Here is a 144,179-nt window from a genome sequence, read left to right as displayed (position 1 = left end):
TATATATGTGTATATATATATATATATATATATATATATATATATATATATATATATATATATATATATATATATATATATATATATATATATATATATATATATATATATATATATATATATATATATATATATATATATATATATATATATATATATATATATATATATATATATATATATATATATATATATATATATATATATATATATATATATATATATATATATATATATATATATATATATATATATATATATATATATATATATATATATGTATATATATGTATATATATGTATATATATGTATATATATATATATATATATATATATATATATATATATATATATATATATATATATATATATATATATATATATATATATATATATATATATATATATATATATATATATATATATATATATATATTGCCGCTACACGTGTAAAAAAAGACGTCGGGTTACAAAAAATATGTTCAGTTTTCCCCACTACCCAGAAAACTTTTTCTACAGTTTTTGTTGTTTAGGCTTTTTAGTATATTCTCACAATTCAATTTTGATGGCTCATCGACCAGGCCAATGGCAGATAACCTCCCATAAACCAAATATTTTTAATTCGCAATGTAAATTAGTCAATATAAAAAATAACCTTTTATTAAGAAATAAACATTTACAAATGAAATTTAATATTCATTATTTAATAATAAAAAAGTTATACATAAAAAAATTAGTTTTCGGCATTTTCCAGCACTGGATGTACGTACTATAACATTACATAATACTATACAATTTAACAAAAATGTCATTCAAATACTACTTTCTTTCGATAGACATGTACATAAATCGATGCGGAACAACAATTATGAAGATAAACGAGTTTATTTTATCTCATTAGCTACGTAATTTGCTAATCAGTTTTTACGTTGTTGGTGATATTTATGTCAATCGTTAATCGGCTTATCGATTGACGTCGGAAAGATAGCGAAGATTTACATTCGTGGGCAGGCAAAGGCAGCGAGTAATTGTCCGTTTCTAGGAATTGAAAACAGGAAATTAAATTAGCCACATGTGAAATTGGCACAAGGGTAAGCGCAAGGTTGATCCAGGAAATAATTTGTTTAACGTACGTTATGTATGTACACTCTCACTGTACGAATTTTCAGCGAATTTCTTTCTTGGCTTTCGTTTGTGTTGCACGTGTCTTGAAGTTTGTCATCCTGGAGATTAAATATATTTAACACATTAACTACCAAAAGTCGGCTTTTTGCTGCCATTTGTCAACGACCAAACACCGATTAGTCGGTTTAGAAAAACTACGTACTGGAAATAATTCTCACAATTACGCAAATAACTATATCGATTTCAAATTTGAATTATTCATTTAAAAATTATATTTACTACGAACTGAAAATAAAATACAACAAAAAAGCACTATTAATTGTGGACATCGAGGAGGCTAATCCCTCTTAAAAACAGGCCACATGGCCTACACCAAGTAGAAGAAGAAGAGAGACTATTATTTGTGAAAATGTTACATTTTGAAGAGAATAGTTTTAATAAATACGAAATGTTTCCAGAATGAATCGCAATGCGACACTTTTTACTCATAATTTAAACGGCCACTTATTAAATCATAAATATTATTTAACGTCGTGAGTATTCATTGAAAAAATCATAATAATCTATCGATTCGTACAGAAATTATAAATGTTTTTGTTAACATGTGCATTTTTTGCTAAGAGTAAAAATTTGCATGGTATTCGAGGAAATTCTTTTAATAAAATCAAATGTAAAAAAAGTGTTAAAATGATATTTTATACGTATCATAACACTATGCGAGGATAATTTAAGCAAACAGGGCGAGGCAGAACTCGAAAGGAAATTTTAATGAACCGGTCCGAAATATAATGCATTCCAAATATAAACCGCTTCGGTCCTATCTTGGAGCGAGTGTTTTTGCCTAGAATTTTCACTCAAGAAGTTAAAGTAACTTTAAACATAAATAGGAAATCCACTCACGAGTAGGCTATAAAACTCATAAAGTTGAAGTCCAAGTAGGGCCATGATAAGCGGAGTTGCATAAGACGTAGGTAGAAGATTTCAGAGTCACTTGGACGCTCGGTAAAAAAAAAATCTCGGAGTTATGATAACATATCTGAAATATGTAGTTACAATATGATGTTTCAACATACTTTATATAATATTAAAACTGGTATGTTATATAGAATACTATGCAGTATACTATCTACATTAATAATAGTGTAAATATTCGTTTGTTCGAAATCTCAAACCTGCTGAAACTATTCACTAATTGCTTTAAAATTTTGAAACTGCGTTGCAATCGCCGCGTGTTTTTATAATACCTGACAGGTGTTTTTTTCACTCAAAGATAAAATTATATTTTTTCAAATACCTTTTTAACCACAATGGCAGTGCCATCTGTTGAACGTAACAACATACGCAATATAAAACATTGTCGGACAGAGTTTTTTCAGATGTTTTTTTCGAATTTGTACGAGTGCGGTTACAAATAGTTAATAAAACGATATTTGATCTAACATAAATATTATGTTAAATAAATTATTAATTGAAATGGAAATATTGAAGTTTGGGAATGTTTGAGGCATATCGCCTGTCATTGGGTGGTTTAAGTGACCACTTTATACACTGTGTAACATTCATCATTTTTTAAATACGATTATACCCATGATTAAAAACCATACTACTCAAATTCCAAAAGTAGTATATGAAGGGCATACTACCAGAATGCATTAAGTTATACGAACATGTTCCGGGATAATGGAAAAACAGTTTTTTAAGCAAAAATTCAATTATGTCAAATGTTACCTGGGTTTAAAGAAGATCAAGTTGCGATTCATTGTATATTGGGCTTTGATGACAGTTTACCCTTTCCGGTCCCCCAAAATTAAAAAAACAATAATCTAGGTAGACAGTTACATTCCAATCGGAAAAAATCTTTTGTCCTCTGCTTCACATACTGTTGTAATAGATCCGAGTGACAAAAATGTAAGCTTGGAATTTAAATAAATAATACTAATGATGAAAAATTGTCGAATAACATCCGACATGGGACCTAAAAGAAAAAATCGATGTCGAATGAGATTCGACATTGGATCAGTAAGGGTGAACTTTCACTTTTGTGAATAATAATCGAATAACTTAAAACATAACGAAGAAATTGAATGAAAAGTTGTTAAAAATACACTATAAAACATTTGTCTTGCGAGAAGTTGAAATTATAAAAATACTTTAGAATGTTGTTATTTTGCGTAACTAGAATGTTTACGATCTCTGCTGGCGGCAAAATACCTCGGCGTAATATTAGTGTGAAAATATCATCTTTTATTTTAATTTGGACCGTTTCCAAAAGATGGCGACGCGTCTTATGAAAGTCATCGATATTAAATTATTACAATGATATACATGCCTTGACTTATGACCACATCATGGCCAAGGTACAAAATTCACTTGCCAACTTTGAAAGAATACTTGACCAAAGAAATCTAGAACGGCAATACGCCAAACACAAACAGAAAACCAAATTCAATGATTTATTTACTCACTCGTACAATAAAAAAATATATAAGTTTGGTTTACTTCCCTATGGTTTGAAAGTTTGGTTATCATTTCGCTCACTCCTTTCAAGAACCTCATATGGTATATCAAAAAAAAAAAACTTGATTTTTCAGGAGATCGTTTTTAAAGTTTAAAAAGATAATAAAATATATTAAAAATTAATATCAAGCCACTTATTAAACTTTTTACCGTGCAACAGATCTTTTTAGGTAAAACCTGAAGGTTTTTCCTCCATTTGAAAAATATTAAGTATATTGAAAAAAAATAATTAAACAATACCTTTTCTTCAAAATGCTTTCTGCCCTATAGCGGGTAAATATTATGTTAAAAATATGCCGCTTTTGGTGGGAAGTACATAGTACATTTTCTAGGTATTCCGAAAACATGCTCAATTGAAAATAAAAATAAGTGGCTTGATATTTATTTTTAATACATTCTATTATATTTTTAAACTTTAAAAACGATCTCCTGAAAAATCAAGTTTTTTGATTTATGATGTTGTTGAAAGGAGTGAGCGACGCGTTTCGATGTGTTCTGCAACATTTTCAAAGACTGTAAGAGAAAAAGTGGTATTTACTGTGTAAAACTTAAATTAAAAATGGATGGATTTTACTACAAAGTCACTGCCGAATAAATTAATGAAAGAAATATTTGTTTCCAGGATTGGTTGGCTGACGAACACAGGATCCCCGGGCTGTAAGATAGAGCGCTGTGAGCTGCACAACTGGGAGCAGCTTGCGAAACAGGAACACAGAAGCTTTAGCATTAGGTTCTAGACTTAACCCCTCGTTACTTACGCAATCATTCTTTTACAATATACAATTTAATTTTATAATCATGTACAATAAATAAGTAATTTGTAAACACATGTCTTTTATTCCACACACATACCAGACATTTTCCAATATGCAAGCACAACACGACTGTGAAATTAAAGTATTAATGATTTTATAAATATGTATATGTATTTACTTTATTTATTTTTCAATATTAACATATTGTTTGCTTCTTCTCCGTCTTATTCCTCATTGCTGAGGGTTGTGGACCCTTGCAGAAGCAATGACTCTTCTCCAGTTATCCCTTGACTGCGCTGCACGTAGCGCTCCAACCACTGAGGTGCCTGCTGCTGCCTTAATTTGATCGGTCCATCTATCTACGGTCGGCTACCGATACTTGGTAGTTCCTGGCTAATGGACTCATTGGTGCGTCTAGCTGTCCATGGAATTCGGAGCATGCGCCTCCAACACCGCATCTCGAAGGCATCAATTTTTCTCCTTTCTGCTGCTTTTATGGTCCATGTTTCAGCAGCATAGAGAAAAATGGAGTGGACCAAGCTTCATCTTGGTGTTGTTACTCATTGTTTGCCGGAAACGCTTAAAAGCATCTTTCACATACTGTTGGTAGAGAACAGGAGACGCTTATAAGCGTTCTATTTGCTTACTATTGGTAGAGCGCGAGAGATGCCAAAAACATTGTACAAATCGGAATTGGGTTTGCGGTTACTTGTTATATGACCCTTATTAGTATACTAATTAGGGTCGGGATTGATGGAAAAAACTGCCTGACAATGTGTATATAAATTATATGAATAAAGTTAAAAGGATTTTTTTGTATCACAACAGATGATTCTTCGCCATCATCATTTTTTTATGTTTCGATGTCATCAATTCCACACCCGCAGCCTTCATTTTTCTTTTAATCAAAACCATTATCATTTTTCATAAATTCACTTCATTGAATAGTTAAAAAAGGAACTTTTAACGTGTAAATATATTTTTTTAATTCTCCTCATTAAGCCCTATTAAATGATGTAAACCAAATTTTATTGCTTGTTTTGTCCTATATACCAGTGGCCCCAACGGAAGTAATGGATCCGTGGCCCATTCAATGACAAACCTGGCAAATCTAGCATGTCTACAAGAAGATCAACTGCTGGAGATTGTAAATGACGGTGGCCTTAAAACCATGTTCAACTCTGCCGGTGTTCTGGATTTAAGTCATGGCGGATTATCTTGAGATGCCCACCACAGCACTTAAATCTCTATTACCATTTCTTTTCTACAGCGACAGCAACTAAAACAAAACAACGGAATAAACTGGACACAAGCAACACACTTCGGGTGCCATTTTCTCCTATTACCCCCAGATGGAACTGTTTCATTCCAAAGAAACAAGCGAAAAAAATGTTATAACACTTTACATAAATTTTTTGTGTACCATATTTTATTTTGAAGGTGCATTTAAATAAAATAAAATTCAAATGATTTAATCGACACAATCTAAAATATAAACAATCAACGTCTTCTCTCAGCGGGCCACAGTAAAATTGGTACATGGCGATAAAAAGGTTGGGGACCACTGCTATATACCATTCAGAAAAGCATGCAAAAGTTTATTCTGAATATTTTTTACCATTTTAAACCTAAAATTCTTGCTTTAAAACAAGTTAAAAGTATTTCTAATAATACTGGAGGCTAATAATTAGTGAAAAATATGCTATATTTATAATTTTTTACTTGGTCGCCGTTGTATCAAAACGCCTTTTTACCAATTTTTCAGTCGATATGTCAAATAATTACCGGATGTAACAAACATCATACATCAAAAATCAAACCAACAGCATAATAACTCAATAACTGCAATTTGATGGTAAAACAACCAAATATTGAATACTCAATATAGCTCCGAGGAATCTCCAATTATTGATAAATATGATGATTCACAATTATGGAAGTTTCATGATGCATACTGAGGTGTGTTAGTTATTTAGAGGTTGAAATAAAAGCACGGCAGCGGTTTTAAAAAGTTTTATTCCTAAAATAAGTGTGGAGGAAAACAGTTATATGGGGACCATCCCATGTTTACTTTTGAATGAGAGGCTTTTCTTGGAATTTCATAATTTAGGAAGAAAAATGAATACAATGGCACTCGATACTCCATATTCCTATCCAGACGGTCCCGGGTCACCCCGCCCGAATATCGTAACATTTGTAAAGTAGAGAGATAGTGGCCCAATGATAACGGCGCAGGAAGGAGGACAGGAATAGGAGCGGCGAGTGCCCAAACTCTCTCAAAGAATCACTTGTTGAACTTACATAACCGAAATACTACATTGTACAAATAAAGATAATGGATACTTTTATACAAGTTTAGTAAATAAAAACACAAAATCCCCAGCAATTCCTTCCGGAAACAGAAGTACCTCAGGATCGGTTCCCGCGTAAAAAAGGCCAATTATTATTTACTTCCACAATAATATTGTAGAGGCTAGTAAAAAAAAATATTCACTTTGTAAAAATCTCTATTTTTCCAGACAAATCATTCACAGTGCGTACAATCATCCTTCGCACACACTGCTAGCCATTCCTTTTCCCAGCCATACACGCGCAATCGGACATCGCCTAATTAAACTATTTCATAATATTATTAATATAATAACCTCTCTCCGTCGTCTTAATCATCCATCTCCCGAGCGCGGGTTGCTACTCCCCCTAACCTAATCTGTCATCGTGTTAAATGCAACTTTACTCTGTAAACTGGGCAGATCTCGCGCACACGCGCCCGACACCTGAGGCTCGGCGGTCGGCGCAGCGACACACTAAACCGAACACTCAAACTCGCCCACTTGTATTATATACAACGCTAGCTTCCTCCTAACACACATAGGGACTATCCCCAGAGTACATAGCTGCACGGGACACCGTGTGTAATCGGGATAATGTAATGATTCCATAGTCGATACTAAATAATAAGCGCAATAGTGAAATTATGTTAATTAATACACCTCGGTCATTAGCGTAATAGAAAGCTCTCCCTCTCCTGCAGCTCTAAGCAAATAAGTACAACACTCGACATTATAATTAATATAAAATGTACAAATAACAAACAACATATTCACGTTAATTATTTATCATGTAAAGATACAAAATTATTCACGGATAAAGCTTCACATAAATAAATGGTATTATCTTCCGACCACCACGATGGTTTCCGGAAGTCACTTTAACAGCCACGGAGCAGTAGAATAACTAAACTACGCAAAACTAAATAATCACTGGAAACCTTCCTCGACAACACGCCGCACGCCGCACGACTTCTATACCTAACTACGCTTGCCGCGAGTTACCGCTCCTCTCCGACCACCCAATACTACACAAATGTACACGGAACAGACAATCAAGGGAACTTGTTATCGGGTGAGGTATTTTACAGAAACGATGCGGGTATAAGAGATCAGTGAGCGATACATATTGGTCCCAGGATAGTTAAATGGTTGGAAACCAAAACAATTCTGCGTATTCGCCCTTTCAGCCATCAAATCATCCAATCCAACATCCCTTGCAGACACGATTCTAATTGAAAGAGCGTTTTTCCTTTTTCACTTAGAATTTATTCACTCTAGTCCTTTTGGATACAAATAGAAGGGAATAATAAATCCTTAGCAATAAAAAACTAATTGGAGGATACCAACATTATAAAGGCGTGTTTTATAATTTCCATATAAAATTGTAAAATCTTTAAAAACCTAACCAACTCATCTATTTCATCAAATTAAAAAAAAATGGGTTGATTTTCAACAAAGGCAAAATCTATATTATTACATATTATTCCAAGTGGCAAAATAAGGTTCAAAGAAATGGTTGTAAATGTATATCGAATTTAATTACGTGGGTATATTACATTCTGAAGGAAGTACAAAGTGTTAAATGCTACATTTAAAAAATATCTCGTTCTAGATGACATTCAAATACATACATCAAAAAAAGTAGTTGTTGACAAAAGAGAAATCACGTAAAATTAATGAAGCAAAACTATTATAATCAATTTGTTTACAGGTATAATAACTTCGATACAAATACCCTTATGAAATATGATAAGCATTATGTACACAGTTCTCAATAAAGTTTCCGAAGCAAAACCAGATGAGTTCTGTATTCCAAAATAATAGCTTATTGACGTAACACACACAAATTGAACCCGGTTTAATTTGTATAGAATCATAATGGGCACTGAATTTTTTCTATGAGGAAGAATTTTGAATATTACAAACAGAAGCCTTCAGAGGGTTGTTTTAAAATTATATTTACAAAAAGATAGAATTTTAGATTCGTCACATTCTGTAATTAACACATTGATCGCCAACCTATTTCAAATAAAACGGGAGTTGTGGGTTGGGTTGGTTAGATTCCTTAACGCGCCACCGTATTACGTAACTATAGTGATGGTGAGTGATATTTTTTATATGCGACATTTTCAGTTCTCATGTGAGAAACATGCATTTTTCTTATTATTAGTTATTACTTAAACAAGTAATATATTTAATGATCAATGAAAAAACATGTCAACTACATAGTTTTAGTTTTCTTTTTAAACTTTAACATTTTTCTCCTGGAAAATGTAATTAGTTTATGTGCTATATGTAGATAAATATTTTTTTAAATAAGTCACGAGTGTACGTCATGGTAGGAGTATGTTGCATTGAAGGAATCTTCTAAGGCCGTGTTAAAGTTATTTTAGAAATTGATGCCCCCTACGCACCCTTAGCAGTCGAATATACAAAGAGTGTGCTCGCTGACACCGAATAGGACATAGGTGGCCCTCGCAGTGATCAATGTGTTATTTAATATACACATGCAGGACAAACTTAATTGGACTCGAAATACTAATACCTTATTCAAAGTCAGTGCATTACATAATACAGATTAGTCATCATCATAAATTTTAAAATAGTCCTCAATTATGCATATAGATTTTAAAATCATTTTCTAAACATAATTTCATTTTAAAACTTCAACAAATAAAAATGTCAAAGTATTGTAAATACAGCATTTTAAACAAGGGACATAAATGCAAAAAAAAAATAGATTACAATTTGGAAAACCAAGAATTGTTATGAGCCCAGTAACCGACAATTCTTTTGTTTGTTGATAGTTTAAAAAAATATGAGCGTGTATTTGGACATAATTCTGTACATCAGAGCAAAAAGCATCGGTTGCATGTTATTTATAATACATTTTATTCTTTCATATAGCTCCGAAGTATTGACCTTTCAAGGGATTAACTAATATGACAATAGTGTACTTATGTTTGGGGTATTACTATATCAATTACAATTTTCACCGCAAGTTTCAAAAGGGTAGGCCGTCACCAGGAGAACTGCTCTGAATATGTAGTGAAAACCAAACCAAAGACTTTGTTACAAACAAACAATGATTTCAAAGTAATATTTTAAATGCATTAGTAAAATCATAGTTTGAAACTGTAGAGTAACAATGTCTCTGGTAAACAGGGTATTTGCCTCTCAAATGAAACGCAGGCTATAACTATCTGTCAAAATTGTCAACCGTAGCTGACGCCTATCTGTGACATGGCACAAATGTGTCTGGTATGCAATATCACATACGTGTGATTAGGCAGGCCCCAAGATTTAAACCTCAATGTCTCAGAATGGGTCATTCAGAATGCAGATTTTTTTAAATTTCTCATATTATTTATGTATTACCTGCGTAACAAAAATAGAATAAACATATTCCAGTGTTTGTATTGTATGCATAACACTAGAACATATTTGTGATTTTTAACAATCACACAAAAACATGTGACAGAAAAAAAATAATGTTAATCTTTAGAAAAACATGCAGTTAAGACGTTTTGGCTCGTGGCGTACAGAATCACCATGGTTATGTGATTTAGTCGATGATTATGAGTTGTAGAGTATGACAGATTGGTGGCGAAGGGTGGTGCGGCCGTGCGATACGGGGAGCTGCCTTAGTCCTGCATATCCTCGGGTAACTCGTGAGGGTTGAGGACTCCGGGCACCGACAGCTGGACTCGCCGCTTCTCCTCCTGGGCCTTCCGTAACGCCGCTTCCCGCTCCTCCAGGAACAAGTCACTGTCGTCCGAACCCGTGTACTCCTGCGGAAGTAAAGACATTTGTAAATTTAAACAGAATAATAATTATGGTTTTACACAAACTTAGCATCAACTGATACCGAAAATACCTTTTTTAGATGCTTGTCTACGGATATGAACTGAATTGTCGGGAAGGAAATAATGAAAACTATATCACTACAACTAGAATAGAAAACGAGAATTCTCAACATTACCTACATTACAAATAAAGGAATCGAACCCACATGCCATTTTTCAATTGAGTGGCTATCCAACTACACCACAGAGCTTGTCATCAATTAAAAATGAAAAAGGAAAAAATCTAGATTAATAAGTGAGGGAATCGTAACGTGAAATGAAGTATTTTTTTTTTAAATTTGAGAAAGAAATTAGTTTTTCCACACCCAACTTAGTCAGGATCGATCTGGTTTGACAGTGCGTCCCGACTCCAATCCGGTTAGTCATTTTTTCCAGTCTGTTCCATAATAATTCTACACACTGATTCTTTTACATCTTTTGTTCTTAATTAAAGAGACAAAACATAAATGATGCGCAGTATTGTGATCTTTAGAGAAAAGATCAAATAGACAGTTGCCCATAAAATAAAAAGTTTCATTGCAATTCTAAAAAAATATTAAAGTTTTACGATACAATGTTCAATCATCATTTTCAGTACAAATCTTCTATTATCACAATTAAAATGTAACTTTGTTTTCAAATCACTATAAATATTTAATTATACCTTAATTATAATGTCTACCGGTTTCGAAGCTAACCGCTTCTTTATCAAGACTGATTAATCAGTCAAGAGTATTAATCAGTCTTGATAAAGAAGCGGTTAGCTTCGAAACCGGTAGACATTATAATTAAGTTATAATTAAATATTTATAGTGATTTTAAAACAAAGTTACATTTTAATTATAAAATGGAAAATCACAAAGTTAGTGCTTCAAATATAAATTATTATCTTTTTTTATTATAATAATAATATTTTTTTATTCCTACAAGTTTAAGATAAAAGCATGAATACTCACTCTGATTTGTACAAGGAAGTCTCTGAGGTGATCTTTGAAGGATGTGATGTCCTGGTTGAGGTTAAATAGTCCCTGAACTGTGATCTTTATCTGTCCTTCACTGAGATGAGGGAAGGCATTCTTCAGTAAGGTCGCTACGTATTCCTGGAAACATTCAGAAAGGTTAACAGCCTCGGTCAATTGTAAACAGTTCAGGAATGAGTTACAGAGCTGGATGCACAATCCGCTAACGTGGCTCGGTTACATACTATATCAATCAACTAGACACACTTTCACTGGTGGGCTAAAAAGTTTCACGAAAATCCGGCTACATCTTTTTATGATCCTTCTTCTTCGTCTTAGTCCTCATTACTGAGGGTTGTGACCCTTGCCAAGCAATGACTCATCTCCGGTTATCCCTTGACGTACGTAGTGCTCCAACCGCCGAGTTGCATGCTGCTACCTTAACTTGATCGGTCCATCGTTATGATCCTTACCCAATTGTGCAGAGGATACCAGATTGAATCAATGTTGATGGTTAACAATATAATATGATGGCAAGGTGATCAGTCCTGCACTTCAGGTACCAGTCAAGGGTGATAAATAAATAAACCATAGAAAAAACATTTATTTAGTTTGGCTCCATTTTTCAAAATGTAATTAAGTAAATTAGATAAATGTATTTCAACAAACTGCAAAATTGCCACTTACTATGGATTTACTACAAATTAAAATGTCTATATTTTAAGAAATATGCACATAAAAAATGTTTTAGCTAATTGAAAAAAAACTAAAACTTCAATCAGTATTCAGGAATCCAATTCAATTTAAATTTAAGGGGGCTTGTGCACTACCCAGAATTTTACCGTCCGGCAGTCCGGTGTGAAAAATTAAAGCGACTACAACACGGCTGTCCAAATTTAAAACACAGTAAGGGACATTTTTTTTGTAGTACATTTTTATTGCATTTTTGGACTAAGTAGACTCTACTTAGTCCAATCTACTTATCTGTTACATATTAGCGTGATCACGCACCGATCCGAAGAAAGATGGAAAAAACCACAAGCCAATCCAAGCCGATCATCGTTTTATCACGCTAACTGAAGTGCTGGATGGTTAAATTCCGTGTAGTGCACAAACACCCTAAGTGTTTGATTTGTGTACCTGTGTCATATACCTATGTCATGATGCCTTATTTTCCCAAAAACATTCATTAAAAAAACAATCATGATTCTTAAAGTAATCAACTTTAATAAAACAAATATCCTTACCGCAAGGCTAATTTTGTAAAGGAGAAATTGTAAGAGTTCAAAAAAAAATGTATATGGTTTAAGCTCAATCATCATTTAAATTGTAGACATATTTTGTACATATATATTTATAGTATATAACTAAAATGTCAAAAGCCATCTAAAAATCACACAAACCACGTGTTTTCTAAGTGTAGAATTAATCCCATTAAAAATTATAAATAACTCACTGGAGGGTGACCATACTGTTCATTTAATAAATGAGGTTCATCTATTTGTACTTCCCTTCGCACTCTATACCGCTCAATATTTATGTTAACGATCAGATGCCAGATTCGAATATAATTGCAAAAATGCATAAAATGACAAAAACCTAACCACCACCGTTTAGCATATTGCATTATAAGAATGTTTTTTTTCCCTCATCCTAACTAGAAAATGGTGTTTAAATAAATGGTCATTACGTAAGAAAATAATCAATTATTAAAAGGGAAAAAAATCAATCTCCCGAGCATTGAGGAAATTATCAAAATAAATTTCAAACATAAAAAAAAATCACACCAAAATTCAGAATTGAAAAATGAACATATTCATGAAAAAAACGAGGTCAGCTGCATTCATATCAAATACTCGATACTCATGATGAGCGGCTGTCCATTTACAAGTAGAAATTTCATTAATTGATTGGGCAGTCACTTTGTAGTAAAATCTATCCATTTTTAATTAAAGTTAACAGTGGTATTTACCAAATAAAACTCAAATTACAAATAAAACTAGAAAGCACATTTTACAAAAAATAAAGCATTCATTTCCAGTTTGTATATATCATAAACTCGACAAGAGTCCATTTGCTCGCAAAATGATAGAGCGAGTGACAGTCACTTTTTTGTTCTATTTCATATTAAATCCAAAAACCAGAAATAACGCTAGCAAATCGTACTAATTTATAGTTTGATACCCCAAAATGAAGCAAGTGATGTGGAGCCAGTATTGGTTTGCCTTGTTTCCTATTTTTTAATAAAACAGGGTATATTTGTGACAGGTATAGTTATTGAAAACACTAAGACTTTTAAACATACAAAACTAATAATTTTTGTACCTAAATATCAGTAAAAAAAAATATGTATTAATACTTATTTCGTAAATGCGGCGGTGACTTTTCTTAGTTCATAATTCAAAATAGCAAAACAGGAGAGATAAATAAATAAAAAAATCCAATAATATTGATCATTTTCAATTAGAAATAAAATCTAAAGTAAAAATAATATTAAATAGAAAAACAGCTTGATGCTACAATACATTCAGTTTTGTTATTGGTCATAAGTCAAAAAAATAAGTGGATTAAAGTATTAACTGAGGAATTTCACAATATATAGCGAGTAATAAAGGTCACCATAGCTATCCTTATAGAATGTCAGTTGATGAGTTGCTTGAAGGGTGTATTTTGGTCTAAAGAGTAATTCGTCATACTTTCATTACCCATAAATAACGGCAGCCCAGATTCAAAAAAATTATAATATTTGTCAAATAGATTTTAAAGATTAAAAAAATTTATAAGATTAAAAAAATACTTTAAACAATTATTTTAGTACATGGCTAGTAAAAAAATATTTTAGAATATTATTTTAGTACATGTCTAAAACCAGGGTAATCGTACCCTTTCAAGGTCACTATTGACGCTACAAATAATGGATTGTCAAAATAAAATTCACCGATTCATTGTATTAGTTAAGCTTAGAAACAAAACTGAGTAGAATATAGGTATTTCGAAAATTTGAAACATATTTTTATTTGAATTATTTACAACTTGAAATTAGAAAATAAGTAGGGGTAGAGTGGGCTTCGGCCTAGTCACGAATGCGAGTAATGCTAGATGGGGCTACAGTTATGACAATATGTATAGTAAAAGAAAGGTACCTGTATATAGAGGGTGTTGTTAGCATGGTGGGGACCGAGCGGCACAGTGATGCGGCCCGCCTCCACCAGGGAGAAGAGGTAGGCCAGGATGGTGGCGTGCATGGTGATGCCCGCCGAGTGCGAGGTGTCCGTCACCACGCTAAAGATGTGCTGCAGGATGTCGCACAGGTAGGTCTGGTAGAAGCTCTGCGCGGCCATCGGGTGGTGCTCCACGTTCTGCAGCAGGCGGTACAGGATGTCCAGCCCCGTGTCCGCCACGTTCCGCATCGTGTGCTTGAAGGCCCAGATGATGGAGTCTAGCACCAGCTTGAACTGCGCAGGCGGGATGCTCAGGAAGGCCTCGAAGCAGTGCGTAGTCACCGCCTGCAGCAACAGGTAGAAGTTGGTCCTGTGCTCGGGATACTCTTCGAAGTCTTTGTTGATCATCTCCAGGGTGCATTCGAACACCGCGTCGAATATTTTGGGAATCTCCGAGGTGATGTCACCCTCCAGCTTGTCCACGATGGTGGTCATTGCTGCCAGCACCTCGGGCTCGCGCGCCACCGGCACCGCCGTGCGCTGGTAATCCAGGAGCACGGCATCCAGCAGCGGGGGAATGAAGCTCTCCATGACCATGGCGTTGTCATTAGATCGCGAGACCCAGCCCGAAATGAGCTTCAGCGTTTCTTTCTTTACTATTCGCATGTTCTTGATCAGAGGCTGCTTGGCGACCACCTCCCCGTTGAGGGCGATGGCGTGGCTGATGTTCTCCGACATTACTTTGTACACGTTGAGCATATCTAGGTAGATGCGTCCCAGCTGCACCATGTACGGGTGACCCAGGGCGTTGCAGGCGCGCACGTTGGTCTTCAAGATACTCACGAGCTGCTTGACGGCATCCGGATCCATGAGAATGTGGACATTTCTGGAGGCTTGCGATATGATGTCATCCCAAACCTGGTTGGGAAGCATCATGTACTTTTCTATCAGGCGCTCTTGCGCCACTTGATCCATCTGAGCGCTGATCATGTAACCGACCGCCTCGTAGAATGTGTGCACTTGCTGCGTCTGCAGATCGCAAATAATAGAACTAATAGTAGATAGAATTTCTTCAATAAAAGGACACACTTCCGCAGGCTGCAAGGTGACAAAAAATCTTCGACACTTAAGCGATATTTTAATAAAAGTGTCGCAGGCCATATCTTGCACACCGTCGTGTGTTTCGTGCATGAACTCGAATAGCTTGTTTACCACAGTTTTAAGAAACCTCCAATGGCAACGAAGGAAACGAGGGTACTGTCCCACTACGTACATGATGTCACTGGCGATGATGGCTTTGTTATCCTTTCCCTTTTTCTGTTCGCAGAGTCCCAGCAGATCCTTGATAACGGTCACAAGAAATCTCTTCTCATCTTCCTCCATCATGGCTCCGGATATAGATCCGATGGCCCAACATAAGGTGTTTAGATTTTTCCACGACCATTCGGTTCCGTTTACTTGATTTTGTAACTTTTCAGTCATTATTCTTTCGGTGTCGGTGTAATCCAAATGTGTCAAGTAGACCAGAGTCTCGCGCATATTTTTATACAAATTGATAGAATCCGTGTCTTTCATGAATTCTCTGACAACTTCTCCGTTTTCATTTTCCACAACGAGAACCTCTTCGGGTTTAGCCATGCGAGAGATCATGATGTAGCGCACCTTGCTAAGCACGTCGGCGTACAGCGCGCGGCGCGCCATGCCTCCCTTGGCGTTGTGCAGCGGCGTGGTGACGCTGTAGGAGCCCTCCTTGTACAAGTTGATGGCCAGAATGTTCCAGTACTCGAGGCAGATCTTGAACACCTCCACCTCCTCCACCTTGGAGATGAGCACCAGGTAGTTGAGGGCGTTGAGCAGCGTGTTGTTGAGGCCCTTGCGCTCGATGAGAGCGCCGTGCGCCTTGAGGTAGGTGCACAAAAACATGGCGAGGTTCTGGATGAACTGCTGCTCCTGGTCGCGACCGGCCGCGTACGCATCTCGGATGTTGGTGGACAGCGGCAACATGACCTCCAGCTGCTCCATGCTCTGGACCAGCAGCGCCACAAACATATCGTCGTAGTTGCTCACTTCCACTCCCGCTATCTCCATCAGGCAATTTAAGGTGACATTTCTAAACATGGGAACATTGAGGAATTTGAATATTAGAGTACTGATTAATTTGGTTTCAAAGATGTATCCGAGCGGCACCCAGTTGAGGAAGCGCAGAAGGGTGCTGAGCGTGGCCTCCACGAGGGGGGCGTTCTGCGAGTTCTCCAACACAAACTGGCACAAGGTGTAGATCTCGCTGAACTGCGCGCACATGGTGTCCTTGAGGTGCTTGGCCTTGGTCTGCGTCACCTGCCCCGCACTGAATACAAACACTTCCTCGCTGAGCAGCTTGAGGATCACCATGTTGTTTTGGCAGAGACTTTCGTTGGTCTTGGAGGCGCCCACGATGTCGCTGATGAAAGACTCCCAGTTTTTGGGCCACTCTCTCTTCAATACTTGGACGAGTATCATGTTTAACTTCTTGAGGTAAACTTTGTTATTCTCCATGGTCTCGGGGTCCGAAGAGGTTTTGATGATGAGTCCGACGATGTACTTCTTGATTCCCTCGCACTGGTTGCGAGGCAGGACCTTCCACCGCGTCTGGATGACTTGCTCCAGGATCTGTAGGGCGTAATACTTGGTTTCTTGGTTCTGGGAGAACTCCAGAATGGTGTCCACGCGCGTCCAGGCGTCCGGGTGCTCTTTGAGGGTGGTAAGGATGTCCTGGGCCACCCTCTGCTGTTCGCCCACCGTAGTGTATAGACATCCCACAATATTGTCTAACAGCCCGATGTCGAGTTTCTGGTTGAAGTCCAGTAACTTGGATGCCTGATCCAGCATAGTCGCCATATTCAAGATCCGATGTGATTCGTTTTACGGTATAATCAAATTTGCTATGGGTACACAACACAGCTCTTTCGTTCTAAACGCAATCATTCCTCTCCTAATGCAACACTGAAACAGACGAAAAAAGTTATTAATACAGCGGACTGGCGCTTTGCATATTGTTGATTAATGAAATATCTTACAAAAAGCCACCGAATTATTCCGAGTCGCAACAAAAGCGTTTGTCGCAATGGACGACCTAACCTACAATTAGCGATCAGCGACAAATATCGCAGATGCGGAAAATATTTTTGAACGGCTAGAGATTGAATACATACCCGAATATTGTTTGATACTATTGTAATAGGAAAGAGGTTGAATTTTATAGAAAAACATGTCAAACGCAATATCCACACCCCGAGTACTGCAGTGAAGACAAAACAACGTTTTTGTTACTACTTCGGATACCAAAGAAATAATTAAGGAGTCAAACAAAAAGTTTAAAAACTTAAAAGCATTACGGTTATGAAAAACATAATCAAAACAATATATTAACGCTTACTTTAGTATTTTTCATCTGCGGCGCAGTCACTTGAACTATCATACATACAAGGCAACCGTTGTTTTCCTAAACTTCAGCAAATACAGGCATAATCAAGATGTAGATGAAAATACCTACGCTTGAATCATAGACAATAAAATGACGTAAGCAGACAATTTTCAACACTATCCGATTTATTCATCACACGTTTTTTTCAAATTCATTAAAGATGGCTAGATATCTACCAATCATAAAAAAGGATATAATTTTTTATTGGCGAATCGTCACCATGTTGATTTTATGTGCGACAAAACGCAGAACAATTTTTTTTCGGGGCATTTAGAGCAAAGTGCTTAAATACAATTTTAGAACTTTTTTTATCAGATATGTCCGCGAATTCACAAAAATATGTAAGGTCGTTCCTCACCACCTTATACAGAAAAATCATCATATTCTTAGTATTAACTTTTTAGATCCATGTCTAATACCGATATATGAACTTGATAACATAAAAGAAATTATATTGCCAATTTTGTTATTATTTTTTTTGGAAATTTCTCCAAGCATGATGCAACGAATTGCATTTATATTCATTTTAGACACGTGTGATACAAAATGACGATGACAAACTAGAAAAAATATGTTTGTCTTACTGAATGAGGGTAGGATACAAAAAGTGAAGGGAGGCCTAATATTTTTTCATAAATGTTTACAAGGTCAGACGGCAATACTGAAAACCGCTTATAAAATATTATAACCCTGCACTATTGTAGAGAAGAATATTTACCCTTTTTCGTATGATGAATATCGCAATGCAACCCGAAACGAATGAAGAACGAAATAAGACTACATGCTTGAGATAAAACGAAGGGAGATTTTTTCTAGACGGCAAACTTAATAGTTTTAATTTTCATATGCAATATTTAAATAATTGAAATAGGTAATTTTGTAAATAAAACCATCAATTCTAAGTTATAGTGGAATTTCAAACATTTGTTGTTCTGATACATTTTTTTAAAACCATTGACTCGTGTCAGCCCGCCCACATTGCTGTAAGCTTAATAATCATCATTTGAAGTTCGTCTAAAAAGGTTTTTTTCATTTTAATTCTTAAAAAATTCGAATATAATTAGTACAATTCATCCAAATGAAAGTTTTGCAAAATCAGATTTTCCAGTACTTGATTGAATAACTTTTTTTTTGTTCACGAAAAACTATATCCAGTATGAATAGTTTTAAACAGATATCCACAGTATTTAATGTTCTTTAAAATCACTCCATTTTTTTATTATTTTGAGATAAATTTGTAATGTAGCTTTTTAAGTTAATTTTATTTTGGCGTTAGTAACTTTTTTAAGTGGATAATTCTGAGACCGCATCCAATATGCTCCTAATATTTATAACTACACTTAACCTTGAGCTTAGTTATCCCAGTCTAAACTGTTTTCTTTTTATAAAGAAGGGTAATATGTCCTTGGATAAACCCTTTGGTTACGATAAACCATTGGAGGCTATCACAACCTAACTTTTAAAAATTGTTTGAATAAGACAGGATTTTACACACGACGGTATTTTAAATGCAAATTTGCAAAAAAAACTTACACCAACAATGTATTTCGTACACAATACTGTATCCAAACTACACAATTTTATGCGAGTACAGATCTACAATCCCAAATGCCCTAGCTATCCCCCTTTTCCTACTATTTTATCTCCATTTCATATATTATTAATGTACTTCATTCAGAGCTTATGTCACCTGTGTTCCTTCAAATATATTCCACCTATACATCCGAGAATCCAAAACGTTAGACTAAACATCTTGCCTTCATATAGTTAATGACCGAGTCAACACCACGTATATCTGGTCGGTGCTCTATTTAGAAGAAGGTAAATATATAAAAGAGTAAATAAATAATAAAAAGAAACAATTTTTAGATAATATATTTTATATGTTTGGCTCAATACATCACTTATGTTATAATTGATTCATTAAAATGATTTGTACACAAAATCAGTATAAAAAAATAATAATAAAAAATAAAACAAAAAAAAATAGCTGTCTTTTATTTTTCTGCATATAAAATCAATTTTTGGCTTGTATGTATAACTAAGTATTTTTTTGGTAAATATTATAAGATAAGTTTGATTCCAAGTGCATATTGGGAAGACTAGCCGGGCGAATTAAACACCCATAACACAATTACCGCAGTACTCACATGTCTGTGAGCCCCTAAGGCCACAACAGTGCGCAGTGCATATCCCATTCATGAGCTGCCGGTACCCAAGATTCAAAACAAAAAATCTTGAGACAGAGTATTCAGATCGTAATAGCTTTTGGCTAAAAACGAGATTTATTTATCCAGTGTAAGATGCTGACATATGAGTGAGCATCGAGGTTGAACATGGCCAGTATGAAATAATTTTGCAATCACAATTTTTTGGTAAAAAAAACTATTTATATACGGATACATAATTTCTAAAATGGTAATTTTCTTCCCATTTAAAATTAAAATCTTTGGAAGGAGTTCGCAAATGAAATATTACAGTTTGATAACCCCATATGTATTAGTAAGTGAAGAGAGATCTTATTAAAGCTCTAAAAACTTTGCACTAAATATAAATAATATTACGTATGAGATGCAGCAGTTGGTGCAATTTGAAAATATGCACAAAAAAGTTCATGATTTTGTCAGGCAAATATATCAATGTTTTTTCTCCTGTCCCGAAATTTGGTGCAGAAAAAATTTCAATTATCTTTAAACTAATGTAAAAAAAATTATTGTCTCAAAATGCCAATGAAAAAAAATTGACAAGCGGTGGCAGTCAAAACATGACAAATGTACAGTGTAATTTTATATATACATGTATAAAAATGACTTATCTAATGCACATTTCCATAAAGTCTATGAACATATATGTATATCTAGGACACTGTAAACACCAAAAGCAACATCACGTTCCATAGCGACAAACGAAAGGTACACTTAGTGCTTTTCCGCGGGGTTGTCCCTTAACATTTAAGTTAAGTCTAAATTTTTAGAAAATCCTAAACTTACAAACAAAAAATATCAATTTGAGCTGTGGGTTTATGAAAGCTTTACACGGGACTAGTAACACTTTGATACCTTAGTGATGTGCGCATTAAAGCCGAAATCTGTTGAATTCAATCAGAATTTTGAGTTACTAAAAAAAATACAACATTGATCAAATATGAAATTATCCATTTACAGGTCTATAAACATGTACAGCAAGATTTAAAAAAAACTAGTAGTCCTATAATCAATCTTAATTCCAATCTTTATTACAAAATACAATAAGTAAGGGAATGGGTCTAGATTGTTAACAAATATAAGTTTAGTTTCAACACATCATTCATTCTCGTATATATAATACATACTAACATCATACACAAATAAAATTGCTAAGAGATAACTTCTGTATTTTTAAATAAGAAATTTCACCATGATTGTTATTTAAATATGACATGTTAAAACCAAGCTCGAAACCTGCAAAAGAATTGTAAAAAAAAACTCATATGATGAATATTTGGAAGCAATACAATACAACTATCAGTTGCCTGATTACAGGATATAGGAATTACAATTTTAAATTTCATATTTGCACCACAACAAAAGGTTTGAAAATTTATCAATATATTTAAGAATAACTATGATTTCTGCATGCGTTCAAGAGAAAAATTCTTGTTTACTCAGTGATTTATGCGTTTAACTGAAATTTCTTACTTAATGAGAGGAAAAAAGAAAATTGTATTTGCAGGAAAATATTATGCGTGGCTGGAATTTTAAAGTGGCAATGTATAGGATGTTGAATAACTCAATAATTAAATTTTTTTTTATTGGCATAGCACAATTTGTTTTTCCTTGGTTATGAAAAATTATAACTTAATAATGTCTACCTCTACCGGTATCTACGGTTTCTAAAAATTATAACTTAATAAGGATGCGGTGCAGTGTTCTTGTAATGTAAATTGGAATATTGGCTTTTAGATCAGCAAGAGACTGTGCTCGCTTTTCAGATAGTTTGTTGGCATGGAATGGCTAAATGGCCATAAAACAATTGATAACGATATCTACTCACTTTTTGGTGCATATTGACCCATTACAAATTGTAAATGTCTTTACAAGGAATCAAATTGTACTGAAGAATGTTAAGAAATGAAAATGGTGGCACCTTTATTGATCTTTCACTTCACTATGGCTCAATCTATAGTTTACACTATAAAAGTATTTATGCAAGTTTTTAATGGAGTTATGACCTATATCTACATTTATTATTAATGTAAAGGAGTATAATAAATAGGCATTTAATAAAATAAGGTTACTCGGGTTTCCTGACAAAATCAAATTTTGTATAAAAATTGAGTGCTATAGTTTAACACATTACTTTATAAAAGTAATATTGAAAATTAATTTGGGATAAATGTAAAAATAATAACATATAAATAAAATTGTAAAGACTCTGTCAAATACACTGTGCGGTGTTTAAGATTTAAGGAAATAACTATTTTTACAAGCATTTAGAGGAAACATTGTCATGGCACATATAAAACATTACTAGGAAAAGATATATCGGCAAATCTCATATTATATGTGAGGACTATAGAAAGGATTAGTAAATGTCCACTGTGAGAACAGGTCAATTACAGTAGGCCCTATAAAACATTGTTTCATCCCTCAAGGTATCACACGAGATTCAGGAAGAAAAGGTGGGAGATAAGTCAAGAATATAATGTATTTGTTACCAAAGCAAATAATAATACTAATACTAATACAATCCGATGATGAGTAACAGGAATGGAATTCTTATTCAACTGTCGGAGAGTATGGAACAACCAAATTGTCCCAACAAAATTAGTTCCAAAGGAGTATGAATGAAATGTTTCATTCGCGTTTGTAATAGAGGTGCCGTTGATATAAATTGCAGTGATATATGCGGACTTCTCCGCATGGTTGATACGCTCCGGATGTAGAGCACGCCCTCAGTTTGATCACATTTGATAAAAATTACATTTTTATTTACAATACTATTAAGTGAATTTTTGGTGAATCAATATAGTCACTCTGTCATGTGCAAAGTCCCGGTAAAAGCTCTCAGTAACCAAACAGTCATAAACTCTTTCGGGATATTAAATGTAAGTGAGAAATATTGGGATAGAGGTGAGGATAACCAAAAACACTTTTATTTTATAAATAACAAAAATGTTAGTTACTGGTATGACGAATAATACACACTCACTGTGTTTCACTGTGCAAAAATAAAACCTATTTCATAAATTCCAGTGATTATATATATATTTTTTTCTGTTATTACTAAACAGTATTGTACCACACTGAAATAAATTGTGCCAACAATGGTATTTGATATCCTATTGTCATGTAATTGTACGTAAATATTTTTTCTTTAATTTCTAGGGTTTATTCATTTCTTATACAATAACAATGTTAATATATTCTATATTTTATAATAACATCAATTTAAATAATAATTTCAATATTTACATACAACTTGATTGGAGACCTCACCAAGAGGTTATTATTTATTGAAAATTATATTTACCCTTTGGAAAGGAATTTTAAAGAATACTTTATTTTTAATGGAAAATTTGCATTTTTCAAATCAATTTTTATTTTTTGCTTAACGCGTTCAAAGAGTCAACAAAAAAAGTGATGAAACAGCATCTAATATTCATTGATTTTATTATTTAACACACAAAGGTGTTAAAACAGGGTGGAATTTTATTTTGTCAACAGAAAATAAAAGCTCAATTAGTACAAAAATATCATAGATATTTTAATTACAAAATTTACTAAAAATACACCACCGAGGTAACATTATAATATGTACACATAAAAATGGCACTATATAATTTGCTTGCATACATTGAAATATCACTGACTAAGTTATATATGTAATATATAAAATAGTAATTACATTCATTGTTCTGTAAGCGCCGCATTGGTTCTCCCAGACTTCTAAAGCTGCTGTACTCTTAATCACTAAATAATGACACATAATATATGAACACGTTACTACTCAAATTCTTTGGTGTAATTCAATGCCTAGAGTTAAAGAAATGTATCTTAATGATTAATATTCGTAATTTCTTTGGCCCTAAGGTGTCCAAGTGTAATATAGTGGTCAGGGTAGAAGCTGCTAAAAATGTATTCAACAGAAGTTAGTAGATTATTTTTAATGTATATAATGAGAGCAGTAATTAACTTGGTAGATGGTAAACAGGAATAAAAAACAACGACAAAAGAACTTAAAAACTGCTAAAAAAAGCTTACAGCCTTACCTATTCATTTTGGTTAAGGCAATGGATGTAGTACTAAAGGGTCATGTAACATGTCATATCATGTTGAGTCCAAACGGCTTTTTAAAATAGATACATACAATATATAAAGCATGTAACATCTCACCAATTGGGAATAGAACAATGTGACTGGCCTATAATATAAAGCTCAACATGTATTTCACATGTAAACTACTTGTACAGAAATGTAACATATAACAACCATCTTTCTTCATTAAATATTTTAAATACTTTCTTACTCACTCGGCAATTCCTTCGCAATATTTAGTAAAACATACATTAATATAACAGTACATCGATTGATCTATCACGAGTCTATATGAGATATATGTATAAAAATATTTTATCCTAAGTATGTACATATTATCTGTAACTGGTAAATTCGTAATAAAAACGAGTACCAATATTTGGTATAACTGATAATTAAAAACATAACTAATCACAATAGCACAATTTCACTTACGAAACTAAATTTTGTCACATGTAAAAATAAAAGTCAGAAGTCATCTTCGTCGGGGCTGTCGCTCGGCTCGGACAACACGAAGCTTTCGTTGTTTGGAGAGGAGGTGCGGGGGAGCGGGGGAAGAGGGCAGAGCCTAACGCTTGAGCCCCTTCCACCACCGCTATGTGGTCGAGCAAGCGGGAATGGCCGAGGAGTTGTGGCGCGTCCGGCGCGAGCCCTCCGTTTCCACCTGCGTACCCTGAGCCACTGACTTCAGAGCCTCCGTCTTGTTGATATCTATCATCGTATAGCCGATGGCTGACTTTCTGGGGCTGGACGGCGGCAAGAGAGCTATTTTATCCCCGTCAGTGTCCGCCGAACTTTGCAGATCCAGAATGGCATACTTAAATCTGATGTTGGTCTCATTAGGGATATGAGAAATTTCTTGGGAATGAGCGCCCCTAGATTTGCTACGCTGACTGGTTAGTAATCTCGGTACATAATTCACTTCGGTCAGTCCTAAATTGGCGTAGTTATGTCTCGCACCGTCTTCGAACACATCGGGGAATTGATAGTTTCCGGAGAGGGCGGGTGCACTGGTGGGAGTTTGGGGCAGTGGATGGGTGAGCGCGGCCGCCTCGGGAATCCTGCCCGGGACTAGGTTCATGTAGTGGCGGTCGTCCAGCTCTCGCGCCATGGCCAGAGTGGCGTAGTGCTCGCTCGCCGTGCTGTGCGTCGGAGACAGCGGAGCATTCTGCTGCGTCTGCGCCATCAGGTCCTCCAACCCTATCAGGCTGTCTTCGTCGCTCTGCGCATACCTCTGGTTCTGTAAAGTTTTTCTCAAATGGGCCAAATCTCCATTTACATCTCCCGTGTTGGAGTAGGAGTGGCCGGGTAGCTCGCTTTTAAATCTTCTATTGTTGTTGTGCTCCCTCAAAGGGGAGAAATCTCGGACCTGGTAGACGTTGGTCACGTGAGTGCCAGCGGAGGGAAGGGGCCCGAGGGGCATGACCTCCAGGATGTTGGCGCTGGAGGGAGATCCCGGCGAGTGCGCCTCGGGGCTGAGCGGGCCGCTGCTGATAGAGTCGAGGCGGATGGCGGCGGGAAAGTGCGAGGAGGGGGCGGGCTCCAGATAGTCAGGGGAGTAGAGTGGGGGGCGCGGAAGGGTGCTCGGGGCACGCGTTCCCTCTAAGCTGCTTCCGTCGGGGGTATTGTTTCTCCCCTGGATACTCTGCTGCAGCGTGTGGAACAGTTGCTCCGCCCTTCGGCATCTGAAGGAGTATATACCCTGACCGGTGGAACTACGTCGACCTGAAAGTTAATTGAACATTTTATAATATCACCGCAACGAAACTACTTTAGCTGGCAGACTTTAGGGTCTGTGGCTCTTTTTTATTTGTTAAAAAAATTTTTTTTTAAGGGATTAACCCACAGAGTGCTTGTTTTGTATGGCTTGTTTGCAAATAGAATACTAAGGAAGGTTAATGTGAAAAACACATCACAAACATCCAGACCAATTGATAATAAGTCTTTGATTAATTTATTTTGATCATATATCAGCTTCTAAAAATAAAAAAAAAGAATTGTTAAATATAGGCATGTAGATCTATTTTGTTTTCATATATGTACTATATCCTTTAAAAAAAGAGCATAGTATTACCTACCATATATCAAAATAATCCCTTCTTTTTTTTTTCGACTAACGATTTTTCGACATACAATAAAACCTTTGGAACAAATCAATCACGTAAGTAGAGAACTTACTGTACTCTTACAATACAAACACAAGAAGCTCACCTCGCCGTGCCAACGTGCCTACTTAAAGTCAATACCCCCTTGCACCGGTGTATACCCATCACAACTCACACAGCATCCTCTCTAAATGCGGGAGGTCTTTTTGTCACTTGTATTTGATTCTTTTTACTAGAAAATCTGCTGACCCCTGGGCTAGGTGAATTCAACTGTTTAACCGGATCCACGCGGCTCGCATAACCGTATGTGTTTTCACAAAACATGCCCCATACGCGGCTGACATAAGCGTATGTGTTTTTACTTTGCTCCAAGTTTCGAACCTCAGTTCAACATGGAGGGATTTTTTCATGGTGTGGAACTTTGGATAAAATAATACGTCAATCCTTGGCCTTATAACATCTGTTTGTAACATCACAAGGATAAATAAAAGAACAGATTCCTGATTTTTCTTGAGGTCAGTAATTAGTCCCTGCCATAATCATGCCCTATATCTGTCTCACTCTCGACGCTACGCATCGCCAGTGGGTAAGAGTGACACACGATGCGTGCTTTGATTTATTTATGTTATGATCTTATTTGTTTATATTACGATTTATATTTCAAGAATAATGTGACACAAGTGTATTATAGAGTACCAAAAAGGCACAATGAATCCCATTGAACGATTTTTTTTAGGAATATAAATTGTTTCTTAACCTTTTAACCGCGTTAACTTTGTTCCTGAGAGACAACCGTGCGCGGCGATATTTCGCTGTTTTTTAAATGATTACTTTCATAATGTATTTAGTTAAGAAATAATTTATTTTCCTAAACAAAAACGTTCAATGGGATTCATTGTGCTTTTTTGGTACTCTATAAAACACTTGTGTCACATTATTCTTGAAATATATCATAATATAAACAAATAAGATTGTAACATAAATAAATCAGAGCACGCATCGTGTGTCACTCTTACCCACTGGCGATGCGTAGCGTCGAGAGTGAGACAGATATAGGGCATGATCATGGCGGGGACTAATTACCGACCGCAAGAAAAATCAGGGATCTGTTCTTTTATTTATCCTTGTGATGTTACAAATTATTAGTCAGATATTTCAACAGATGTCATAAGGCCAAGGATTGACGTATTATTTTATCCAAAGTTCCACACCATGAAAAAATCCCACTAAGTTGATCTGAGGTTCGAAACTTGGAGCAATGTAAAAACACAAACGCTTATGTCAGCCGCGTATGGGGCATGTTTTGTTAAAACACATACGGTTATGCGAGCCGCGTGGATCCGGTTAACTAAATACATGATAAAAGTAATCATTTGGGAAAATACCGCCGCGCACGGGCGTCTCTCAGGAACAAAGCTAACGCGTAATAAAAAAAAGACTTACCAGATTCGAAGCTGAAGATATCTCTGTCGAAGCCGTAGCGCCGGAGAGTGCGCAGTGGCCAGCGAATGGGATCCTTTCCAGGCGGGTAGAGTACGATCTCATTCTCTCCTACCTCCAGCTGTCCTCCCCACAAATCGTCCCCAACCTCGTCGGTCAGTATGACCCGGAACACATTCGGGTGGACGTCGTTGATGTCCTTACGACTCTGGACACAACCCATAGCTATGGACAAAGAATGATATGTATAAGTTTTGTACTGACATTTTTTGGTGGAACTACATTTTATAGAATAAAAAAACAACTATGTAATTTTTTCCATAATTATTCGGACTGATGATGTCGGTAACGACGAAACCTGGTTGCTGGTCAAATAAAATTCACGTGGAAAAAAATACATAGTTGTTATTTTATTCTATGAAATATGATATATAATTTTTTTAATCAATCAATGATTTGGAAGTTATTTAAAATCAGTAAAAACATATTCTGGGGCTGACATTGATTCTGATCATAGCTCAGTTGTTATAAGACAAAAAAAATATATTAGAGAATTAAAAGATACAAAAAAAACACTATTGGGTTCAGAAATAGCTATGGAACGTAAGCCTGGCATCAGAAATTAATAAAAATCCTTGATAGAAATGGTGAGATTAATACTGTACAGTAGAACCCAGGTAATCCAAACTAATTGGGGCTGTGGCCTGGTCGAATTCGGAAAAGTTCAGATTGTCCGAGAAATTTGTAATACAGTACAAACATAGTACCTTTAGACTGCAGTAGCTATGTTGTATGCGTCCGTTAAAGCCGAAAGTCCGTTATATAAAAATAGGTTTTAATAAATCAAAATACATATTTTTAATCAAATATGATCACTGCATTTAGATATAAATAAAAAATACAAAACACAAACAAAATTCTATTTGTTGTCTTCGGAGACTCGTCGTGAAATGATGTTGCTGTTTGATATCGACACGCTTGCTTTCGGTAATCTCGCTTTCAAAAAGGAATCAAGTTTTGTTTGTACTTTTGAAGTTTTGAGACATAATATTTGATTATCATGGGTGCTAAAAAATGTTTACATGCGGCGACACTTGAATTTGAGCATGTTTAATATTAACAGGGCGTTTTTAATCTTTTACATTTCACCGGATTTTTTGTCCATTATATCCGAAGTTCGTTAAATAGAGGTCCGTTATATCGAGGTTTTACTGCATGTTGAAAATTATTTACCAACATGAAAGTACTGGCTATTCAACTCAATCAGTACATATATCACTGACAAAAACACACTGGATTTTGAATACAGCCGAATGTCCATACATTACAATGAAGAAAATTATTCATTAGGAATAATGTATATATTTTATTGTTAAATTTATTCGCATACATATCATCAGCTTTATCTTAAACTGTCAATTCCATCTAGAGTTGGTGTACATTAGAAAATGGAAACATTATAATTTAACCATCAAATGGAATATATCAATTCCAAAAATACACTTAAGTGTATTCACACATACATATGGAGCACAACAAAGTTAATCTTTAAAGAGATGGGTATGTATAAAGTAAATGTTGGTAAAATGTTCTAGAACAACTATTACATTCGAATGTTCTGGATTTAGCTTAAATTCTTTGATTTTTATAATTTCATGGAATAAAAGGGCAGGTAAAGTATGTTTAAACGGTTTACCATTACGCATCTAAAATTTAGGAATTAAAATTAAAGTACACAGCTGCTTGTAAATTTGTAAAAAGGGTAAAAATCTTTCAATGGATATTGCTACGTCATATTGGGGACTATTTTTTTTAAAGAATCCTAAAATTGCTTCTTGTAAACAAAAAAAACCTGTTTCAAAGAATTTTATGTTCATTATGTAGAACTCAAAATAAATGATTTTTGTCAAGTTCTATGTTCTCATTAGTTAAAATATAAATCATAAGTATACAAAATAATATTCTCGCTTTCCAGCGTTTCAAAATTATTTAAAATGAAAACTCACCATTAAGACAAAATTCGCTTGGAAAAGATTAACTATTGGATCGGTTAAAAACTAGTTTACAAAACCTCCTCTTTTAATCAGTCTTCTACTTAACACCATCTCCCAAACCCATTATTTACCTTCACTGTCTATCTGATACCTTTCTTACCGTACACATTAATGCCAAACCTGCGCAGCACACGTATTGCGTATCACTAAAAGTTGATACTAATCATTTTGAGTGACATGCAAGAATAATAGGCGTTACTAAGAAAAACATTATTAAAGAACCCTCCTCACATTTCCTTTGTCACCTGAAGAAGCTTCCCTGCTTTTAGGGTGAAATTTGATAAGGGAGCTATCGATACCTAATCAGAGACTAATGGATAATGGATCAATAGATGACATACTTATGTTTACATTTTACAGCAAGATTAGTATGGACGGCACGCAAAAGGCATCATAATACTTTACCAAATAAGTGAAAACTTAATCATTGAAGATAAACCATTTTTTTGTTAGATCAAAAATAAAACCTTACAAACCGATTGCAAACAGCGTAACAAATCAAAACAGAGCTTAATGAAGATATTGGAAAGAATATCAGCCTTCAAACAGTCCAATATTGAATGAACAAGGATTCTTTACAAGACGGCCAGCATTAAAACTATTCTCCTAAGAAAAAAAAGTGGTGCATTGAAAACTGGGAGAGTCACCTTTTCCCACAAATTCAAATTTAATCTCATTGGACCGGATGGGATGACACTGGACTAAAAAAGGTATGGTGAATATAGCGGATTGTAAAACATTCCCCATGTGTTATGGTATGGCGAGCCATTCGTGTGATGTGTAAGTATATGGTGTTGGGACCAAAATAATACTAGATGAAACTATGTGAAGAAAACTTAATTCGCTTGGGTATAAAACAATTGTTGATGAAAGCGTTATATCCATATTAGATGGCCTTACAGAACTAGTTTTGGATCCCATTTTTTTTAAATGATTATCCGCTGGTTTATGGATACGATAATATATAATAAGATAATAAGACCTTGATTTGAAGTATTAAATAAAGTCATGAGAAATTTCCTACTAATCTCAAAAATTCCATTGATCCTTATTTTCGGGGAATGGGTTTTCTAGTAAACATATTTCTTTGCTCATTCTCCGTTAGCATGTAAATATTTGCAAATGAATATATTTGGGTGTTGACTAGGCAGAAGATTTTAGAATTTAACTGATAATCAGAAGAAAAAAATCTTATATAATTTATAATTAATATATTTACTGATTCTAACAAATTCTTTTGCAATAAAATGTATGATTGATTGAATTTTAGTGGTCTATGCACCAATAAAAAAACGTAAATAAGAAAAAAATATATACATATATAAAATAATAATAATAATGCACCACTAGAAGATTGATCCGTATACAATAAATAGTTATAATTTGTGTCGCGTTTCGCTGGACATGATAGTAAACCGATTACATTGTTGCAAATTTGTGCAAACTAAAAATAAAAGAATTTATAATACAGGTGTGTAAAAACCAACTGCTATTAATGGAAGTATAATTGCTCAATTTTTTTGCCAGACATAATCAAAGTCGGAAAGATAATGACGTTCTTTCATTCTTTGTCATATCACTGATTATTGTTATCGCTCATAGTATAATGAACGGTAATAATTCGGGAATCACCTATAATATAAGTTATATTAATAAATAATAATAATACTTACCTCATTAGCTTTTAGGACCCTCGAAATATATGTCATGAGGATATTTAAAATACATCACAACACATTGGCCGTATCTTTTTGACATTTTCACAATCACAAAATTATATTTATTTATTTAGTTGGATAACATGTCCTCGTACTCAGTGATTTGGTGGGTGTTCATTTATTGTACGAATTATTAGATTTAATTTTCTTATTTTTGAATAAGTAGATACTTTTTTTTAAAAACACCTAAATATTGACTACATACGTCGCGTACATCAATGTTATTCTTTATAAAATATTATTCCTCTATTAGAATGCATTAGTTATTGGTCATGAGTTGCAATAATCGGCGGGTATGTAAGAAGAAATGCATGAATGTAAAAAAGGCAAAGAGCGTTTGGAAAGACAGATTGATCGTGTCGAGTTGAAATCCCGTGGTTAATGTCGCGGACTGTTGAATCAGAGTTTATCATATCGAATCCACTCTACCACAATTTAAAATCTTTTTCTAAAAATGAGCTGCTTAGGCTCACAAAAAAGTATGAAATTGAAGTATTTTGGTACATAAAAAAATTCTCTTTTATCAAAAAAAACGTAGCGTTCTACACAAACTAGTTAGTTAGTAAGTTAAATATGTTACAGTGTTTATGTAGAATTAAATTATTAATGCATACGATACACACACAGACACATAGACACACAATGCGATACAGTACGTTATGCACCGGATTTGGGTTAGAAGAAGAAGATTTAAAAATGTACAAATACATGTATACTTTTGTCACCGAAGTAGTCCAAGGGAGTAATAAAAAGACGTCGGCTTATAAAATTAGAATACAATATTCGATTGGATACGCATTGTATAAGAAATTTATCAATTATAAAAATAACATTGAGTTTTTGCAAAAACGTTAAGTTAAATATCCAATTTTCATATTGTTTTGCACTAGTGGATGAAAAATGTAATAAAATAAACACGTAGGCACGAGTTGTTTTTTTGGATAATGTTTGGTTGTTTGGATTGCAAAATGTTACTAGAAGAAAAAATACAATACTTTTATGAACAAGCTTTTACCCTGAGTATGGCTACACTAATGAAAATGTCAAAGAATTAATGGCGTCCTCTCTGTGTCTGTTTACGTTTTTTTAGAAACTTGTCAAGTTAAACGCTGATTTCTCGAAGTCCTTTTAATAACATGACACTTAAAAAGCAGGTAATGGGATAGTATTGAGTTATCTTAAAATTATGTGCCATTTCACGTCCTTCGGACATGTCAAATACTAGGTTAAGTAGTCATTGTTTATTATAACTGCGAATGTACAATTCGACAGGGAAATAGCAGCACGGAGTCAAGCTCAGCCTCCAGCTCGGACTCGAGTAGTAGTTCGGGCTCTTCTAGCAGCTCCGGTTCGGCCAGCAGCACTAGCGATACTGACACCAGCAGCAGCGAGGAGTCTCCGCGACCGCAGAACGGCGCGCCCCCTCCGGCCGCTTTGCCTGCCATCGCTGTCCCTGAGCCCCCCGCTAAGCGCCCCACGCCACGGCGCAGCACCGAAACAGCTCCCGTTAAACCTTCCATATCCAACAACAAAGTTCAAGAAAAAACACCCGCGCCAAAAGCCAAAGTAGATAAAACACCGGTAAAAACCCCCTCTAAAAAGCCATCCATTTCATCGAGTGAAGAAGATGTGCAAATTAAAACAGAAAACAAATCCTCTCCTCCGAAGAGACGTACTTCGGCTCCTTCAAAGCCTAAGGCTAATTCTACAGTCACTCAGCGGAACTCGCGCCCACCCACCCGCCCGCCTGCGCCACCGCGCCCCCCGCCCCGCGCTCCTCCCCCCAAACAAGCTCCGCCTGTTAGTAAACCGGAAGTCAAAAAACCTCTTAAGAAGAAAAGTATATTTTCACCAGATAACAGTTCGGAATCTGAACCCGAGGAAGCCAGTCAGCCAAAGCCACCTGGCAAAAGTATTCCTTCATCACAGGGAAGAGCCAAAGGACGTTCAACTAAAGGTTCAGAACCCGCAGCGGAGAAGGGAAAGAACCCATCTCCGGCGGAGAAGCCCAAGGAGAGTGAGCCGCCTCCTCGCCAGAAACGCGGAAGTATTTCTAAGGCCCCTCCGACAGTTAAGAAAAAACCGGACAAGGATAAAAATTGCAAGTATCCTTCCAAGGCCTTCGTATCCTCGTGCAGTTCCACAAACAGCGAGTCCACCGCTTCCACTTCCAGCTCGGACAGTGAGAGTAGTTCTGTATCCAGGAAGAGTGTCGCTTCGTATAAGAGTGACCTTTCTCCAAACAGTCCCTCGTCTTCTAGAAAGAGCCCGTCGTTTTCCAGAAAGAGCCCTTCCTCTTCCAGGAAAAGTCCATCATCGTCCAGGAAAAGCCCGTCGTCGTCCAGAAAGAGCCCATCTTCATCTAGAAGGAGTCCTGCGACCTCGAGAAACAGCCCCGTGATTTCCAAAAAGAGTCCTTTAGCTTCTAGAAAGAGTCCTCCGACATCCAGGAAAAGCCCGCCTTCCTCCCGCAAGAGTCCCCCCGTGTTAAGAAAGAGTCCAGTGCCTAAGAGAGCGGCTATTTTAACTGCCAAATTGAATAAAAATAAATCTACCAAAGTTGATCCTGTGAAGACTGAAAAGGTATGTTGAAGTTTTTCAATTTGAAGTTTGTTATTAAACTGCACCCATGTTCTAAACATTTTTACTACTCGATCCTTGAACACTAAAGATATTAGAAATTCTCTGCGGCTCGTATGTAATTATTAGAATAAAGAGAACCTGAACCGCGCAGCTCTCTCGTAATTCTATAATATTGGCTCGCAACTCAAATAAAAAATTGACCTAGTGATGCATTATATCTCGCAAAACTCATAAATTAGGGCACACTCATACGTTAAGGTATCACGGTATTCGTGTTTTTATTAGTTTTAAATGCTGAAATACCGGCTTTATTCTTTTTTGACCGCAAATATAAATGGGAATGTTACCCGGGTTACGGTACCTCAACATTACGTTGTCTGTATCCCATCATGTATATCCACTACTAGATCCAAAAATCTGAAGCGCAGTACTGATGTCCCTGCTTTTACAAAATCCAAATTAACACTGCGTCATTCAGGTGTGGTGCCCCGTGCAGCACTTAGGGGCGGTAGGGGAAGTTTTAAGTTTATTTTTTTCTTAAATGTTTTTCGCAGATACTTTGTGGCACATTTTATAAACTTTATAAAATAAAACAACTTCAAAACCGGTTGGAAAAAGTGTAACAATAAAAAGTGGTTAAAATCAAAGTGGTTTTATTTTATGAAGTTTTAAGCATTTAGTACTGAAGCAAGAGCTGAACTTTTTAACATGACTGCCACAGCGATTTTCAGAATTCGGGTCTAAAAAACTTATTTCATTTAATCATATTATATATTATTTATTAAAAACTCTAATTATAGTACACAATTATATTTTCTGTTCATTTATTAACCTTTTAACCGCGTTCACTTTGTTCCTAACAGACGCCCGTGCGCAGCTGTATTTCGCCGTTTTTTAAATGATTACTTTTATCATGTATTTAGTTAAGAAACTATTTATTTTCCTAAACAAAAACGTTCAATGGGATTCATTGTGCCTTTTTGGTACTCTATAATACACTCCGTGTCACATTATTCTTGAAATATATCGTAATATAAACAAATAAGATCATAACATAAATAAATCAAAGCACGCATCGTGTGTCACTCTTACCCACTGGCGATGCGTAGCGGCGAGAGTGAGACAGATATAGGGCATGATTATGGCGAGGACCAATTACCGACCACAAGAAAAATCAGGGATCTGTTATTTTATTTATCCTTGTGATGTTACAAATTATTAGTCAGATATTTCAACAGATGTCATAAGGCCAAGGATTGACGTTTTATTTTACCATGAAAAAATCCCTCCATGTTGAACTGAGGTTCGAAACTTGGAGTAAAGTAAAAACACAAACGGTTATGTCAGCCTCGTACTGGGAATGTTTTATGAAAACACATACGGTTATGCGAGCCGCGTGGATCCGGTTAATAATTTTTCTGTGCTCGTAAGCCAGCATTGATTTTTTGTTCTCTTACTAGAAGCCATCTATATACTAGTACTGATATATTACAAATTTTATCGTAGGTGCACGAATATTGCAAGTAAACACAGTACGAGATAACTCGTAGTCGACGTCCTAGCAAAGAACGCAATCTACGAGTTATTTCGTAGTTGGCAGTTTATGTTAACAGCTTTAGTAATAATTTTCCAAACATCCACGTACATGATGCAATATGTCACTCACGCTAAAGCTGTTTTATTAATAAAAAAATTTAAATGATGGATGAAATTATCGTTTTGTTTATATATTTATGTGAATAGAAAAGAAAATCTTAAAAAATGTAGAATATGTTAGATCTGATATTCTTTTCGAGCCATAGTACCCTATTGCAATGTAACTTATCTTATATGTTTACTAAATAACTAAATAACCTTTACGCCGGTTCCCCGCAGGGGTAGGTAGAGAGAATACAACGCCACACTACATTTTGCAAACAATCTTCGCCTCTCCACATTTATGCATCTCCTTATACACACCCACTGATTTTTCCGTCTCCTGACCCGGCTACTTTTAAATATTTGACATACCTGATCGTGCCTTGTTTTCCTCGGTCTTCCTCTGCTTCTTTTTCCAAATATATTCGCTTCATATTTTTTTTTGCCGTTCTTTCATCACTCATTCGTTCCAACGCCCAAACCAAACCTTATATTTTTACTTAATTATTAATTTCATTAATTGATTCGGCAGTCACTCTGTGGTAATATTTATTTGTTTTTAATTGAAGTTTTGCTTGCTTGCTTTGCTTAAATACCATTGTTTCTTAAAAATTTTGAATTTCACGGTGTTTAAATATGGTGCGGAATGCATCAAAACACGCATCACAATAGATTTGAAGAAATAGCGGTATTTACAAAGTAAAATTAATTTTTATTTTTTATTAATGCTTACGAGGGGTATTGTTGCCCTAATGTTACATAATAATATTGTGTAATAAATTACAGTAAACCCCCCTATAATGTTGCGATAGGTACCGCATTATCAGAGGGAATGTTAAAAGGGGTTAATTTGTAAAATTGCATTTCTACATTTTAACCTGTTAACCGGGCGGGATGCATAAATACGTCCAACGCAAACAATATCCGGTACAGGAAGGACATGAATACGTTCTTGAAATATATGTTTATTATATTATATATATGGACGTATATTTATTGGACAATAAAGGTATCAGTCATCGATTCATGTCTCGACATGAATTTAAGACACGGAGTGAATCAGTATTCGCGCCCGTTACAAGTTGCGTAATTGGACAGCGGAACGCCCGGTTAACAGGTTTATCAACGGAAAAGACTGAAAAAAATTAAAAACATTATAACCTTCCCTTTGATAACGCAGTACCTATCTCAACGTTATACGGGGGTTTGCTGTATTAATACTAAAATAAATGGGCTCTGTACGAGTATATATTTTTTTTTTTTAATTTATTTATTTGTTGATTAATTTATCAGTTCTATATTTATGAATTCTAGGTATTCCCTTTGCACTCCTATCCTGACCACTCCCTTATCTACTGTCCGTATAAGGAATGAAGATATGCATTATCATCCGTCAACTGCATGTGATGTTTGGTGACAATTTAATTGTATTTATAAATAATTATTGGCATAATATGTAGCAGCATTTCTGAATATGCTGCAATTAAATGTAGTTAGCAGATTAATTTATTACCTTGAACTGGAACCCTGGGCGTGAACATAAGAGATAACGCCGCATCAATATAAAGTGTTTGCTACACATATTATGTGAGAATAAAGGAAAACATGATAAAACAATCATTTTTAATATAATATATTTATTTACTGTGCATTTTTGTTCACTTGAAACGATTTGAGAAAAATGAAAAATCTGGGAAAAGAGATCAATACCTGATTGGGTAGTTTGTTCAATAAAGAGTAGATATTTAAATTCATTCTTACAATGCCAAAACACCAAATTATGTAGTTTTGTGTCATTAGTATTGGAATTAGGGCGCTTGTCCACTACCCGGAATTCAGTGTAATTCCGTGTAATTTTACCGTCCGGCACATCAGTTAGCATTTTAAAACGACAATTGGCTTGTGCTTTTGCCCATCTTTCTTCAGATTGGAGCTCTTGATCCGCGCTTGAACACGTTGCCCGTAAATTCGATCACGCTAAACTGTCATAGCCGTTTTCATTTTTAAAAATCGGAATGCCGGACGGTGAAATCCCGTGTAGTGGACAAACGCCCTTAGGGTCCAACTTGATTGACATTTTCAAATACCAGCCATTAAGGCTTACCTTAAGATAGTATTGAATTGAGATATTTATGTATGTCATTAGAACTACTAGAGTAGTCTACTTGCAAACCACGTTATGTTAAAAAATAGTTAAGTTTTTTTTGCAAATGGCGCCTAGTAGGGAGAAAATTAACATAATCTGCCAAAACTCATTAAGTTAGGAATAAAATCGAATGAAAAAAGCTCAAATCGGTAGAAGATTGGCTAAAAAACTTTTCCAAGTGGACTACTCATATATATATGTATTTTGTATCTTGTGCTAGGAGTGTCGCCATAAGAACCACACCACCACCTTCAATGATTATCTTCTCTTTATTTCATTTTCATTCATTCATTTGAACCCTTATCCGCACCCCAATGGTGCATAGGGCACTGCATCATATAAACGCAGTGTTATCTTGATCGTTAACACACGAAGGAAAGGGGATCAGCCCTCCGCTTCAGGTACCAGTCCAGGGTAATATCCAATAAATATTAGAGTGAAAAAATCACTTATATTTATTAGACCCCCCCTCTGGGAATCGAACCCGGGACCTCCAGAACAGTGGCCGAGTGCGCTAACCATTATGCTACGGAGGCAGACAAGACAAGGCGGCTCTTTTCTTTAAGAGACTAGATATTTCATATTACGACAAGGAATTATGAATATTGAATGCAATAATGTTTGTTTTTAACTTTTTTCAGAATACGCCCACGAAAGAGCCGGCTTCTGTATTAATCGTGGATTCGGACACAGAAAATAAGTCGGTGACTAACAATTCAACAGCAAACAGCGTGTCTGGAGGCCATGTAACTCGGAAGCTGACTCGCTCTGCGAGTGCGAGAAAGTCGCGGCATGTTATGGGTCGGGCGGCCAATAGTGACACGGATTCAGACACTGAAACTGGACCTGCCAAAAGGTATATTATGCACTGTAACTACAATATTATTTACCTTCATCTTTATCTTCAAACCCTTATCTGCACCCCAATGGTGCATAGGGCACTGCATCATATAAACACATTAAGGAAAGGTGATCAGCCCTCTGCTTCAGCTACCAGTCCAGAGTAATATTGAATAAACATTATAGTGAAAACAGGAGCAGAGGAAGACTGAGAAAAACTTGGCTTGATCAGGTATGCCAAATACTTGAAAGCGGTCAGGTTAGGATTCGAAACAATCAACGGGTGTGTATGAGGAGATGCATGAATGTGGAAGAGGCGAGGAATGTTTGCAAAGACAGAATGGTGTGGCGTTCTATTCTCTCTGCCTACCCCTGCAGTGAAGCGGCGTGATGGTCAGTTAGTTAGTGAAAAAAACTTTTATTTTATTTGAATGGTAGCCGAGCGTGCTGACCATTACACTATGGAGGCGGTCTATTTACCTTCAAGGGTGACAAAACAAATACTTACTTGAATACCTCTAGAAAGAATTTCACTCTGTATTGTAGACTTGCTAAATATCCGCTTATTTACACACACATACATACACATGGATATGTATGTGTAATATTACTAACAAACGGAGTGTCTCGCTACTTTCTGCTGCTCCTTTATACTACCTGCGGGATGTGCTGAACTGCTGACTTCACATATTTGAATATTTTGTAGTATTTGTAAAACTGTTTATACAAGTAAACCCCTGTTGGTTGCGTGAGATGCGTTCCAATGGCTGTGATAAGCAAAATTCCGCAATCAACAGAGGATTACAAAAAAACATTTGAAGATTCTAAAGACATTTTTAAAAAAATAAATATGAACTAACAATGTTATATAAAATATAATTGTTTGGCCTCCATACCCTAATGTATGGAAGTGAAACATGGAATTGGCAAAAGAAGGATGAAAGTAGACTGAATGCAGTCGAAATGCGATCTCTCAGAAGAAACAAAAGACAAAACGATGTATGATAGATGTTCGAATAGTGAAATAAGGAAGGAATGCAAAGCTGAAGCAAGCATTATCGATAAAATTAAGAAAGGTGTGTTGAGATGGTTTGGACATGTAGAACGAATAAGTGAGGAAAGTACGGTAAAACAAATTTTTGAGTCGAATGTAATTGGAAAAAGGAGCAGAGGAAGACCGAAAAAAACTAGGCACGATCAAGTATGCCAAATACTTGAAAGTGGTCAGGTTAGGAGTCGAAACAATCGGCGGGTATGTATGAGGAGATGCATGAACGTGGAAGAGGCGAAGAATGTTTGCAAGGACAGAGTGGTGTGGCGTTCTATTCTCTCTGCCTACCCCTGCGGAGAAGTGATGGTTAGTTAGTTAATTTTTAAGCCTCCATACGTTTATTGTGTAAAACTTGTCTATAACAGTAAAAAATCCATTACAACCACGCTTTACAGCACATCGCTCATAACCTTCGTCATTTTCTTCCAACAACTGCATGCACTGATTGTGAAGACAAAGGGCCTTTTCGATTATTCTATCACTTGATTTTCGCACGGGAGCAGGTGTCGAAACGCCATTTTCTGAAGATCCATTTTCAGAACCACTTCATTAGTTAGGGTTCGCTGTGTGATTTTAATAGAGTCTGAATATCATCTACATCAATATCTTCTATGGCTCCGGAATCAGCTATTAAACTAATATCTTCGAAGATATTTTGAATATCATTTTCGTAATTCATTCGATCAATTTCTCTGAACAACCTTTTCCAAACGCCATGCATACAAGATTACCTCCAAGATGCCTTCATTCCACGCTTCGTTGATGTTTCTAAAAGCTTTCATAATATCAAATTGTTTCCACCAAACCCGCATGGCATCTCTATCGCTTTCATCAGTTTCTTTGAATATTGCTATTGTGCCTAAATCCATAGGCTGTAAGATGGAAGTGGTATTGGACAGTTGAAGAAACGAGATAGAAAGATAGCTCACACATAAGGAAGATTCCTGGAATGTATCGAAGCCGGACAAGTGTTTAAAATAGCGTATTATAAGGAATCCGCACTCGAAAACAGGGGTTACCTGTATTTATATTTTTCAACTCTCGGAGTAAACAGTCAAAATTTGTGTGAAAGGTTTTGATTGGGGAATTCATTAAATAATAATGAACATGTGCTTGTAAATCCTAAGTCCTCGGGTAATTTTTTATTATTGAGTATCTTTTTTATGGCTTTTCACCCTGCTGGAGTGTTATAGCCATTATTGAGTTATATATTAAGTATCACTGTCATATTGCAATATTTATAGCATGCCAGTAGGTGAAATCTTAAATCAGGTATGAGGGGAGGCGAACCTCAGAAGATGTCACCATTAAAGAAAAAATAATCAAGTTCTTTTTTCAATTATTGCAATTTTTTATTAACCTTTAATATTGTGACAAAAAGTAAAATATTTTAATGTAAAATAAAAATCACTCCGAACAAAATTATGATTTCAGTAATCGACTTGTTCAAAAATTATCCAGATAAATAAATTTGTCACCTTAAATAATTTCCTTCCTTTTTCAGATCATCGTCAAAGAGCCCTGTCAAAAGAGCTACAGTTTCATCCAAGGGCCCCCCTGCGCTGTTGTGTCCCGTGAAGGGGCGGGGGGGCATGGGGCTGTTTGGGGCCCCCGTGGCCACCGGGGGAGAGCGGAGCGCCCGACAGGACCTGGAGAAGGGACAGGAGCTACGCTGCCCACTCCCGGGCTGTGACTCAAAAGGACATCTAAGTAACTTGAATCATATTTGTTCACATTGTAACATAAATCTCTCCATTAAAACGCTAAATTTGAAACATTTCCAATGGATAACACATTTGGAAACAAAAAACTAGTAATATATTACTCAAGTGGTAAAAAACGAGTGTTTCATATTATTTTTTGACATCTCATCAAAGATGAAGAAGAATATGGAGGTCTGGAAATTTACGGGGCTGACGACCGTCATAGGCTGGTTTAAGTGATTACTTTACACACGTGTAACATTCACCAATTCTACCCATTATTGACAACCACACTACTCAAATTCTTGAAAGTTCTATATATATGAACCAATTTTGAAACATTATTCTTGAATCACTAGAACCTCACTAGAGACATCTATTGATGAGATGTCAAAAAATAATATGAAATAAACTCCTGTAATTGGAGATAATCCTGATTTTGTGAACAAGCATTTGGACACACTCAAAATGTTGTGAACAAGTGTTTCACTTATAATTTAATTATGTAGAATAAAATTACATAGTTATTTTATTCTATAAAATGCAGTTCCACCAAGAAATATTAGTACGAAATTTAAATCTAATTTAATTGTGTCTTACCATAAAGTGAATGCCGAAACAATAAATAACAAGCTTGTCTCGAGTCCTTATGTCTATTATATGCGTTATTGTGAAACCTCGCTAGGTGGGAAGCTGCCGAAACACTTCACGATAGAGGCGTGTCCCACGTACCACAACACGACCCCCGAGGAGTGCATGGAGCGATGCGTGCGCTCTCGGCAGGCGGTGGATGCGCGTCGGAGAGCGCAGACCGCGCTGGCGGCGCGACGCACCCACCAGCCTAACCTCGAGCACCAAGCGTATCAGCTCAAACTAAAGGTTGGTCACTGCCCATCGATTTTAATCATTTTATTCATCTTTGCGGAATTTACCCATCCGAATTGGTCTATAATATCAATTCCTAATTCCAAACTCTCATAGGGCGACATTAAACTCTTCGTGATTTGTGTGTCATTAAAATGGTATACACGTCCGCCTCCGTGGCGTATTGGTTAGCGTGTTTAGCTGCCATGCTGGAGGTCCCGGGTTCGATTCCCAGGGGTGAAAATATATAAAGTGGTGGTGACATCAATGTGACTCCAGATAACCAGAAGTACTGCTACTAGTTTATGTATTAAATGTTAAATCGAACACAGATTTTTGATTCTAAGTTGTATTTAATTGTTTGAAAAAAAAACACATGAAAATCAATATTGTGACAGTTGTTTCGCCTAGTTCGGCATTTTCAAATGAAAGCAAACATCCGTTTGAAAATTCTATAACTAGGCGAAACAATTATGTATCACAATATTGATTTTTATGTTTTTTTTTTTTTTTTTTAATAAAATATAACTTAGTAGACTCAAAATCTGTGTTTGATTTAACATTTAATACATAAATTAAAATGGAGTTGTACAAGCTAAATGCCAAATCAATAAATAACTATTACTAGTGTTCAATTAGTTTTGGAGTTATCATTATTAGTAAAGCTCTCGTTGAAATGGAAATATGATGTGTCCAGGAAATGCGATCCAAATGGAAACCACCCGCCCACACGTCGCCCGAGAGGAAACACAACGAGGAGAGGGAGCCTATTCTGGAGGGGTTTGTACCTGACTATGACCTTGCCCTCTTTAGGGAGGCGCAGGCCACCGCCGCTTATCGGATAGAGGCTGAACTCGAAAACATGCCCCCCTCCAAGGGAACCAGGTAATGTAGTTTTACGATTATTATTTTTTAAATTAAGGATTATAAGATATCTTTAAATAATATCTATAAAACATATGTTTATGTATGAATAAACTAATGTGTAATTTTGGGATTGTAAGTAAATAAATTTCTTTTCATAGTTAAATTACAATGTTTTTTTACTATCCGGTGAGGTTAGAGAATTTTATGGATTATTCATAAATTCATAAATATTCGTCCGCCTCCGTAGTGTAATGGTCAGCACGCTCGGCTACCGTTCTGGAGGTTCCGGGTTCGATTCCCAAAGGGGGTAAAATAAATATAAGTGATTTTTTCACTGTAATATTTATTTAATATTACCCTGGACTGGTACCTGAAGCGGAGGGCTAATCACCTTTCCTTCATGTGTAAACGATCAAGATAACACTGTGTTTATATGACGCAGTGCCCTATGCACCATTGGGTGCGGATAAGGGTTTTATTATTTTATTATTATTCATAAAATAAAACCAAAGCATTGTTTTTAACCACATATATTTTTGTTTCTTTTCTCCAACCGGTTTCGACAAAAACCTTGTCATCTTCAGGAATGGATATGCACTACATATCCATCCTTGAGGTACATATCCATCCATGAAGATGAGAAGGTTCTCGTCCGGTGGGAGAAAAGTACAAAAAATAAAAATTGTAAAAAACTAAATTTTTGTTTTATTTTATAAAGTTTTATAAAATCTGCCTCAAAGTATCTGCAAAAAATATTCAAATTAAAGACAATATATCAGTTTTAGTGAGAAAAGATCTTTGTTTTTTAGTTCCACACTCATTTCCGCTGTGATATTTATTTAATATATACTGTAGGACTGGCACATTGCCTTAATAGCGTTAATGACTATGTTAAAACCATATTAATTTGATACAGTGGCCTATGCCCCAAAGGTGCGAGAAGGGTCGATGGAAAAAATAATATTAGAATTTAAAAAAAAAATTATTTTGCATTTCACAATATAATATAATTAAAAATACAAAAAAAGCAATAATACAAAAAAAAAGATCCCACTAAGGCATGGCCTGTGTGTGGGTATACATTATGTTTTAGATTATAGTAAAGGGCACTGGAAGCAAGAATACAGTATATATTATCAGAAATAAAATGAGATTAAAAGTGCCAACATAAACTACAAATATTTGATTTCAATAGAAAACAAAAAATCAAAAAGATGAAAATGAAAAAAGTTAGCTAATATGTTTATACTATATGAGTTAAAAGTTTAAAAGAAAAAGGAATTTAGATCTGTTTTTTCAATAAATAATTTAAGTATCATTGTAAATTGAAATCTAACTCAGGTAATTAATGTCTAACACATTGTTCCGCAAAGTGTATGCCGCGGCACACCGGTGTACCGTGGTGATTAGTTGGTGTGCCGCGGAAAAAAGTCTAGTTTTGTGAAAATAATACAATTGTTCCGAATTTTGATTGCCTGTGCTCAGTTAAGTAGGCTTGCATTAAACATAATGTTAAATATGTTACCATAATACATATAGTAAAAATGCACCTCTGAAATTTCTTAATTTGGTAGGTGTACCTTGAATAAAAAAAGTTTGCGGAACACTGGTCTAACATACAGTCTTTGCGGAATGAATTAAACAGTTTTGGAGCTATGAAAAATAAGTGTCTTTGCGCTAGTCTGGATTTGCAAAAAGGGATTTCAAGTAAATACGGTGAAACCTCTATCTATCGTTTTTAAAGGGACCTATTGAAATAAACTATGAATGCGGGAAAACAATTAATGCGGGATAAAGAAGTCAATACACAAGGACATTCGATTGAGTCAAGATACCGTCCTCCCAATCTGCATAACCATTGTTAGGTTGAAATTTTAAGAATATAAATTTTGAATGTAAATAATGTATTTATTAAAAAAAAATTACAATGTTGAACAGAACCAAAAGATCTTCAGACCTCTTCTGCTGTATCCATCACACAAGCTTTCGATAGTCTGTATCCCATACATAGGAATATTGTCGTCGAATGTAACAAAATTGAGAAAATTTTTAATAAATGTAAAAAAAAAAAAAACAGACAAATTACATCAAATATGCAGCGTAATTTAAACAATGAATGCGGTAAAATGGTGGATAGAAATGATCGATGCGATCTATTTTTGTATGAAATTAATTTGGGGTAGAAGAAATAAACGACACATCCGGGAAAACGATTATAGAGGAACGATAGATAGAGGTTTCACTGTATTAGAATTGTAGAGCATTTCGTATAATTGAATATTTTCAGATACGTGTGTATGGGCAAGTACTGCATGGAGGCGTGGTACCAATCCCCCTACCCCCCTGACGCGGCGAGGTTGCCCCAGATATACCTGTGCGAGTTCTGCCTCAACCACCACAAGACGGGAGCCGGGATCGCGAGGCACAAAGCCAAGTGCGTTTGGAGACATCCACCCGGTGACGAGGTTAGTACACTTCACTCCTCACGTATGTGATTATAATCCAGGATTCGGACCTCACATACAATTGAAAGAGTTTCTGCTTAACCACCCTACTTATTGATTTTTATGTGTTTTTTAATAAAATACAACTTAGTACACTCAAATATCTGTGTTTAATTAAAAAATTAATACATAAATTAAAATGGAGTTCTACAAATTCAACGCCAAATCAATAAATAAAATCAGTATAACTCGGCTCATGGTTTCAGTAAAAATTTGTGGTCTCTTTAAAAGTAAATCAGGCTTCCTCTATTCAAACTTTAAAAAATTACTGTAACACTCATTTTATATTGAACCTAATCCATATTTACAAACCTAAGGCTAATTTATAGCTCACAATTTTTTGAACTCTTACGTAATTTTTATATAAATTATGTTTGATAAATTTATTTATTACATTTTTTTTACAGGTATACAGGAAGGGTAGTTTAGGGGTGTGGCAGGTGGATGGAAGACGACACAAACAGTACTGCCAACAGTTGTGTTTGCTCGCCAAGTTCTTCCTCGACCACAAGACCCTGTACTACGATGTAGAACCCTTTCTCTTCTACGTCATGACCCTGGCGGACTCCGATGGCTGTCACACGGTCGGCTACTTCAGCAAGGTCAGAAGCATCCTATTTCTTACCTCTAATATTTCATTTTTCAATTTTTTAGGGTCTGAGATGACAATTGATGATTTGGACTTAAGCAATTTAGAAAAAGTAAAGTAAATCAATAGTATTGACAGTGAAAAACATTATTTTCCAATCTCTATATCACAGCATGTTTCCTTTTTATTTCACACAAAAAAGCATTTAGTACCTATTCCAGTAAGTGATTCCTAAGCAGATAACTTTTACTGAATAGCATCATTACTTTTTATCATTATGATTCGTACATTTATAAATTGCAATGTTATTTTTACTAAGTCAACTATGTTGAAATTAAATATTTAACTTAACGCATGCATGATTTCGCCGTATATACTCCCTTGTGCACAGTAGCGTGCACAAAGTTTTTAATCAGAGTAGGCAGTAGAGTTGGGTAGTAAGATAAGGTAGGCAATACTTAGTAAAGCATAGTAGGCACTGGTCGTGTTTATATAGAACGCGAGTAATCCAGGGTAGGCACTGGTCGTGTTTATATGGAACGCGAGTAATCCAGGGTAGGCACTGGTCGTGTTTATATGGAACGCGAGTAATCCAGGGTAGGCACTGCTTTTCTGCCTATATAGAATGCACGCTTCTGCTTGCGCATATGATCCCGCTAAGTGCTGTCTCTGTATTACGCAGTAGTATTGAGATTCTATGAAATTGCATTAGATTTTGTTGCTTTGATACTCAAATGCAGTCTCATGGCGCAGTCTGTTTGGCATCATTACAGTACAAACACCTGTTTGCTGTATCACAGTTTATTTATGTTTGATCGTCAACTAGTTATGTTGTAAGTTACAATGTAAACATAATGTTTTACCATTCATAAACATAGTAAAAAACCTCGGCGTTGATCATATTCTTGTTACATTGTTGTCGGATGGTTTTTTCATCAACTCCAACACTAATTAATATACTCATTAGGGTCATATGTGGTTGTCAATAGTGTGGTTGGCAATCATGAGTAGAATTGGTGAATGCTACACGTGTGTAAAGTGATCACTTAAACCAGTCTATGACAATCGTAAGCCCCGTAAATGCCCAGACCTCCATATTCTTCTTCATCTATTTTGAGATGTCAAAAAATAACAGATGAATGGCGTTTAGATATCGGCAGTGAGTAAAATTCGTGTACTTTAACAGTGCTGTTCAGTTCTAATAAATAATGGCGAAAATCATATCATCAGTAATTACAACCACAAACATTGCCCATCCAGATGCAATGCAATGAAGAAAAAGAGAAACGTCTTTTATCTGGGCTAGTGATGAAGTTGAACGCATTTATAATGGAAAAAAACCAACAACTTTTAATCATATTCAGAACGAAAACCTGTACCGTAGAATATTTGGATTGCGGTATCGATCGAAGTATTGTGACAATAAGTAAATAAATAAAATAAATAAATAAATAAGTTAATAAAGCTTCTTTATATCTCACCAATAGATGTCTCTAGTGAAGTTCTAGTGATTCAAGAACAAGGTTTCTAAATTGGTTCATATATATAGAACTTCCAAGAATTTGAGTAGTGTGGTTGTCAATAATGGGTAGAATTGGTGAATGTTACACGTGTGTAAAGTGATCACTTAAAGCAGCCTATGACGGTCGTCAGCCCCGTAAATGCCCAGACTTCCATATTCTTTATGAGATGTTACAAAATAATGTGACAATAAGTGTCACTTGTTGGAGAAACAATTAATCATGTCGATACGTTCATTATTGTAGACCAATTACAGATTTAAATCTTTTTTTGTACTGGGCTCAAGTAACACATCAAAGTTCAAGTAGCCCCGTTCTACGGTACACAGTTGGTTATTTTAGCCAGTTATATTGGCTAGATATATGTATACCCTTTTTAGCTAGCTATCAACCTTCTCACTCCTCCAACCACACACCCCATCCCCCACCACCACCCCCAGGCCGATCATTTGAGCCAGACAATTCATGCAAATGAGATTTCCAAACATTTGCATCCCTTGTAGCGTCCCTCCCCATTTGAGTGTTTAATGAATACATATCTAAATAAATTCATATAAAGAGATGTCAAATAATTTATTTTTTCTTCTCGTAGTGCTTATTGTTGATGCAATTGATTTGCATCAGTGTCTTCATCGTCTTCAAACCCTCATCCGCACCCGATGGTTACACAAAAATTACATTAAAATTTAACAGTTTATCATGCTATACATTTTGATGTAAAAACTAAATGTTAACACACAGTAGTAAAGAAATTCTTCTTCTTCTTCAAATCCTTATCAGCACCCTGATGGTGCTTAGGGCACTGCAGCATAAAAACGCAGTGTTATCTTGATCGTTAACACACGAAGGAAAGGTGATCAGCCCTCCGCTTCAGATACCAGTTCAGGGTAATATTGAAAAAAAATAGAGTGAATAAATCATATATATTTATTTGACCCCCCCTCGGAATCGAACCCGGGACCTCCAGTACGGTAACCAAGTATTTTTCTTTTACAATATTACCACCGCCATGACGCCGATGATTTGTTCAGCGGAATAACCCTGAATAGTTTATGCGTGCGCCGTGCATTGAATCGCCGCTATTAATAGCACCCCGAGTTCACTTTTGAGGAATTTCGCACACGTGGTCTTTTCAAACGCATACCTGGAAATCAGCAAAGGGGGGACTCCACATAGATATGTAATGGATTATTGTCAGACGGGAGGAATATCTAATTTTACATACTCAACCTATAAAGGTCGATACTTGAGTCGATAGCTGGGAATCGACATAGCAGGAGGCTAATCCCTCTTAAAAAGCCACAAGGCCTACAACAAGATGAGGAAGAACAAAAAGAACCTATAAAGGATTGTATTAGACTCGTTTTGTGTTTATAACAGCCGATATAATCAATATTTTCATTTATCATTTTCTTGTGGAAAATTCGCCTTCGTAAATACGTTGTTTTCGTAAGTTGGTAATGAATGACGTCACTGAAACGATGGACTTATTTTAATATTGGTAACATTGGTAAATTATTGGCGGCTCTATTTGTTAATGTCTACGGTCTATGAACGACGAACAATAAAAGAAATAGGAATTTCATCGAAACCGTGCCATTTTTTTTGTTGTTGCCCAAAATGAGTAAATCGGCGAATCGATTAATCAGCGAGTCAATCAGTGAACGGTGTGAGTGAACGCGATCCACTCGAAATTGGGATCCGGTCACTCGATCAATGCATTTGAAACGGTCATAGAGCGCTTGTGTACTACACGGAATTTTACCGTCCGGCAGTCCGGTTTTGAAAAATGAAAGCGACTACGACAGTTTAGCGTGATCGAATTTAAGCGCAGCGTGTTCACGCATCGATCAAGAGCACCGATCCGAAGAAATATGGACAAAAGCACAAGTCAATCCAAACGAATCATCGTTTTATCACGCTAACTGAAGTGCCGGACGGTAAAATTCCGTGTAGTGCACAAACGCCCATAGGGCGCTTGTCCACTTATCAGAATTTCACCGTCCGGCAGTCCGGTTTTGAAAAATGAAAGCGACTACGACAGTTTAGCGCGCAACGTGTTCACGCACCGATCAAGAGCTCCGATCCGAAGAAAGATGGACAAAAGCACAAGCCAATCATCGTTTTAAAACGCTGATTGAAGTGCCGGACGGTGAAATTCCGTGTAGTGCACAAACGCCCATAAGGTCCGGAACGACCCACGTGTATTTCTAATGTAGTAGTCGCAATATCTCGCGCAGATCGTCGACCTTTGCACAGCCGCTCATCGATATCGTTCATTATGTCTCGACTGGGGCAGATGTTGCCTTTTTACCTCTTCCACCAGACAGGTACGCAAGTAACCGTCTTCTCCGCCGCAGGCTGCGTCTACCAATTTGCGGGCATTTAGTAATTGTTCTAGTGCAATACGCTCTCAATTTTCCGGGGTCGGGTTAAACGGAGAGCGGATTATCCGGGACACTTGAGTCAAACATTATAGAATTCTGCGACTCTTTGTTTACTCGATTTTTTTCACCGTCCATCCCGGAAAATCGGGAGTGCACTATAGTACGTTCGAGTGCTCGCCGGAAATGACTGTCATCCTAAAGCGAGGTAGTTTTTTTTTCTTCTTCTGCATATCGTCTGCCCTGTGATTTGAAATTAACACGCGCGGCTCGTGCGTCTCTCGTACGACAAAAAATGTGTTAGTCATGACAGAATACATCATACTATTGCGCGTATTCACGATTGCTTTTAAAATTTGACCATGGTATAAAAAATCCTTGCAAAAAATATTAGGGCGATTCCTACCACCCTGTATCATATCCCACATCCAGTTATAAAAATAATATTCTCTAATAAATTACTGCCGCTCTAGAGCAATGTGTCAAAATATTCGAAGCCAACGCAGACGCCGAGATTTTAAACGAAAATTTATATAATTTTTTGACATCTCATCAAAGATGTAGAAGAATATGGAAGTGTGGGCATTTACGGGGCTGGCGACCGTCATAGGCTGGTTTAAGTGATCACTTTACACACGTGTAACATTCACCAATTCTACCCATTATTGACAACCACACTACTCAAATTCTTGGAAGTTCTATATATATGAACCAATTTTGAAACATTATTCTTGAATCACTAGAACTTCACTAGAGACATCTATTGGTGAGATCAAAAGCTTTTTATTGAGCAGAAACTCTTTTATTAGTATGTATATTCTTCTTCATCTTTGATGAGATGTCAAAAATAATATGAAAATAACTCCTGTAATCGGCGATAATCCTTTTGTGAACAAGTATTTGGACACACTTAAATTTTGGTACTTGGTTTTCTATTGATCGATTCAAGATTTATATCACGTTGCGTATGGCTAGACTTTACATCAACTAAGTATAAGGTTATTGCGTGCTAAAAAAATAGGTTCTAACCTATAGTATTGTTTTTTAGTAGTTTGATCATATATTTTCTTCTATTTATTTCCTTTTTTTCGATTCCTGAAGACCGGATAGTAAATAATTTCATATTAAAAATAGTAATGTTTTTAACACTATCCTTATCATTTATCGTTCACTTTGTGTAATACCACTTTTACACAAAGTGAACGATGAGTGATAAGGAGAGTAGAATAAAATAACAACTATGTAATTTTTTCCACATGAATTTTATTCGACCAGCAACCGGGTTTCATCAGACTGGTCAAATAAAATTCACGTGGAAAAAAATACAGAAGTAGTTGTTATTTTTATTTAGTTGTTATTAAAAACATTACTATTTAAAATATGAATTTGAAATTCAAGTGGAAAAAATTACATTGTTGTTATTTTATTCGTTATGTTTTTTTTATTCGTCCGCCTCCGTGGTGTAATGGTCAGCACGCTCAGCTACCGTTCTGGAGGTCCCGGGTTCGATTTCCAGGGGGGGGGGGTCAAATAAATATAAGTGATTTTTTCACTGTAATATTTACTCAATATTACCGTGGACTGGTACCTGAAGCGGAGGGCTGATCACCTTTCCTTCATGTGTAAACGATCAAGATAACACTGCGTTTATATGAAGCAGTGCCCTATGCACCATTGAGGTGCGGGTAAGGGTTTTAATATTATTATTTATTATTTTATTCTGTAAAATGCAGTTCCACCAAGAAATGTCAGTGCAAAACTTAAATCTAACGATAAGGAGAGTGTTATATCTAAAATTGATTGGGAAAAAGGAAGAGGAGAATTAGTCCAGCTGTGCAGTTGGGCAGGTCCGCCGGCTGCGCTAATTGGGCGCGCGGAGGGCGGAGCCTCATGTATTATTGATGGGGACCGGCGGAGCGCGACGTCTGGCCGAAGGAGCGGTACATCATTTTTTGCCCCCGCGCCGGCTCGCTAGGCGAGGGCCGACCGCGGCTCGGCACGTGGACCATTACTCGAACCCATTACCGCTGGTCCGTGTCTGTCTGCTGCGCTGGTCGCGTCTGTGGAGGCGCCTGTGTACCGCCCGACGTCGGTGGAATCGGATCTAGCTGACTTACTAGACTGACTAACATTTCGAGTGTGTCAAAATACTTGTTCAGTAATCTGGCTTGTTTCCAGTTAGGAGTTATTTTTTACATTATTTATGACATGGATGAAGAAGAATATGGAAGTCCGGGCATTTTTACAAGGTTTACGACCGCCATAAGCTGGTTTAAACGATCACGTTACACGCGTGTAACATTCACCAATTCAACCGATGATTGACAACCACGCTATTCCAATTCTTGGAACTTATAAATATTGAATTATCTCGATACCTACATAGTTCTTGAACTCGAGAGACATCTATGATGAGACGAGGCAAGCTTTTTATTAAGCAGAACCCCGTTTATTTGTATGTGAGATACGAATCCTGGATTATAATCACATACATCGCTCACTCCTTTCATCAACGTCATATATCAAAAAAACTTGATTTTTCAGGAGATCGTTTTTAATGTTGAAAAATATAATAAAATGTATCTAAAATAAATATCAAGCCACTTATTGAAGATTTTACTGTGTAACAGATCTTTTTAGGTAAAACCTAAATGTTTTTTTCTCCACTTGAAAAATATTTAGTATATTTAAAAAAATAATTAAACAGTGCCTTTTCTTCAAAATGCAAAAACAACACTTTTGTTCTGTAGCGGGTAAATATTAAGTTAAAAATATGCCACTTTTGCTGGGATATAGTACATTTTCTGGGCAGTACGAAAACATGCACAACTGAAAAATGTCGATTTTTGATATATAACATTGTTGAAAGGAGTGAGCGATATGTTAGATATCGAGACTTGGACACTTCTCATCTTCTTGATGAACATAATCGTCATTTTTCACGTTGTTCAAAGGAGTGAGCGACATGAGAAACGCTAGGAAATATAACTCCTAATTGGAGATAATCCAGATTTGTGAAGAAATATTTGGACACACGTTGCTAATATGACATCATCTAAGTTGCAAGTCTATTTTTTCGCGTCGGTCAACGATTGTTGTCAATTGCCCATTTTCGATAATAGCGTTGTAAAGTATTCTTTAAAACCATTAACCTGAATTTCTGAGTTCGTCACAGATGTTCACTGGAGCATTTCAAATTTGAAGTCTCTGCTTTGCATAACAATAAGATATCACCTGAGTCACAAGGGGAAGTGTTCAAATTTGAAGCTGAGAGCATTTTGAAAATTATGGCAATTTTTTTTCAAATTCAATTTTTTTTATTCGGCATTTACCAACTCTTTACTTGAAATACTTGATCACGTCAAGTTTTCCTCTGTTTAATTAAATCTCGATATAATGTCCGTTTGGCCGTATGTCCGTTAGGCCATATCGCTCACTCCTTTCAAGAACGTCATAAATCAAAAATCGTCAATTTTCAGTTGTGCACTTTTTCGGAATGCCTAGAAAATGTACTATATCCCAGCGAAAGCGGCATATTTTAAACTTAATATTTATCCGCTACTGGGCAGAAAGTGTTGTTTTTGCATTTTGAAGAAAAGGTATTGTTTAATTTTTTTTTAAATATACTAAATTTTTTTCGAATGGAGAAAAAACCTTCAGGTTTTACCTAAAAAGATCTGTTACACAGTAAAAAGTTCAATAAGTGGCTTGATATTTATTTTCAATACATTGTATTATATTTTTAAACTTTAAAAACGTTCTCCTGATAAATCAAGTTTTTTGATTTATGACGTTCTTGAAAGCAGTGAGCGATATATCCATCTGTTAAATGTCCGGGAATTGTTTTACACTCGGTAATATTTCCCGGAACCTTTGGCTTATTACTTACAAATAATTTACGGACAAGATAATGCTACCTTTGCAAGAATAAGAGGAAAAATAACATTAATATATGCAAAGAAATATCCTTCCGTGAAAATGTTTAGCTTCTCGTGTCATTGAACTTCCTGTACCCGATTACCCACAAGAGCTTGGCCGAATGCTTAGTGATTCCTGGAATCATAAATGATTGTTTTGGAGGTGTTTTGGTTTCCGCCATAAGTGGGGCTCAGTAATTTCTAGTGACTTGTCGGTATTTTTATGTCAACATTACCAAGACGCATGCTAATAGACTTTATACATACAAATAGCTAATAGTCATAATTTTTTGTTTTTCATCGTGTGTCCTGCCATTTCTTGAGTCTACTAAGTTGTATATAACTAACTAACCATCACGCCGCTTCCCCGCAGGGGTAGGCAGAGAGAATAGAACGCCACACCACTCTGTCTTTGCAAACATTCTTCGCCTCTTCCACGTTCATGCATCTCCTCATACATACCCGCCGATTGTTACGACTCCTAACTTGACCACTTTCAAGTATTTGGCATACCTGATCGTGCCATGTTTTTCTCGGTCTTCCTCTGATCTTTTTATAAGTTGGTCTCTGGTCTTTTATATAAATTGTATATTATTAACAAAAACACATAAAAATTATATTGTGACAATTGTTTCGCCTTGTTAGGGCATTATCAAACGAATGTCACAATATTATTGTCACGAAATGAATTTTTTATGTGTTTTTGTTTATAAAACACAACTTAGTAGACTCAAAAAATCTGTGTTTGCTTTAAAATTAATACATAAATTATCCTGCCATTTTCACTGAAAATTTGTAAAAAATATACGTTTTTCTTTATATTATTATAATGCTAATTTATTTCGTCTGACCCCTATGCGACACAAAGCGGTGCATAGGGCACCGTACATAATCGATGCGGCATCAATTCGAACAAGATTATATTTATTCATTTATACCATCAAATATATAATTACTAATTACAATAATGTGCCTTCACTGAATTTTACCGTGCCAAAGGCACATTTTTTATATTCATTTGAAAATTATAATGTTGATGAAAGTTCTTTATGCTAACAAATACGACGTGGCTGAATGATGCAATCTATTGCAGATATGCCCACATCCATTATCCACTTAACTAAGAACTTAGCAGGAAGTTGCAGAAACCCTGATCCGTTCTTACTTGATATATTATTAGATTAAAACCAATATTTTTAGCTTTTCCACTTTGTTATTATTTGAACAGCGACCGGGTTTCGTCATTACCGACATCATCAGACTGGTCGTTCTTACTTTGTTATGCTGTACCCATGCCCTTCGGGACAAATCAAAACCCAAAAAAGCAGAGAGTTTTATTACCACCCCACAAAGTTAACAATTCTTTAGATATACAAAACAATAATATTATTTTTTGACATCTCATCAAAGATGAAGAAGAATATGGAAGTCTGGGCATTTACGGGGCTGACGACCGTTATAGGCTGGTTTAAGTGATCACTTTACACACGTGTAACATTCACCAATTCTACCCATTATTGACAACCACACTACTCAAATTCTTGAAAGTTCTATATATATATGAACCAATTTAGAAACCTTGTTCTTGAATCACTAGAACTTCACTAGAGACATCTATTGGTGAGATGTAAATAAGCTTTTTACTAAGCAGAAACTCTTACATTAGTATGTGAGGTCCGAATCCTGGATTATAATCACACACATGAGAAACGCCAGAAAATACCATTTTCATTTTTATTATTTAAGCTTATAATTTGACCAGATAATTTATTTACAACATTTTGAGTGTCTCCAAACACTTGTTCACAAAATCTGGATTATCTTCATCTTTGATGAGTTGTCAAAAATAATATGAAAATAACTCCTGTAATTGGAGATAATCCAGATTTTGTGAAGAAGTATTTGGACACACTCAAAATGTTGTAAAAAAATAATAAATGGAAATGGCTTGTTTTGTCATCGTTCGAAATTTGATTTACCCAATAATACGCCGATTGAGTTATTGTGCCAATTCCTCACCATCGGCAGCGTGATGGAGCCTTCCGGTGATCGGCCTTCCTTCCTGTCCGGGCACGTGACCGTCCGCAGCCAGCGAACACGTCCGGTATGTGACGCTATTAGGATACTAAGCGGACAGTCTGAATATATTAGCATCGTCGATTCGCTGCCTGATTGCGGTTAGCCTAAGGAGAATTCGTCGACCACAAGGAAAAACGAGCGGAGAAAAAAGTTTACATCGCGATGGTTCATTTTTTGAAGTATTTAATAAGAGTTTCGTTGGTCGCTCTGCATACCTCATCGTCTCGCAAATCTGTGTTTGATCTCCACCCATTGTTATGAATCATTTGCTTTGCTTCTGGATGATTTCAATAAGAGATCGAGATAGTGTCTGGTTGTGGTTCCGTGGTTAGTGTCGTGGACTCTTGACTCAGAGTTTCACAGTTCGAATCTAGTCTACCACAATTTGATACCTATTGCTAATAATGTGCCGCTTAGGCTCACAGAAATAGCATAAAATTGAAGTATTTTTACATATAATAAAAACACAAATATTTACAACATTTTGAGTGTGTCCAAATACTTTATATTATAATTATCTTATTATAGGAGTTATTTTTCATATTTTTTTTAACATCTCATCAAAGATGAAGAAGAAAATGGAAGTCTGGGCATTTACGGGGCTGACGACCGCCATAGGCTGGTTCAAGTCATCACTTTACATACGTGTAACATTCACCAATTGTACCCAATATTGACAACCACACTACCCAAATTCTTGGAAGTTCTATACATATATGAACCAATCAAGAAACCTTGTTCTTGAATCACAAGAACTTCACTAGAGACATCTATTGGTGAGATGAAAAGAAGATTTTTATTGAGCAGAAACTCTTATATTAGTATGTGAGGTCCGAATCCTGGATTATAATCACATACATCAGAAACGCCAGAAAATATCATTTTCATTTTTATTATTTAAGCTTATAATTTGACCAGTTAATTTATTTTCAACATTTTGAATGTGTCCAAATACTTGTTCACAAATCTGGATTATCTCCAATTACAGGAGTTATTTTTCATATTATTTTTTTAACATCTCATCATCGATGAAGAAGAATACCTCGGATATATAATAATAATCATAATAGTACATAGTGATGGTTAGTTAGTTGAATTCTGTGAACGAATCGGCATTCGTGAACGAGATTCAATCCAAATTTTCATCCGGTCACTCAATCAATGTACTCGTATTACATATGAACGGATCATAAAGATTCGGTCGTCCGCGAACGACCTACGTCTAGATCGGACAGACTGGGTATGTGGTATAGAAGACGGTAATTGACTACACAATGCAGTATCTGTGTTGGCATATTGGCATTAGCCGGTAGCCAAGGTCAGAAGGCTATTGCTCCAAGAGGTCATTAATCATTCCACGTGCACTCGGCGCACGCCAACACACGAACAACTCGAGCGTCTAACTTACGTTTCGTTCCCAAACACTATTTAACAGCCCTACACATACGAACGTACGCGATACGCGCGGTTTTTCTAAGAAAACTTTTCGAGGAAAACTTGGCACAATCAGGTGTGTCAAATACTTGATAGCGGCTGACCCGGCCGTAATAATCGTCGGGTATGTATGAGAAGTTGCATGAATGTGGAGGAGGCGAAGAATGTTTGCAAAGACAGAGTGGTGTGGCGTTCCATTCTCTTTGCCTACCCCTGCGGGGAAGCGGCGTGATGGTTAGTTAGTTATGTAATTTTGTTTTTATAAATAAATATGTTTGGTCCGTTGGCGTTGCTTTGAATTTAATGACTTTTGAATTAAATTAATGACAATGAATCACCGACGTTTTAGACGCCTCTGTACATATGTACCGAGGATGCAATATCTATTGACGCACTTCGGATGTTTATGTCCAGGGTTCATTCCCATCTCATTTATATTCTCACGCTGGACGTCAGTCGAATCTAGCAGAATATTTCGCACGCAGTCACAGTGAACTATCTTATTGGGTTTATATTTTACCGTCGTTTTAGAAAATAATTTGAACAGTATTTTTTTACTTGTCAGTTAATCTTCGATTATTGTGCAAACTCAACTTAAGTTGTCTCTTCATTACTTTAGCATACTAAAAAAGAAAATATTTTAAATCAAATATATATTAAATGGAATAAATAAAGTCAGAGAAAATATTTGCAAACAAATAACTGACCAGTGGTGATGTACGTAAATTTGAAAAAAAAATGTTTTTAATTTTTTTTTATAAAATAAAACTTAACTTTTTGAAGCCGTTAAATAGTATTAATAAAAGTGGTTAAAAACAAAGTTTCAGTTTTATTTTATAAAATTTTATAAAATTTGCCACAGAGGGTCTGCAAAAAACACTCAATAAAAAAATTATATTTTTATTTATGTATGACGCTTGTTCATGGATAAAAGACGTACATTAAAAATAAAAGGCATTTTTTGTACTATTATTTATGATGCGTTGAAATCCAGTCGAACTTCAGCGACAGTTGGGAGTTTTTTTGTTGTTGCAAAATGGCTTCCAAATATTGTTGACTGTTAAATATGTATTAAATTACTAATACCATGTTCAATATGATGTTTTTTGCTTTACATAAATAAGTAATTAATATGAAATCAGAACAAAACGAATCTAGCGTACCTTTGTCGCAAAATATACATAAGCACAAAAATTTGGCCATACATTTTCTTACCTTTCAGGTTAAATATTTGTACTTGAGTGAATGTAGCTTAAGGGGCAACTCGCGATCTGGATGATTCTGTATACGTATGGCTGCGCGAGAAGTCGGTCTTGTCAAGGCGCACGATTTTAAAAATTTTGAAAAATTGTAATTTGACTTTTTTTTAGAATATGTTTTGAAAAAACATGTTTTGTCATTTTTTAAATAATCAAACCCTTATCCGCACCCCAATGGTGCATAGGGCACTGTGTCATATAAACGCAGTGTTATTTTGATCGTTTACACATGAAGAAAGGGTGATCAGCCCCCCGCTTCAGGTACCAGTCCATGGTAATATTGAATAAATATTACAGTGAAAAAATCACTTATATTTATTTTACCCCCCTTGGGAATCGAACCCGGGACCTCCAGAACGGTAGCCGAGCGCGCTGACCATTACACTACGGAGGCGGACAAAAAGAAAGTTTTCGAAGAAAACTTTTCATTGCAAAAAGGGTATTTTAAGCAAAAATTCAATTACGTCAAATGTTACCTGGGTTTAAACAAAATTATGTTGCCATTTATCGCATATTAGGTCTTAAGTTGAATTTATTTAACTAACTACATGCTCAAATAAAATGTAAATGAGCTATGGCCGTTAGAGCCTCGTGTACAATAATTGCAAATAAATATGTAATTTTTGTACTATTTGAAATTTGTGTAATTTAACCGTACTCGTACGTACATAAAAAAATTCCGCATACTTTTTCTGTTTTTTTATTGTTCGATTTTTCTAAGGAATTTAACATGTCGCTCACTCCTTTCAAGAACGTCATAAATAAATAAAAAACTTGATTTTTCAGGAGAACGTTTTTAAAGTTAAAAAATATAAAACAATGTATTAAAAATAAATATCAAGCCACTTATTGAACTGTTTACTGTGCAACACATCTTTTTAGGTAAAGCCTGAAGGTTTTTTCTCTATTTGAAAAATATTTAGTTTATTTAAAAAAATAAGCAAACAATACCTTTTCTTCAAAATGCAAAACCAACACTTTCTGCCCTGTAGCGGGTGAATATTAAGTTAAAAATATGCCTCTTTTGCTGGGATATAGTACATTTTCTGGGCATTCCGAAAACATGCACAACTGTAAATTGGCGATTTTTGATTTATGACGTTCTTGAAAGGAGTGAGCGATGTGTGAAATCATATAAAATTTCATGGGAACAATAATATCTCATCGTACTAACTGATTTTTTATTGGAAACGTTTCCGTCTTAAACGGCTCCTGATGTATATATTTCTGTCGGATTTTTATCGCGTGATTGGTAGTTCCATTTACACCGTTGTTTATTGGCTTAGGTCCATATTTCATTTGTCTTCTCTCATCGGATAACAATATATTCAGCGCATTTTCTCATAACTTTAATCGGATTTGCGCCACTTACTAATGAAAATATGATTTTACTTCTGTCAATTTTCCATTTAGAAAAACGTTTATTTATTTATAGATACAATTTCTGAGACTTTTTTCGTGAAAAAATTGTATTGTAAAATACTTGAAAAAGGTTTTGTTTTTTCCATTCAATTGACAGAAAACCTAAAAAAAGGGATTGAAAAAAATCACGGATTTATTATTATCGAGGAATGTCGATATGTGTATACTTTAGTCAATACGAAGCTTTTGAGTTATGGCGACGATTAAACTGGTCCTATGAAAAAGCAATGTGCCACGTTCCCATTGCTACCATATTGCATAAAACTTGTATTGAAATTATTATACTGACAATTATGAAAGGATATATGTAGTCTGTATCAGTGGCGGCTTGGGGTTGGGGGCAATATCAATATAATTAAACTACATTTTGTAGGTATTTTCCCATATAATAAGTTTATCGAATTTTCGCCTTGTTGACAACGTATTTTGTATGTATTTTGCATCTGCCATATTTGGAATACATATTTTGCTTTATCTTGACACAATCTAATAGGGTTTTTCCAATATTTAGACACAATTTTATGTGTATTTTAGAATAACATATGTTGACGCAATATTGTTGGTATTTCACATCAGCTGAAATAATATTCTAAATATTTTGCTACAATCTTGCAGGTATTCCTTTACACAATTTTACGTGGTTTTGATGGTATCTTTTTACGTGGTTTTTCTGTTTTTTTACGTGGTTTTGATGGTTTCCTGTAGGTTTTCGCTATATTGTATGTATTTGTCTAGTTATTGACGCAATGTTGTAGGTATTCTGAAACGCGTTGATGGTATCTTGTAGGTTTTCGCTATGTCTTGACACAATGTATGTATTTGTCTAGTTATTGGCGCAATTTTATAGGTATTCTGATACGCGTTGATGGTATCTTGTAGGTTTTCGCTATCTGTTGACACAATCTTGTGGGTATTTTGCCTTCTGTTAACATGTTTCCCAAATGTTTACGTAATCAGGATCCGCGTCCGGCACTGATTATCAACCGGATAAGCCGCGTGCCACATGTGGATCAATTTATGACGCATGCCTCAAAACTTTGCAAAAAAATCGCAACCGGTCGCACTATTTCTATCACAGATTTGGGCACCTCATAGACCGGAGATATCGACTTATAGTACAAGTAGGGACTGAAACGGATTTTGTTTCGAAACATTTTTTTGTTGAAATCCCCTGAGAATCGAACATGGCATCTCCAACATTATACTCAAATGCATTTATTACTAGACTACGAAGGGAATTATCGTTACAGTCGAACCTCTCATAACAAGCATAATTCGTTCCAGAATCTTATTCGTTAATCGAAACATTTTTTGTTTTGACTGGCGCGGAAGTGTCGGCTCATGAGTGAATGTCGTGAAAAAGGAATTGCCCTTTCTCTATACCGCATTGTGCGAAATGTCGCTCGTTAAGAGAGCAACTTTTTAACTTTTTTTTTTAGTTGCGAATTACTCGTTATGAGAGGTTCCACTGTATTTGTTTACTTGAAACGAGAGAGTGATTCATTTCTTAAACTATTTTGTATGGATTTTAGCGTCAAATTGCAGGCCAAACTATTTTTGACTCCTTTTTTTTTTAAATAAGTGTATGTGAAAAAAATCTCCTTTCACATTTCCTTCGGCTGACGCGCCCTGACGCGCGCTGTCCATCACAGCCTATGAGTCACGGTCTAGTAATGCCGATGACGTCATCGCGGGTCATGTAAACCGCCGGCCGCGGTCCTAATCGGGTCCGCGGAAACCGCGCGCATTCCGACCCCGGCGGCTACAGGACGGACGCCGGTGACTAAATAACAATAACGCATGGCAATAGAGGACGCCATGACGTAATGTATTTATGCACTGACCATACCGAGGTACGAACGTTTTGCACCCTGCGACGTCATGCAATTGATATGGAGCCATGTTTGTCAATATGGGTTTATTCCACCGCGTTTTCGAAGTGTTGCCAGTGATAACTAGATGGTCGGATGCATCAAATAAAAGGAAAGATTCAATTTTATTATCATATTTATTTATTTATTGAATCAGCGGTTCTTTTTATTTACTTAAAGGAATAACCCGCAAAGCCTTTATTAAAAGCTTGTCTGCAGGTAGGATAGTAAAGAAAGGGAAGGTAAATGTGAAATATGTATCACAAACACCCAGACCAATTGAAAATAAATATTTCTTGTTTGTACTTGGTGGGAATCGAACCCGCGACGCCAGTTTCGCAGTCGAGCGTCTACCCAACTACGCCACGGCGCCTGTCCTTAAAGCTAGACAGACTTAAGGTGGGGACTGACCGGAGCATTTCGTCGTAACGTAACATTTGCGGCGAGCATCCGACTTCAGATGGAGTACTCGGAACGAGCGGCGAGCAGCTCAGCTCGCTGTACTGACTATACGAATGCTCGCATCGTAACGTGTTATACGTTACGACGAAATGGCTCTGGGGAGTCCCCACCTTTATATGTATCATTTGGATGCGAATAGATCATTAAAAACAATAAAATTATATAAATATAATAAGCGCCTGAAGCCAGACTAATATGTTCCATCTGGGTGTGAATAGGTCTCTCACTCCTTTCAACAACGTCATATATCAAAAATCGTCAATTTTCAGTTGTGCATGTTTTCAGAATGGCCAAAAAAAAAATACTGTATCCCAGCAAAAGCGGCATATTTTTAAATTAATATTTACCCGCTACAGGGCAGAAAGTGTTTTTGCATTTTGAAAAAAAGTAATTGTTTAATTATCTTTTTAAATGTCCTAAATATTTTTCAAATGGAGAAAAAAATAGGTTTTACTTAAAAAGATGTGTTGCACAGTAAAAAGTTCAATAAGTGGCTTGATATTTTTTTGATACGTTTTATTATATTTTTAAACTTTAAAAACAATCTCCTGCTAGTTTTTTGATATATGACGTTGTTGAAAGGAGTGAGCGAGGTGTCAAGCAAGTTTCTTTCATTCAGAAAGAAAATGTGACACATATTATACCATATACAGTAAACCCCCCTACAACGTTGAGATAAGTACCGCGTTATCGTTGAGAATGTTAAAGAGGGTAAATGTTTTTAAATTCTATTTTACTTTAATAATCACTCATTTCGCTTATTTCCTATGGTTAAAATTAAAAAATACCATTTTAGTAACTTTAAACATAGAGAGTAAATCCACTTACGAGTAGGCATAGGCTACAAAACTTAAAAAGTTGAAGCCTGAGTAGGGTCATGATAAGCGGTGTTGCATGAGCCGTAGCTATATTTCAGAGTCACCTGGGCGTTAGGTAATTTTAAAAAAGGGGCTGAAACAATAACAAGTAACATAAAAAATTCAAATTTAATACTTAAAATAATATAAATATAAATGAAAAACCGATTTCTGTGATCGCTGTGACAGCTGTTTCGCCTTGTGGGGGCATTGTCAAACTGTGTCAAACAAACCGAAAGGACGTATGTTATTTAAGTATAAATTTGTATACGCAGTATAGTGACTTTGTATAAGTAATGGCTTGCATATCCGACTCCCATAAACTCATGTGTGTGAATGAGTCCCCTAAAGAAAAGGCATAATATAGAATACATACATATATGCAAATTCTTTAGACTTTTTGTGCATAATTACCGGAACGTTGTTTTGTTTGTTTACGTTCACATGCTTGAGTAAAGTTGCATATTCCAGGAAGGGCTAAGCTTCAAAGTTTACGCAAAAATGGTTTCTCGCTCTCTCTCACTCATTTTATTTCTTCGTCTGAGTGTTGAAAAGAGAAGTCCTGAGGAAAATGTGAACTGCAGTTGATTTATATTTTCGAAGCTGTTAAAAAAAAGTTCCTCTAACAAAAATCGTGTACGCCTGAAAATGGGGCAATGCAGCGATAACTTGATCGTAAATTACAGCGTTAACTTTTATGCTCTGCGTCCAGTCTCGAGTGATTTAAGTTTTTCAAGGAATAACCCGCAAAGCCACAACCTTAAGAGGCTTGTTTGCGGGTAGAAAAAGTAAACGTGAAACATTTATCACAAATACCCAGACCAATTGAAAATAAAACTTTCTCGATTTTTTTGCAATTGGCGGGAATCGAACTCGCGACGCCAGTTTCGCAGTCGACCGTCTATACAACTACGCCACCGCGCCTATCGAAGCATTACAGTGTCAAATATTAATTATAACTACCTGTACTTGTTGTACAGTATATGTACATTGGCGGGCTCATTGCTAAGTAGCAATATCTTCCATCCAACCAAAACATAATGTTCTCACTGTACTAACTTCTTTTCCGCCTCCGTAGTGTAATGTTCAGCACGCTCGGCTTCCGTGCTGGAGGTCCCGGGTTCGATTCCCAGGGGGGGTGAAAATAAATATTAGTGATTTTTTCACTCTGATATTTATTCAATATTACTCTGGACTGGTACCTGAAGCGGAGGGCTCATGACCCTTCCTTCAAGTGTTAACGATCAAGATAACACTGCGTTTATATGATGCAGTGCCCTATGCACCGTCGGGGTGTAGATAAGGGTTTGAAGAAGAAGAAGAACTTCTTTACTACTGTGTGTTAACGTTTAGTTTTTACATCGCGGTCAGTAAAGTGCACGATACTGACAAAATATATAGCACGTGAAACTGTTAAATTTTAACGTAATTTTTGTGTCGCCATATTTGAAAAAAATATACATAAATATTTTGATACGTTTATATTCTGTGTGGTGTTATTGACGGTAGATTTCCCATAATTATTGTGATGCTAATTATAAAAATAAATAAAATAAGTCAACGCGATTAAATTTCGCGTATTGATATGGAGTTGCTGGGTTTTGCCCGATAGTCTAAGCGACTTGTGATACTGTTTCGTAGAATACATACATGGAGAAATATCGGGAATTATATAACGATAAGAGATACGATATACGTACGTATTTTCAGGAATTTAAATTTCAGCCGTCTGATTCCTGTTAAACGACGTTATTAATATTCAAGGAAATGATTTGCCTTAAAATCTTAAATGAATTCGTCAATTCATTTGAACACATTTCGACACTTCTTATTGAAAATGAAAATTTAATATATTTTTTAACTAGTTATAAGTTTAAGAAAGGGTTAATCCACAGGTTTTGAGTCAGAGTACTGAAGAAATAATGAAATTTGGTTTATTGTTATTGTCCACCTCCGTAGTGTAATGGTCAGCACGCTCGGCTACCGTTCTGGAGGTCCCGGGTTCAATTCCCAGGGGGGTCAAATATTTATTTAAGTGATTTTTTCACTGTAATATTTATTCAATATTACCCTGGACTGGTACCTGAAGCGGGCGGCTGATCACCTTTCCTTCATGTGTTAATGATCAAGATAACACTGCTTTTATACGACACAGTGCCCTATGCACCATTGGGGTGCGGATAGGGGGTTTATATATTTATATTATTATTTTACGTAAGAGCTTTCGACCTAAAATCCATTATTGGTTAGTTTACCTTAACATTTTATTATTTGTATCGACTTTTGAAGAAAGAGAACATTGTATTATAATGTGCAGTAAACGAGCTCTTTAAACGGTCAGTTACGCTATTCGCCCTATCTTACTTGGATCAAAATGCCAGTCTGCGCAACTACTAAAGTCTAACACTATGAACTAAGAAGAGGTGTGATTTCATCGATCATTTCTTCAAAAATGGGGTTTTACACGCAATTACTATTAATGAGTTTTCCTCACTGACGATAAGTTAGATTCATATCTCATTCGGCGTCATATTAGAGTCGTGATCAAACGTCTACCTGCTTATTTTATCAAATCATCAGATTACGCGTGCAGTTTACTCGAGTCAGTTGCAATCTCGCGGGAAAATATGCGCGAAGCAAAAAATTCGAAGCGTCGCTCTATCACAGCGGACGGGGAACTTTTTTAACCACTACCCCAATTTTTTTGCGTTAGTTGATATTACCCTCTCCCCCATTTCGAATAGAAGACAATCAATGCATATTTAAAATGAAACTTATATTGAACTAATTCACACGAAAAATAAAAATAAAGTTACATGAAAATAGTAAGTATGTAATAGACAAACTAAATAAAATTTTCAAATTGGTTCAAACGATTCAAAATTCAGGTTTTCAGGTTTCCTTTTCAGTTTTTGGAGAAATTATGTTGTTTCATGTTTGATACAATTACCTACTTAAAAATTGGGACTTTTATGTAAGAGCAATTTAAATAGTCTTCAGCGTTTAATCGATTTCTGAATTGTTTAAATTCGTCAAATACTAACACGTGTATAAATAGCAAACTAGAAAAATTTCCTTATTACCCCAAAATTTTTTTTTTACCCCATTTGAGGTAATTTACCGCGGTTCCCCGACCGCTGCTCTATCAGAATTAGATCTTTAGCACGCTTTGATTTTGCAGCCGATATCCTCAACGTTGGTCGGTCGTCGTCAGTCGGCAGTCGGCGGGGAGCGTTGCGTCCCTCTCGCATTTCGCTATCCGGCCGGAAATATTCTGAATATCTTAAGGCACTAGGTAGCCGACTTAGCCCACGAGATATTGCAATCACAGCTTTGCAACGTTGCGATTCTCGGCGAAAATCTAGCGGAATTAATGTTATTCTATGTGGACGCGGCAGAAACGAGTGGCTCAGTTGGTTGACCAGTTAACACGTGGATCTTTGTGGTATTAACCTTTAATTTAGTGATCATCATACTGTATCAACGTTGTTTAACAATTGATTTTTAACATGGCAGAAAACTAAAATTATAGCAACCAACCCTACAATGACATATGAGTAGTCCACTTGCAAACCACGTTATGTAAAAAAAATAAGTTTTTTAGCCAATGGTGGCAATCGGTAGAAGAATTAATCTTCTGCCGATTTGAGCTTTTTCGATCGATTTTAGAAACTAAACTGTCGATCTGCATAGCAAGTTTTGCAAGAGTGTTGATTTTTCTATTCCATTTAATTTCTAACTTAACGAGTTTTGACAGAGTATGTTAAATATGGACGTAAATATTTTAATTTATCTACAGATGGCGCCATTGGCTAAACTGATTTTTTTTAAAACATAACGTCGTTTCCAAGTGGACTACTCATATGTTGTATTTACGGTATTGTATATTTTTTCCTGCAATGGGATTCATCGAACGATTTTCCGAGAAGAATAATAATTATTTGAGTGTAAAATGATTATATTATTCCGATAAGAAAGGGACTTTCGCTAAAAACTACGAAAGTACCGTCAAATCGGATCGTCACATCAAAAATTGGTCCTAAGATGTAATTTAGGTTTCATAAAATAATGTTTGCTTTTTTTTCTCAACAAATATTGGTTATGAATAGGAAAGGTAGATAAATAGTAAAGAAAGGTTCATGACACTATTATCAAATCAATAATAATGGTCTAAATTATTTTTACAAAACGTTTTATTAAAGAATCGTACACTGTAAAATAGAGAACACCATAGACTCGTTTTAGCAATTACCATTAATTTCCAGTTGTCTCGACTACTGTCGCGGAGAACTTTGCGCAATTAGCTGTGAACGCCTCTTTTCTTTGATGACGACGTCAAATAATACAATTCGTTGGAAAAAATTCATTGAGAAATCGGGAGACCATATTGGAAAATGATATGCTTTGGTATTTAAAAAAAAAACTTGTTTGAATGTGAAAAAAATCCGGTCATATTTGATTCACCCACGCATATCTCGGGTAAATTGGGGTTACTCTCCTACCCATTTATAAACCTATAAGGTACGGAAGTCGGGGACTGCCTGTATCTATATTTATACTGTCTGCGTAATCGTGTTATCGAAAATTACTTTACTCGGCCACTTATCAGAAAGTTATCTTGTACGAAATGAGATGATTCTTTGTGCACCGCGCGCATACAATGTTGCGAATAGCGCTTTCCTCACAATGGCGGTTACTTTAGGTTACGTAACAAAGAGTTGACCCTTTGGCTACCAAAATCCGATATATCGACTTGTACTCTAGCGAGAAATACTGAATTTTTTAGATCTGACGTCATGATTTATAAAAGTATCAGAAACATGGAAATTATGTCAGGGATTCCTTCAGGGTTGTGCATGTTTTTTCGATTTTTATTGTTTTTTTTTTCAAAAAGTTATACATGGATATTTAGAAATAAATTATAATTTATATCTTACAATTAGTTATAATATTTTTTAAAAAAAAAATTTAAATTACTCCAAGAGAAACGCGGAAAACAAAGTACAATAATCCAATTTTATTTCCGCGGAAAGTAAGTTGTGTAAAGCTGTGATATTTTTCAACTAGATACTTTCTTACGTGCAGTGTTAATCAATAATATGCAATAAATTGCTACAAATGTAATACTTTATAGCAAAACTTAAAAAAAAACCTTAATTACTCAAACTCCTTTTTTTTATTGCAGTATTATGAACACAACGTAAAAATGAGGTGGAAATTAAACAAGCAGCATTAAATTGTTACTCAATTTTATCATAATCTGTTAAATTTTTGTCTCGCCCAATGTCGATTCTAAGTATAGGTTTATTTCAACAATGGTACAAACTATTTTATTTATTGTTTCGGCATTCACTTTGTGGTAAGACATGAGGAAATTTTAAAATAAAATCTCTTGTTTTTTACCATTAGAGTAAAAATCACTTTAACACTTTTTAATATCTGAAATATGTCACTTGCTAACTATAAAGCAAGAATAATTACAATACTTCAGACTGATGTATAATTCCCTGTCTAATATGTTCCTCCTTGTTGAATATACTTAAAAGAGATTACCATTTTATACAACAATTATCTTCTTCTCCGTCTTATTCCTCATTGCTGAGGGTTGTGACCCTTGCAGAAGCAATGACTCTTCTCCATTTATCCCTTGACTGCGCTGCACGTAGCGCTCCAACCACTGAGGTGCCTGCTGCTGCCTTAATTTGATCGGTCCATCGTGTGGGATCTTCCTCTCCCTCTCTTTCCCTCCAGTCTACCGATCACAACTAGTCGTTCCAGGCTATCCTCATTGCCACGCGCACAATTATCACACGTATTATATTTATTATGTACAAATTGGCTACGACCGTATATAAAGGAAAAAAAAACTTTTACTCAAGTGTTTTTGTTTTACAATGGTACAAAGTGTTTATAAATTATCGAACATACTTTAACTTTGAATTATTCATGTTGAAATCTTGGTATTTCTAGCATAGTGACCCCTAAGGCCCTGGCAGCCAAAGAGTTAATATCCGATCGATATTTGTCCAGCCTCCTTCGTGCCGGGCTGTGGCGGCTGGCAACAGCGGTGTACGGTGCAACATTGTTGCGAATAATTCTCATTCGAGATATCGAAATGGCAGAAGGGCACTAGTTTATTTTCAAAACCTGTCCCTCGAATGGAAACCTTTCCATCCCATAATTTAATGCGGTACAACATTATAGGCCGTCCTTTGTATTAACTGCAAACGGTTCAATATCGTAAAGTTTTGAATGGAAAATTTGTCATAATTGATTTGGCCTGAACTCGTTATTATATCAATTGATCCGGCAGTCACTTTGACGTAATGTCTATCCATTTTTAAGTTCTACTTGGAAGTTTTGCGTGCTTCGATGCATTTCGCATCATTTTCAAACACGCGTTTACAACAGTTCAACATCATAAAGTGTTGAATGGAAAATTTGTCATTTTATTTAGTTTAATTTAGTTTTTTCATTAATTGATTCAGCAGTCACTTTACCGTAATATCTATCCATTTTTAAGTTTTACATGTTTCGATGCATGCTGCGTCATTTTCAAACAGGCGTTTGCAACAGTTCAACATCATTAAGGTTTGAATGGAAAATTTGTCATATTTGATTTTTTTATTTCGTTCTTATAAACAACCTCTCGTATTATGATAGAAAAGAATTTTAATCTCTCAGAGGTATGGACAGACCTACATATGTATGTCCAAACAAAATAGTACTTTTCATTAATTGATTCGGCAGTCACTTTGTGGTAATCTATCTATCCAATTTTAATTTAAGTTTTACTCGGAAAATGCCACTATAAAATCTATCATGACACGTATTTCGATGCATTCCGCATCACTTTCGAACAGGTGTTCCAAAATTATACGAAATTCATCTAAACACGTGTCACAATGGATTTTCAGAAATATTGGTATTTTATAAGTAAATGTTTAATTAAAATTCGTTATTATAATACTTTAATTTGAGTTTCTGATCCGCATATAGCGCGTCTGATGGATACGGTGTCGTATTGATCGTTAATTGCATAAAGGTCGTCTTGCGCACATTCTTGGACACAGGAGTGGAATTATTTTAAGGGATTCTGATGACATACGTAAGTGAAGCTCAGGATGAAGGACATTTTTTATTTGTATATGGGCAAGAAAGTACAGGATAAAATCTAAAGGAAAATTGAAACTATGGCTAGGACTCTCTGTATTGCATACCCTTTGGACACCGTACTTCAATAAATATTTGTTTTGTTATGATATACAAAAGCATTTCCATTTAATACTGTCTTCAGGTAAGCCTAAACGGCTTGTATTTGTTATAGGAATCAAGTTAGGGCATGATGTTAAACCCTAATTCTATTACCAATGACACAAAAATTTGGTAATCGCATTGTAAAAATTTATTTAAATATCTACTATTTTTTAACAGACTCCACCCATTTTTTTCTGAGAAGGAATTAAATATGTATTTATTTATTAATATACTTTTAACAATCCATTTTTTTTTGAGGACGTCTCACTAAGCAGAACCCGTGACGACACGTTAATTTACATTATAAAAAATATTTTATTTATTGTTTCGGCATTAACTTTGTGGTTAGACATGTTACAATGATTAAAGAAAACACTTCGTTTTTTACCACTCGAGTTTTATTATAGACTGCATGTTTCAGAAGTTAAACTTCCATCATTCAGGTCTGTATAATAACTAAAATATAAAATATAAAATTATTCTATAAATAATTCCTTTTTACTTTCCACTCTCCTTATTTATAGAACAATTTTATATTTTATATTTTAGTTATTATACAGACCTGAATGATGGAAGTTTAACTTCTGAAACATGTAGTCTATAATAAAACTCGAGTGGTAGAAAACGAAGTGTTTTCTTTAATCATTATAAAAAATATATATCTATAAATTACGAATGATACAAGATAAAATAAAGTAATATAAAAACGAACTTCATATGTATGTGTCGGGTTGTGGTCTCGTGGTTAGTGTCACGGACTCTCTAGTCAGAGTTTCTCGGTTCGAACCCACTCTACCACATTTTATACCTATTTATAATAGTGAGCCGCTTAGGCTCACAGATATAGTATGAAATTGTAATATTTGTGTGAATAATAAAAACACAAATATTTCTCTTTATAAAAAAACACAGTGAGAATTGACAAGAACATAGTTTATAACAATAAAAGATACATGGCAACTATAATAATGTTTAATTTAAGTTTGACTTAGTAAATATGAGAAACAGTGGTATTTACTAAGTGCAACTTAAATTAAAAATGGATAGATTTACCACAAAGTGACTGCCGAATCTATCAATGATAATAATAATGTGCTAACTGTTTTTTTTTCATAAAACAAAATAAACGTACAAAGTGTTGCCAAATACAAAAATATTTAAAAAGACTGTGTAATCATTCAGTATTTTTAATGGCGTTTTGATTTAGCTCGCATTGAATGACTTACAGTGAACATTATAAGTCTCATTATCGCTTTTTGACACCTACTTGTGAGTTATTTTAAAACTTGTAATCCTACACCAGAGTCGATGACATAACTCGCCTTTTTTTCATTTGCAAGTTACGAGGCTATAAATAAATATACGCGATCGTCCCGATATACCGTAGTTACTGCAATTCGCTATTGTTGATGTTCCCAGAGATTTATCTGCATCGGGGATCGGACCGCGAGTGGGTGCTCGCTCGCCTACGCGTAGAAAGGTCGGGGGTTCAAACGATCGGTAGGTACAAATAAATCTAACCGCGACACATTGATATCCACCATAAATAAGACACTTGACAATCTCGAAGGACCTATTCTGGAATTAAAAACGCGAGACACCACTACAAGTGTGGATAGTTTAAGAGCTATTTTCTTGATTCACTGCGGACAATTTGTTGTTGTTTTTTTTAACCAAGCTGACCAAACCAAACTTCATGTTTAATTTATCCAAATTGATCCTATTTGTGGTAAATTTATTTTAAATCTGGCCGTTAAAAAAAATCCATACACTAGAGTTGGAACCAGGACTCCGTTGTGTGCTGCCAGTTTAGCTTACGCTGATAGGTTTTTATTTGCTATAAATGAATTCAGTGCACCATTCACTTTGCTCCCAGCATTTCGAATCGTTAATTATTATTATTTTAATTTGCAAGAGATTTTTATTTTAATTAAATAATTGTTAAATTACTGTTACACTTTGTTGTCTTCGGCATCGTGTAAAGTTTCCCTTCAAAAAAGAGAGCTCATGTTGCTCTTACTAAACTAAACCTTTTTTCTTCCCCCATCCCAACTTATCGTCTTTGTAGATTGTTGGGGTCAGCTCTCCTCGTCCTCGGGTTGTTGGTCCTTCCTCTTAACTTTTCGGTCCCTTTCCTTGGACGAACTTATTTCCTCTACTTCACATTGCTTGCTCCTGGAATCCCGCAAGCTGGCCCTGACACATTGTCATTGTGAGAGAAGAATCATCTTCTTCTCTCGGTGATTCAGATCTCATCTCGCGCTGGTGAGAAGGCTGGGTGATCCCAGAATTTTTACTAAACGAAACCGTAAATAAAGAAAATAACATACGCAAACACACTTTTCTCGGTGTGTTCGTTCCCAGGATATCATAACCCTGAACTGTCTCTCGCGGTCTACGTAACTGGGAAGGTTTTCTTACATTTTTCAGTTAAAATAACGTCTTCTCTTTTTACTTTTGTACCTTCTTAATGTCTCATCATCCCAAAGAATCTGTCTACACATATCGCTACCTTTTATTATAATACGTATTTCAGTCGAGGGAAGCGTGTATATAGATCGATTTCTTACCTTTTTCGATTCACATCTTGCTGAACACACTTCTGAACGTCTTATAAAACAAGAAGAATGTATGTAGTTTTTTTCCAATTTGATTTTATTTAAACTGTAATTGGGTTTCGTCGTTACCGACTTCACTAGTCTGGTGAAGTCGGTAACGAATCTGAAAGACAGAAGTTTGACAGACTTCTGAAAGTCGCATGTTGTGCTCATTGCATAAACTGCTAGTTCAAGAAAAAATTGGGAAATAGTATTTCTCCGACCATTTTCGCAATCTTTTCAGTCGATGACGTGTCTCATCTTGCATTTATATATCGTAGTCATACAGGAGAAAGTGACCAAGTGCATTTGTTTACAAAAACGTGATCATTGACTATTCGATATCTTACTAGCTTAATATTGCCCTGAAAAAATCCCAAAGGACGTTAAACTTTAAAGTATAATATATTGACTAGTTAAAAGTGACTAACTGCATTGGTGTTTATTTTCTTGCCAAGCAATAGTGACTTAAATGGCCCTCCTGAACATTTTCCGTTTTGGTAGTTGGTCACTTTCTCCTGTACGACTACGATATGAACTATCTCTAGCAGTCCACACATTTCGGGGCAATGTTTTTTCTCCATTTGAAAAATATTAAGTATATTTATAAAAAAAAATTAAGCATTACCTTTTCTTCAAAATTCAAAAACAACACTTTCTACCCTGTAGCGGGTAAATATTAAGTTAAAAGTATGCCGCTTTTGCTGGGATATAGTACATTTTCTGGGCATTCCGGAAACATGCACAACTGAAAATTTTAACGATTTGTCAGATGGTTTTGCGTCTGTCTCGCGCTGTGTAGCCCTCTCGATGTGTCTCGCTCGCAGCTTTGTCCTTAATCCACTCCCACACGACACGCGGCAGGTCGCGAATCCCTTTATCCCCACAAAGGCCGGTGTCGGGGAACTGCCGCCAAGGTCAGTCCGGTGCAACGTGCATACAAAGAGCTGCACTCGGTTCCTCGGTCATCAGGGACAGCTTTGATTTATCGAAATATTAAAAATACTATTTATGTGCGCGTCGAGTCGTACTAAACTACCGCACACCATATCGCTCACTCCTTTCAAGAACGTCATAAATCGAAAATCGTCAATTTTCAGTTTTGCATGTTTTCGGAATGCCCAGAAAATGTAGATACTATATCCCAGCAAAAGAGACATATTTTTAACTTAATATTTACCCGCTACAGGGCAGAAAGTGTTGTTTTTGCATTTTGAAGAAAAGGTATTGTTTAATTATTTTTTTAAATATACTTAATATTTTTCAGATGGAGAAAAAACCTTTAGGTTTTACCTAAAAAGATCTGTTGCAATGTAAAAAGTTCAATAAGTGGCTTGATATTTATGTTTAATACATTGTATTATATTTTTAAACCTCAAAAACGTTCTCCTGAAAAATTAAGTTTTTTGATTTATGACGTTCTTGAAAGGAGTGAGCGATATGTCATCCGTTGTCCCGATAATTTCAATAAAAATATTTCTAAAATAAAGTATGGAAAACAATTTGTTGAGTATTTCATTGAAAACACTCTCCTTATCATTCATCGTTCACTTTGTGTAAACCACTTTGATAAACACTAATTCGTGACTGCCGGTTTCGGAATAAGCATTCCATCGTCAGGTCATTAAAATAAAATTATTACGGTCTGACATTTAAACAAAAATTAAATTAAAAAAGAGGGAGAGAAGACAAAAATAATGACAAGACGATGAATGATAAGGAGAGTGTTTTATTACAATACCACAAAGTTAACAATGCTTTTAATGTACAAAATATATTTCATTGATTTTATTTTTATTTTGCACACATGGAACTCGCGAATTACGCAAAATTATGTTCAGTTCTCCCGCTCACATTCGCCGGATATACTTTCTTAGCCATTCTCTCGCTATCCATTCGCTCCACATGTCTTGTAGTCTGTGCCATGTAAGGTATCCTGACGCCAATGAGGCCTGTATAAGATCTATTTTGAAGTCAGAGAACCGCGTTGAAAGTGATTTTTTTCTCTCTTTTTTTTCTTTCTGAATATGCAATTGCTCACTTGCTGCCTCCCTGGTCGCGTCACCACCAAACTCTCACCCGATTGGTCGCCAGCGGCTGCGGTCTCCGCATTTAATGAGTTTATTGAATGAGCCGACCTTCGGCGACCCACGCGCCCCCCGGGCCCCCGCCCGCGCCCCCGCGCCGGCGCTGCGGCCCGCCGACATTTATTCGCGAAAAATGGAGAGGCAAAAAAGCGTTTACCAATTCACCAGAGCCGGCCAGGTGGCTTTTGTTTCTTTTGCAATGTGCGAATTTAAGATCAGCCACAAAAAACGTTGCCTCGTGAATCTGTATCCGTTAAACTCGCTATTTGTATTTGTATTTTATTTATTTAATACATTACATACATAAGTCACATATGTATATAATATTTACAACATTCCATTACTGATTTTGGGACATAGGATTTAGTTTGAACAAGGCTGAAAAACAAATAAGAAAACACGGCAAAATGTAAAATATAGAGCAATAAAAGGCACAGTAAATAGGCATATAAAAACATAAGGTAAGAAGCATGTTTAAAGGAAAAAATGTGAAAATATAACTAATCAGTAACATAAATATCTTTCTATAAAGTATTTTTCAGTTCATTCATTTTGGATCCCTGACTGGGTTCTATTTTATATATGTCAGTCAGTTGGTTAATTTGGGTATAGGCAATATATTGCAAGGACCTTACTCCAAACTTAGTTGTATTTATCGGCTCCAGTCTTCATTTCTGATCAACTACAAAAAACATTGCCTTATGTTTCGTTATCCGTTGGACTCGCTACTTTGATCTTCCCAAGGAAAAGATAGATAATACGGGTCCTGCATTCTGTAGAAAAGCTTTATACATAAATAAGAATGGGTATCATATTGACAGCCAAATGAGAAGACAACGATCCTTGGGGCCACAATTTTTTATTGTTGGTTTGTTTTGTTATTTCAATGCAAATTTTTATGAGAAAAATCTGGGCCAACTTTGTCCAGGTAATTTGTCCAGGGGGCCACACAGAAAGTGTTTACATTTACATTACATGGCAAACGTGAAGCGCATCCAATTCACAGAACGTAAAATCCAATCCATGATTGGAGTTACATTTATCTCACGCAACCTCTTGACCAAACACAGCGTGAATTAAATATTTTTTTATTTTATTTCGAAATTTTACAGAACAATTACATAAAAATACATTTACATTCACAAGTAACAAAAACAGGTATTTCTACCATTTCGGTTACAAAATTTCACATTTGTAATTTAATATAAATACCTGAGAGAGGTACGGGAGGTAGGAAAAGCGGAAAAGGGAAAGATCAAAGCTCAAGTCCAAGACAAATTATTTGAAAATAGGGACACACCACGATATGAATATCGACTTACTATGTAAGCGATCTCAGTGCTGACAATTTCGCGTAGAACATCGAAATTCCCATATTCGTCGTTGACCAATTTTGATGAACGATAAATACAGGTACCTTGTTTAGAGTTTGTTTTACTCGTGGAAAGCCTTAAGGTGTCAGTTGTCCTGGTGATCCGACCGAGAACTCTAAGACTTATACGTTCCAGCAATTCCGGCGAATCAATTAATGAGTTTAACAATCCATAAAAGAAGATCACATCTGCTATACAAATCTATCTCACAGTTAAAATTTGTCCGGTCGCATTATTATTGACGCCGTTGCATTATTTCCTGCATCGATGCAAGCCTTAGATTGCAATCCCACCCTGCATCGTGCCGAGGAGATTCGCCGTGCGCGGCGCAGTCCATGTGGGTCAGTGCCGCGGCCTCGTCTGCTGCCTCCCCCCCTCCGCCCCCCCGCCGTACCGACCGACACCACGCTGCTTCACAGCCGCGAGTGGTGACGCGAACGACCGACTGATGGCAACCATCGATCACGGATAACCGGTCATGATACTTACAAACTGATTTTGTAAATACCTGGAAGAGGGACTGGAGGGAAGAAAAGATAAAGATCAAACCTCAAGTCCAAGATAAATTATTTGAAAATAGGGACTCACCACAATAGGAATATCGACTTACTATGTAAGCGATGATGCTGATTTAAAAAAAATGTAACTGCTGTTTTTCATTTAAAATAAAAACATGATTAGTCTGATGTCCCAGTCGCGTGACCGAAAAGCAACGATTACTCATGCAAACCACATGTCTAATAATACTGTTTCGCGAGTCCCATGATTTTTTAAAAGTAAAATATAATAATAATAAAAAACAATTATTTTCACATAACTAATATAGCTGTTTCGAGAGAAACAGTTTCTTTTTTTTTACCCATCTCTTGTGCGCGCTATGGGAGTAAGAAACCAATAATCTACATAACCGAATTATTCGATAATCGTGATCGCACTTTCGAGTACTAGGCCACCACCACCACCGCCTAGCGCCCGGACCTGTTGTGCAGCGGAGGTACGCCACCGCTCTTCGTCTATACTACACTTGGCTACCGATCACGGATGTCCTTCTGAAATCGTTTATTTTTGCAATTCCTCAACGTTCAAAAGACAATCTAACCGGCGATCATGTACACGCTACCGATTTGGGCAAATCAACGCCTACCACTTTTGTACCTAACCTAAATATTATTATGTTAAATAGAAACGGAACTGAAATCTCACTCGAAACCACTATCACATGTCATATCTGGCCAACAAAACATTATTTGAAGCTTATACCACTTTCAACGTATTGGAATGATCAGGCAAAGTATAAGTTATTTTTTGGCATGGAAGTCTAGGCATTTACGGGGCTTACAACCGTCATAAACTGGTTTATTATTCACCAATTCTACCCATGATTGACAACCACTCTACTCAAATTCATGGAAGTTCTTTATATATATGATAAAATTTCGAAACATTGTACTTAAATCACTAGAATTTTCACTAGAGACATCTATTGGTTAGATGAAGAAGCTTTTTATTGAGCAAATTTTTTATTCTATGTTGAGATGTCAAAAAATAATATGAAAAATAACTGCTATAATTGGAGATAATCCAGATTTTGTGAACAAGTATAAGTATACGTTCTTTACCAAGTTTGCATTAAGAAGGCATAATACCGTTTATGCTTGATCAGTGGAAAAATCCTTGCCTTTCTACGATAATTGAATGCCTTATCTTTATAGACACATCATCTAGGTCGCGTTTTTTATCTCTTGCATACTGGTTAGCGATACAATCTGCATATTGGCATTAACACTAATATAAATAACTCCTTTCATTTTCAATTCCCTCGCGATATGCTCAAAGAACTGAAGCGATTTTTCATTTAACTTGTGGAATCGGCGTTGATTAGTAAATTAAACTGCATTATTATTTATGGTATTTGTATTTTGGGAAAAAACTAGAAGGAATCAAAGGTTTTTCATCAACAAATAAAATTACTTTTTTTGGCCGTATATGCAAATTTTGGAAACTTGACTACAATACTTTTGAATGATCTTCGTCTGCTTGTGCCCTGTCAGGTCGCTCCAACGTTGGCGATCACTCTAGCATCTCCTCATAGTGATTTACTGAGGATAATTCTGTAGTACTTTCCTGTTGCCTTCTCCAGTTTGAATGATGAATAACCATTCAATATTAGAACAAATTGATTGAATACTTATTTAAAATATTTTTTTAAAGAGGCATTAATTGTTGTTATTTAAAAATCCCTTTATAATGTTTTATATACACCTTACCAGGAGAATTGAATGTTGACGTAGTTGGTTAAGAAGTTAATGATCATTTACACGCGAAGTCGATCAGATTCTCGTGTTGTTTTTTTTTTGTTTCTCACTTTACATATTGGTCGTCTCAAAAGTTCATTGACGCATCAAATATGCAAATAGATCGAATTCTAAGAACAATATGAATTGCTCCGCGTCCATTTCAACAATGCTTTTCAAATGGTCGAAGTTATCAACTTTTCGATTAGTATCATTGTACTTTATTTTATTTAAATTTTATTTACGGCTAATGCCTTAAACAATATTAACAAAAATACGTACAATAACATGACAGGCGCCGTGGCGTAGTTGGGTAGACGCTCGACTGCGGAACTGGCGCCGCGAGTTCGATTCCCGCCAGGGAGAGGTCAAAATAAAATATGGGACAAAGGTAAAATAAAGACATGGGGAAATGATCAAGTGTTAATTCTATGAAAATTGTATAATAGTTTTTATTTTTTTGTCTTTCTTTTTTGCGGTTATATTATTTTTGGTTAAAATAGATAAAAACAATAATAAAAACGTATGTAAAAAGCACTCCACCGACAAGACACACAAGGTGGCTTGTTGGGTCTCTGCAATAAAAAAAAAAAATGTTCATATATATTTTTTAAATAAATGTATACAGTTTAGGATTTCAAAAATAATAATAAATGGTCAGAATGTACAGACTTGGTGAGAGGTGGATGATACATTGAATAAATGTATACTTTAAAAAGCATTGGCACATCTCTGAGAACGATGGCTTCTGAAATAGCCACGCATGAAGGAATCATTATCTCATTTCACACCACCTGAATTTTATATAAATAACGCAGTTTCTTCTATCGAGACATGTTTACGTGGGAGTATGCAAAGGGGGTAATCTTGCTGTCCAATAATTTTGGCTGTGTTATGAATTTATGCCGCATCTCGAGTCTCCAGACAATCGTTCGTTTTTATTTGCTCGCATCATTATATCTTCAATTATTTATTCCGTATTTAGCGCTCGTACTCGTTTTATCCACTTCAAGGCAAAACTCTTGTGGGAACACGACATATCGGTCTCGGCGAGGCACGGACGGGAAATCTGATCTAAATAAATAATATGTAATTGTGACATGATTGACAGATTTCAGCGGTGTGACTTTCACATTCGTGCATTTATGACATGTGCCAATACGTGTCCACGCGATTCGCATTACAGCGGATTGAAAAAATAACACCTTCTCTACTCTGTCTACTCATGTGTTAATCAATACATGATATATAATAAAATGACAAATACTTATGTAGTTTTTTCCATCATTTTGAGCGTGTCCAAATACTTATTCACAAAATCTGAATTATCTCCAATTACAGGAGCTATTTTCATATTATTTTTGACATCTCATCAAAGATGAAGAAGAATATGGAAGTCTCATTTTCATCTCACCAATAGATGATGTCTAGTTAAGTTCTAGTGATTTCAGAACAATGTTTCTAAATTGGTTCATATATATAGAACTTCCAAGAATTTGAGTAGTGTGGTTTTCAATAATAGGTAGAATTGGTGAATGTTACACGTGTGTAAAGTGATCACTTAAACCAGCCTATGACGGTCGTCAGCCCCGTAGATGCCCAGACTTCCATATTCTTCTTCATCTTTGATGAGATGTCAAAAAATAATATTTTTTACCACATCTCTCTCTGACGGCCGTGGAAGTCTCGCGGTGGAACAGGATGTAGCCGATTGACACTAGAGCCGTCGGTGACGTCACCGCGGCCGTGACGTCATGGATGACGCGGCGTCCTGCTGCCGGCGATGCTGCTGACGGCGGCTCGCGCTGATTGGTCCGGCGTTGCGGCCGTGCATACATAGAGATATTATTCGCAGTATCGGGAAAATTGGTTTCTACCAGTTAGTTATTCGCGCACATATTGAATCGTCTCTTTATTGCCCTGAATTTTAAGTGGCTACTTAGCCGCTCGTTCCCTATCGTTCCCCTGAGACCGGTTCGCCGCTAAACGCAAATCCATAGAATTAATCGGCTGTCCATACTCAAAACACAGTAAGGGACATATTTTTTGAAGTACGTTTTTTTGCATTTTTGGACCTAGTAGATTCTATTTATTTCTTGAATGTTTTACGCAGATACTTTGTGGCACATTTTATAAACTTTACAAAATGAAATAACTTTGTTATAACCACTCTTTTATTAATGCAATTTAACCTACCGGTTTCAACAAGAACCTTGTCATCATCAGGGCTTATGTTAATTCAAAAATATTAAAAACATTATAATACTCTCACCAAAAAACTTCCACACACTCCGTAAAAATACTAAATGTATTTTAAAAATAATAACATTTAGGTTTTTTACGGAGTGTGTGGAAGTTTTTTGGTGAGAGTATTATAATGTTTTTAATGTTTTTGAATTAATGTAAACCCTGATGATGGCAAGGTTCTTGTTGAAACCGGTAGGTTAAATTGTTAAATTGTATTAATAAAAAAGTGGTTATAACAAAGTTATTTCATTTTATAAAGATTCTACTTAGTCCAAAGATGCAAAAAAATGTACTACAAAAAAAAATGTGTCTTACTGTGTTTTAAGTTTGGACAGCCGTAATGTCTTCCAGTATGATGAAAGGATGTGGAACGGAAATGAGCATTAATAAAATTTTGATCTAGTAGTATTTTTTATTATTTTTTATTATTCTACCTGTTATCTCTACAAGGCCATTATTATTTATTTATTATTAATTTTTACATTTTGACATCTCAACATAGACGAAGACGAATATGGAAGACTTATCATCTGTCATAGGCTGGTTAAATTAAATTATCACACATTTAATTTTATTTTATTTATTTAAACTTCATGTACAAAATAAGTACAACTTCATGTTCAAAATAAATAAGTACATTGGCGGGCTTATTGCTAAAAAGCAATATATTTCAACCAACCAAAACATTCACCGATTCTACCCATGATTGACAACCACACTACTCAAATCCTTGGAAGTTCCATATATATGGTCCAATTTCGAAACATTGTACTTGAATCCATGGAATGTTCACTAGAGACATCTATTGGTGAGATTAATAAGGTTTTTTATTGAGCAGAAACTCTTTTATTTGTATGTGAGGTCTGAATCATGGATTAAACATGAGAATTGCCAGAAATATCCTTTTCATTTTTATTTTTATTATTTTAGTTTATAATTTGACCAGATAATTTTGACTTCCATATTCTTCATATCAGTTGAGATGTCAAAAAATCATTTTAAAAATAACTCCTACAATTGGAGATAATCCAGATTTGTATTTGGACACATTAAAAATGTTGTGAATGAATTTCTCTGTTGAAAATTGGTTTGGTGTTGCTGTCAGTCATTTTAAAAATTATTTGAAGCATTTTTTATTTATTTTTTTAAATGAGAAATATTTTTGTTTTTATTATTTACACGAATATTTCAATTTCATACTATTTCTGTGAGCCTAAGCGGCTCTTTATTAGAAATAGATATGAAATTGTGGTGGAGTGAGTTCGAACCGAGAAACTCTGACTCGAGAGTCCGCGACACCAACCACGGGACCACAACCCGACACAATGCGTTATGCGTGCAATGTGTAGTATGCTAATCCATTTTCCTCGTATCGGCCCGTTCGTATTTCGCACAAGCTTCTTCGAAATCCGAAATATGGTATACAAACACAATAGCAATAGATAAACACAGTTTACAATGGACGCTCGTATCGTGGCATCATTATCATAACAGGATAAGTATTCCATTCATGCCTGGAACCGGAAATCCTCGAATTAGGTAGGAGTGTGTACCTATACTGTTTTTACGTACCGAGCGTGTATTATTTTATACTTAATTAATTCAATGTTAGGTGTCGACGTTCTCAGCCTTTTTCTAACGCAAGAGTAAACTGGCCATCGTACCTACTCGTTGTTTTAAACACTTGATGTGTTCAGTATAAAATGTAGACTAATTCAAATAAATAAAAGACTAAATCACTAACCATCACACCGCTTCTACGCAATGGTAGGCTCCGCCTACCCACCCCTGCGGAAAAGCGGCGTTACTTAAAATGTTACTTAATGCGCACTTAACATGTTTTGAAACTTACTAAAAACGTTTTACCAGTAAGTAATTATCATCATTTAGTAATTATCGTCCGCTTCCGTATTGTAATGGTCAGCACGCTCGGCTACCGTTCTGGAGGTCCCGGGTTCGATTCCCAAGGGGGGTAAAATAAATATAAGTGATTTTTTTTAATGTGATATTTATTAAAAATTACCATGGACTGGTACCTGAAGCGGAGCGCTGATCACCTTTCCTTCATGTATAAACGATCAAGATAACACTGCGTTTATATGACACAGTGCCCTATGCACCTTTGGGGTGCGGATAAGGGTTTTATTTATTATTAATTATCATTTAACTAACTAACTAACCATCCCGCCGCTAGGCAGAGAGAATAGAACGCCATACCACCCTGTCTTTGCAAACATTTCTTGCCTCTTCCACATTCATGCATCTCCTCATACATATTCGCCGATTATTTTGACTCCAGACCTGACCGCTTTTTTAGTATCTTAAAACCAAAACAACGAAAAATTTGGATTTAACCCCATAGTGAGTTATCAAGGTTTTTCGTGATTATTCATCAGAGACAAATAAGTTATTGTGGTAGTAAAAATAAAGTAGTCTTGTACGTTTATAGTATATACATTTGATCCCAATTTTTTGTTTCATATTTAAACTTTATGGCCTAGTATTCGATAAATCGTAACTTGATTTTCTTTAAACCCAGGTAAAATTAGACTTCATTAATTGATTCGGCAGTCACTTTGTAGTAAAATCTATCCATTTTTAATTAATGTTTTACTTAGTAAATACCACTATTTCTTAAAATCTATTGTGACACGTGTTTCGATGCATTCCGCATCATACGGTGTTTGAAAATGATGGAAATGCATCGAAACACGTGTCACAGTAGATTTTAAGAAATAGTGGTATTTACTAAGTAAAACATTAATTTAAAAAAAATAGACTTAATTGATTTAAAATAAAAATATAATTTTTGTATTACCATGTTAGTATTCGGCTCAACACAGGCCATGAAGAGCCGTAATACGTATAATAAATGTATATATGAAATGAATATGTATATTGAATGTATCTATGTATTATGAAAATAAAATAAAATAAATAAATAAAAATAAAAAATAAAAAAATTCTTAAAACATAGTTTTTATATCGAAAAACTAAGTTTTCTTAGAAACAAATATATGGTTTTGAAAAGAAAAGAGTTATCGAAAGGTAAGGAGTTAAAATTATGTAAAAAAAAATCAATATACATTTCAAAAAACAAACATAAAATCCAATCCATATTCCAAAAAAATCGGGCGTGAAGTGGACGAATAATATCATTCATTTAGCCGGACGCTAACTAAATTCTATTATTGCGAGTAAGGCCTTAACAATGTTTGATCGGAAGTTAAAATAAAGATGACTATCGTTTTAAATTATGCGAAATCGCACCGAAGACGCTTTTATTATTCTTCCGAGGTATTTAGCAATAATATATGACAGATAGACCAGACCGTGAAGGATAAACCCTGTGGGAATGATATGAAGATAATGCACCGTGTTCGTGATGCATCTCGGCAGGACGTGCATTGTGCTGTGTGCACGAGTGCAACGATCATTATTAATTCTGGCGGCTACAGGGTCACCGCGTTCACGGCCGAGGATGTCTTCCTCGTTGTTAATCATATACACAGTATTATTTGAATCATGGGTGGCCAACATTTTCTGTAGCCGGGCCAGATTTTAGAAATGAGATATGCTACCGGGCCGTACAACAAAATTTGTATTATATTAATTATATATATATATATATATATATATATATATATATATATATATATATATATATATATATATATATATATATATATATATATATATATATATATATATATATTTATATATATATATAAATATATACATTAGTTATTATATTTATTAGTTTATTAGGTACTTTTCAAACTTATTTGCATGTTTAGCCTCGCAATGCCGATTAATGTTTTACTTTTTCAAGATAGAAAAGGAATCATTGCATATCAGGCATGTTGGCTTTGTTTTAAATTCCACATAGTTTATATTTATTTCAAAATAGTTTATAGTCCATCTGTCTTAAAAACTTCTCAGTTCTTCTGTTACTATTCTCTTCTTTAGTCCAACATCTTTACTAGTTGACGCCATTATGGGTCTTGAAATTGTCAGGTTAGTGAAATATTCCCATATATGGGATGTGATACGAACTACGCACGATGGAATGTTCTTTTGTTGGTTTTTTGTACACTTAAGGAAAAAAATTGTGATTTGCTCCGCGGGCCGCGGGTTGGCCACCCTTGATTTAAATATTTCACTACTACTGCAGCTTCTTTTGTTGGGTATCTTGAATCTATGTAAATCAGCTCCGCGAGCGGGGTTGACGTGACCTTTTCGTCCGCGAAAGAATGCTACCCTTGACTCGGGCATTCCGGAGTCTTCAATTTTATGGAGAGATAACCGCGTTAACTTGTCACATTTTAAAAACTAACTAACTAACCATCACGCCGCTTCCCCGCAGGGGTAGGCAGAGAGAATAGAGCGCCACACCACTCTGTCCTTGCAAACATTCTTCGCCTCCTCCACGTTCATGCATCTCCTCATACATACCCGTCACATTTTAGGGTGTGTATTGTCCGTATTGGTAGCGCTTACATTGTACATTAATTTTATTTTATTTCATAAAGCATTGCTTACGCATGATAAAAATGTATTTAAGTGTATTATTCCATCCTTTCTTACTTGTTTGTTGATCATATCATTAAAAACATTACAGTGCAAAAAAGTTCAAAATTACGGACTTTTATCGATTGTTGCGCGATATGATCGATAATCCTGAAATTATGATCAATTAACACGTTTTTCCGCGCCTGATTTTTTCAAAGAATGTATGCTGGATATTTTTTATATTTTTATTTTAATATATTTTTAAAACTCCTAACCTTTAAATAAACTCTTTTCTTTTCACAACCATTTAATTATTTCGAAGACCAATTTATTTATTCAAAGATAAATGGTGTTTCAAAAATATCAATTACGTGTAATGTTACTTGGATTAAGAATAAAATTAAGTTGTGACTCAACGAATACTCGGCTTTTTTCACTGTAATATTTATTCAATATTACCATGGACTGGTACCTGAAGCGGAGGGCTGATCACCCTTCCTTCATGTGTAAACGATCAAGATAACACTGCGTTAATATGACACAGTGCCCTATGCACCATTGGGGTGCGGATAAGGGTTTTATTATTATTATTAAATGTAAGTTTGTCATGTACATATTTTTTTTTTTTTTACAAATAACATATTAAAGTAATAGAAAATAGTTTGGAAATATACAAAACATTTCAAATATAACGTTTCTACCTCTCTAATAAAGTAGATACTTGTGTTTAGAGAGGGAGTTCGTTTTACAATTATTTTTTTAGAAACAAAGTAAATTACAACGAAGTTAATTAAAATAAATATAAATATTCCTTGGTATGGAGTCTAGGTAGGGGTGATTCTAATATATTTTTTTAAAATTTAGTTTTAAAGGTTTGATAATTTATTATAGATTTTAAGTTTTCCGGAAGTTTATTCAAGTTTTTTTTTACCTACGCACGTATAATGATTTAACGCTGATGTTGTTTTACATTTTTGAAATATTTTTTCATTCATTTCATTCAAACCCTTATCCGCACCCCAATGGTGCATAAGGCACTGCATCATATAAACGCAGTGTTATCTTGATCATTAACACATGAAGGAAAGGTGATCAGCCCTCCGCTTCAGGTACCAGTCCAGGGTAATATTGAATAAATATTACAGTGAAAAAATCACTTATATTTATTCGACCCTCCCTGGGAATCGAACCCGGGACATCCAGTACGGTAGCCGAGCGTGCTGACCATCACACTACGGAGGCGGACAATATTTAATTATCAGGTAATTCTAGATTTTCTAATAATATTTAATTATTAGAAAATCTAGAATTACCTGAATTTTGCACATCAGTTGTTTTTTCTTTAAAAGTTTGTAAGATAGAGGCTCTACTAAAAATTTCTTCAATTGTTGGTACATTCAATTAATTATGGAATAAATTGTATCGAATTGAATTGTAAAGTATCATCTATTAGATTCTATTGTAATGACACACTGCCCGATGGATTAAGAACAGAACCTCTCACGATGGGGGCTGGAATTACGTTCTGTAGTGAGGCTGTAAGTGGCCAATTGAATGGCCGACAGTTCTTTTCTCAGGTTCACGAGTGACTGGTCCTTGTTCTGAGAACGACTGCGGTTTCTCATACGAAAGTTTTGCATTCGCCTTTGTTTACCTTCCGCCCACAACTCGATCCCATCTCGGCGTGGCATTAATACACTTTGTGGGATTTCTGGGAGATGCTACATCACTGGACTGGTTTTTTTTGGCTACATAGTATGAAATCCTTATTTGAGACAATCAACGTTTTATGTATCTTCGGCGATCAGTGACTGAAATTGCCGGTTGTGCATTTCACTTAAGAATGGTCGTCTATAAAGTAGATCTGCCTCATTTTTTTTATTTATTATTAAGTTGTCTCGTTACAAACCTGTAACATTGCGTCCAATTAATCATTTGAAATTGTTTCAAATATTTAATTGGACGTCCAAACTCAAAACACAGTAAGGGACATTTTTTTTGCATTACTTTTTTTTGCATTTTTGGACTAAGTAGATTCTATTTATTTCTAGAATGTTTTCCGCAGGCACTTTGTGGCACATTTTATAAACTTTATAAAAGTAATTAACTTTGTTTTCACCACTTTTTTATTTACAAAATTTAACCTACTGGTTTCGACAATACCTGGTCATCATCAGGGTTTATTTTATATCAAAAATATGAAAATACTCTCACCAAAAACTTCCATAATAAAAATAACATTTATGATTTTTATGGAGTGTGTGGAAGTTTTTGGTGAGAGTATTTTAATGTTTATGATTTAAAATAAACCCTAATGATGACAAGATATTGTCGAAACCGGTAGGTTAAATTGTATTAATAAAAAAAGCGATGAAAACAATGATTATTAATTTTATAAAATTTGAAATTGTCTTAGAAACACCTTCTAAGACAGTTGTTTCTGAAAATGTATCTTGATAGACAAATCAATTTTAGCAACAAAACCTATCAAACATATTCATGTTTCTGCTTCATTATGTCTCATACAGCTACAGCTAAGTAGGCGTTTTTCGCATTATTCTCGTTTAATAATATTTTCGAATATTTTTGCAAATACTTTCACATTTTCATTTCCACTTGTTTTTAAAAAAAAATTTTTTGCCCGAAATCGTACATTACTTCTATAAAATTTCAAAAAGCATTGCTTACGCATCGTAGAATATGTTATGCATGTTTAAAGTGTTGAGTAAAGAGGGATTACTGAAATGAGTATAATATACTCATAACATATACATTAGTTTTGTAGTATGAAAATATATTATTTAACTATAACTGATACAGATGACTTTAGCGAAGGAGCACAAGATGAAGAACATACTGGTCTATGGAATATTAAATTGAGAAGGAATCACAGGTAAGAAAAATAAAATAGCAGAAATGCCGAGGGCATTCAGAGTTGCAAACAGGTACTGGTAAGTGTGTGTAAATATACATATATATATATATATATATATATATATATATATATATATATATATATATATATATATATATATATATATATATATATATATATATATATATATATATATGTATATATATATAAATATATATATATATATATATATATATATATATATATATATATATATATATATATATATATATATATATATATATATATATATATATATATATATATATATATTCATATGTATGTTTATATATGTGTGTGTGCGTAAGTGTGATATTTTTCATTGTCTTATTCTTTTCTTTCAAATTAATGAATAGTGTATGTTGTAGTATATATTTCATAAATCAGTGATGTGTACACCATATATATAGTTTCTCATCTTCATATTATTTTATATTTCTACTGCTTTAATTATTATTTTTTTTGTAAAAAGTATTTAAGTTGAAAATTATTTATATTTTTCGATGTTCACATTCACACATCACATTGAACTTATTTTAAGAACCCGGTGAAAAACTACCTGAATCGCAGTTAATCGGGACTTTATAATTTATGTGTGTATTTTTTATAATAAGTGTTTATTGTATGAAATTTGCAACGTCCAAAAGAACCAAGAAGTTACATAATATCTTTTGTAACTTAGACATTGCTAATTTCTCTAGCTTAATAATAGTCGCATATTGGCTCAAGGCAGTACGGTCAGTCATATTGGTTAAACTATTTTTAACCATATCGCTCACTCCTTTCAACAACGTCATAAATAAATAAAAACTTGATTTTTCAGGAGATCGTTTTTAAGTTTAAGAATCTAATAAAATGTATTAAAAATAAATATCAAGCCACTTATTGAAGTTTTTACTGTGCAACAGATCTTTTTAGGTAAAACCTGGAGGTTTTTTTCTTCATTTGAAAAATATTTCGTATATTTAAAAAAGTAATTAAACTATACCTTTTCTTCAAAATGCAAAAACAATACTTTCTGCCCTGTAGCGGGTAAATATATATATTTTTTTAACATCTCATCAAAGATGAAGAAGAATATGGAAGTCTGGGCATTTACGGGGCTGACTTCCATACTCTTCTTCACCTTTGATGAGATGTTAAAAAATAATATGAAAATAACTCCTATGATTGGAGATAATCCAGATTTTGTGAACAAGTATTTGGACACACTCAAAATGTTGTAGGTAAATATTAAGTTAAAAATATGCCTCTTATGCTGGGATATAGTACATTTTCTGGGCATTCCGAAAACATGCATAACTGAAAATTGACGATTTTTGATTTTGATTTACGACGTTTTGGAAAGGAGTGAGCGATATGTCTGAGCCATGAAAAGGCAAAGGTACTGCTAAGCTAGGACGGTTGTTGGTTACATTGATCAGGGAAATGCTGAGCAATTGATGACTTTTGACGGTTTTCATTAATATTTTATCTGCCGTTCACTTAATTTTCATCTGATTTCAGTGTTTTTTTTTCTGTTATAAATCTCAAGAATTGTTCTTCTTCCTGGCTCCATCCAACTTATCTTTCCCAGTCTTTGTAGACCGTCAGGGTCAGCTTAATCTCAAAAAATATTTGAATATTTGCATAATATTTTTTTCCTTGAATGTTTTTCGCAGATACTTATAACCTAACTATGAGTATTTCAATGTTTTAGAATTAGTACATAAACCCTGATGATGACAAAGTTCTTGTCGAAACCGGTTGGAAAAATTGTACTAATAAATAGTGATGAAAACAAGTAGTTTTATTTTAGAAAACATCATTTTGTACTTTTTTATTTATTAAATAATTGTCTTTTTTTTTTAACTTTGAATGGGGGATTTACTTTAGTTAGTCAGACAACGTAACTATCCATCAAACCATCACGCCGCTTCTCCGCCGGGGTAGTCATAGAGAATAGAACGCCACACCACTCTGTCTTTGCAAACGTTATTCGTCTCTTCCACGTTCATGCATCTCCTAATACATACCCGCCGATTATATCGACTCCTTACCTGACCCTTTTCAAGTATTTGGCATACCTGATCGTGCCAAGTTTTTTTTCGGTATTCCTGTGCCCCTTCCAGACAACATAATTTAAAAAAAGTATAACTAGTCGATTGCATGTTTCATGTATAATATTAGTATGTAATTATGTTTATATTATAATGTAATAAATAATTATTAATTAGTAAGTAGTCATTATTCGTTTAACTATAAATGTTGCCTGTTTTAACCCCGTCAATGTGACGTGGTGAGTTAAATGAGATCGGCAATGTAAGTGGTGAAAAATTCAAGAATAAAAACACGCGTTAATCTCGTTTCAGGTCTTCGTTTGATTGCGTCGCGAATTTGCACGTGCAATGGCAGGATGACAGCACTCTTTTGTCGTAATATTTATTATTAACAACATTCATACTCAACATTCAACTCACATACAAATATAAAAGTTTCTGCTCAATAAATAGCTTCTTTCATCTCACCAATAGATGTCTCTAGTGAAATTCTAGTGATTCAAGTATAATGTTTTGAAATAGCGTATTATCACTCGTAAGGAATATATAATTTAACATACTCAACCTATAAAAGGATCGTGTAAGACTCGTTTTGTGTCTATAACAGCCGATATAATCAATATTTCCTTTTGAAAAATTCGCCTTCGTAAAAACGTTGATTTTGTAAGTTGCTAATGAATGACGTCACAGAAACGATGGAGTTATTTTAATGTTGGTGTCATTGCTAAATTATTGGCGGCTCTATTTGTTGATGTCTATGGTCCACCCTCCCACCTCCCCTCGTATTTGTATAACACAAATGGTATTGTAGTGGTAAACAAACAATCCACATTACTACTATTACAGCTCTATAAACCATAGACAATAAACCATATGACGTCATAAAACGTTCGATGACGTATGCGAACGCACGTTTTTTGTTTTATAAAAATGTCTAAAGTTTAAACCTTCATATATATCCCTTATTTCTCTACATATTTCAATAAGAATGCTACCGATAGTCTTGTGATTTTTCTATATTATTTCGAGAAATAAAAATACTTTGTGTTCTGATCCACTCACATTTTTATTAACCAACTAGTTTCGGCAACAACCTGTTGCCCTCTTCAGGGTTACATTTATTACTAATATATGTAAGTTAATGCTTTCAATATTCAAAACATTGTGATTTTTCATTTTAATTTATTAGCCAATCGTGATATTTATCCATTGCTGGAACGCGTACGTTTTAGAGTTCCCAGTCAAATCACCAGGGCAACTGACACGTACGTTGAGATGTCAAATAATAATATCTTTATTATTAGTCATAGTCGCCAAACGGACAAGGCGAGAGGGTATCAGCTCGTGGATTGGTCCACGGGTGGCTAATTTTAGCGACTGGACCAAAACGGAAGAGTGAATCCGCGTTGACTGATGCACAAGTGCACTTCGTCTCAGAACCGACCAAGGACATTGGAGTGTTTTAGGACAAGGGACAAAGAGCGCCAGTATCAGATAGTCGTAATGCATTTATTGTGATTTCCATCACACGTGAACATACGTACATAAGTTCATAATGTTTTATTGATTTGGCATTAAGGCCCAGCATTCGTTAAGTCACATTTATTCCACCGGAGACCACCGGAGAGGTCACATGTCTCTTTGGGCCGATTTTTTAAAAACTAATGTAACTTGGATAGTTTTTGTTTTTTAGAATATATAAAAAGAAAAAATATTTTTAATATTTTTTAACTCCTTACATTTCAATAATTATTTTTTTTTCAAAACTATATAATTATTTCGTCGGAAAACTTATTTTTTCAATGCAAAAATGGTGTTTCAAGAAAAAAATCAATTACGGAAAATGTTACCTGGATTTAGAGAAATTTAACTTAACGATTGCTGGACCTTTGCTTTGTTGAATGACATAACGATTATTAAAAATTAAACATATATATTAGACCGCCAATTGAGTTTTATTACACACGATTAGTTTCGAAAACTACAGATGTTTTCATCGACAGGTGAACTCAATAACATTTTTATGATCATCTGTTGATGAAAACATCTTAATAATCGTACTTTGTTCACAATATTCGCGTAATATACGAGTAATTAAGTAAACAATATGAGTGTCTCACAATTTTTTCCAAAATATACCACCTTACAATTAAGATTATTATTTACTTATTAAAAAATCTAATAATAGTATTAAAAATTCACTATTTATTTGTTTTATCCCGTTTTTGTCTTTTCTTAATACTTACACTTCGACAAACTTATTTATAGAATGGTCGAAAATAGAATCAACTTATTTTTATACATTTATTACAAATTTTGTACTTTAAAAATCATTTTTCATATGAATTTTAAAAAATACTACTGTGCGCCGCTACAATTCTACAAATTAATTTGTCGAAGTATACTTACATGTTTTTGACATACATTTATTGATATTTTTTATTACCTTTTTTTACATCTCAACATAGATAAAGAAGAATATGTAAGTCTGGGCATTTACGTGGCTTACGACCGTCATATGCTGGTTTAAGTGATCGCTTTACCTAGCTATCTAGCCTACGACGCGTCGACGCGTCGCGACGGTCGTAAGCCCCTTAAATGCGCAGATTTCCGTATTCTTCCTCATCTATGTTGAGATGTCAATATATATATATATATATATATATATATATATATATATATATATATATATAGAATTAAATATATTATATATAAATTGGAGATAATCCAGGTTTGTGAACAAGTATTTGGACACACTCAAAATGTTGTATATTTATTGACATTTTCTTTTTTTGTTACAGGAAAAGAATTCCTTGTTGAATTACAACGTGTCCTGTATCCTCACCCTCCCGCCCTACCAGCGACAGGGGTATGGCAGACTCCTTATAGACTTCAGTAAGTGGATTTTAAAATAATTTTCAACTTGTACAGCATCCTTTTATACTATTGTGTTTCTCTCACTGTTCCACCCGACATCACCAACCAGGATGATGGATCCTTTCTGTTGTTTGCTCAGTTCATCTGATTAACCTTTCCCTTCCGGTGCTAAAATAAAACGCGCGTTCCGGTGTTGGGTAGTCACTACACAAAAAAAAAATAACGATTTTAAATCAGAAAAATACGGACATTCATAGCTAATCCCCTTAATTGATTATAAATGAAGTAAAAAATTATAATAATTTAGGTTTATTTGCTGAAAACATTAAAAAAACCATCTGGCAACGTTCACGGAACAAGTATAGGTCCAGTCTGGTCAAAAGCTTAAGAGCTCAAGAGTTTCTGCCCCTAGCCCACTAGCTAGCCAGAGAACATTGAGCTTTGAGTTCTTCACGCTTGCACAGTGCAAGTATGCAAGAGTGGGATGCAAATATAGTGTCGCGGTTCCTGTACACTCTTCTCGCGCTGTTCACAAAATACCTTCGATGTACCCGATAAATTCTGATTATTATTAATACTATTTTTTAAACCGATGCGTAAATATGTTATGGAGTAAAATCTTAGCCTTGTATTTATTGTATTTATAAAGATATTATAATTATTGTCAGAAACAATGTGTACAAGGTACACAACACCGAGAAGGGAGGGTTAAAGCAACATTTATATTTTCAGCTTTTTGAGATGTAATTATAATCTACTGACTGGTTGTAAACATGACAAATTTGAATTTTTAATATTTTTTCCTTCTTCATAATTCTCATTTTTCCAACAAGTCACCGAGACATCATTCAATAAATTGGACACCGCTATAATATTTCTTCATAACAATAATTTATTAAGAATAATACTTTAATAATCGGTTTACGTTATGTATATTTTTAAAATAATAAAACAACTACAAATAATATATAGTTTTCCATATTTTTTCGACTTTCATATTTTTATTTTTTAAAGATAATCAATTTTGTTTGGGCGTATTGTATTGTAAACTCATGTTGTACCCGTCTCTTCGTCAGGACAATCACTAACACAGCATGCAAACAATTGTCCTGACGAAGAGACGGGTACGTCTCGAAACCGGTAGACGTAAAAATCTCGGTGAGTGGTTATATACTAATTTTATTAACATTTTTGTAAAAAAATAAATAAGTAAAAATGACTAACCACAAAGTAAATGCTTTAAATATTAATAATATTGAGAATATTTGTTTATTTTTATTCCAAAGAAACATCTCTATACAGGCATATCTTAGCCATTAGTTTTTGGTCCCTAATATTTTTTTTTCTTCTGAAAACCGCAATTATACAAATTCCATTGTTTACATCGCGTGGGTTGTCACTAAGTATATATAAGGTATAGTAAATTTACAAAAAAATCGATTCAAAATGAGTGGTTTCTCAATCGGGGCTATAATTTATTCGCTCCACCCGATTCGTATAAATCATAAATTTTGTAATGTCTTATGGCGGCAACTAGCGGAAAAATTCATTAACCACTGTCGTGCTCGCCGGCGCTTAAGTTTTAAATAAAACCTATTATTTAAGCTTAAAACTGGGTGGCCTCGGGTGGATTTTGATTAAGGTTCTTCCTCAATTGTTGGAATATTAAACAAAGTATCGATTGTGAAGTCGTGAATTTTTCCTTAAGGGGTAAGTCTCTGACACGCGATGTTGCAGTTCAGTATTAATGAATCAACATAAAACTTTCTAAAGTCCGACAAATCTCGTAATCCGATACTTTTTAAAATCGAATATTGATTGCATTTCAGCAGAAATGAAAAGTAACTACATGTATGTGACAATATGGTATAACATACGAGGACACGGTTATTTTTTTCCCCATATTTTATTGTTTTAAAATTACTTTATTTAGCCAGCGCTTGCTGGATCGGTCCATGCTATAGGACCATGCAACTAACGACGCAACCATGCATAATGCTGTGTTCCTAATACAATCGAACCTTTTCTTATAAAATATCGTAAACGCAAGTTATGTAAAGATCCTTTTTTTAAATAAATCTACCTTATACATGCATTACCTTGAAAGAATCGCTTTGACAATACGACTTAATTTTTATTTATTTTCGTCGAAAATCTGCGTGAACAAAACGAAACGGGTTGCGTTTATGTCGTTTTTTAAATGACGAGACCTCGGTGATAATTGACTATAGGAAATATTGATTTTTAATGGGCGATGGTAGGATCCAAGGTGTAAGTATCCTTTCGATGTCTTTTTTGTATGGGATTTTTAGTTAAACAGCCAAAAGTTTCACACAATTAGAAACAAAGGCATATTGCAGTTAATTAATTGGTATATTTGAATCGTACTGCAGTTGATTAATTGGTATATTTGAATTGTTTTTTGCTCTGGTAGTTTTAACTCCTTTTTCTCCATTAAACTTCTACTTTCCCTTCCTTGAAATATTCTGTTACGGCTCTGTAGCAGGACGTAGTAAATCACACTTTCAGTTGCATGAAATGTTTTATTACTCCACGTGGCATCACGTGCCAGTCCTGATCCGCTTCCTCTTCGTCTTTTCGTTTTCTCTACACGTGATCCTCTGTCTTCTCGCCGCTTCCTGCAGCACTCCTACGATAATCGTAATATTTATTGCTTTTTTATATTATTTATTAGTAATGGAGTGATAGCGATGAATAATGAAATGTTATACTTACCGCGGTATAAGAGGGCCTTAACTTTAATGGACTATTGGGCAGATAACCTAACTTTCATGGTTTGAGATATGGTGCTACAGGCGCATGTTGGGGATTCATTGGTCGGAACATGCAGGCAACAATGAGGTTTTAAGCAGGACTAAGGAGTTACTTACTAACTGACTTATAACCCTTATCCGCACCCAATTTTGCATAGGGCACTGCATCGAATTGACGCAGTGTTATCTTGACCATTACTTGCATGAAGGCAAGGTGATCACTCTTGCGCTTCAGGAACCAGTCCAGGGTAATATAAAATAAATATTACAGTGTAAAATCACTAATATTTATTTTCACCCCCCCTGGGAATCGAACCTGGGACCTCTAGCACGGTATCGAAACACGCTGACCATAACACCACGGAGGCGGACAAGGAGGACTTAGGAGTCTAGATGCTTACTAAATAAACTAACGCAACAGCGAGCCAAATGGATAAGCCGTAATATAAGACACCCAGGCTTGCTTCTTACCATTGCGGACATGTGCAAAGGTACAAACTACAGAGGACGACCCCCGCTTAACCTACATGGACCTAATTATCTCCGACATTCGTTGTAGCGGGTACGCTGAGTTGAAGAGACGGACGGAGGATAGAGACGGGTGGAGACTAACCATGAAGAAGCGAAACAATCATCACGAAAATTGTAACCAATGAATATGAACTTTCGCATGTGTATGCTTTGTATTATAATATTTAGTTTTTAACCTAATTTCACAGACAAGCAATGGTGTTTAGGGTACTGTTATATACCCAGATCTTAATATTCATCTGCGTCAAGACACTTTAATTATTCTGATGCTACCGGCATTTATATAGGAATGAGTTAGTAATATGTTAAGGCCCATTATTCGTAAAGTCTAACTGACTAACTAACTAACCATCACGCCGCTTCCCCGCAGGGGTAGGCAGAGAGAATAGAGCGCCACACCACTCTGTCCTTGCAAACATTCTTCGCCTCTTCCACGTTCATGCATCTCCTCATATATACCCGCCGATCGTTACGACTCCTAACCTGACCACATTCAAGTATTTGGCATACCTGATCGTGCCATGTTTTTCTCGGTCTTCCTCTGCTTCTTTTCCCGCTAACATTTGCCTCATAAATTTGTTTTACCGTTCTTCCTCACTCATTCGTTCTACATGCCCAAACCATCTCAACACACCTTTCTTAATTTTATCGATAATGCTTATCTCAGCTTTGCATTCCTTCCTTATTTCACTATTCGTACATCTATCATACATCGTTTTGTCGCACATTCTTCTGAGAGATCGCATTTCGACATTCGTAAAGTCGCAACTTAATTTTCTCTAAATCCAGATAACATTTTACGTAATTATTTTTATTCTTTAAAACACCGTTTTTGCATTGAACAAAATAAGTTTTTCTTTGAAATAATTATATGGTTTTCAAAAGAAAGGAGTTATTAAAAGGATAAGAGTTTTTCTATTATATTCTAAAGAAAAAAAAACCGATAAAAAAACTTTGAAAAAATAATGTTAAAAGTAAATTAGCACTTTAAAATGGTATCACACAAATTGAATGAGAGTGATAAGGAGAGTGTTATATTACTATTGTCTGCCTCCGTAGTGTAATGGTCACCGCGCTTGACTACCGTTCTGTAGGTCCTGGGTTCGATTCCCAGGGAGGGGGTCAAATAAATATAAGTGATGTTTTCACTCTAATATTTATTTAATATTACCCTGGACTGGTACCTGAAGCGGAGGGCTGATTGCCTTTCCTTCATGTGTTAACGATCAAGATAACATTGCATTTACATGATGCAGTGCCCTATGCACCATAGGGTGTGGATTAGGGTTTTGTTTGTTGTATATTACTAAACCACAATAATAACAATGCTTTTAATATACAAAATACCATATCATTTCACTCAACACATATTAACAGTATCTTACTTTTTTTTCAAAACTTATTACATACATAAATCATATATGCAATATTCCCGATGAGTAATTTCTATTTCTCATTTTGGGACATGGGATTAAGATTAACAAGACTAGAACACAAATAATAAAGATACAAAAAATATTTTTTTTAAATAACCAAAGCTAATATTATACATATTATATGTTGTACACTGCCAATGCATACTAGTTTCTTGAGATCATAAAATATTATTTACATAAAATATGTAACTTTTGTCGCTAGTTTTAATGCTCCATGTCTGGTCTCTTAATTTCGTCGTATTTCCACTATGCGGTACGTAGAGTTGGCTACAGCTACGAGTGTCTACGTTTAAGGGGTGGGGTGATCTTATATAGTGGGTGGTGAAGGGTAGAAGGTAGAGACGAAAGGTTAAGGAGTGGAAGGAAACTGCACGTCTTATACCCATCAGGTCTTGCCAATATTGATACTGATTAAAAGATAAAATATTTTATTTGCCTAAATTATGTATTATTTCTATCGTAAAAGACTTGGGCGTGGCTTATCAAATTGCTTGCTCTAATATTCCTCCTCCATATACTTTTCCATTTAACGGTGATATCCTTCACCCTCCTCTTTATCGTCATCAATATTGTACCAAACTTCTTCAAATCCTGGATCTGAAAATCCGAAGCATAGGACTAATCGCTATGTCTTCGTATGATTTAAGATCAAGATAACGCAGCGTCAATTCGACGCGGTGCACTTCGCACCTTTGTATTTATGTTTTCATTTTGTCATGTCGTAAGCCCTGTAAATACTCCGACTTCTTATTATTGATATTCTTCTTCATCTATATTGAGATATCAAGATAAAATGAATGTTTTCAGATTTTCTGAATTCAACGAGAATTCACCAAATTCATTCAAATATCAGCACGTTTTCTGCTTTCATTTCCTTATTACTTAAACCAGCCTATGACAGGCCGTAATCCCTGAAAATACTCAGATTTCCATATTCTTTTTTATCTATATTGACAAATCATGATAAAATTACTGTTTTCAGGTTTTCGGGATTATACAGGATCTCGAATTCACTCAAATATCGGCACATTTTCTGCTTTCATATCTTAATTACCTATGACAAAAACCAGCCTATGACAAGTCGTAAGCCCCAAAAATCTCAGATTTCCATATTCTTTTTCATCTATATTAAAAAATCAAGATAAAATTAATGTTTTTAGCATTTCAGGATTCAAATATCGGCACATTTTTGGTTCGCCGGGGCGTAGTAATCGTGAAATTTCACGACGTACAAAATACAAATGACCCCCGTACTATATAGCGTCACTTTTCAAATTGCGTGACGATTGGTGCGAATGAACGCCAAAAATGGTTTAAAAAAACGTTTTACCAATTGCATCCCTTATTTTCGCACCCCTTCCGACGGCTGCTGCAGTCCAGTGACCTCCCCCTCCCCTCGCCAGCCCCCCCTCCCCGCCGGCGGGTCACTGTCCTGTCTGCCCCCCGCCCCCCGCACCATACCCACGGCTAATTTAATTTCTCTTAGAGTCTGCGGCCCAAAAGGTTTATCTTCGTCTTTAGAAACTCGGGAGTAACGTATTTGGACTCATGGATTTATGTATTTGAGAAAAAGAATGCGTATATAAGGGAGTAGGTGCCATTTTAAGAGATATCGATGTAGATTAAATAATTGATAATTGAGTAACTACTTTGAGTTTTTTTTAACCTCCACTCGTGTACGAGTGATTTTGGATTTGAATTTTCCTTTCAGTTGGTCGCACACTTGTATATTTTTTATGCTTAAATATTCTTGCCATTATGAATCTGAATTCAAAATGTTGCATTTATTTAGTATAAAAAAATAAGGAAAATGATTGAAAGTATTATATATGTACATACGCGCGTCATAAATAAGTGGCAGTGAAGATAACACCGAAGATGATTTTATTTCATTATTGTTTTGAACTTGAATAAATAAAAATCGCGTCACACATAATTTATATATACGTTAAAATAATATTTTGCATTATTTATTCAATAAATAGAGAATATTTTTAAACAAATATAATTTTTTTAATCAATTTAATTTAAAAAAAATAATATCTTTAATATAAACTGAAAGTTGCGTTTTTGAAACTCATTTTATGTTAATTTGAATTGCAGTTGTTTAAATTATATTAAAAAAAAACTACAACATAGAAATATTTGCTGCAGCATTCTTTAGCAAAAAAAAAACATGTATGGACTCCATTGGGTAAGCTTTACTTTTCTCAACGTTAGGAATACAAATTTTTCCCGATCTAAACTACAGTAGCAGCTTATAATAAGTTTTTGGAGAATAAACCAACAAACAAGCATATTTTTTTCAGTGAATCTAAGGATCTCGTATTACATAAAAAAAAATATAGGCTTTACCTCTGACTTACTTTTATTATGATGTAAATACATCATAAATGACTAGAGAAGATACAGGAAGTGAGGCCCAGTTTGATTTTTTCAAACAAACCTATACTTCAGCGCTACAAAGTTATATAAATCATGGTTTTCAACCCCTGCCATGTTGTGAATATGATATAGAATTTTGTCTAGCCTCAAACCAGCCCGACGATGTCGGTAACGACAAAACCCGGTCACTGGTCAATAAAATATATGTGGAAAAAAACTATATACTAAGTTATTTTTACAAATGCAGTTCCACCAAGAAATAGCAATATCAATTCTAATTTCATTTTTATATATTTTTCTTTAATTAGCTTATATTACACTAATATAAACTATTATTTACACTTAATTAACATCATAAATATGTTTACATCTTTTTACAGTAAACAAAACATTTAGTTTTAAATTCTTTCAGACTCTTCATTCTTCATACATTCAGGCATCTCATCATACATTTTCAAACCCTTATACATTAAACAATTTGGTGACTCGTTTTGTTTTTCAACAATGGCAGTCTTATTCTATCCTTATTTCTAGTAATATGTTCATGAAATTTTTTGTTTAAATCTATTTTATCCTTAAAATATTTGGGTAATTTATTGTTTAAATATTTATAAATAAAGATCACCATAGTCTCTTTTTTTATAGATAACCAGTCCAGTTCTTCTCTCATTTGTTTCTATATTTATTATTTTATCTATTTTTCTATCTATATTATGATATCAGTACAAAACTTTTATTTATTGTTCACTATGGGAAAATTATTTTTAGGTTATGAAAAGCTTTATGGATCGAATTTATTTCGTAGTTTCACTGTATGTTACCATTATCACGTCTAATGTTGAAACTATCCGAGTTGACAATGTGTCGGTACGGTCAACAGGATTCCAACCGGGTTTAATTTGCTGTCTTTTGAAAAGAAACACACTCCTCTTTGTGAGCGCACTCCGGGCGTCTGTGACGTAGGCCTTTGGCGTTGCAATAATGGCGTCGTATTTAAATTATGTTTATTCTGTGCGGGCTATATTAAATGCGTCTGCGGCTCCCCCGGCAGACGGGGGCCGAGCCGGGGGCGGGGGCGGGGGCCGGGGCAGAGGGCCGGGGCGGGGGCTGGAAGGCTTTGGCAGATATTGCGGCCCTACGGTCTGGGCGCGGGGAGGTGACACCGCCGAATTCGCTTCGGTCTGCGAACTCGAGAACTGAACTCGAAAGGAGATAAAGGCTATTTTCATTTATAGTGCAGTCCACTGCAGAGAAAATTTGGAGTATTTTTTGCTTTATGGTCTTGAAGATCCTTCTTGTACGACCGGAAAATATAGTAGTGTACAAAAAAAGCAATTAACGTATTTTTTTCTCCTCAGAAAAATTGTATTTTTGGTCATGGTTGTTTTTAATTTTTGTTATTTTAATATATAATTTTGACGTTATTTTGAATATATAACGTTATTTACTACAATTTTTTTTTTACTTTAAAGCTTTATTTACTAGGAGTTTTTCAATTAACAGTTTCATATCTTACACACATGAAAAAATTCAAATCCTAGTTCACGAATTTGGTTTTTCTCCACTCATTAGTTTTTTTAAACTTTATGACATCTCGATGAAGAATATGGCTATCTGGGCATTTACAAGGCTTACGATTAGTCATAGGCTAGTTAAATCACCATTTTACCCATGATTGCAAACCACAGATTGAGTTTTTGGAAATCACACGTACCTTTAAAAATAAAAATAAAAATATCTCATTTATCATTTTTTTTAAGTTTTGTGGTTATCAATCATGGGTGTGTTCAGCGTTCACTTAACCAGCCTATAGCAGGTCAAAAACCCTGTAAACACCAAGACTTCCATATTCACCTTTTTTTATAACCTGTTTTAATAATAAATTAATCGATTGTATTGTATTTGATAATTAGTTTAATAACTGTGGTACGATGCAAGCCTTCGACCTATTCTTATAAATATTTATTGAGCTTTTTGTCTGTAATATTCCTTGAGTCTTTTGTCTCTTATTGTATGTTGGATGGACACATTATGCTTATCGCTATTAATTACCGCTTTCGCCAACCTTTAACACGCTATAATTTGTAAATTCGTTATTTTTCATTCTTGAAATAGTCTCGTGTTTTGAAATAGAGTCGTATCTACAACGATCATTCGTCGACTGTTCGTTATACGCAGTTTTTATTTTATTTTCAAGTCTTTCCATTTTTGGAACAAAGTCCTCAGTCCTCGATTTTCTAACCCCGGTTCGGTGCATCGCCCTGCGAGTGCACCGACCTCCGCGCGCTGCTCGTAAAAAATAAGTTTTTTTTTTCCAAAGCTCTCAGACTACAATATGTCAGCTTGTGTGAGACGGGTCTAAGTTTAGTTTGGAGATACCTGCACAGAGGCAGACGAACCTATAATATTAAAAAAATATATATTGCATTACCTACTGTACACGGTGTACCAAAACTCAAGTGATCAAAAAAGTAAATTTAATGTTAAATAAATAAATATCGCATTGATATATCAGGAATATCTCAATGTAAAGTTTTGGACTGACACGTATTGGTGGAACTGCATTTTATATAATAAAATAACACATAAATATTTTTTTCCACATTTATTTTATTTGACCAGTAACCGGGTTTCGTCGTTGACGACATCTACCAGTCTGGCAATGACGGCAACGATTATACATTAGTCAAATAAATTAAATGTGTAAAAAATATAAACTTGTTATTTTACTATATATAATATGAGTATTCCACTTGCAAACCAGGTTTTTTTAAATAGTTTTTGTTTTTGATTAATTAATTTTTTACTCAGTAAATAAAACAAAATATGTAAAATATATCGCTGTCAACACAACAATCTACTAAACAAGACGTGTAGATTACACGGACGCAATAAATAAATTAAACAAAGAATTTGATAATTTTATTATCAGTATAGCTAAAAATAAATCGTCTTTATTAAAATAAATGTTTGTAAGACTGAAGGAACTGGTCGGCTGTCGTGCATTAGGCCGCGGGTTCGATTCCCGAGGGGGTCGAAATATATGTAACTAATGTTTGCACTCTAATTTTTATCTCACTAATGTGGCATCAAAAGCGCCTTACCGTCTTGTAATTATCTTTGATTTCATTAATTAATTACATATATAATTAAATAAATATAGATATAACCATAAAGTGAGTGCCGAATTAATTCATGAAATCAAATTAATTCGGCAGTCACTTTATGGTTATATCTATCCATATTTAATTTAAGTTTTACTTGGTGAATATCACTATTTCTTAAAATCTATTTGTAACACGTGTTTCTCATTCCGCATCATTTTTAAACACGGTGTTAAATATGCGGAATGCATCGAAACACATGTCACATTAGATTTTTAGAAATTGCGGTATTTACCAAGTAAAACTTAGTTAATTTGATACTTTTGTACTTTTTTGTCATATCGCTCACTTCTTTCAACAACGTCATGTATCAAAAAACTTGAATTTTCAGGAGATCTTTTTTAAAGTTTAAAAATATAATAAAATGTATTAAAAATAAATATCAAGCCACTTATTGAACTTTTTACTGTGCAACAGATATTTTATGTTACAACCTGAAGGTTTTTTCTCCATTTGAAAAATATTTAGTATATTTAAAAAAATAATTAAAACATACCTTCTCCTCGAAATGCAAAAACAACACTTTCTGCCCTGTAGCGGTTAGAAATTAAGTTAAAAATATGCCGCTTTTGCTGGGATATAGTACATTTTCTGGGCATTCCGAAAACATGCACAACTGAAAATTGACGATTTTTTATAGGGTCCGCCATCTAAAGTTTTTTTTTTCAACTAGTGCTTATTTCGTGAATGGTAACACTTAGCTCATGTCTGATTTGACAGATAATTAGTTTTATCCTTCCGCTGAGCGAATATGGTTGTGTATACGCTTGAACAACGCTGGGAAATATTGCGACATTACTTTGAAAATCATGGTAATGTTGCAGAATGTGTGCGAAAATTGCGTACGGTTTTTGGAAGAAGAGAAGCACCGTCAGCTCCGTATGTTCGTTATCTTGTGAAAAAAGTGAAAGAAACTGGCATCCTCATCGATAAACCAAAGCGTGAAAAGCCAAAAACAGTGCGTACACCCGAGAATATCGATGTTGTGGCAGAAAGTGTGCGTGAAGCGCCATCAACATCAATTCACCGTCGTTCTCAACAATTGAACATTTCGGAGACATCATTGAGACGAATTTTGCATAAAGACCTTGGTATGACGCCATACAAAGTCCAATTGGTTCAGGAGTTGAAGCCAACTGACCATCCAATGCGTTTTCGCTTCGCTGAGTGGGCCTGCGATCGACTTACAGAAGATGCCGATTTTGCCAAAAAAATCATCTTTTCGGATGAAGCTCATTTTGATCTTGGCGGGTATGTAAACAAGCAAAATTGTCGTATTTGGGGCACAGAAAACCCGCACGCATACATTGAAAAGCCGGTACACCCAAAACGAGTCACTGTTTGGTGCGGATTTTGGTCCAGAGGCATAATTGGGCCATTTTTCTTTGAAAATGAGCAAGGAGTGGCCGTTACAGTCAATGGCGATCGTTATCGGGCCATGTTGAACGGATTTTTGTTCACAAAAATTGAAGAGGAGGATATTGGCAACATTTGGTTTCAACAGGACGGCGCTACGTGCCACACAGCCGAAGTTTTTTAGTTTTTTTTTTATAGCATTTTCAAAAAAAAAAAGTTATTTGGCGGACCCTTTATTTAAGACGTTCTTGAAAGGAGTGAGCGATATGTTCAATTGCGACTTAATGTCCAATTGAGTATAGATGAGTGTCAATCATCTGTATAAATGACACTTCCGTCATACGGAAAATGATACTCGGTAATCTACATTCATTCTTATTTGGCATTACAAAATTCACTATTTAACCTAAAATTAAATATCCATATTATTCGACATTTAAAATTTGTGTTTATTCCATGTGACAAAGCGCCATCTGTTGGATATCCTGAAATTGAAATTGAATTTCCTCATCGGCGTCACACCCTGTAGATTATATTATTATATACTCTGGAAGCAGTTGTAAGACGCCCGCCGTCTAGACTGAAAGTAAATATAAGTGAAAATCTTTTCGTTTCGTCTGAGGGTTGGGGTGGGTGGGCCGCCATTGGCCGTTTCCCCGATCACGTGGCCCCGACACGCTCCTGTCCTGGACTTAATTCCTTTATTCCCGTACCTTCGTTTATTGCAACGTGCCTTTGGCTGACACCGCAGTTCGGGTGCCTTTAAAATAAAAATTCCACTATCCGCATTATTTTAACCTTGTCCGCCTCCGTAGTGTAATGGTCAGCACGCTCCGCTACCGTTCTGTAGGTCCCGGGATCGATTCCAAAGGGGGGTAAAATAAATATAAGTGATTTTTTCACTGTTATATTTATTCAATATTACCCTGGACTGGTACCTGAAGCGGAGGGCTGATCACCTTTCCTTCATGCGTAAACGATCAAGATAACACTGCGTTTATATGACGCAGTGCCCTATGCACCATTAGGGTGCGGATAAGGGTTTTATTATATTATTATTATTTTAACCCTCAATCGCACTCGGTGGTGCGTGGGACACTGCTTTTTTTTTTTAATTACCTAACGTCCAAGTGAATCTGAAATCTAGCTACGGCTTACGCAACGCTAATCATGACCCTACTCAGGCTTCAACTTTTTTAGTTTCATAGCCTTTGCCTACTCGTGAGTGGATTTACCCTTTATGTTTAATGTTACTATAATCGTATTGTTACATTTTAACCATAGGAAATGACCGAAATGAGACATTATTAAATTAAAATGGAATTTAAAAACATTTACCCTCTATAACAGAGGTTCCCAAACTTTTTTTTTCTCATAGACCCCTTGCCATGTTTTTCGATTTTTGGTGGATCCCTCCTTGCCTGATATTGTTTTTCATCAAATTCACTATCTTCTAATGTATTTTTGAAAGTCGATGTATGAAGTGGACATTGAAAGATTGAAATTTATAACGTGTATGATAATTTATAAAGTGTAATGAAAATTCAAAAAATACACACATGTTAGGTTAATTCAAATTAAAATTAATCTGTGTTAAATAAAATAAATAAGCAAAAAATAAATGCTTTTAGTCTTAGGAATAAACTTGATGTCGTTGACCTCCATTTCTTTTTCATGGACCCCTAATTTTTTTTCGCTGACATATACCCCTTCCAAGTCGTCGTAGACCCCTGGGGGTCGATATAGACCACTTTGGGAATCACTGCTCTATAACGTTCTCAACGATAACGCGGTACTTATCTCGACGTTGTTATTAAAATTACTATAATTTCATGTAATTCATGAGTGAAAATTCTAGACAAAAACACTCGCACTGCATTACATCGACGATCTTATATCTTGATCGTCAATTACGTAAAGGCAAGTTAATCAGGCTAACGCTTCAGGTACCAGTGCAGGTTGTAATTTAGCCTAGATTACTAAACTATCTTACGAGTGACGTCACTAAATATTCGTAAAATATACGACATCGAAATAAAACAAAAACTAATAAGATAATAAAAAACTTTCATTATTTTAGAAGTAATACTTACATTCTTTGGGTTTAATAATCGTGTTATAATGAAAATAAATAAATAAAGGTACATTAAAAAGAGTACTGCGAAGTAGGGGGTGGAGGAACAACGCGAACATTTTTTCCATGAATCGTCATTTTGCCGTCGTAATTTTTACGATGGTTTAGTATTCTAGGGTTCAAATCAATATTAGAGTAAAAAGTACTAAATTTATTTTAACCACAGAACCACCCTTACAAATTTAAGAATACTACTACATCTGGCCGAATTATTGATACCACTTAAAAACTGTTTTTAAGTGGTATTACACAAAGGTAACGATGAATGATAAGGAAGGACAGTGTCATACAATTCAAATATTTTTTTTTTTTTTTTCATTTGTTCGGGAATTGTACAGCTTTACATATTAAAAAAATATACAATAAACAATAGTTACATTAATAATTATAAACATTACATTACATTAACAAAAATAGTTTAACAAAAAAAGCCAATTAAACAATTCCACATTTATGTTATTAAACTATTAAAAAACATTCAGAGATTAAAAAAAAAGGCTACGGTATAAAATAATAGATTTAGCAGGAAGGAGAAGAAGAAGAAGAAGAAGGAAAGGAGAGGAATTGATGAAGGTATATAAAATATAACGCGAATAACTCAAAATTATTCGCGTTTTTCTTCCCTTATAAAAATCTTTTACTGATTATTATGCGCATCCATGTCATAATGCGCCGCACTATTGCACATCTTCTTTCGCCGGAATATCAATGAACGTCTTGGGATAGGCGGCTGCCGGCTGATGACTGCTATGTAGGACTCCGTAGTACGCGGAAGGCTGGTGACGTCACCGCCCATTGAACGCCGCCCCCGCCCGCCGCAGTCATCAGGGGCCCGCCCACCGCCCGCCGCTGCGGCAGACAGCTGGACCATTCAAGCTGATGACGCAGACACTGGGCCACTGGAACGGAGGCCTTCTCTGTTATAAACGGACGAACGGATCGTTTAATATTTTATTAATTACCATACATTGAAATCGGAATGGACGAATTAATAAAAATGCTTTTTATTTACATGTCCGAATATTTGCGCACATTTTTTATGAAACATGAACTTATTCTAAGCTCTTAAAGAGACTTTAAGAGATTATATCGCAACAAAGCTCCGATTTTAATAAATAAAATAAAACATGTGTTATGTTCCGCCGATAAGTATTGATTTGTTTATGTGTTCAAATATTTGCGCACAATTTTTAATGAAACATTTTTTCGCAGATAAAACTTGAAATGGGAATGTAATGACATTACCATTTTAATAAAAATTGTTTGATAGTAATATATTAAATATGCTTATTCAATTTCAAATAAAATATCAAATATTAAATTTCAAATATTCTTCTTCTTCAAACCCTTATCCGCACCCCAATGGTGCATAGGGCACTGCATCATATAAACGCAGTGTTGCCTTGATCTTTAACACATGAAGGAAAAGTAATCAGTCCTCCGCTTCAGGTACCACTCCAGGGTTGAATAAGTATTAGAGTGAAAAAATCACTTTTATTTATTTAACCCCCGCCATGTTGTCCGCTTCCGTAGTGTAATGATCAGCACGCTCGACTACCATACTGGAGGTCCCGGGTTCGATTCCTTGCAATAATAATTAAAGCAATTTTCAAAATATTTATAATGCTATGAAATGACTAAGTTTTTTTTGTAAGGGTGAAATTATGTAAACCATGAGATTTTCAAGCTTCATTCTTTTCCATTTACTGCCAAGTTTTTAGTAATAAAATCCACATAAATAATGGAAAATGTACGATTTTCGTGTCTGCAAATTGGTACAGCTGCAATGACCGGCCATCGACCCCGGGGGGAGGTGTTATGCAGCACACCCTCCCCCTCCCCCTACCCCTACCCTCGCCTCTCACACTGCTCTACGCTGTGGATGTACTAGCCACCGTGTCGCACCGCCTCGTAGGCCCGTACTACGGCCCAGCCACTCGACAATTTCAAGGTGCTACAAACGCGAGTACTACCGCCCGTAGTAACCGGCTGACGTTATTACGAGAATTACTCTACGAGCTTTGCTAGTTTTTTTTCAGTCGCTGAAAGCGCCTGAAAATTTTCTTTCAGGAGATTCTGAAACAATTATGCGATTCTTAATTTAAAATACAGCCAATGTGTCTATACATTTGTGTACCGTTCTGGAGGTCCCGGGTTCGATTCCCAGGAGGGGATTAAAAAAAATGAAAGTCATTTTTTTACTCTAATATTTATTCAATATTACCCTGGACTGGTACCTGAAGCGGAAGGCTGATCACCTTTCCTTCATGTGTTAACGATCAAGATAACACTGCATTTATATGATGCAGTGCCCTATGCACCAGTGGGGTGCGGATAAGGGTTAGAAGAAGTATTTATACATATTATGGTAATCGTTAATTAAAAGATTGCTAAGTAATCAGTCTTGTGCTTCAAGTACCAGCCCGAAATTATATCAAATAAATATTAGAGTTTAAACTCGAGCTTATTTTGACTACCTGCATTCGGGATTTTTAATTTTTGTGTTTTTTTTCCGATAAACACGATATGGTCCGTTTTTTGCGCAAATAAAATCAAACCATTTGGACATTCTCAAATTTAAAAAAAATAATATTCCCTTTGATTAATCATAAATATGTACAAAAATTGTGGTGAAAAAAATATGTATTTTTTTAAATTTAACTCTTGAATATACCATATAATGAGTTTTATTTATAAATACGACTAGTTTCGAAAACTTACAGATGTTTTCATCTTCTGGTAAAAATTAAAACTAACTTGCAAAAAATATATTTAGAGGTATATATAGGTTAATAAATATAGGGAAGAGGGGGGGTAAAGGATCAAGATTTTTTGTAAAAGGAAACATGGAAAGGTAATAATGGTGACGTTTTTTGTCGTTTTCTAATGTTAAAATCATTGTACATTGTAATGCGCTCTTGAGGCGATTTCTTACGATAACGGCGCTATGTCAACTTTCTAATAAATCCAATAAATAACTAACTAACTAACCATCACGCCGCTTCCCCGCAGGGGTAGGCAGAGAGAATAGAACACCACACCACTCCACACCACTCACACATCTCCTCACACATACCCGCTGATTATTTCGACTCTTAACCTTACTATTTTCAAGTATTTGACAAATCTGATCGTACTAAGTTTTTCTCGGTCTTTCTCCGCTCCTTCTTACAACTACATTTGCCTCATTTCATTCAATAATAAATGTAATCATTAAAATGCTACTTATGCCCTTTTGCGTTGGAACTGTCGAATTGGTTTAGTGATGTATGTACATATGTATATAGATTGTTACGACTCCTACCTAACCTGACCATTAATAATAAATGAAATCAAAGCCAGAGTAAAAAGCGTCCCTTGTGATTTTTTTATCACGTCTGTATTTTCTCGTGATGCAGTTTGTCGTGAAAAAGGTCGCCCGAGTGGCGAGGGTTCGTTACGCCAGTTTCCATCGGGTTCAAGGGTCCAACGACTTGTGTTGGGCGGCGCGCGTGTGTGCGTCCGTCTGGAGCAGCCGGCAGCCGGCTGCAGCAGCCGGAGATTAGCGCCGCTCTCGTCCCCGCAGCGGGGGCGGCCCGGCGAGACGGCACTATCGATCCGGGACGACGACCCGCGCCGCCCACCCCGCCGCCCCGCCGCCCACTGCGCCCCACCGCCGTCTGCCTAGGGCGGGGGCGGGGGACTGCACTCTCGCGGCAGGGGCTGCGCGCTCGTCGTCCGACTAGAATCTTTTCGAATTGTTGGGTAATATATCCAAAATAAAACAAGTTTTTTTTTTATTGAATTCACATTTATTTATGTATATCGTTGTCGTACAGGAGAAAGTGACCAACTACCAAAACGTAAAATGTTCAGGAGGGCCATTTAAGTCACTTTTGCTTGGCAAGAAAATAAACACCAATGCAGTTAGTCATTTTTAACAATTCAATATTGAATATTCAATACTTCAATATTGAATATTCAATATTCAATACTTCCAAGTTGAAAAACCTTTGGGATTTTTTCAGGGCAATATTAAGCTAGTAAGATATCAAATAGTCAATGATCACGTTTTTGTAAAACAATGCACTTGGTCACTTTCTCCTGTATGACTACGATATGTTAATACGTGACGTATTCTGCGTTTCGTATTCTTAGGACATTATCAAACACTGACTAAAAATATTTACAAAATGTCCTTATATACTAACAATAATTGCTATCATTAGGTCTAGAAGTACATATGATGGTGGGTATTTCGGTGGGTAATGTGGATTTCTATGAATGTTAAGAACCGAAATACCCACCATTATATGTACTAGACCTAATAATAGCAATTGTTGTTAGTATATAAGGACATTTTGTATATATTTTTAGTCAGTGTTTGATAATGTCCACGTATTAACATATACATAAATAAATATAGAATTCAATCCAACAAACCATGTTTTATTTTGGATATATTACCCAACAATTCTATATGGAATTCTACCAACTGTCTGCAGTTACAATAAATATAATCTTTTCATCCATTTCATCTATCCTTATTACCTATCAAATGGTATTGACATTTTAACATAGATGTAGAAGAATACGAAAATTATTGATTGTGTCCAAATATTTTTTTCACAAATCTGGATTATCTCCGCCTAGGAGTTATTTTATATATTTTTGACATGTTAACGTAGAAGAAGAAGTACGAGTATATAAAAGTTTGGGCATTTTCAGGACCCACGACAGTCATAGGCTAGTTTAAGTGATCACTTTACACACGTGTAACATTCACCAATTCTACCCACGATTGGCAACCACACTACTCAAATTCTTGGAAGTTCTATATACATATGATCCAATTTTGAAACACTGTACAAGAATCACTAGAATTTTCACTAGTGACATATATTGGCGAGACAAAGAAGCCCCGTGAATGCCTAGACTGCCATATTCTTCTTCATCTATGTTGAGATGTCAAAAAGTTATATGATAAATAACTCCTATGATTGGAGATAATCCAGATTTGTGAACAAGTATTTAGACACATTAAAAATGTTGTAAAATATAAATTGCTTCGATAGTCTTGTCAACCCTGTGCAGCGTTCACTCCCCCGCCCCCGCCGAACAGCTGATGACGATTACAGGCTGTAGGCCTAGTACAATCACGGCAGAAAGGGTGGAAAAATATCCCGCCTCAAGGAAAAGTTGATGAGGGAAGGTTAGGCACACTACTGCCACTACACATTACTCCAAATAGTGGCAGAAAACCGGGATCATTCATACCAAGGCTTAATGGGAACGGTTTTAATATTCCTACTTTAAAACTATGTTATATACCAGTACCGTCAGCTGGGTTGGAATTACGGTCGAGAGATAACAAGCTTACTACGTAATGTAGATAAATTTAACGTTTCTTTTGGTCGATAAAAAAACAAGTATTCATTAATTATATTTTCGGTATCATTAACTTTCTTACAACATCGAATAAATATAGTTTCATAAAAAATATGTGTTTGTCAAAATGAGATTTGAAATGAGTGTTTATTTTTATAAACGAGTAAACAAGTGTTAATAAAATAATATTTTTTTTACAACATTTTGAGTGTGTCTAAATACTTGTTCACAAATCTGGATTATCTCCAATTACAGGAGTTATTTTTTATATTATTTTTTTACATCTCAACATAGATGAAGAAGAATATGGAAGTCTTGGCATTTACGGGGCTTACGACAGTCATATGCTGGTTTATGTGATCGCTTTACACACGTGTAACATTCACCAATTCTATCCATGATTGACAACCACACTACTTAAATTCTTGGAAGTTCTATATATATATATATATATATATATATATATATATATATATATATATATATATATATATATATATATATATATATATATGTAATAAAATAACTAGGTACCTACCTATACATTTTATTAAGTACTTACAAAAAGTACCTACATAAAACAGTTCTACCACCAGATGCCGCATGCGTCGCTCACAATAAAACAAAAGACTTCCGATAATATTATTAACTGTCAGAATCAGATAGATAGATAGATAGATAGATATAAAATTATTATAAAGATAAATTAAGAATAAACTTTAATTAAAAAGCAACACATTGTTTATTTTATTATTATACACCCACTTTACATATTATTTACACTTAATTTTCAAAAGGAAAATATTACCACGTTATAAAACGACAATTTTGTTAATATGGAAATGGATTATGAAACATTAGATGTATTAAAACAATTACTACAATATGTTCGGAGTGAGAGAGAAAAATTAGAAGATGATCAAAGAAAACGATTAAAAGATAATCAAAGAAGACGTGGAAATCTAAGAACTAGTGATAAAATTAAAGATAAAAGTCCATGTAAGATTTGTGAAAATTTAAATAAGGGAACTCGATATCACTCTGAAGCAACGTGCTGGTTTAAAACAAAGGAGGATGATAAGATTAATAATAAAAATGAAGATTTACAAATTACACAGAAACAGTGCTTGAAGAATGAAAATAAAAATAATGTGGAAAAAATTTCTACAAAATATAAAATAAAATATACTCCAGAAAAGAAGAATTTCGAAGCAGATTGTGTGGGCAGGAATCCAGTATTAGAATCGAAGGAAAATGCAAATGAACAATTAAAAGTTGTAAATTTGGTTAAATTAGAAGATATTTCAAAAGATCAGAATAAAAATGAAGACATACAAATAACACAGAAACAGTGCTTGAAAAATGAAAATAAAAATAAAGTAGAAAAAACTTCTACGAAAGATAAAATAAAATATTCTCCAGGAAAGAAGAATTTAGAAGTAGATTGTCTAAGCAGGAATCCAGTTTTAGAATCGAATGAAAATGCAGATGAACAATTAAAAGTTGTACATTTGGTTATATTAGAAGATACTTTAAGAGATCTGAATAAAAATGAAGGAATTCAAAAGAAAAAAACAAATGGATTGAAAAAAAACTGTGTCTACTTTAAAAGCGTCAAGAAAAAAAAATACAAAAAAAAGAAAGAAAGAAAAAAGAACGAAAAAAAAAGAAAGAAAGAAAAAAAAAAAAAAAAAAAAAAAAATAAGGAAAAAAAAGAAAGAAAGAAAAAAAAATAAAAAAAACTTTATCATATCACTAAACTTATACCAGTCCCTTCACTACAAGAAGATGATCCGGAGGACGAGTGAAAATTTTACTATGAATTTTCATCCCCAAGGGGGGAGATGTAATAAAATAACTAGGTACCTACCTATACATTTTATTAAGTACTTACAAAAAGTACCTACATAAAACAGTTCTACCACCAGATGCCGCATGCGTCGCTCACAATAAAACAAAAGACTTCCGATAATATTATTAACTGTCAGAATCAGATAGATAGATAGATAGATAGATATAAAATTATTATAAAGATAAATTAAGAATAAACTTTAATTAAAAAGCAACACATTGTTTATTTTATTATTATACACCCACTTTACATATTATTTACACTTAATTTTCAAAAGGAAAATATTACCACGTTATAAAAAAAAAAATATATATATATATATATATATATATATATATATATATATATATATATATATATATATATATATATATATATATATATATATATATATATATACAGTATCTACTCAATGAATTAGGGCCACGCAGAATTTCGCGCAATTTCTCAATTCAAACAGGAATAACTCAGAGAAAACCTAGAATAAAACAACATTGAATTTTATTTACACATGAACACTTTATTACGCTTAAATTATGTATATATTTTCACATAAATATAGTTCGTATTTAGTATTTCCACCTTTGGCAGAAATAACTGCCTCAATTCTTTTTGGCATACTTAAAATGCACTGTTTTATCATGTTTTTTATTTCTTCGTCTTCTGACCAAATTTTTTAAATATTTTTTTTAGACAGTCTACTGTCGGATTTGGAAATGAGTATACCTTATTTTTTAACATGATCCATACGTTTTCTATAGGATTAAAATCCGGAGAATTTCCAGGCCAGGGAAGCAAAGGCAGATTTTTGTTAGACAAAAATTTTATTATTGATTTAGCCCGGTGGCAAGGTGCCCCATCCTGCATGAAGGTGTATGGACTTTCTGTTGGGTCGAGTGTATGGTAGAAGGGCATTAAAATTCGTTCGAGGACCTGCTTATAGGAATTTTGGTTCATTGTTCCTTCCACGAAAAACAACGGCCCAGGTAAATTATTAATAATACATGACCATATCATTGTTGCAGGGGGGTGTTTGATAACTTTTACCACACAGGCCTCATTGTAACGTTCCATTGGTGTTCTCCTGACGCATCGACGGCTCTCTGTCACGGCTTCTAACCGGCACTCATCACTAAAGATGACCTGAAAAATAATGAAAATTTAAGTTTAATTCAAATATATAAGTTTATTTACTAAAATGATATGTTGAAAATTCAATTTAAATAAATACCTTTTTCCAATCATCTACCGAGTAATTTCGATATAGCCTGGCCCATTTTAATCGATCCGCTTTCATTCGTGGTGTCAATTTTGGTACTTTTATAGGGCGCCTGCATTTCAGATTTACTTCGTAAAGACGTCGCCTCAGTGTTGATACCGATATATTTATACCCTCTTCTTCCAATTTTATTTTTAATGTTTTTGCTGATGCACTACGGTTTTCTAAGGCACTTTGAACGATTTTTCGATCAGTCCTCGGTGTTGTTTTTCTAATCCTACGACAGTTCTTTCGCCGATTGCTGGTGGCGGGTGACTGATTTTTTATTGATTTTGAAATTCTGTCCACTGTTTGACGAGAAACGTTTTCCTTTTTTGAAATTTCTCTATTAGATAGTATTCCTAATTTCAGTAGCATTATAACACTAGACTTTTTTTCCTCAGAAATGTCTTTAATTTTTCCCATTTTGTCCTTTTCAAAAAAAACACTTGTGTTTACAAAAAAAAATTATACTTTATGAACTAAAATTAAAAATTAAGTTTTTTTCACAAGACACGATAACTATATAACCTCTCTGAACAAAACAACAACCAGAACTCAAGAAACTTCACTAATAAATGAGATAGGACTATTTTTTGAACTTTCAACTATCTGTCTACCTGTGCTAATTAGGGACCTTTCTCAGAAAAAGGGTTTGAAATTTTGTAAAGGCTTAAATAATCCAGGTATATTTTACATATTATTGAAGGTAATATACATGATATTAGATGTCAATAGAAAACTTAAAGTATTTATGCAAAATAAATATAATAATCCAAAAGATTTCAGAGTATTCAAAAAAATAATGGGTGGCCCTAATTCATTGAGTAGATACTGTATATATATATATATATATATATATATATATATATTCATATATATATATATATATTATATATATATATATATATATATATATATATATATATATATATATATATATATATATATATATATATATATATATATATATATATATATATATATATATATATATATATATATATGATACAATGATGACAGTCGTAAGCCCCGTAAATGCCCAGACTTCCATATTCTTCTTCATCTATGTTGAGATTTCAAAAAAATAATATGAAAAAATATTTTAATTAATTTCATCTTTGGACGCGCAATACAAACTTCTTAATGACGCAACTTTTTGTTGATTTATATTAAGTAAACCGTACCTACTCGCGATTTTCTGATACATAGCTTTTCCACCCTTACAACCCTTACCCTTTTATTTCCTACGCTGCCTAATTTCCTAAGTAACTGTCGCCGTACTGGACACACCCTTAAAAATTAAGGGGTAAATTATTAACACCCCTCTTTACTCGATTATCGAGTGACTAAATTCATTACTTTTCAAAGGAAATTGGTTTTTATTGATCGGATGAAAATAAATTTGTATTATTTTCTTCGAACCGGGTAATGCATACTGTCTAAATACTCGTCTTTTTGTTTTATCATGATTTATTTTTGAACATATTACATACATAATATTCCCAGTGAGTAATCATAATTACTCAGTTTAAAAGGATTGCAAATGCATATAATCTATCTACATACATGCCAAAAGTACTGGAAAAAATATATGTAGTAAAAGGACATTTAAAGCAAGAATGAGGTAATAAATACGATTGGGGCAATACATGTACAGAAATAAAACAGATTTTAAAAAAATTTATAAAATACAATATAAATATATAAAAATAAAGCAGAGATAGCGTAGAAAAAAAATCTGTCTAATTCTTTTTAATATTCCAATTAATTCATAAATAAACTAAGTATTGTACAATTAAAATGTAAATTGTTTTAAAATCACTATAAATATTTTATTATACCTTCATTATAATGTCCACCGGTTTGGAAGCTAACCCCTTCTTTATCAAGACTGATTAATACTAAAATACAGTTTTTTTAAACATTAATCAGACTTGATAAAGAAGCGGCTAGCTTCGAAACCGGTAGACATTATAATTAAGTTATAGTAAAATATTTATAATAATAATAATAATAAAACCCTTATCCGCACCCCAATGGTGCATAGGGCACTGTGTCATATTAGCGCAGTGTTATCTTGATCGTTTACACGTGAAGGAAAGGTGATCAGCCCTCCGCTTCAGGGACCAGTCCATGGTAATATTGAATAAATATTACAGTGAATGAATCACTTGTATTTATTTTACCCCCCTTGGGAATCGAACCCGGGACCTCCAGAACGGTAGCCGAGCGTGCTGACCATTACACTACGGAGGCGGACAAAGTGATTTTAAAACAAAGTAACATTTTAATTATAAAATGGAAAATCACAATGTCACTGCTTCAAATATAAATTATAATTTAATATTCTATTACAAGCAAATATGAATCGTAAAATTCCGAAATATGAACACGATTGTAACTTCTTTATTGATTTTACTTTACTTTACTTTATTGACTGTAACTGTTTCTATTATCCGTTAAAATTTAAACATTTGTATTATAATTTATTATCACTTAGAAGCGCTTAAGTTATCCCTCCCGTTGTAGCTTGATGATCCGCCAATATATTTATTTATGTACTATCTAGCTGTGATTACACCCTTCTTTTGTGGCGACATTTTGTCATCATCGATTAATTTTACTTACGACCGAGAGTATACCACGTACGATCAGACGAGTATATCCTTTGATCATTTAAAATAGGCAATTACATTATGTAATTGAAAAAGTAATTACTTACTGGTAAAAAGTTTCAAAACATTACTCCAAATAGTCTTTCCAGTGTCTTTTATTATAATTTCATTTCATTTTACTTTTTAAACTACTATTTCTTTAAATCTATTGCGACACGCGTTTCGATGCATTCCGCATCATTTTCAAACACCGTATGTGAAGCTAATTCTAAATTTTAGATTAAGGTCCTTGTGACGTTGAAGGAATAGTGGTATTTACAGAGTTAGACAAAAATTAGAAATGGATTGATTTTACCACAAAGTGACTGCCGAATCAATTAATGAAACCCTTTATTATATATTTTTTTATTTAAAACACAGAAAGATATTTGTGTTTTTATTATTTACACAAATATTTCAATTTCATACTATTTCTGTGAGCCTAAGCAGCTCATTATTAGAAATAGGTATCAAATTGTTGTAGAGTGGGTTCGAACCGAGAAACTCCGACTTCCGACTTCCGAGAGTCCACGACACTAACCACGGAATCACAACCCGATACTATTATAACCTAAAATAAAATGTTTACCCACATACCGGCCATGCCTTTGTGGGATCTTTTTTGTATTAATATAATACAATGTTTTTGTACTCATATTGTGTTGTGAAATGAAAGGAGAAAATAAAAGAAAGTTACCTTAATTACCATACAAGTACTTTATTAGTTTCGTAAAATTTCACCAAATACAATTTATCTTAAAAACCCTTATAAATCATTACTATAATATTTCATTGCGCCCTTGTAATTGCGCCAGCAGCCGCCCCTCCCCGCCGCACTCCGCCGCCCCAGGTAGGTACTTATCTAGGAATAATTCCATCTGAATTTTCCACCGCCTGTCTCCGTGGCAACCCCGTCCCGGCTGGCGGGCGGGGCGGTGGCGGGGGACGGGGGCGGGGGGCGCATGACGTAACTAACCTAGGACAACTAGTGCGCGGGCCGGCGGGGAGGGGGCCAGACGTCTGGGCCGTCCCCGCCGCGGCGCGAGGCGCATAGCGCGGACGGGCAACATTTCGCGGGGGGTTGCTGGAGCCACGATGGCGAACCATCGTATTTAATATTTATTTCATATTATGTAATAAAAGCTATCATTAAACTATCCTTAGTTTGTCCGCCTCCGTAGTGTAATGGTCAGCACACTCGGCTACCGTACTGGATTCGATTCCCATCGGAGGGGGGTCAAATAAATATAAGTGATTTTTTACTTCTATATTATTTCAATATTACCCTGGACTGGTACCTGAGGCGGAGGGCTGATCACCTTTCCTTCATGTGGTAACGATCAAGATGACTCTGCGTTTATATGATGCAGTGCCCTATGCACCATAGGGTGCGGATAAGGGTTCAATTTTTTGCAATACCTGTTTCTTTGCACTTTATTATCAAACACCATAAAAATAATTATGTATAAGTAATGCATCGTTAGCAAAGTTCAACACTTTATGGTGGAGACTGACTGGAGCCATTTCGTCGTAACGTAACACGTTACGATGCGAGCATTCGGATAGTCAGTACAGCGAGCCGAGCGCTCGCTGCGAGCGACGTAACGACGTTACGTTACGACGAAATGCTCCGGTCAGTCCCTACCTACTAAGTTAGGGGCACACACAAATATTATAATCTCAAATATATTAGCGGAATATAGGAGAATCATCTCCTTTTTTCTTACTTAATAACTAATATCGAGTCACAAGCAATCGCTTGTGGATATTCTAAATTCTAGAGACTAAAATATCATTTGAACCAACTCTAAGCGTACCTACCTAGTTTTATAACTTAATTGAGATATAAAAGTCCACTAACACCACAGCTAATATTTTCGTTGTCTGACCCCTGCGATGCAAAGCCCTCGATTTGTAACAGATCTTTCCCCCCAAATCCTTGGTTCTCGACCCCTAGCGGGGTATTGTGTATCGGCGCAGGGGTCGGGGGCTGGGAGGGGTGGGAGGGTGGCAAGGTCGCGGTGTGGGTACCCCCTCTCCCCCTCCCCCGCCCCTACCCTATACACCAGCACACCAGTAAGATTCACAATAATAACAGACAACACGTACAGAAGGTTAAATCGTAGGGCGATATTACATTTCGTAATTTCGCGAACACTTAGACGTTAGGTGATTCATTCATTCTTTCATTCAACCCCTCAATGGTGCATAGGGCACTGGATCGTACCATCGCGGTGATATATTGATCGTTAACACGTGAAGGAAAGGTGATCAGCCTTCCGCTTCTGGTACTAGTCCAGGGTAATATTGAATAAATATTCGACTGAAAAAAATCACTTATATTTATTCCCCCTCCCCTGGGAATGGAACCCGGGAACTCCAGTAGGTAGCCGAGCGTGTTGACCATTACACAAGGGAGGCGGACGTAATTCAAAAAGAGTAAAAAGATGTAGAGCATGTAAACTAATAAACATATATTGTTTTTTTTAAATATATGTTGATTTTTGTTTTTTTGTTTTGTTTTTAACTCTATACCTTTCAATAACTCTTTTCTTTTCAAAACCATATATTTATTTCAAAGAAATTTTATTTTTCAATACGAAAGCCAATTTTAAGCAAAAAATTCAATTACCTCAAATTTTAAAGGAAACTAAGTTGCGGGCTATTGTTTATCCCGCCTTGAACTTTGAAATAACACCATTTATATGGTACCTGGGTTCAAAGAAAATTAATTTGCGATTTATTGTACGTTGCGCCTTAAACCCTTTACTTTATTATGGGTGCAAATGCGTCACTACATGACGTCAAAGAAATGCACAATATATAATAAAATAAATACAATATAATATGTAAAATTCCCACGTTACAATTTTAATTCTGCTTTTGGGCAAACTTTCGCTGCTGTCGTTCGTAATTATGATTGGTCCGCTGATTACTTATGATAACGTAAACTGAGAGAACCTTTTTTCGCTCCTAATGCTCGCGTCCCATGGCATTATGTCAATCGACTCGGGCGGGGATCGATCCCTGGGAGCTCATGCGTGTTAGGCAGACGTCCTAACGCCTACGCTACGTGGGCGGACGGGCAATCGGGATAGTGGAAAAATACCTTTAATTTTTTCTTTGTCGTAATGAGAGATGATAATTTAAATTGTAAGCAATACAATAATTTAAGTTAGTCCGCTTCACCCAAGTAACCGTCATATCTTTAACCTGTAGAAAAAAATACCGTTTAGATGTTAGCCGCAGCATTTAGGTAGCAGTAGTCGAACAAATATTTTTTTTTAAAGTACACTCCATCCAAAATAGTGCATCTCCATCCCTGAAGATGACAAGGTTCTTTTCGAAACCGGTTGGAGAAAAGTACCAGAATGAATGTGGTTAAAAATCTAAATTTTATTTTATAAATTTAGATAAAATGTGCTACAACAAATCTGCTAAAAACATTAATGGAAATATTTTTTCCTCCCTTTTATTTATAATTTATATTTTTTTCGAGAGTGGAATCTTTGAAGGAAAAAGTAAAGCTCCCGTAAATGTTGTGTGTGTGTATTTTTTTTTACAAATGCATATTTAATAGAATTTTAGATATAAAAAAATAATAATAATAGAAGATGTAATGGTGGATTTTGTTATGGATATCATTGCTTTTGTACTAAATTGGTGGCCCTAATTATTATTCTTACCAATAACAATGTTTTTTTAAATTATTTATATAGCGCCATTTTCATACAATGTAATAAAACAGTAATCTTCTGCATCTTACTTCATGGTACTGCATCGTATTGATGCATTGTTTTATTGGTCGTATTATTTATAATATGTATTCAAAACGTATAGTTTTCTAATATTTTGCTAGTTGCAATATTTTGTCCCATCCGGTATTAGGCGTTTTTACATCTCGTGTAACTCATCACGTAATTTTCTGATTTGAATATCAGTTAAGCATTTGTCATCTTCAAGGCTGATCGTGTTCATATTAACTTCTTGAGTCCCAGAGTTAATTATTTTTATATTTTTTTTTTTTGAAAATTATATTTTCTAGCGTTTCTCATATCGCTCATTCCTTTCAAGAACGTCATAAATCAAAAAACTTGATTTTTGAGGAGAACGTTTTCAAAGTTTAAAAATATGATACAATGTATTAAAAATAAATATCAAGCCACTTATCGAACTTTTTACTGTGCAACAGATCTTTTTAGGTAAAACCTGAAGGTTTTTTCTCCATTTGAAAAATGTTTAGTATGTTTAAAAAAATAATTATACAATACCTTTTCTTCAAAATGCAAAAACAACACTTTCTGCCCAGTAGCGGGTAAATATTAAGTTAAAATATGCCTCTTTTGCTGGGATATAGTACATTTTCTGGGCATTCCGAAAACATGCACAACTGAAAACTGACGATTTTTGATTTATGACGTTCTTGAAAGGAGTGAGCGATATGTGTCATTTAGATAATCCAGGATTCGGACCTCACATACAAATAAAAGAGTTTCTGCTCAATAAAAAGCTTATTTTCATCCCACCGATAGATGTCTCTAGTGAAGTTCTAGTGATTCAAGAAAAATGTTTCAAAATTCGTTCATATACATATACATACACTACTGCTGTTCCAACAATTTTACTGTGTATGAATATGCCATTTGCATATCATATTTTTATATAACTGAAACATAATACTTGTAAGCCATCTAAAAATGTTAACTTAACTATATACAGGTGGCACAAAATTTATCACCCTATCGGAAGATGTTATAGTTTTTACAAATGGCGTCGTACGTCAATCAAATTTGACATTTTTGAACTAGACAGCTGCAGTATACAGCAAGGGATTGATGAAAAGGGCACAAATGTGTATCAACGCTGGCTGCAGCCACTTGATAGATATCATCTTTTCCACTAAACAGAAAAAAATTGTCCAAATTGAGATTTCCATCACTCAATTTTTTTATTATTTAAAAAACAAATATTTCACAAACGAAATCGGATCATCAATTTTGCGCCACCCTGGATCTGTTTGTATACTGCAGATGTCTAGTTCACAAATGTCATATATGATTATTAATAATAATCAATAATAAATTTGGATAACTTAAATAGCGCCATTTTCGTAAAATACTACTACCTCAAGGGCGTAAAAGTTATAACAAGTTATAAAAAGTTGTAAAAGTTATAACATATTCCATAGGGTGATTTATTTTGTGCCACTCTGTATAACAAGTATCGAAGCTTCTCACTAGTCTTATTTTACATAGGCATCGTAATTTTTAAAGGTTAATATTTTTTTCACTTTGGATGGTCTCGAATGGGTTAACATGACAGGGTACTGGGGGAATTTATCTCATAAACGTCATAAATTATGACTGTGCATTTAATTTTTTACGTATCTCTGTTATATAAAATACGTTAGAATTTGTTTACATAATAATATGCATAAGGTGTCTTGATATCGGTTGATTGGTAGACTTGAAGTTTTTTAGATCATTTTTTTTTATAACCAACATAAAATATATCTATCGAAATATTAATTTGTTGATTTATTTATTCGCAAATACTCTCTAACAGCACGGCTGTCCAAACTCAAAATACAGTAAGGGACATTTTTTGACTTAGGATTCTACTTAGTCCAAAAATGCAAAAAAAAACGTACTAAAAAATGTACCTTACTGTGTTTTAAATTTGGATAGCCGAGCAGTTGGTCAACGATACTGAAACGAAATATTTATCTTGCAGAATTAAAGTACTAATAATTAAAATACCATGCAACTTGTATTTCAATGTCATAATAGTGAAACAATGAAATGCATTCTCTTAGACGAATGTGCGGCAAAACGTGCGGAATGTGTATGATAGATGTTCGAAGGAATGCAAGGCTGAGATAAACATTATTGATAAAATTAAGAAAGGTGTGTTTAGATGGTTTGGGTGTGTGAATCGAATGAGTGAAGAAAGAATAGTAAAATAAATTTATGGGGCGAGTGTGGTTGATAGTAAAAGCAGAGGAATACCTAGGAAAACTTGGCATTATCAAGTACCTGAAAGTGAACTTGCAGGTGCTTTTCAAATACATACCTGAAAGTGGTCAAGTTAGGAGTCGGAATGATCGGTGGGAATCTATGATAAGTATGTACTCGTATGTGAAAGGAGCAAAGATTGTTTGCAATGACAAATTGGTGTGGCAGTCTAATCTCTCTGTCTACCCGTGCGGAGAAGCGGCGTGATGGTTAGTTAGTTATCTTTTGACTAAGCCTTACAAGGAATGTAAGCATTCGGTACTTTTTTTAAATTTAGAGTTGTATTTATTATTTACCTTGCTTATTTGAGTAGATTTTGTTTCTTCTAACAAAAAATGTTTTATTTTCACGTGTTGGAAACAGAAGAGATAAGCTTTAAGTAGTGCAAAACGACGAGTAGAACAAACTCTAAACAAGGTTCCTGCATTTATCGTTCATCAAAATTGGTCAACGATGAATGTGGGAATTTTGTTATGTTCTACTCGAAATTGTCAGCACTGAGATCGGGTACATAGTAAGTCGATATTCATATCGTGGTGTGTCCCAATTTTCACATAATTTGTCTTGGACTTGAGCTTTGATCTTTCCCTTTTCCCCTTTTCCTCCCTCCCGTCCCTCTTCCAGATATTTATATTAAATTACATATTTGACATTTTGTAAATGGGATGTTACAAATATCTGTTTTTTGTTACTCTTTAATGTAAATGTATTTATGTAACTGTTCTGTAAAATTTCCAAACAAAATTAAATTAAAATAAATCATCGTTTCTTCGTAATCATATTCTGATTTGACCCAATTATTTCTGAATACTGTCATTCAGGGTGCCATTGTTAGGGGCTAGCACTGAAATTAATCACACTTGACTCGCTATTCAGTCCCGTCTGTATATTTCTCCATCGGGTAATAGAAACAAACCCCCTCGAGCCGTAAACGATCTCCAGCTTCCATCACTGGCTACTCGGGAGGCTCCTCCGCTTGCCCCTGTCTACTACTAACCGTCCTCCCTCAAGTTTGGACCATTCTCCACCTACCTCCTGACTAGACAAGATGATGAAGCAGCGACAAATTTACTCCCGATGGAGTATAGCATACATCCCCTGTCAATTTACTTGCTCGCATATCCCAAAATCCCTTTGCGTGTTGCTTTGTCATAATATTATATTACCAGGATCCCCAAAATGTATCCAATCTCGCTTCCCTTTGATAAAAATCTTTCTCTATGCTTTCGTTTATTCAAGGAACCTTGAGTTGAACATTGGCTTTCGTTAATCGCAATTTTTTTTTGCAATACAGGAGTCAAGATCGATATTAGATTTTTTAAATATCACTTTAGTCTCCGCAATCTCAAACACACGCGATACTTACGATAATATACTTACGATTTATTCAAATTTTAAATAACAATATTTGAAGATGGGTGACATAATAGGGGTACGTTTTCTAACTGGCTGCTTTTCGTTATGTTAAAGATTATTCGTTTTTAATTTTTCATCCATAAAAACCTTTATTTTTCCCATGGTTTGATTTTTTCTTCGAACAATTCTTGTTTCGATTTGCATTTTGCAATTTATCGCTTGCACGGGAATCCAGTCGAGGATCACATTACTCACCCATTTAACGAATGAAGATAAATAAGTTGCTGAATGCTGCTGTAGCAGTATCCATTGGCGAAATCGTTTTTCGTCGCGAAGATAAAGCGGTTATCTGTCCATAAACAGCTCGTCCGACGCTAATGGATCTCGCATCTGGCAGCTGAACCGACCGAACTCCGGCAGACGGATCATTGTCATGCAAAGCACACCCGACGGGGAGAAGTCGAGAATTGCGCCGGTGGAAAACCCATTAATCTAACTTCTACTTTCGCGGTTAATCCGATCCGCAATCCGCTCAGAAGAGCCCGATAAAATACTCGCGAACTCTCGCGCGATGCGAGCTGCAGCTGACGCGGCATTCCTATTAGATTATTCGTTATACTTAATGTATGAACTCGGCGAGAATACCCACGGTTTGAGAACGCTCCTTCTCCCCTCACTTCAGTCTGTCTTTTCCCTTCCCCTCGCCTGGCGTCCGATCGCAGTGTTGCCAATTGCCGAATAAACCACCTAGCCCCTTTTGCTCTTGTATCAAAATCGTCGGCACGGCATAAAAAAAGCTTTCTGTAAACATTCCGTCTGTGTTTTGCTTGTTCATTAGGTAGGCGACTTTGATCAGCATCCGCCGGTATTGCATACTGCTTGCAACGCGGCCGGAGACCGGACTTTGGAGTGCATTGTACCGCCAGTCCGTCTCGGCTATATTTAGAATACCCCTGCCACAGTCCACAATGCCGAATGCTGACTTCGGGTCCCCTGCTTGGCGAAATCCCTAAAGATACCGAAAAAGGCATCGGACATAATTCATTTTTCGTTGTTTTCTCGCCACGAGACTATTGTCACGGGTTCATTGCAGCGCGCAGTCTGTTCGTCGCTACGATTCGATGCACAAAAAAGTCTATTTAATAAATATTTATTTTATAATTATCACCATTTCTTCATCATCTTATATATATTTTTAAATACCTACAGCTCGTGTGGGATGAAAGTTACATCGAATTACAATAATTCGTTCGAGTAAAGTCATAATAATTATCATTTTAATGCTGGGTTTTTCCATAGCATGACTTAATGGGATACATGTGTGAAAAATTATTGTGTGGGTCGGACTTAAATTTGTGCTATTATTAAAATGTTTTATTGTTTAAGCCATTTTGCGTCGTTTTCATGTTTTTCTTAGAATTTAACATCTAATAAAATGATCTCAAGGCAAAGTCGTATTTAATCGATTTTTATTTATTTTTATAGAATGGTCTTATACGTAAAAGTATGTGGAGAAAGTTGAACTTTTTTCAAATGAATTAATTATTTTATCTCCAATCTTCTAACTCTGGCATAAATGCATTAATCAGTTAACTTGATAACGATATTTTCTCTATCATTTATCTTGTGGAAGTATTAAAATATTTTCCAAAACTATTTTTGGGTACATACGTACTTCATGTTGAGTACATAATTACGCAGATTAAAACGCAATATCTTTCACGCTCTTATCTCTTACTATCATTCTAACAGATTAGAGATCCACTCACTTATAGACAGAGCCAGCTGAGCCGTTCTTTCGGTCTTTGCCGACATTGCCGACTAGTCGCGTAATAGAAAATCTAAAGAATAATTTTATTCTGAGGATACCTATGGTAAATTTTTTACATAACAGATATTTTTCAAAAATGATCGTTTATTTCCGTTTATTATTTTTTGCACCAATACTGTTAATGAATAGGAAATTGTGATACAAAAACAATGGTTTTTATGCTGTAGAAGTATAAGACGATTTTTTTGAAGTTTGAATAGTCGGCTTAATTTTTTTTTATTTAAGGTTTACCAAGGTTTTTTTTTTATTATACAGACCTGAATGATAGAAGTTTAACTTCTGAAACATATAGTCTATAATAAAACTCAAGTGGCAAAAAACGAAGTGTTTTCTTTAATCATTGTAACATGTCTTACCACAAAGTTAATGCCGAAACAATAAATAAAGGTTTACCAAGTTTAAAATTTAGAGTTGTGTCATTGAGACGTTGAAGTTGAAGAGGGTTAAGAAATGTTTCTTATTTTTATTTATTGATTTTTATTTTTTTATCAGTAGGAACATAGACAATAGGGGAGAGGTTTTAGTCATACTTAACTTCACATACGGTGTTTGAAAATTATGCGAAATGCATCGAAACACGTTACATAATAGATTTTTAAGAAATAGTGGTATTCACCAAGTGAAACTTAACTTAAAAATGGATACATTTTACTACAAAGTGACCGACGAATCAATTAATAGGTTAAAATGATATTGACGGTAGTCGACCGAATCAGTAGTCGGTGCATCTCTACAAACAAAAATGAGATTTTTACGATGTATCAAGTCCTTGAAAAACATATTATTCAACGAACAAAGAAATGCTGTGTACGCATCCTCATCGTGATAATAGAGTGCTCCGCAAATATCCTTATCGCACGCGACGATCATTAATTGAATGCTTCAAATCACCATACCTCGGGATAGCTTCATAAATTGAGGCTTTAGGACCAAAATCATACCTGCAACAAAACCCGTTTTTTTTCAAGACACAGTAAAAAGTAAATACGAATCTTTAATCTTTCTGAGTTGGCGTATTCGCTACGCGATGCCCAATAAAAACAACATTTAGGAGTTTTTTCCCGTTTTTTAAATCATATTTTCATATTGTGTACGGAGTGCGTGGAAGTTTTTGGTATCGTAAGGGAAGGGTAATTAACTTTAACCTAACTATGAGTATTTCAATGTTTTAGAATTTAGTACATAAACCCTGATGATGACAAGGTTCTCGTCGAAACCGGTTGGAAAAAGTGCACCAATAAAAAGTGGTTAAAACAAAGTTGTTTTATTTTATTAAGTTCATAAAATGTGCCACAAAGTATCTGTGAAAAACATTCAAGAAACGAATCTTTAACTTATTACAAAGCGTTCCATATTTTTAACATCTGATTTGAGGTGTTTTTATTATTTTATTTTTTATTCACAACATTTTTGAGTATATAGTAATCCTTGTAAAGTGCGTTTCTTCATTTAGGAGTTATTTTTACATTTTGACATCTCAACATAGATGAAAAAGATAATGGAAGTCTGGGTATTTACAGGTTGTACACGTTATGTGTACAGAAATATTACGCGTGTGTAAAGTGACCACTTTACCAGCCTATGACTGGTCATAAACCCTGTAAATAAATACCTAGACTTCCATATTCTTCTTTATCTACGTTGAGATGTCAAAAAGTTTATTTATTTATGTTTTATAAAATTAATTTGCTAACTTTGTTTTCAACACCTTTTCATTAATACAATACAACCTACCGGTTTCGACAAGAACCTTGTCATCATCAGGGCTTATTTTAATTCAAATACATTAAAAATATAAAATACTCTGACCAAAAACTTCCACAAACTCCGTAAAAATCCTAAATTTTTATGCAGTGTGTGGAAGTTTTTGGTGAGAGTATTTTAATGTTTTTGAATTAAAATAAACCCTGATGATGACAAGGTTCTTGTCGAAACCGGTAGATTAAATTATATTCATAAAAAAATGGTGAAAACAAAGTTAATTAATTTTATAAAGTTTATAAAATGTGCCACAAAGTATCTGCGGAAAACATTCAAGAAATTATTTATTTTTATTCAAACGAATATTTCAATTCTACATTTATGTGTAGACAAGGTATCTAAAAATCACCCTAAAAATAATGTGCATTTGAGCTGAAAATAGCCTCATCGACCTATTTATCCCAGATTTGAGGAGCTGCAAAATTTTCGTAACACCAGAGATCGCCGATAAAAAGTTGTCCCCGAAACAGAAGAACGATTTTTCCAGTCCTTAGTTAATAGAAGAGGATCGCACTGTCTGGTTTAATTCGCCCGCGTTTCGCTGTCTTCCCATTCTTCTCGGAGTTCTTGATCTAACCCCAAACTGGCTTTGGCGGATCGAATACTGTCTGCATACCACCCAGCGTCTGGAAAGTTCTCTCTTCCTCTCGCCCATCCCACCGCCCACACACACACACACACACACACACACATACATACACTTACATACACACACACTTGCGCCCTTACCGCTTTACAGACGGGCCCTCAGACTCGAGGTAAGAGATTAATAGCTTCGAAGGATTAAATATCGCATCTCGGGCGCTGAATTCATTACTAGGTACACATAGGTAGATACTCGACCGCGGTGTGATCGATGTGTGCTATCTAAACTTAAATTTAGGGCGTTTAAGGAAAAAGTTCCCGAGTTTCTGTCGTCATTATATCGAAACAGCCTTTGGCCAATACATCGTAACCGTTGCACCATTCCTCGCGGTTCGTTTGTTAAAAGTCTAAAATCATTGGATTATTTTATTTCTTATGTGGTTCGTTTCAGCTTTCAGTCTTTGCTTGGTAAAATGTCTCTAGTGAACTCTCGTATCCTGTGATCAATATATCTAGAAGTTTGATCAATATATTTAGAAGAATTTGAGTAGTGTCATGGTCAATCATGGGTAAAATTGGTTAATGTCTTTTTTAATTTTATTATTTTATTATGAGGTCAAGGGATCTTGCATCCCTTATGTCACTGCGACCATATTAGGTATATTGTGACCTCCCTCTGTATCATAGCTGACTCAAGACCTACATGAGTCATATAGCGCACGACCTGTCTTGGTGGTAAGAGTTTCCAAAATTTGTCATGTGTTTCCTCAGTCTGCAATGTCCTGTCAAGGTCAAGGTTAGGATTCTTATTTGTTTCTTGTTAAGCTTTAGAGCTTAACAAGAAACAATGGTTGATGTTACACGCGTGTGAAGTGATCACTTAAACCTGCGTATGACGCTCGTAAGCCCTGTAAATACCCAGATTTTCATATTCTTTCATTAATTGATTCGGCAGTCACTTTGTGGTATCTATCCATTTTTAATGAATGTTTTACTTAGTAAATACCACTATTTCTTAAAATCTACTGTGACACGTATTTCGAATCGAAATACGTGTCACAGTAGATTTTAAGAAATAGTGGTATTTACTAAGTAAAACATTAATTGAAAATTCCATATTCTTCTTTATTTGATAGATTTATATTATCCACTGACACTTCGTGATGGAATTGCATTTTTAATTTATTATTAGATTAAAACCAATATTTTTAGCTTTTCCACTTTTTTATTTGACCAGCGACCGGGTTTCGTCGTTACCGACATCATCAGACTGGTGATCCTGGTACCAGTCTGATGATGTCGGTAACGACGAAACCCGGTCGCTGGTCAAATAAAAAAGTGGAAAAGCTAAAAATATTGGTTTTAATCTAATAATAAATTACTTCTTTATTTGTGTTGAGATGTCAAAAATGTATGTATGTACAGTATCTACTCAATGAATTAGGGCCACCCATTATTTTTTTTGAATACTCTGAAATCTTTTGGATTATTATATTTATTTTACATAAATACTTTAAGTTTTCTATTGACATCTAATATCATGTATATCACCTTCAATAATCTGTAAAATATACCTGGATTATTTAAGCCTTTACGAAATTTCAAACCCTTTTTCTGAGAAAGGTCCCTAATTAGCACAGGTAGACAGATAGTTGAAAGTTCAAAAAATAGTCCTATCTCATTTATTAGTGAAGTTTCTTGAGTTCTGGTTGTTGTTTTGTTCAGAGAGGTTATATAGTTATCGTGTCTTGTGAAAAAAACTTAATTTTTAATTTTAGTTCATAAAGTATAAAAAAAAATTGTAAACACAAGTGTTTTTTTTGAAAAGGACAAAATGGGAAAAAGTAAAGACATTTCTGAGGAAAAAAAGTCTAGTGTTATAGTGCTACTGAAATTAGGAATACTATCTAATAGAGAAATTTCAAAAAAATAAAACGTTTCTCGTCAAACAGTGGACAGAATTTCAAAATCAATAAAAAATCAGTCACCCGCCACCAGCAATCGGCGAAAGAACTGTAGTAGGATTAGAAAAACAACACCGAGGACTGATCGAAAAATCGTTCAAAGTGCCTTAGAAAACCGTAGTGCATCAGCAAAAACATTAAAAATAAAATTGGAAGAAGAGGGTATAAATATATCGGTATCAACACTGAGGCGACGTCTTTACGAAGTAAATCTGAAATGCAGGCGCCCTGTAAAAGTACCAAAATTGACACCACGAATGAAAGCGGATCGATTAAAATGGGCCAGGCTACATCGAAATTACTCGGTAGATGATTGGAAAAAGGTATTTATTTAAATTGAATTTTAAACATATCATTTTAGTAAATAAACTTATATATTTGAATTAAACTTAAATTTTCATTATTTTTCAGGTCATCTTTAGTGATGAGTGCCGGTTAGAAGCCGTAACAGAGAGCCGTCGATTCGTCAGGAGAACACCAATGAAACGTTACAATGAGGTCTGTGTGGTAAAAGTTATCAAACACCCCCCTGCAACAATGATATGGTCATGTATTATTAACAATTTACCTGGGCCGTTGTTTTTCGTGGAAGGAACAATGAACCAAAATTCCTATAAGCAGGTCTTCGAACGAATTTTATTGCCCTTCTACCATACACTCGACCCAACAGAAGGTCCATACACCTTCATGCAGGATGAGGCACCTTGCCACCGGGCTAAATCAATAATAAAATTTTTGTCTAACAAAAATTTGCCTTTGCTCCCCTGGCCTGGAAATTCTCCGGACCTTAATCCTATAGAAAACGTATGGAGCATGTTAAAAAATAAGGTATACTCATTTCCAAATCCGACAGTAGACTGTCTAAAAAAAAAATATTCAGAAAATTTGGTCAGAAGACGAAGAAATAAAAAACATGATAAAACAGTGCATTTTAAGTATGCCAAAAAGAATTGAGGCAGTTATTTCTGCCAAAGGTGGAAATACTAAATACTAACTATATTTATATAAAAATATATGCATAATTTAAGCGTAATAAAGTGTTCATGTGTAAATAAAATTCAATGTTGTTTTATTCAAGGTTTTCTCCGAGTTATTCCTGTTTGAATTGAGAAATTGCGCGAAATTCTTCGTGGCCCTAATTCATTGAGTAGATACTGTAGTTTAATCTGTGCTTACGTTAAATGCGTTTCAATTGAAACCCAACCGAGCTTATACTAACGCCAGGGTTATGTACGAGTACCTCACACCTCACACCCGACGTACCACCTTCAACGTTTTAAACTGTAGCCATGTTTATACGTTATCTACGTCTGAGTGAGTCCGTATCTGTATCGTTATCTGCGCTCCCTGGTGCGAGACCGAGCGCCTTGTCCGGCAGTCCCTGCACCCTGGACTGGAACGGGGACCGACGCCTGACGCCTGACGCCTGACATGATCCGGAGACCTGACCACACATATCCCAACTATATAGACAACTACAAGATCCAAAACACACGTGGTATACATACAGTGCCTGTATGCTGGCGTAATGATATGCGGGTGCGTCTGGAAGCAGTCGGACTAAACCCAGGCTTCCGTATTCTTCATCATCTATGTTAAGACGTCTTCTTCCCGAACCCTTATCCGCACCCAATGGTGCATAGGGCACTGCAGCGTTTTGACGCTGTGTTATCTTGATCCTTATATGAAGGCAAAGTGATCATTCCTGCGCTTTTGGGATCAGTCCAGGGTAGTATCAAATTAATATTATAGTGTAAATCAATAATATTTATTTTTACCCCCCCCCTGGGAATCGAACCCGAGACCTCCAGCCCGGTAACTAAACACGCTTACTAAAACTACTTTAACTTACGGCGGACACAATCCAAAATACTGAAAATCACAAATACATTGTTAGTTTTGTTTTATCTTTTTCAAACGTTTTTTATTTGTGTTTCAATCTTGTTAACCTTACTTAATCCTATGTTCCAAAATGAATAGTGGAAATTACAAATCGAAATTTATTATATAAATATATCGCTGGTCAAATGCCAAAGGGCCATAACGCAAAAAAAAAATATTCCAAAAACGTGTCTAAATCGTCAACATTTTCATATTCGAAAAAGACACCCATGATTCTAGCGTTAGAAATGTCCATTGTAACGGAAACATTCAGTGAGGGCACATTACCGTAATCTGTCATTTGTAATTATGTATATGATGATAATAAATAAATATAAAAAACCTGGCCCAAAAGACGAGACCTGCAGGCTCGCCGTACCGGGCGCATCCTCTCTCACTGAAGGCTAGTAACTAGTAACTAACGTAACTAACTGTACCGTCTTGTTAAGATTGTTCGATTGCTTTATCATAATCGGTGACGGAATGCCATTATGCGGTTAGTTACATGAGTGCGTCTACACGTGCGTAATTAGAAATCTCGGGACTACGATTCCACCGGAAGCTTTTAATTTTCCATTATGTTTCCATAACCTCATGTTTTATGCATCTCATTTTCACATTGAGTGATCACTATAGTTTTAGCTATTATCGCTCTCTGTATGCCCCGTACTACAAAGTTAACCATGATTTAATATTGCCTGCCGCATTAAATAATAAAAACCCATATTACAGAGACAAGAGCTTTGCTATTAAATATATGTTGAGTAATTACGTCTCGATTTCATTGTACTTTTACTGGCTTGTACAAACAAGTGGTGTCCATCTCCGAGTTTCATAGCCATTAGGTACGCAAAGCAGCTCACAATTAATGATATTACTTTTATATGGCAAAGAGAAAAAAGGAAATTAATAAGAAATTTTATGTGGGAAGATTAATCTGTATATACATACCTTTAAATATCTTCCATTTTGATATCTGATCTGCAGATCTGCAGCGTAGATCGACAGGCGCCATGGCGTAGTTGGGTAGAAATCACTATGAAACTAGCGTCTCGGGTTTGATTCCCACCAATTGCAAAATAAATTTAAGGTGGATTTATTTTCAATTGGCCTGGATTTTTAAGGTGTATTTTCCACATTTACCTTCTCTATCCTTACTATCCTACCTGCAGACAAGCCTCTTAAAGAGGCTTTGCGGGTTATTCCCTTAAAAAAAGATCTGATCATTTTGCCTTCATATAATTGACCATTGCATTATGAAACCGCACTAAATGTCGTATGTCGGGTCGGCCCGATGCCCTATGCATGCTTTGGTATGAATAGTGATTCAGAATTGTGTTTTAACCGCCCTACACATACGAACGTACGTGATACGCGCGATTTTTCTTCACCATTCCGCGCTTACCCGTATGACCTACGCGCACGAGAAAAGATATCTGTTCCAAAAATATTTAATGCGTACCGGATACACTGACAAATTTTTGTCAGGTTTCATACCTGACATATTTTATGACAACAAACGTTGTGATTTTTTGTTTGATTATAAAAAAAAATATGTCTGAAAATGACCCGAAGGTAGGGTTGTTAAATCTAAAAAGAAGAAAGTAAAATTTTAATATGAAATAAATATATTGTCACCCTCTGAAAATAAAGAATTTGTAGCTACTCCTACGGTTTCGTGTTGAAGATCAAATTCACTGACTCACTTCACTTCGCACATTTAATGCGAAATCACTTGATATTTGGTTCACACCGACTGGCCTCGATACACTGAATTATTGTGATTCACTTGTATGCGCGATGAATCATTCACTCGCTGAAAATGAATGCTCGTCGCTGTTAACAACTACAAAGTAGCAAATCGACATCGATGGGTGAAATACCCTTTAAAGCATATCGGTTCTGAAAAAAAAAATGGTCGGGGTGACCATTTTACGACGGAGCAATACTCCTTGTGTTCGATTTTTTAAAATTGTTTCAGACGGGTGTTTTTTACGCTTGCGGACCGCCGGCGACGGGATTTTATTATTGTGTATACATAGTTAAGACCTTAAAAATGACATTGGTACATAATATTAATATTAAAAACATTAAATAATTCTCTCTTTTCTGACTTTGAAATGAGGCCGGCGCAGAAGCTAAAAACACCCTTCCCGTCCTTAGGGCGCTTGTCCGATACCCGGAATTACACGGAATTTTATCGTCCGGCACGTCAGTTATCGTTTTAATACGATGATTGGCTTGTGCTTTTGTCCATATTTCCTCGGATCGGTGCTCTTGATCGGTGCGTGAACACGTTGCGCGTAAATTCGATCATGCTAAACTGTGATAGTCGTTTTCATTTTTCAAAACCGGACTGCCGGACGGTGAAATCCCGTGTAGTGGACAAACGCCCTTAGTGTGTTAATATCAATTTGAACGAGTAGAGGTCCACGCTTTTCATACTAATTATTTGCGCAACCACCGAGTAGAGGTAGTCTCTCTCATTTCATCTGCGAGCATTCGGCCGTGTGGTTTCAGTGTTTGCGTGTTCGGTTCAGTCCGCTGCGGAATTAATTATCGGCTCTCGGAGTTCGCGCTCCGCTGGTAGCACGCTGAAGCGCCAGGAATTCACACTAAGCAACGGTCATCATTATCAATCTGATTTCGCAATTAAAATCCTCGATAACCCAGAAAATTGCCTTAATATCCCCCCTTTACCTATAAAAAAAAAACAATTCATTTTTACAATTTAATCTCATGCTCGCTTGTTTCCAATGTACGGGCATATACTCCTCGCTATATTTCTGGGTCCATTACGTTCAGATTGATATTGAATAATATTTTTCGGTCTTTACTTCTAAAATTAATGGGGCTGTTTGTAATGAATTTTTTATATGAAATAATTACCTGTATGCCGTCAGAAGACATCTGCGTGAGTAGATTGCCCATACCAGTATGAGGTATGGGCGGTTTATACGAAAATATAGTAAGGCCTTCACAATATCTTCATTTTAAGGAACACTCTGGTATTTATATTTATTTGTACCAAACGAAAGCTAAGAGTCTCAGTTTTATACTGTTTCCTCACTTGGAGCTTCCCTGTTCGTGGCGCCCTACAAGAATAATGACCGCAGCGTGATAAATACAAATAAACCATATTTTTCCACTACATCAACCCAACAACGTAATGGATAAATGCGTGCGTCTTTAACTATTAAAATAATACAACTTTTTAAAAATATTTTAGTTTTAATTACCGTTCCGTGAACCTAAGTCAGTTTTCGGACATTTACTCGGGTAACTTTGTCTTCTCTACCGCGAACGACATGCTTTATCGGCGTTTTTATAGTAACATCCATTAACCTGGCATTTTTAAAACATTCACCATCCTAATTGGCTTTATGGAAGCCGAGTTGAACGATCTCATCGCCGACCGTTGTACCACCGCGCCATAAGAGAAGTTCCACTGGACTGTGACGTATGCCTCTTATGATATCAGTAAAAACTTCAATGTTACTAATTAAATGAGAGATTAAGTTTATTACTTTTGCCGTTTAATTTATGTATCTCGAAGTGTTCGTGAAGGCATTTTCTATAATTTGGCACACAAGCGGAACAATGTTTATATATTGCACCGGCACCGGTCACGGTACTTTTGGCGCTAATTGTTTGTGCCTAGAAATCAAATCAAATTCATTTTCTTGCATTCGTAAATCAGATCTTCGTTTCTCTAAAGATTCTCCAATATAGTCTGTATTGCGGATAAAACGCACACACCCTACCTATAGAACTAACTGCCCATTAGTTCCTCGAGCTTCCTTGAATAACGAAGTTGAATCGCCTTGCTTGCACATCCCAGCATATCGTCCGAGCACCCGAAATATTCCGACACTCATACGTCCAATTTTGGGGATTCAATGTACTTGAATATGTCTTATTTTCTTCATGTTATCTTATTTGGAATTAAATCATTTATCTGTATCATAAATCAATTTTGTATCTTTTATTATCATAAGAGATGTGTCTTTCAATGTGTCATACTTTAATTATTTTTACAGGCAACCATTTTTTCGTATAATTTACGATAAAAAAAACCACTGCATTATCTGAATCGCCATTTCGTGCGAATGAGATAAAATACGAAAAATATGATTGTACCCCAATGTTAGAGTTAAAAATGTTATGTTCCCCTTGGCACTGGAAAACTCAGTGAGGGCGGGCATATTACCGTAAATTTTAGTTTGTAATTGTGTATAATATATGATAAAATAAATATTTAAATGGTGCCCCCTTCTTCCAGGTTACCTGCTCACCAGGGTGGAAGGCAAGATAGGCTCTCCGGAGAAGCCGCTCTCCGACCTCGGGCTGATCTCCTACCGCTCCTACTGGAAGGACGTGCTGCTGCAGCACCTGTGCGCGCACCCCGGGGCGATGCTCTCCATCCGGGACATGTCCCAGGAGATGGCCATCAACTCGTACGACATCGTCAGCACGCTGCAGGCCCTGGGGATGATGAAGTACTGGAAGGGAAAACACATCATTCTCAAGAGACAGGTCAGTCGTCGTTTATTCTTGGTCATACACATACATCAACATAGCATACAGGTTTACCTCGCTTAATCCGGCTACCATTTTTTTAAACTGTTTGAAACCATAGCTTCTGAATAATTCATAAAATCAATTTTAAAAAAATTTTACATTAAATATTTCATATAAATAAATAACCGGTCGATATATTAATGTTTTTTAATTTTTAGCGTTTAATTTGTAGAACTCCATTTTAATTTACATATCAACTGTTAAAATAAACGCTGATTTTTAGAGTCTACTTAATTGTATTTTGTTGTTTAAAACACAAAAATAAAATTTGTCACAATTGTTTCGCCTTGTTATGGCATTTTCAAACTAATGTCATTAGTTTGCAAATGCCATAACAAGGCGAAACAATTGTCACAATTTTTTTATGTGCTATTAACAATGAATTACAATTAAGTAGACTCTTAAAATCAGTGTTTATTTTAATAGTTGATATATAAATGTTTTTGGATTTAAAATAAATAATGAACCATACAAAATGTTGCTTAAAGTAGTCGGTACATTCGAAACCACATTCTCTTTTTTCTATCTTTTTTTATTAAAATAAGTAATTTAATAAAATGAGATAGTTATTTATATTTTTATTATTTAGAAAAATACTTCATTTTCATACTATTTCTGTGAGCCTCAGCTGCGCAATATTAGAAATGGGTGTCAAATTGTGGTAGAGTGGGTTAGAACCGAAAAACTCTAACTCAGGAGTCCACAACACTAACCATAATACCACAACTGAAATAATAATAAATTTTAAATATAATAAATTTTGAAATTCGCAATTTCGGCAAAATGACCTAAATTACTAGCACAATTGTTATGCTTAGTTTTTTCATATAAAATGCTAGAGTTCTACATTTCTGATACCTTTACTCTTCCGAATCTTGTTGCATTTTCAGCCTCTGTAGCTTTTACAAGTTTTAACGTAACGTTTTAATTGTTCTCGAATGAAAGTTGCATTGATTTATTGGTTGAATCGACTAAATATTTTTAATGAATATTTTTTTCTGAGCTATCCGATGAGCCGGCCAGACTGAGCGAGGTTTCCTGTAAAGTGATTCGTGGTATTTACTCGGTATTTTTCCCAAACAGGATGTCTTGGACGAGTACACGGAGCGCGTGAAGCGCCGAGGCCAGGTGAAGCAGATAGACCCCGCCTGCTTGCGGTGGACACCCTTCGTGCCGCCCTCATCGCAAGGAAACTCCTGAGCTCACGCCCAGACTTAGGTCATCACTACATCATCAGGACATCTCGCTTCCTCTCGGAAGGAGACCCCCGAGTTGCGGCTGAACATCAGGCGGGCACTGATTCCATTCCAACTGAATATTTCGAAAGCAATAATGAAATCTGTAACCGAGTATGATCTATATTAGATTCATCCTACTTATGGAATGTGTTGCCTTTTGAGCTGTTCGCTCGAACGCCATCCGGTTCGATTTCGTCTTTTCGCATTTCCTCGGAAGTACTCGGAAGTATCATTCGATTTAATGTGATAGTGTAATAAATGTTCTCTTTTAGTGCAATACCTAGTGAAGAACAATTAACGGACACCGTGGAAGCGTGTTATATGTATATAATAGATAAAGAAATGTTTTTTGTTTGTTCCAATCTTTTCACTCATAATCGAAACGATTCTATAATAGAAACTCGTATTCCGATCAATTTTCTTAAATAAAATTGCGATCGTGTGATTTGACCTAATGTTAAGTAGGTCATGATTTAGTTTTTCTTATATTTCTTTAGGCATCGTTGTTCTAATGACAGATTTATTGAAAAATCTCTTGTAATTTTATGTATATATGTTTAGTCTTTAAGGATTATTTATTAATTTAACTGAAAACTTTGCAGACTTATTTTGTATATCCGAAACACTCGAAATAAGGGTAAGTTTTTAAAATTAGTATTCGGCAGTGATGCCATAACGGATTGTTGTACATTGCGTTAATTTATGAAAGGCGGTGAAATGTGTCCTGCCGCATTAGGAAATGATTTCGTTATTCTATAGTTATGTACATGTGAGATTGTATTTATTATTACTATTCGTTCTACCTCTAGATAAGCTAAAGTGATAATCGTCTCAGCGGTTGACCTGTAAGCTGTGTCGGTCCTTCCGGGTTCCTTTCCCGAGCATTTCACGTTGCTTTTCTACGAACTACCCTCTCATTCTCGACGAGACAATCAAATATATTAAAATTAATTAATTTATTAATAATATACGTTGTTCTGTACAAAATGTATTAACGAGCGATAGTTTGTACAGCCAGGCGGATGTTCGGTAGACGCTAGTCGCTACCTTATGAAGTTTTGTTATTTTTATTGTAAGATTTAACAATACAACTATTTAAAGATATCTGTAAATATAGATTATTAAATTATTATTATATAATTCATAAGGGAAGTGATTTTGTACTACCATGTGATCTCTAAAATGTAGGGAATCTTAATATGTACGTTGTAAATCTGCGCTGGGGTGTTATGTGACTGGAAATCACAAAGTACTCTTACGATGGAAGGCAATGCGTGATTGAGTTTGGCTTACGGACGCGGACGGTGTGCATGAATGTGACAATATACATATATCGCTTAACCAATTCGACCGTTCCAACGCAAAAGGGCATAAGTAGCATTTTAATGATTACAATTATTATTAAATGAAATGAGGCAAATGTAGTTGTATGAAGGAGCAGACGAAGACCGAGAAAAACTAAGTACGATCAGGTTTTTCGAATACTTATAAATAGTCAGGTTAAGAGTCGAAATAATCAGCGGGTATGTGTGAGGAGATGCATGAACGGGAAAGAGGCGAAGAATGTTTTTGCAAAGACAGTGGTGTGGGGTTCTATTCTCACTGCCTACCCCTTCGAGGATGCGGCTTTATGGTTAGTTAATTTAGTTTAAAGGAAATACTGACCTAACAGCTTGTTTTAGTGCAATTTCAAGCAAACACCCAGACTGATTGAAAACAAAAATTTATTGAACTCGTTTTGCGATCGGCGGGACTTGAACCCGTGACGCCAATTTCGCGATCGAGCATCTACCCGACTGCGCCCTGACGCCTATCTTTAACCTGTTAGGTTTGCACACAAAATATGCTGTTAAGACTGCCGGAAAGGTGTTCTTAAAAGATTATCAAAAATGAATTAAAAAAAATATATAATTATTTGAGCTTAAGAGAGACGTTAAACATGTTTTTTCACAAACATTTCAAATGAATATTGCTGATGTGCCACATACGCCCTTTTGGCTTGGAACGATCGAATAATATACATATATATCGGTGTTAGCCTAAGCAACCTACAGATTTTCGGATCCAATTTTTTCAGCATTATTTGTCATTATTTCAAAGCATTAAAACCATGTAACCGTTACACACTTTGGTGTTTCTCATTTATTCCGTCATAATTACCATGAATTCGATTAAACCTTTGAAGGACAGAATTGATGATGATCCAATGAAGAAATAAAAGCCAAAAAATTATAGTATCTTTGCCGTTCATTTCATATTTTAATCGTGTATCGTATTTTTCACGATCAACCAATATCTCTTAACGCAATTACTTGAAAAAAAAGCTACAGGCGAGGCAAAAATGCTGTATTTGGTATAATTGTTTATTTTATTATTTAGTTGTGCCGATTCACTAAGCCTAATCTTTCTTTTTTATTGAGTTGCGTTAGAAATTTTGCTTTGTCATGAACGATATGAAATTTACGATATTATGAAATGTTTTTAAATAAAAAGCATGTCAGCCGAGAGTTTTAGTATTTTGTTTATTTTCGGAGTGATTACGAATATCCCAGCGTTGGTAAAAAGAGAAATTTCTGAGGTGTTATAGTATGTAATATGAAAGTGCAAATCTCTAAACACTAAGCCAATATTATTGTTTAGGTATTGTAGAATTGACTCTAGACATAATAAACTAATGAAATTCTTCGATTACCTATTATATTTTGTTTATATCGTTATATATTTTTAACACAGAAGTTTTTATTGAGAATTTGTCGAGTTTCGTGTACCGAGTGTAAGTAAACCAGTGAATATTTTTACTGCCTATATAAAAGACTGTGGGGTGTGCTGATTATGAATTTCAAAAAATATTTTTGTTGTATTTTTAATCGATGTTAGCTGCACGATCACTGCTTGAAAATATTCATATATTTTGCTCGCACCGTTACTCCTGTATTTGTCAATAAAATCATCAGCGATATATATCTTCAATACAAAAAGGTATTCATTTTTTTATTCACTTATTTTTGTGTGCACATTCAATTACGTATTGTATATAATTATATTTTTTTACACATTTGTAGATTTTAAATTGTGATAACAGTTCCGTGAACTTTTAATTATGACTTTTACTTAATATCACATTTATACAATATTTTCGTAGCTGTATACTTATAAAGCATAAATAATTTATTATTAATTTTAATAGTGCTCTATGTATGTACTCTCTCACAGGCAATTAAAAATATTCTGTGCTTAAAGCAATAAAAATTAAAATAAACTTTAAAATCTACTAATTTATATTTCAGACCTCGTTTTGTTCAAAATTTGATTTGAGCATTTTAGCGATTTTTGTAATGTACATATTTTTTTCTTTTTTACCTCAAATGTACATGAAGCTAGATTCACATAACAGAAAACATTCCATCGTCGTTCTTGTAATTTTTAACGAATGTTAAAAAAAAGAGTTTTGTTAACCGTGATTTCTTAAAATTCAACGGAAATTTAATTAAAAATTTATCCATAAATTTTGTTTTCAAACCGAGTATTGTGCTATTTGATATAATGATCTTACCTAAGCTTTTTTTTAAATTGATAAATCAATATTTTTATCATGTTTTTAAAGCATTAAAAGTATATAATACCACACGATGATATACGCACAATTATCTTAATAAACGACGGCAATATATTGAAATGTACGATAATTATATTTAATTTATTTCAACGGTTATGTTATTGTACTGATAACTCCCCTAGTAATTTTATTTTGGCATTATCACATTATAAGCTAGCGCTTTTGTATGGTTAATTGGTATGGCCAATTAACTAAACCTTGTAAATGTCATTTTATTTATATAGTACACTTTTTTGAAACATTTGGGAAAGCCAATTAAAACGTTTTTCATCACTTTTCTTATGTAATACTACAAGATGATTTAGGGGTAGGTGAGAGTTAAGCTTTCAACTAAGTTAGAGAATGCACGCTAGAAAATCAACATTACGTTTCTTACAATGATCATTTCATTTTTTTCTGATAACGTTTTAAACGGTTTATGAAATCAATACAAACATTTTCTTATGTATGCATTTTTATTAACTTATTATGTAAAATGCGCT

The 144,179-nt window shown here is 35.0% G+C and overlaps 4 protein-coding genes and 1 long non-coding RNA gene across 5 annotated transcripts in view; 2 read left to right on the top strand and 3 right to left on the bottom strand.

Annotated features, from left to right (window-relative positions):
• The window catches only part of LOC148305950 (acylphosphatase-2-like), a 7,493-nt gene extending 3,025 nt beyond the window's left edge, over positions 1-4,468 (top strand). The window contains exon 3 of the mRNA XM_088265829.1: positions 4,266-4,468. Coding sequence (XP_088121955.1) covers positions 4,266-4,380 — 115 coding nt within the window. The 3' untranslated portion in view covers positions 4,381-4,468. The remainder of the gene's footprint in view (positions 1-4,265) is intronic.
• Positions 4,469-6,396: 1,928 nt separating this feature from the next.
• LOC148305949 (exportin-1-like) lies at positions 6,397-18,192 on the bottom strand. Its single transcript, XM_088265783.1, has 4 exons — positions 18,109-18,192; positions 14,676-17,675; positions 11,530-11,673; positions 6,397-10,519 (listed from the first exon to the last, which is right to left on the bottom strand). The coding sequence occupies exons 2-4, from the start codon at positions 17,568-17,570 to the stop codon at positions 10,373-10,375; spliced, it is 3,186 nt and encodes a 1,061-aa protein (XP_088121909.1). The 5' UTR covers positions 17,571-17,675; positions 18,109-18,192; the 3' UTR covers positions 6,397-10,372.
• A 5,539-nt stretch (positions 18,193-23,731) lies between these two features.
• On the bottom strand, positions 23,732-31,821 carry LOC148305948 (fibroblast growth factor receptor substrate 3-like). The gene is made up of 3 exons (XM_088265833.1): positions 31,725-31,821; positions 28,001-28,222; positions 23,732-26,177 (listed from the first exon to the last, which is right to left on the bottom strand). Exons 2-3 carry the CDS (start codon positions 28,218-28,220, stop codon positions 25,048-25,050), a joined length of 1,350 nt encoding a protein of 449 aa, XP_088121959.1. The 5' UTR covers positions 28,221-28,222; positions 31,725-31,821; the 3' UTR covers positions 23,732-25,047.
• A 976-nt stretch (positions 31,822-32,797) lies between these two features.
• Positions 32,798-140,190, top strand: chm (lysine acetyltransferase chameau). The gene is made up of 11 exons (XM_088265805.1): positions 32,798-32,923; positions 33,042-34,352; positions 38,778-38,992; positions 41,532-41,737; positions 42,416-42,609; positions 43,292-43,479; positions 45,749-45,926; positions 46,373-46,567; positions 93,881-93,974; positions 138,545-138,798; positions 139,927-140,190. The coding sequence occupies exons 1-11, from the start codon at positions 32,906-32,908 to the stop codon at positions 140,041-140,043; spliced, it is 2,970 nt and encodes a 989-aa protein (XP_088121931.1). The 5' UTR covers positions 32,798-32,905; the 3' UTR covers positions 140,044-140,190.
• LOC148305947 (uncharacterized) lies at positions 108,159-126,835 on the bottom strand. The gene is made up of 2 exons (XR_015838079.1): positions 126,496-126,835; positions 108,159-108,653 (listed from the first exon to the last, which is right to left on the bottom strand). It is a non-coding gene; the product is annotated as an uncharacterized LOC148305947 (long non-coding RNA).
• Positions 140,191-144,179: the final 3,989 nt, after the last annotated feature.

Source organism: Brachycentrus maculatus, unplaced genomic scaffold (genome assembly GCF_059751285.1).
Source record: "Brachycentrus maculatus isolate JH-2025_06_01 unplaced genomic scaffold, ASM5975128v1 h1tg000258l, whole genome shotgun sequence".
NCBI lineage: Eukaryota > Metazoa > Arthropoda > Insecta > Trichoptera > Brachycentridae > Brachycentrus > Brachycentrus maculatus.
The sequence above is the reverse complement of the archived record's forward strand: the minus strand, read 5'-3'. Positions and strand labels throughout refer to the sequence as shown.

Bases quoted from the DNA above. Each gene is read 5' to 3' on its own strand.
- LOC148305948 (XM_088265833.1), bottom strand. From the start codon at position 28,220: ATGGGTTGTGTCCAGAGTCGTAAGGACATCAACGACGTCCACCCGAAT. The intron at 26,178-28,000 runs GTAAGTCTTTTT...ATTAACTTTCAG, and splicing joins TATCTTCAGCTTCGAATCTG to GTCGACGTAGTTCCACCGGT.
- chm (XM_088265805.1), top strand. The intron at 38,993-41,531 runs GTATATTATGCA...TTCCTTTTTCAG, and splicing joins GAAACTGGACCTGCCAAAAG to ATCATCGTCAAAGAGCCCTG. The intron at 43,480-45,748 runs GTAATGTAGTTT...GAATATTTTCAG, and splicing joins CCCCCCTCCAAGGGAACCAG to ATACGTGTGTATGGGCAAGT.
- LOC148305949 (XM_088265783.1), bottom strand. From the start codon at position 17,570: ATGGCGACTATGCTGGATCAGGCATCCAAGTTACTGGACTTCAACCAG. The intron at 11,674-14,675 runs GTACCTTTCTTT...GAATGTTTCCAG, and splicing joins ACAACACCCTCTATATACAG to GAATACGTAGCGACCTTACT. The intron at 10,520-11,529 runs GTGAGTATTCAT...TTACTTCCGCAG, and splicing joins ACTTCCTTGTACAAATCAGA to GAGTACACGGGTTCGGACGA.